General features: G+C 41.8%; 2 protein-coding genes across 4 annotated transcripts; one reads left to right on the top strand and one right to left on the bottom strand.

Moving 5' to 3' along the window:
* Positions 1-5,205: 5,205 nt before the first annotated feature.
* LOC100618066 (zinc finger protein 260-like) lies at positions 5,206-41,081 on the top strand. Of its 2 annotated transcripts, XM_056821975.1 has the most exons (6): positions 5,206-5,315; positions 8,381-8,505; positions 12,112-12,177; positions 27,319-27,445; positions 28,918-29,007; positions 31,845-41,081. In XM_056821975.1, exons 2-6 carry the CDS (start codon positions 8,401-8,403, stop codon positions 33,551-33,553), a joined length of 2,097 nt encoding a protein of 698 aa, XP_056677953.1. In that variant the 5' UTR covers positions 5,206-5,315; positions 8,381-8,400; the 3' UTR covers positions 33,554-41,081. The 2 variants fall into 2 exon arrangements, with proteins under 2 accessions (XP_056677953.1, XP_056677954.1); XM_056821976.1 differs by lacking the exon at positions 12,112-12,177.
* Positions 41,082-69,967: 28,886 nt separating this feature from the next.
* LOC130458234 (zinc finger protein 420-like) lies at positions 69,968-89,057 on the bottom strand. Of its 2 annotated transcripts, XM_056821974.1 has the most exons (6): positions 88,885-89,057; positions 85,109-85,232; positions 83,780-83,849; positions 77,090-77,216; positions 75,558-75,653; positions 69,968-73,077 (listed from the first exon to the last, which is right to left on the bottom strand). In XM_056821974.1, the coding sequence occupies exons 4-6, from the start codon at positions 77,121-77,123 to the stop codon at positions 71,057-71,059; spliced, it is 2,151 nt and encodes a 716-aa protein (XP_056677952.1). In that variant the 5' UTR covers positions 77,124-77,216; positions 83,780-83,849; positions 85,109-85,232; positions 88,885-89,057; the 3' UTR covers positions 69,968-71,056. The 2 variants fall into 2 exon arrangements, with proteins under 2 accessions (XP_056677952.1, XP_056677951.1); XM_056821973.1 differs by lacking the exon at positions 83,780-83,849.
* Positions 89,058-101,414: the final 12,357 nt, after the last annotated feature.

Raw genomic sequence — 101,414 nt, 5'->3', positions numbered from 1 at the left:
CTCCTCCCACCACCCCTCCCCTAGCAGATGCGTGATTCCACTGGGTATCATATGTGTCCTTGCTCCAAACCCATTTCCTTGTTGTTGGTATTTGCATTAGGGTGCTCATTTAGCGTCTCTCCTCATACATTTCCCCTCCACCCCTGTAGTCAAGCAGTTGCCTTTCCTCAGTGTTTTTACTCCCACAGTTTGTCCTCTGCTTGTGGATAGTGTTTTTTTCTCCTAGATCCCTGCAGATTGTTCAGGGACATTGCATTGACACTAATGGAGAAGTCCATTACCTTCGATTGTACCACAGTGTGTCAGTCTCTGTGTACAGTGTTTTCCTGGTTCTGCTCCTTTCGCTCTGCATCACTTCCTGGAGGTTGTTCCAGTCTCCATGGAATTCCTCCACTTTATTATTCCTTTGAGCACAATAATATTCCATCACCAACAGATATCACAATCTGTTCAGCCATTCCCCAATTGAAGGGCATCCCCTCATTTTCCAATTTTTGGCCACCACAAAGAGCGCAGCTATGAATATTCTTGTATAAGTCTTTTTCCTTATTATCTCTTTGGGGTACAAACCCAGCAGTGCTATGGCTGGATCAAAGGGCAGACAGTCTTTTATCACCCTTTGGGCATAGTTCCAAATTGTCCTCCAGAATGGTTGGATCAATTCACAACTCCACCAGCAATGAATTAGTGTTCCCACTTTGCCACATCCCCTCCAGCATTCATTACTTTCCTTTGCTGTCATGTTGGCCAATCTGCTAGAACCTTCATTTTCTTATTCCTCTGGTTTCTTGATCATATATTATTTCAACACATTTTAATCGACTTTTACCCCCTCTCTAGCACTTTCCTGGGTTCTTGAGATGTTGTATTTGAGGCCCTCTAGGTTTTAGTTGGTCTACTTAGGAAGGAAAAATATAAGCATATGAGACAGCAACATTTCTGTCAGAATAAATGAAAAGCAATAGTTCGCTCCTCAGAAGTGAAGAAGGAGGGGGCAACTTGGTGGCTCAGTGGATTGAGTCAGACCCAGAGACAGGTCCTGGGTTCAAATTTGACCTCAGACACTTCCTAGCTGGGTGACCCTGGGCAAGTCACTTAACCCCCATTGCCCAGCCCTTACTACTCTTCTGCCTTGGAGCCAATACACAGGATTGACTCCAAGATAGAAGGTAAGGGTTTAAAAAAGAAAGCCATCTACTAAAGAAGATTCTTTTTAATCCCCAAAATTGTCCATGAACTTCATTTTACAACTAGATTAGATTAGGAGGAAGGACAACCTCAACAACTGACCAAAAGAGGGTCAGGCAGACAGCCTGAACCCTCAGGATTTGGTGAGGGGAGGGTCAATTGTTAGTTCATAGGGATTCCCACTTCCCACTTTGCTCATTCAACCACCCCATTCTCCCTGCCTTGTGTGTCCCCTAGAATAAAGAGTTATCCTTTTAGATCAGGTCTGCTTTCTAACATCACTGAAGGGGACTGAAGTTGTGGGGGGGAATTATATCCTTCTCCCCAAGGAGGGGAGTTAGCTCCAAACCAGACTGTAGAGTGACTCAGGTCTAAAAGGGAGAAAGGTGGCAATTGGGAGATTGGGAATCCAGGGGGCAGGAAAATTACTCCGCCCTTCAATAACAAAAATCAAGAAGGGAGGCAATGGGTCAATTCTCTAGAACCCTCTCCTTAAGTCCTTAACCTCCATATTCAACCTAATCTCTGAGGGGACATATTCTGTCCCTCTAAAAAACAGTTTGTGCTACCTTCCCCAAGGGGAGGATCAATCTCTTCCCTCTCTCCATTTCTTTAGCTCCTTCATACCCCTCTCTCTCTAGTTCCCCATTCCAAGTGTAGTTGACCTCATTCTAGTCCTATATTACACAGCAATACAAGTACACAGACAATACACAGACAAGTCTGAGTGACTTAGGACAAAGAATGCTCTTTGTCTACCTCCAGAGAAAGAACAATTCAAGTCAGATGGATCAAAGCAGATGATTTTCTACTTCTGTTTATTTGGGGTTTGGGGTTTTTAAGAATATTTGCTCACAGCAATGGCTAATCTAGAAGTATGTTTTGCCTGATAATATATGTATAATTCAGAGCAAATTGCTTGCCATCTCTGGGAGAGGGGAAGGAAGGAGGCAATTTGGGTCTTATTTCAGAAAATGTTATGTTGAAGATTGTTATTACATGTAATGGGGAAAATAAAATCTCTGACTAAAAAACAACTACCACAAAACCAAAAATGTCATCATGGGTCAGCTGAAAGTTATCAATCGGGCTTCATCCATCCAGATGGCCTGGGGGTGCCCCTTGTCCACAACAGAGAATCTGTGTAGGAGAGTTCTCATAGATTAGACACACATGGAAAGAACTTCAGATCATATTCCTGTGCCAGTAAATATAATAGAATTCTTTCCAGCAAGAGACTTTTCAAGAACAATAACTCTAGGCAGGATTCCAGTGAGAATTTCTCTTGTACTTCTCAGCAAGGTTATCAGTGGAGCCAAGGTGGGAAGGGAAGATCTCAGGACAGAGTTCAAATCCAACTGCTCATTCTAGGCCTCACACTGGAGAGAAACAATGTAAGTGCAAGGAGGGTGGCAAGGCCTTCTCCCATGGGTCCCAATTCAGCTACTGTCACAGACTGTACCCTGGGGAGAACTCTTTCACAGGTCATGAATGTGAGAAGCTTTTCTTGCAGAGTACAGCTTGTGGGACATCACAGTAGAGAAATCATTTCAATGTAAGGAATGTGTGAAAGTCTAGTCTAGTAGCCTAAGCCCCCATGAGTAGCCAACAGAATTTCTGGGAACTGCTCCTTTCCTGATGAAAAGCTGGTCCTGTGGCACACTTTGCCAGGTGTTGGGGGGTATCCAGGGAGAGCAGGCTGAGCTGATATACTAAAGCTCCCTCTGCCATCAGGATTCCTCTGGGAAAGACATTTCTTTTCTTTACTAAACCCACCATGGGGAGAAGTTCCTTTCCTGAGCTACCTGGCCCCTGTGAGATTTGGGGGCATACAAATTCTGATGCATGAGAAGAACTCTGGTATCCATAGGGATTGCTTTAGTATCCCTGATAACCCCCAAAGAATGCTGCACATACTGAAATACTCTTGGACAGCCTCTGCTTGAAGACCTGGACGGGGCAGAGCTCACTGGCTGGAAGGCCAGGCCCACCCTAGTTTCCCTTTTTGGCAGCTCACTACTAGGAGTACTGATGCCAGTCTAAATGGTCACTTTCCATCCCTTTCCTGGACTTCAAACTCTGGATTCTGAAGTGGAAACAACCCACTGAGGATGGGTTACAAGACTATGTGGAGAGGAGATGTGGCTTTATATGTTCTGTTTGTTTGTAATGATCCTCTCTGGAACTCTCTCCTCTGTTCTGGATCACTGCCTCAGTCTACTTCTCTGTCTCCAGGTGAGTCCAGAAGCTTAGTCTCCCTTCAGTTAAATGCAGCAGGACTGTTTCCCTTTGATCACTTTCAATGAAAGGGAAACTGAGGAAAACCAAAAGCCAGAAAAAATGGAAATGAGTCTGAAAGTTCAGGGCTCCCATGAATCCCCTTCATTCGAAGGGAATGGTGACCTCAGCCCCTCCTGCAAACTGGGGCCTTCAAGACCAGTCCCACTTCTGGTCCAGAACATCTGGCCTCATCTCAATGAGCCAGCATGATATCACTCCTGGAGATGTGTTGTCCTTTGCTGTTTGGGTACAAGCAGACCAGACTTATCTCCCAGGGGTTCTTCCCATGAGATCCACATAGCCAATGCTAGAAAGAGGCTGGTCACCAGCCCACAGCTGTGCAGAAGCCAGGATGGTGCCAGCAGCCCTTCTACCAATGCTTTTGTTTCCTCCACCTGCCAAACTTCTGGTCTTTGTTTTACCCTCATGGAAAAGAGCTTCTTGATCTATCCCCCCCCCCTCCCCCCCATGCCTGACAATGCTTCACCTGCCTGATTCTCTGAAGGTCATACCCCAACCAGAACCCCCCAGATGGTCCCATGTTGTGGGCCTCAGATTGAGCCTCAGTTTTCCCATCTGTAAGATGAGGCTGTTGGACTCCTTTTCCTATCAGCTCCCTTCAGGGGATCACTCTGTGCCCCTTTACCAAGTCCTTGCTTGTTACTGAAGGGTCTGGAAGTCTCCTGCAGATGCCAGAAGGGCTGAGCTTATCCCCTCTGAACTCTTTAGTACCCAGAAACACGTAGGAAGGCTCGCTCTGTGCTGGGTCCTGGGCTTTAAGTTATGGGGGACATACAGTACTGTGGTGGACATCCCCTGTCCTCAGGGAGCTCCCCAATTGCTGGAGAGGCCATTCTAAAAGAAGGGCTGACCAACCATCTTTGTCCTGGCTGATATAGTGAAATTGTCCCCAGGTCTCTGATCTTGAGGAGCTCTCAGACTGCCTTCCTGTGCCTTGACAAAGCCTCTCTGGCTTCCCCTAACCGCAGGGAGTCCTCTGTTCCACTCCGGTCCCATGGAGGGGCTCAGAAAGGCCACTTCAGGCATTCTCCTCTGGAGAATAATTAGTGGCTGTGAGGCTGGCCCGCGCATGTGCTCCCTCGGTAAGGAAGGCTCACACCCACGAGAAGGTGCTCCCCACAGGCTTAGATCCCAGGCAAGGGGGCAGGACCAAGGCCAGCGAAGCCTCTCTCCATTCCCGGAGGTCGCTGCCTCCCCTTCCCAGGCACAGGAGCTCTCTCGTTACTAAATTTCCTCTCTGATCTCACTGGTAACTTCCCGCAGACGAAACACGCCCTTCTTTGGGCCTTCATTGGTACCCGAGCCCTAGGCAGGAGGCCGAGGAGAGCCTGAGCAGCACAGAGCCTCCTCTGGACAGCTCCTTCCACCAGAAGGACAGAATCGCCCAGCCCGCCCCCATTTCTTGGCTGCCAGTGCTGGGGTGGGGGTTGGGTGAGGGGAGGGCAGTGGGGAAGGAGAGAGGATCCTGGAACTCGGCAGGCCTGAGGCCCAGGGAACCTTTTCTTTCAACCCGAAATCTGGGAGACAGCAGTGCGGGTCCTCTGAGCCACAGGAGAGGGGCTGGGGTGGGTGGGTGGAGGGCAGGCCCCCAGTGGGCAGGGAGGAAAGGAGGGGAGGGCTGGGAGGAGGAGGGAAGAGGTAGAGGGGCAGGCCAGAAGGAGTAGGGCGGGGCAGCCCAGACTCAATACAACAGACTGCTCAGAGGCCTCTGGGAAACCGGAAGTTAAGGTTCTCCCCTCCCCCTAGTCCCGCCCCCATACCAAATATTTTCCCCACAGTGGTTCCCTAGGCAGCCGTGGAACTTACACCCTGCGCCTCAAGCCTAGGTAATTATGAAATGCTGTTGGGTGACAGCGGGGAAAGGGGGCCCGCCCAGATGTGAAGGGGCCTGGTACCTGCAGGGGCACGGGGAGGGGAAGGGCGGGGAGGGGGCGGGGGCGGAGGACATCATTCTCCTCACAGGTTAGAGCAGTAACGGGCAACCTTTTGAGCCTGGTGCGACAAAATTCGCCCAAAAAACCGAGCATAACTCGGTGGTGTCACTTCGAGAAAAATCCTTTTCGGTCGGAGGCCCCATACTTCTCTCTATATGGCCTCATGCGTGTCATAAAAAATGGCTACGCGTGTCAGTGATGACACTCATGTCAATAGGTTCATCTTTACGGGGTTAAAGCCACAGGCATCGGGCCCCTTTGGCTTGGGCTGAGTTCGAATTCTCCCTTTTAGAAGTCCTTTTGGGGGCAGACGAACTCTTGTCTGTGCCTCCTTGAACCCTGAATCCCCCCCAAAGCCGGGAGCCCCTCCCCTCCCCCCACATCCTGGGACTCTGGAGATGAGCGGAGCTGGTCCAGAAAGGATGAGAGGCCTCTGGGGAGAGGGATGGATAGCAGTGGGGTGTGAATTTATTGAGAGGTACAATAGATCCATGAGGTTGTTCCGGTCTCGGACTGGGGTTGGCTGTGGCCCCCGAGGAAGCAAGATTGTCATTTTGACAGGGCCTGGGAGGGCTGTGGTTTGGTCTGGGGAGGGAGAGCCTGTCAGTTGCCCATGGGAAACAGCCAGAGAAGGTGCTCCTGGCTGGGAACTGGTATTCTTGGACTGCCCCCAGGAGGCTGGTGTGGCTCGGTGTGTGTGTGTGGGGGGGGGGGAGGGAATAATGGGGCAGAGTCTGGGACAGAGGCAAGTCACCTAAGGGGCTGAATGGAGGCTGGCAGGAAAGGGGAAGAGAGCCCAGGAGGCCAGCAGAGCACCAGGAAAGGCCCTGCAGTCAGGGATGCAGGGCTGAGGGGAGAAGGAGGGCCTTCCCCACAGGGAGGACTGCTCTCTGACAAAGGGAACCCCATTTGGGCCACAGGGGGAGAGTGCCTGGCCTGCAGTGGGGAGGGCCTGGGTTCCAATCTGGCCTCAGATCCTTACTGTGTGATTGGTGGCTCCCCCTTTTGTGTTTGAACCTGGAGTCAGGCCTGGCCCCCTGGAAAAACTTCCTAGGTAGAGGATCTACCCCAGAGGCCTGCTGGTCCCCCCTGGAGCAGGGGAGGGACCCCTCTGACACTCCCTCAGCCCAAGGGGTTCTCCAGCAAGCACATGGGGACTAATGGGATGGGAGAGCTCCCAGGTGGTCCACCTGTAGCCCCTCCCCCTGAGAGCAGGGCTTTGGCTTTCAGCTAGTTTCTTGTCAAATTGGGCTCACCTTGGCCTCTTGGCCACATCCAGGCCCTGTTCCTGATTCTCTCCCTCTTCCTCCTCCCCCTCCCCTCTCCTCCCCTTTTTCCTCCTCCCCCCACTGGCCCTGATCCCTCTTCACCTGAATGATTCCCCTGAGATGGCTCAAACCCCACCAGAAAATCCAGATGGGTCCTGGTTGTGGGCCTCACATTCCCTCAGCTCCTCTCCTCCATGGGGGCCCTGCTCTCCCCCAGGAGCTCCCACCTCCCTCAGGCTGTATCTAGGCAGTCTAGGGGGAGGATCCCTAGGATGGTGGGGGAGGTAAAAGGGACTGGATTCTGTTGGAGGGGGGCTCTCTCCTGCTCAGCCTGGTGGGTGGCCCCGGGGGGAATCCCAACCTGATGTGGAGTCTAGAGGTTGGCTAGGGGTCAGAGGGGCCATTCCAGGGTGTAAGGGATTCCTGACTCAGTTGTCCCGATTCCCAGCTCCTGCTTAGAGATTCCTCTGTGCTGCTCTTAGACCTGGCTCTCTGTGAGGAACCCTGAACTCTGCCTTCCTGCCCCCATGTACCCCCAAGAGCCAAAGCCCTTTCCTGGCCCTCTTATTTGGTCCTCTGGCCCTTGGGCTAGTCCCCATCAGGGCCCAGGCCTTGGGTTCCCTGGCTCCAGTTCCCTTTAGGGATTCCCAGCCTCACCTGTGCCAAAGGGTCCCAGGCTCCCATCCCAACTCCTAGGGAGACCCCAGCACCTGTTTCCCCAGGCTCAGCCTCCACTCTTATCCCTCACCCCCTAGAATTCCTGAGTTTCTCCAAGATCCCTCCCCTCCTTGCTAGGAGCTCTGTTGGACCATGTGCCTTCCAAGCCTCTCCCTTAGGTCCCCTTCCCCATGCTTCCCTGCTTCTCCTTCTGGCAGAGTCCTTAGGCCCCTTCCCTGCCAGGGAGGTTTTGGGTTGCCACGCTCAGACCTGGAGGTCCTCTTACCATAAAGATGTGTAGGGTTTAATGAGTCCACAGTTATAGGAAGTAGATGTAGACAGGAAATCGAAACTGTAGAGACAGAAAGTGAGAGGTAGAAAAAGGGTATAAAAGGGGCCAGTGTCAGTTGGTCAGTCTGTCAGTTGCTGACAGGGCTGGCAGTTGGAGTGAAGTTTGTTGCTGTGTGTTGGATTGATGGTTAGTTGATGGAATATAAAGGTGGGCCTGAGCTTACTGAGAGGGCTTTTTTGGCTTTAGCCTTTAGAGGGCTTTTGAGTTTTGGGGTTTTGGTTTGGCCTGTTAGATTTTTTTTTCTTTGTTGAACTTTTTGGAAGGTGGCTGTTCTTTGATGACAGACCTAATTGGAGTTGGATTAAACACTGATTATGTTGGTTTTGACTGGGCTTGATTGGGTTGGAACTTTGTGGGGTGGTTGTTATTAGCCGTAGTTAGAGGTATATATAGGCAGTTTTAGGTAGTAAATATAGGAAGTTCTAGGTAATTCTAGAATAACTACTATAGACATCAGGAAATTTTCTTTATCTACCTCTTTCCTATATTTCTCTCCTTTACTATATTCATTTTACTATCTCTATTTTAATTAAATTAAATTGTTAATTGTTAAAAGCTGCTTGAAGTTTTCTTTCCTCTGGCTTAAAGGGATAATATTAATTTACAACTCTACTATATTAAAACTTAATTTATTAAAAGCTGCTCTCTTATTCTGTCAAAACTCCTAATTTAACCCTTAGAGAGACAAGGCCAGGAAAAAATGGAAGAGCCTCACCAAATGAACTCACTGGGGCTACATTGCTGCTTCTACAGGGAGCCTGGAGTCCCAGGGATGGCCTTTGAGAGGGACAGACTCCCAGCCCAGGTAAGTGCATTCCAGCCCCAGATCAGAGCCCCATCAACCAGGCTCAACCCTTCCCTGGCTCTGATACAAGATGGCCTGGGAAGCTGCTCCCTTCTTCCTGCTGGGCCATTTCTATACCCATATCCAAGGCAGGAGGATAGCACTTCCCAGCTCTCTTCTTGGTTTTGGGAGTGATTCCTTGGGCAGCTCAGATGCCAAGAGCTCCCCCCAGGCTCTGCCTCCCATGTTGGATTTCTCCCCATCACAAGTGAATTATCAAGGATGACCATTGACATTATTACCTGGTAACCCTCACACTTTCTTCTTCTGTTTCTTATCACCTGTTCCCTCTTGAGTCTGGTCTGGAGCAGAAGCCAGTGAACATCACCAGGGGACAGTGTCGTCCCTGAGGAAGGCACAGACTAGGGGACACTCTCAGACATTGTCTCCTGCGGCTGCCCACTGGCTTCTGCCTCAAATTCTCAAGTCTTCCCAGGTCACTCCAGCTCCTTCCTCTGTCCCACTCTAGAGGAAAACTGTGGTGTGTGCTGGGCATTGCTCAGCACAAAAAAAGGGAGAATCCATGTACTGTCCTTCAAGGCGCCCCCCCCCCCCCCAGTCTGACCTTAGCAGTCGTGTCCAAACCAGCTCTGTGTGGGGGGGCATTGTGGCAGAGAAAGCTCTAAGTGTTCTGGGGAGATCATTGGTTTCTGAGTGGAGGATTCAGCTGGGGCTCAAAGGAAGCTCTGAGACCAGAGGCAGGAGGGAGAACATTCCCTGCAGGGAGAGACAGCCCCAGGAAAGGCCCAGAATCAGACCATGGAAAGTCTTGGCCAAAGATCAGCCAGGAGGCCAGAGTCCCTAGGTCAGAGGAGGAAGAGGGAGTTGTGAGGGGAGAGGAAGGGGCTGGAAGATCAGTATATGCCACTGGAACCTGCTGTAGGAATGGTCAGGGTCCTTGCCAGTGACAGCCAGAATCAGGCAGTTGGGGATGAACCCAGAGAGCTCCCCTGTGGCTTTTGTATCCACTCCAGAGTGTGACCCCCCTCCCCAACTATCCTCTCACTGGCCTTCTGCTTCTGAGCTCCCTGACCCAGAGAGAGTCTGAGGAGTTTGGGGTGAGCCCAGAAAGGGCCCTGACACAGAAATGGAGCCTTTTACTCAGGAGAGGATCTTCCAGGGTTCTTGAGCAGAGCTGTTTGTACCATAGCCAGCAGCTGGGTACATTTCTTCTCAGTTCAGTAGAATTCCTCACTGGTCTAGACCTTCCCTTGTTTGAAGGGCTAAAGAGAAAGTGATGAGTTTCTGGAAGGCCTAGGAGTTTTCTTTGGAAATAGGGTTAGGAAGGTCCTGAGGGAGACATCTTGCCCTTTTCAGAAAGGCATCTGGCTCAATGGCAAAGAATGGGATGCAGACAGACTGGAGTGCTTTATGTTCTGCCAAGCATCTTCTTTCAACAATCTGTATAATAACCCTCTGGGGTAAATGTTCTTATTCTCATTATTTCACAGTTGAGGAAACTGAGGCAAACAGAGGCTAAAGTTCTGTGAAGAAGTTTTTCTGTTTTAATTAATCAGTTTTTCATTTTTGGATAAATTGCCTCTGTCTCAAGTTTGGCTAAGCATTTGTGTCCTTGACTATAAAGTAAAACACCTCTGAGGCACCTTCTCATGCCTGTCAAATTTGCCATTATACCAGAAAAAGAAAATGATCAATTCAGAGATGTGTGAAAGCATGCACTGTTGGTGGATTTGTCATCCATTAATTAACCATTTGGGGGCCCTTTGTAACTTGGCCCAAAAGGCTAACTGTGCATATCCTTTGATCTAGGCATGTATCCCAGAGAGATACCCAAGAGGGAAAAGAACCTATTTATACAAAGATATTTATATAGCAAATCTTTTTTGTGGTTGCAGAGACTTGGAAATGGAGGGACATTCATTAATTGGGTAATGACCAAACAAGTTGTGATATATGATTATGATGTAACCTTCTTGGCTATGAGTAATAACAGGCATGATTATTTCAGAGAAACCTGGGAAGACTTCCATGAACTGAGGTAAAGTATAAGGAGAAGCAGAAAAACATTTTATAGGGTAACAGCAACATTATGTTGTCAGAACCTATGAAGGCCTCAGCTGTTCTCATCAATTCAGTGTTGTAAGACAATCCCAAAGGACTCATGATGAGAAAAACCATCTGCTTCCAGAGAAAGAACTGATGGACTCTCAATTTAGGCCAAAATATATTTCCCTTTTTTCCTTACTTTCATTTTCTTTGGTTTGAGATTTCTTCCACAAAATGACTAATAAGGAAAAATATTTTATGTGATTGCTCAGATGAAGTCTAAATCAGATTGCTTGCTTTTTCAGGGAGGGGGAATGGAAGGAGGGAGACTATTTTGAACTCAATTTTAAAAAAAATGAATGTTAGAAAAAAATTTTTTACCTGTAATTGGGGAGAAAATAAAATATTCTACATACATCTCCCTCAGCTGTGTGATGTGTATGAGCTGTTTCTCTCCTACCTTCTTATAGTGTGATCTTTAATATTAAGCTCACATTTCCTTAAACCATGTATAGTAGAGTATGGGGTAGGCTTATGCTCGGAGCCTCATTTCCTTCCAGACTGCATTCTAGTTTTCTTAGCAGTTTTTACCAAATAAGGAATTTTCTTCCAAATTGCTTGTCACTTGACAAGAATTTCTTTAAAAATCTGTTCCATTGCTTTACCTCTGTATTATCTTACCAATAACCCAGGTTTAGGGTGACTGCTGACTTGTGATCAGGTCTCAGCTCTGGTGGTGCTGTTCCCCAGTTATCCTGGCTTTTTTTCATCATTTTTTATATGATTGATCTTTTATTTTCCCAAATGAATTTTGTTATGATTTGTATCTAGCCCTTTCAGATATCCCTTTCCTCATGGCATCAGGGGTGAAGTTACATTTTTTTCTCCTGGATTATATTTTTGGATTTGATACTCTTGTGAATTTTGTTTAATCTGAAGCCATTTCTGTGAGGTTTCACTAGAAAAATTTATGTGGACTAAAGTGTGGACCCCCCCACCCGCTCCCCAGGAGAGATGTTGAGGCTAACATGGCTACCGTTTCCAGGAAATCTCTATTCTCAGTATTCCCATAAATCAATGTCTCAGCATTTCTTATAGGTTGCATGAAGAAGCTGGGACAAGCCAACCTTCTACTGAGCTGATTCCCTCTTGGGAAGGAGGGGGGGGGGGCGGTTTGGGGCAGCAATGGGTGAATTGTGGAAACACTCTCTATCTTGTGACTCACTGCTGTAGCTGGCTAGGTTCCCTTCTGTTGAATTGTGTGCCTCATCCAAATTCTGTCTAGTGAGGAAAGTTTATTCAATGGGGAGAATTGGGAGAAAGCCAAATTACATTATTTGAACCTCTTCCTTCCTGGCTGGGAAACTGGACCTCCTGTACCTGCTGTTTAGAGCCCCTCAGCTAAGGCCAGAGTTTAGGTTAACCAGAAACACAGTCAAACTCTGAGACTAGTGGAAGGAGTTTTCTCCTAATTCTCAGGCATTCAGTGGGTCTTATCTGCAAACTTGGTCCATATTGATCAATTGTTTGTTTCTTCTTTGTTCTTTTGATTACTTACAGATATTGGGAAGTAGTGGGACCCCTTTTCATGGAACTTCTTCTGCCCCTCTTCCCCATCCTGACTTGGTAAGTCCCTAATCATTTCTCCATTTAGAAAGCAGATGACCCACCATTGGATTTTTCCTTTGCATTCATTGACCTTATTTAATTCATCTCTTCTTAAGGTAGATAAGTCTCTTTTCCCCCTGATTTCAATGTCCAGCCCTAAGGCCAGGAAAGTACTTAGTCCTTATTGGTTAGGCAGTTGGCATAAATTGATGTGCTCAGAAGAGCTTTGATTCCTCAGGCATTTCATCTTTCACTTATCACAGTTAACCTCTTTATTTTCTTCTACATTTGCCTGGAAATGGTCCCTGGGTCAAAGCTATCCTAGTGCTCCAATTGTAACACTGTATGTCCCCACCCCCACTACAAGTTGCAACCTCCCTCCACTCAGGACAAGTAGACTGCAGGCACCAAATCTCTCTGGCTTCAGTGTGAGTCCTCATCTCCCTTTAACTCATTAGAACATTCATCAGTGCAACCCCCTTCCACTTCAAGGTAGGGCCGCCATTCTTTCTCCATCTTCTCAGGCTTTGCCTTCTCTGTACCTCCTCTACTTTATGTTCTTCTCTCTCTTTTTTTAAAATAACATTATTTTATTTGGTCATTTCTGAGCATTATTCATTGGAGACAAAGATCATTCCCCATCCCCCCCGTCGCCCCCCCCCCCATCCCATAGCCAACACGCGATTCCACTGGGTATCACAAGTATGCTTGATTCGAACCCATTTCCATGTTGTTGGTATTTGCATTAGAGTGTTCATTTAGAGTCTCTTCTAACACATATCCCCTCAACCCCTGTAGTCAAGCAGCTGCTTTTCCTCAGTGTTTTTACTCCCACAGTTTGTCCTCTGCTTGTGGATGGTGTTTTTTTCTCCTAGATCCCTGCAGATTGTTCAGGGACATTGCATTGACACTAATGGAGAAGTCCATTACGTTCGATTGTACCACAGTGTGTCAGTCTCTGTGTACAGTGTTTTCCTGGTTCTGCTCCTTTCGCTCTGCATCACTTCCTGGAGGTTGTTCCAGTCTCCATGGAATTCCTCCACTTTGTTATTCCTTGTAGCACAATAGTATTCCATCACCAACATATACCACAATTTGTTCAGGCATTCCCCAATTGATGGGCATCCCCTCGTTTTTCAATTTTTTGCCACCACAAAGAGAGCTGCTATGAATATTCTTGTACAAGTCTTTTTCCTTATTATCTCTTTGGGGTACAAACCCAGCAGTGCTATGGCTGGATCAAAGGGCAGACAGTCTTTTATTGCCCTTTGGGCATAGTTCCAAATTGCCCTCCAGAATGGTTGGATCAGTTCACAACCCCACCAGCAGTAAATTAGTGTCCCTACTTTGCCACATCCCCTCCAGCATTCATTACTTTCCTTTGCTGTCATGTTGGCCAATCTGCTAGAACCTTCATTTTCTTATTCCTTTGGTTTCTTGATCATATATTATTTCAACACATTTTAATCGACTTTTACCCCCTCTCTAGCACTTTCCTGGGTTCTTGAGATGTTGTATTTGAGGCCCTCTAGGTTTTAGTTGGTCTACTTAGGAAGGAAAAATATAAGCATCAGAGTTGTTTTAATTTGCATCTCTCTGATTATAAGAGATTTAGAACACTTTTTTATGTGCCTATTAATAGTTTTGATTTCTTTATCTGAAAATTGCCTATTCATGTCCCTTGCCCATTTATCAATTGGAGAATGGCTTGATTTTTTGTACAATTGATTTAGCTCTTTGTAAATTTGAGTAATTAAACCCTTGTCTGAGGTTTTTATGAGGATTGTTTCCCAATTTGTTGCTTCCCTTCTGATTTTGGTTACATTGGTTTTGTTTGTTCAAAAACTTTTTAATTTGATGTAATCCAAATTCTTTATTTTGCATTTTGTGACTCTTTCTAAGTCTTCCTTGGTTTTAAAATCTTTCCCTTCCCAAAGGTCTGACATGTATACTATTCTGTGTTCACCTAATTTTCTTATAGTTTCCTTCTTTATGTTCAAGTCATTCACCCATTTTGAATTTATCTTGGTGTAGGGTGTGAGGTGTTTATCTAAACCTAATTTTTCTCACACTATCTTCCAATTTTCCCAGCAGTTTTTATGAAATAGTGGATTTTTGTCCCAAAATCTGGGATCTTTGGGTTTGTCATATACTGTCTTGCTGAAGTCACTTACCCTGAATCTATTCCACTGATCCTCCTTTCTGTCTCTTAGCCAGTACCAAATTGTTTTGATGACTGCTGCTTTATAATATAGTCTGAGATCTGGGACTGCAAGACCCCCTTCCTTTGTATTTTTTTTCATTATTTCCCTGGATATCCTTTATCCTTTGTTCTTCCAAATGAACTTTGTTATGGTTTTTTCTAAATCAGTAAAAAAAAATTTTGGAAGTTCAATGTGTATGGCACTAAATAGATAAATAAGTTTGGGTAGGATGGTCATTTTTATTATATTGGCTCGTACCCATGAGCAGTTAATGTTTTTCCAATTGTTAAAATCTAGTTTTAGTTGTTGTAAACCTTGAAATTTCTCAGACTTGTGAATGTTAAGAATTTCCCCATTGGACTGGGAACATTCCCCATTTTGATGAGAAAACTCCTTGCTATGGGAAGGACCTCTACTCCACCTGTACTTAAGACTGCTTTAGGGGAGAAAAATCCTTGCTATGGGAGGACATCTACTCCACCCATACTTAAGACTGCTTTAGGGGAGAAAACTCCTTGCTAAACAAAGAAAGTACTTAGACCCATGCTTATAATAAGGCAAGGAGTTCTTTGAGCCATGCCTGTTTCTTAGAATTGATACAATGAGATGCTAGGTACCTAAAAGGGTTGGGCAAGTTTTCTCTTAATGAGATTAGTTGACTCAGCTGTGTTTTCACTGGTTCAGACTTACTGAGGAGATTTGTCGACTTAGCAAGAATTCAGATGGGCAGTCCTTTGGAAAATGTCTACAGTGATTGGTAGATGTAAGGACTTAGGGGAGGTGACATAGGAGAAAAACCCCTATATAAGAAAAAGCAGAATCTCTTGAGAAAGAAATCCTTTTGGAAGGAATCCTTTTGGAGGATCTCTGATGAAGATCACTTGGGAAGAATCTCTTGAGAGAGGCTCTGGAGAAGGGAAGCTCTTGGAGAACAATCTTTAAGGAGATCTCGCTGGAGCTCCACTGAGGGGACTCTGTCCCCCTGGAGGCTCTGGAGAGAGGCCCTTTGGAACTCTCTCTGGTGAAGTCAGCTGAGATGGAGCTGGCCTGGTGTCACCAGAATCCTTGCTTAGATAGACCTTGTGGTGAGTGTTAAAAGACTGACTGACTGATATCTCTCTCTTAAGACTCAGGTCTAGGCCATGTTGGCTTAAGGCCCTTCATACTTATTTCCTTTTTCTCTCTTTCTCTCTTTTCTTTAATTCCACATTTGTATTAATTAAAAATGTCTATAAACCCAGTTGACTTGGGTATTTGAATAATTGGGAATATTTCCCTGGCGACCACCTTATATTTGATTTAAAAACCAAGACACTGTAGTGAAACATATTTCTGCGGTCAAATTTACTCACCCTCTCTTATATCTATCACAGTTTATATCTTCCACTATTTTAATCACTACAGTTTAAGACCTCAACCATTTTAAATCTAACATTGTGTGGAGAGTGTTTTGTAGTTGTGTTCATATAGTTCCTGTGTTTGTCTCGGGAGGTAGATTCCTAAGTGTTTTATTTTGTCTAAGGTGATTTTGAATTGGATTTCTCTTTCTAGTTCTTGCTGCTGAGCTGTGTTGGAAATATATAGAAATGCTGATGACTTATGCGGGTTTATTTTGTATCCTGCAACTTTGCTAAAGTTGTTGATTATTTCGATTAGTTTTTTGGTTGAATCTCTAGGATTCTTTAAGTAGACCATCATATCATCCTCAAAGAGTGATAACTTGGTCTCCTCCTTGCCTATTTTAATGCTTTCAATTTCTTTTTCTTCTCTAATTGCTACTGCTAGTGTTTCTAGTACAATGTCAAATAATAGAGGTGATAATGGGCATCCTTGTTTCACTCCTGATCTTATTGGGAATGCGTCTAGTTTATCCCCATTGCAGATGATATTAGCTGATGGTTTTAGATATATATTGTTTATTATTTTTATGAAAGGGCCTTCTATTCCTGTGCTTTCTAATGTTTTCAATAGGAATGAGTGTTGTATTTTATCAAAGGCTTTTTCTGCGTCTATTGAGATAATCATGTAGTTCTTGTTGGTTTGCTTGTTGATATGGTAAATTATGTGGATGGTTTTCCTAATATTGAACCAGCCCTGCATCCCTGGTATAAATCCTACTTGATCATGGTGGATGATCCTTCTGATCACTTGCTGGAGTCTTTTTGCTAGTATCCTATTTAAGATTTTTGCATCTATATTCATTAGGGAGATTGGTCTGTAGTTTTCTTTCTCTGTTTTTGACCTGCCTGGGTTTGGAATCAGTACCATGTTTGTGTCGTAAAAGGAGTTTGGTAGAACTCCCTCTTTGCTTATTATGTCAAATAGTTTGTATAGTATTGGGATTAACTGTTCTCTGAATGTTTGATAGAATTCACATGTGAATCCATCAGGCCCTGGGGATTTTTTCTTAGGGAGTTCTTTGATGGCTTGTTGGATTTCATTTTCTGATATGGGATTATTTAAGGATTATATTTCTTCTTCTGTTAGTCTAGGCAGTTTGTATTTTTGTATATATTCATCCATGTCACCTAAATTGGTGTATTTATTGCCATATAATTGGGCAAAGTAATTTTTAATGATTGTCTTAATTTCCTCTTCATCGGAGGTGCTGCCCCCCTTTTCATCTTTGATGCTGTTAATTTGCTTTTCTTCCTTCCTTTTTTAATTAGATTAACCAGTACTTTGTCTATTTTGTTTGTTTTTTCAAAGTACCAGCTTCTTGTCTTATTAAATCAATAGTTCTATCACTTTCAATTTTATTAATTTCTCCCTTAATTTTCAGGATTTCTAGTTTGGTTTTCTGCTGGGGGTTTTTAATTTGATCGCTTTCAAGTTTTTTCATTTGCATTTTCAATTGATTGATCTCTGCTCTCCCTAGTTTGTTAATATAAGCATTCAGGGATATGAATTTACCTCTGATTACTGCTTTGGCTGCATCCCAAAAGGTTTGAAAGGATGTCTCGCCATTGTCATTTTCCTCGATGAAATTATTAATTGTTTCTATTATTTCTTCTTTAACTAAATGATTTTGGAGTATCATATTGTTTAATTTCCAATTGGTTTTTGATTTGGTTTTCCATGTACCATTACTAATCATTATTTTTATTGCCTTGTGATCTGAGAAGGCTGCATTCATTATTTCTGCTTTTCTTCATTTGTGTGCTATGTTTCTGTGACCTAATGTATGGTCAATTTTTGTGAATGTGCCATGTGGTGCTGAGAAGAAGGTGTATTCCTTTTTATCCCTATTTATTTTTCTCCATATGTCTATTAATTCTAATTTTTCTAAGATTTCATTCACTTCTTTTACCTCTTTCTTATTTATTTTTTGATTTGATTTATCTAAATTTGATAATGGTTGGTTTAAGTCTCCCACTAATATGGTTTTACTGTCTATTTCTTCCTTCAATTCTCCTAGTTTCTCCATTAGAAATTTGGGTGCTATATTATTTGGTGCATACATGTTGATTAATGATATTTCCTCATTGTCTAAAGTCCCTTTTAACAAAATATAATTACCTTCCCTGTCCCTTTTGATCAGGTCTATTTTTGCTTTGGCTTTATCAGATATCATGATTACCACTCCTGCCTTCTTTCTGTCAGTTGAGGCCCAGAAGGTCTTACTCCATCTTTTAATTCTGACCTTGTGGGTGTCAACCCGCCTCATGTGTGTTTCTTGAAGACAACATATGGTAGGGTTTTGGATTCTAATCCATTCTGCTATTTGTCTACGTTTTATGGGTGAGTTCATCCCATTCATGTTCAAAGTTATGGTTGTCATTTGTGGACTCCCTGGCATTTTGATATCCTTCCCTAATTCTAACCTTTTCTTCTTCCGCTCTACCTTTTAGTCCAGTGATTTACTTTGAATCAGTCCCCCTTGTCCCCTCCCTTGATATTTCCCTTTTTAGTCCCTCCCTTTTTGTTCCCTCCCCCTCCTCCCTCTCTTTCCCTCCCTTTTTGTTTTCCCTCCCCCCCTCCCCCCCTTGGTTTTCCCTTCTCCCTACCCTTGTTGGGTAAGATAGAATTCAAGATCCCAATGGATCTGGATGTTTTTCCCTCTCAGAGTTGATTTTCCTGAGATTAAGGTTTAAGTAAAAAACCCTCTCTTCCTCTCCTTCTTATAGGAGTTTTCTTCCCCTTCCCTTCCCCTTCCCGTGTGAATCTTTGTGTGAGAAAGATTATTCTATTTGGTCTTTCTTTACCCTCTATTTTTACATTACATTTTCCCCACATGTTAGTATACATAGATTGATAGAAATTTAGTCCTTATAAAAGAGAGTTTGAATAAAAGAAGATAACATTTTTCTCCTTTCCCCTTTCCTTAATATTTACTTTTTCAGGTATTCCTTGGTCTTTGTTTTTCGGTATCAAACTTTCCACAGAGCTCTGGTCTTTTCTTTGCAAAAAGTTGGAAATCTTCTATTTTGTTGAATGCCCATACTTTCCCTTGGAAGTATATAGTCAGTTTTGCTGGGTAGCTGATTCTTGGTTGAAGACCCAGTTCTCTTGCCTTTCTGAAGATCATGTTCCATGCCTTACGACCATTCAGAGTAGAACTTGCAAGGTCTTGTGTGACCCTGATTGGCATTCCTTTTATATCTAAATTGTCTTTTTCTGGCTTCCTGTAGGATTTTTTCTTTTGTTTGATAGCTTTGGAATTTGGCAATTACATTCCTGGGAGTTGTCTTTTGGGGGTTTAGTGTAGAAGGTGTTCTGTGAACTCTGTCAGTGGCTGTATTACCCCCTTATTCTACAATCTCTGGGCAATTTTCTTTGATTATATCTTGTATCACGATGTCGAGTTTGGTGTTTATTTCTGGCTTTTCTGGAAGTCCAATTATTCTTAAATTATCTCTTCTCCCTCTATTTTCCAGATCTGTCACCTTGTCGGTGAGATATTTTATGTTCTCTTCTAATTTCTTGGTATTTTCGCTTTGCTTTATTAGTTCTTGCTCTTTTACACGATCATTGTCTTCCAGTTGCCTGATTCTGGCCTTTAAAGCCTGTTTTTTCTTTTCAGTTTGGTCACACTGGTTTTGTAGATGCGTGAATTTCTTTTGCATTATTTCCCACTTTTCCTCCCAGAAGGCTTCCATCTTTTTGGTCATTTCTGATTCCAATTCTTCATGGGTTTGTGGAGAGTTTCCATTTCCTTTGGAAGGTTTCGAAGCATTTTCTTGTGTATCGTCTTCTATCTCCTCTGTATTTTGTATTTTGGCTCCATAGAATGTGTCCAAAGTCGCCCCTTTCTTCTTGTTTTTCTTGGGATTTTGGAGCTTCTGTGCTTCTGTGGAGTTTGCCATCTCTGAATGGGGAGGATTAGCTTTTCTTATCTCTGTCTGGTGTTCAGAGGCTTTAGTCCTGGGCAGATTGTCCGTTCTATGAGCTTTCCCTGAGTTGAACTAAGTATGCCTTAAGGCAGTGACTTTCACTGGAACTGGAATGGAAGGATCCGGCCAGGGGGTTACATTTGCCCCTGGCTCTCTCTGTTTCCCTGCTGTTTGGGTGCCCCCTCCACTGGGTTGGGTTGCTTTCCAGAGGTTGCCTTCAGAATAGCTGGCCCTGAGGTGTCTTGCCGCCCGGAGGGTTACTGTTGTTTCCAAGGACCCTGCTCTCTGAGGGGGGAGGGGCCGCGGCTTCCTGGAGCTCAGAGGGCAGTGACTTTCACTGAGACTCCGATAGAAGGATCCAGTCCGTGAGGCTGTCTTGCCAGCCCTGAGGGTTACTATTGTTTCAGAAGACCCTGCTCTCTGAGGGGGGAGGGGCCACGGCTTCCCGGAGCCTTGGACTCTGTGCTCCTACCCCTTAGGTCCAAGTGTTCTTGGGTTCTGGCTTTTGAGGGGGGCCATACCTTTTGATCCAGGTCCAGGTCCAGGAGGAGGATTCCCACGGTCTATGCTGTTGATCATTTTTAATTTCGGTGCCCTAGGAGCATATAGTTTGAGATCGGTTGGGAAGGGTTTCTAGAGATCTGAACTTTAGCTTTCTCTAAGCCGCCATCTTGACCGAAAGTCCCCTTTGGTGATTATTTTCCCGTTTCCTTTTTGGTCCGAGGTTTGGGTGATATGGGTGGGTTTTCTGTGGATTTAGGTTGCCTCAGACTAGTTCTTCCCAGCTCCTGTGCTCAGTGCGCCCCCATGCTCTGTGATCTCTTCTCACCCGTGTGCAGGAATCTCCTGTAAAACTACTCTGAGGGTTGGATCTCTGATATTCCCTGTCAGTTTCCAGGGAGCCTGGTGTTCCCCACCCCCTCACTACAGCAAGGGGAAATGCTTTGGTCTTAGGCAGTTTTTACAGACTCTTGAGACTCCTCACTGTTTGCAGTTTTCAGGGGCCCCGCCGTCTGCGCGCTCTGCAGTGCATAGGGTTCTCCCATGAAACCACCCTGAGAGGTCGTTTCCTAGCAATCTTTAGATCCCAAGGACCCTGGTGTGCCCCCCCCAGACAGAGACGTTCCTCACTCACTCGCTGTCCCAGTGAGTGCTCTGATCCCCTACTCTGGTTCAGTGGGGGAGGTGTGGGGGGGGAAGGGCGGCTCAGTTCACATTTTTGTGCAAGCTTTTTCTCCTTCTTATAGTGTGGCAATGTTCAAACCCCACATACCTTCGTTTCTGTGGGGTACTGGCGAGTCCCTCCATTCTTCCAAAGATGATTTTTGTGCTCTTTTGAGGTAGTCTATTTCGTTCAGTGCCGGGGAGAGGAAGCGATTCGCATGTAGATTGCAGCCATGTTTACCCGGAATTCCTGTTCTTCTCTTTCTGAGATGATAGCAATCACCCCTTCAGTCCTTATTCTCTCATTTCTCTCTGCAATCTTTGATGCTTTTGGCCTATTCTCTCCTCTTCAATATTCTCTTCTCTCTAGGGCTTTAGGACACAGCTCTCTCTCCAGGTTTAGCTCCTGCCTCTCTGACCTGTGATTCTCTGTTCTCTGCTGGCTGCTCCTCTAGATCTTGTAACAGTAGGGTTAGTGTGAGAGAATTCCTCCAGCCCTGTCTTTGGCCCTCTACTCTTCTCTCTCTTGACTTCTTTACTTGGTGATCTCATCACCTACTTGGGATTCAAGCACCATCTCTCTGCTGAAGAGTTTCAGATCTCCATTTTTTACCCCAATTTCTGTGCTGACCTCCAGCCTTTCATATCAGATTTCCTTACAAGGAGGTGGCCAGTAAGCATCTTGAGCTCAGTGTGTCCCAAACACATTATTCTCTCTAACTTAGACAGAACCCCCACCTTCTCTCTAGCTGTATCCTCCTAATCCGTAAGGCTCAAAATCAAGGAGTCCCCCTTGACTAATCACTGTCCCTTACCCACATCTCCAATATGGTGCCAATACCTGTCAGTTTCACCTTTGCAGCATCTCTCCAATACACCCTCTTCTGTCCCATGTCATTGCTGTCCCTCTGGTGTAAGCCCACATCACCTTCTTCCAGGACAATTAAGACAACCTGCTGCTGGGTCTATCTCCCATAAGGTTCTTCCCACTCCAAGGCCTCCTCCATTCTCCACCAGAGTAATTTTTCTACAGAGCAATTTTGATTGTGTCATTTCCCTACCCAGTAAACCACAGAATCCCTCCAGGATCAAATGCAAAACATTCTGTTTGGTGTTCAAAACCCTCTTTCCCAGCTTCTTATTCATTACGCCCCAGTCTATATTCTTGGATCTAGGGAACCTAGCCTTCTGGATTCCTTCCACTGAAAACTTAAAAAAAAATTCTTTACTTTCTGACTTAGAATTGATGGTAAGCATCTGTTGTGAGACAGAAATGGGTAAGAGGTAGGCAATTGGGGGTAAATGGCTTACCCAGGGTCATAGAGGTAGGAAGTGTCAGAGGTCATATTTGAACCCAGGACCTTCTGCCTCTAGTTCTAGTTCTCTATTCACAGAGTCACCTAACTGCCCCCAAATGGAAATGGTGGTTTGTTTTTTTTAACCCATACCTTCTATCTTAGGATCAGTTCTAAGATAGTTGAGTAATGAGGGCTAGGCAGTCAGAGTTAAGTAACTTAGCCAGGTTCACACAGCTGGGAAGTGACTGAGGTTACATTTGAACCCAGGTCTTCCTGTCCTGTCACTCTATTCATCGTATGATCCGACTGTGTCTAGTTTCAGGCATTTTCAACAACTTTACCTCATGTCTGGAATATTTTCCCTACACATTTCAAATTACTGACCCCTTTAAACTTTCTGTAAATCCCAATGAAAGACTAAAAACTTTCTACCAGAAACCTTCCCTCGTCCCTCTTAGTCAGAGTGCCTTCATTCTTTCTATTCTTCCCTATTTCTTCTAGACAGAGCTTGCTTTGTGTTCATGTGTCTGCAAGTATCTCCCTCCCTCACAGGACGGTGAGCTCCTAGAGGGCAGGAATTGTCTTTTAACTCTTGGGGAATCTCCAGAAGTGCAGAACAGGTGCTGAATGTAGAGGGAATGGAAGTGAAAGTTTCTGGTTTTTGAGATGCCCTAGGTGTGTCCCTGTCTTCTCTGTATATACCTCCTCTTCTCCCCTGGGGTCCTGCAGTCGAACACAAGAACCATCATCCTGGAGCCGATGGAATGGCACCTGATTCTTCCCATGATCCCCTCTGTCTTTGCCTTCACCTTTACCCCCCCCCCCAGATTTCCTTCTTCCTCTCTATCTCCTTGTCTGTAGTTTTTATTTTTTTAACATGAAAACATTTAATTAATTAATTAATTTACAATATTTTTTCATTTTTACATGATTCATGTTCTTTCCCTCCCCTCCCCTCACCCCCTCCCATAGCCAATGAGCAATTCCACTGGGTTTTACATGTTGCAATAAGGGATTATTTGAATGATAAATGATAACTAAAGATCAGGGTTATTAATCTTCCTTCCTCCCTTCCCTCTCCCTTCTTCCCTCACTTTGCTGTTGATTCTTCTGTTGGTCTCTCTAAATCAACTCAGGGTGAGTTTATGATGTCTCAAATAAAATACTCTTTCTCTTCTCTAATATTAAATAAGGGTTTATTGGGGAAGAAAGGAAAGATAAGGAAATGGAGGGAAAGGGGGTTTGGGGTTTCCCTAAGACTAGAATAATTCCTAGGTTGAAGGATAGTGGAATATAGTTCAATTTGGGAAAATGGGCTGACAGGTCTGGAAGTTCAGTCACTATATCACAACAGAACAAATCAGAGAGAGCTGGACTTTTGTCCTTCTTTCTTTTGTCCCCAAGCCAAGAGACTTTTCCTTCCTGTCTCCAAGGCTAAAAGACACCTCCTTTCTGTCTCCAAAGCAAAGAGACTTCAGACTTCAATTGGTCTGATCTTTTTCTTCCAACAGTTTCCCCTGGTCACATTCCAAACAGAATGTTCTCTTTTGAATGACAAGTCATCAGTCCCAGCTACTCCAGCTCCTGCTGCAAACCATTCCCAGTTTCTCACTTTCACAATGTGTCATTGATCAAGACCTATTTCCATATTATTAATATTTGCATTAGGGTGATTTCTTAGAGTCTACATCCCCAATCCTATCCCCATCGAACCATATGATCAAGCAGTTGTTTTTCTTCTGTGTTTCTACTTCCACAGTTTTTTCTCTGGATGTAAATAGCGTTCCTTCTCGTAAGTCCCTCAGAATTATCCTGGATCTTTGCATTGTTGCTAATAGAGAAGTCCATTACATTCAATTGTGCCACAGTGTATCTGTCTCTGTGTATGAGATTCTCCTGGTTCTGCTCCTTTCACTCTGCATCAGTTCCTGGAGGTTGTTCCAGTTCACATGGAATTCCTCCGGTTCATTATTCCTTTCAGCACAATAGTATTACATCACCAACAGATACCGCAGTTTGTTCAGCCATTCTCCAAACGAAGGGCATCCCCTCTTTTTCCAATTTTTTTGCCACCACAAAGAGTGCAGCTATAAATATTTTGGTACAAGTCTTTCCTTATTATCTCTTTTGGGTATAAACCCAGCAGTGGTATGGCTGCATCAAAAGGCAGACAGTTTTTTAAAGCCCTTTGGGCAAAGTTCCAAATTTCCATCCTCAATGGTTGATCAATTCACAACTCCACCAGCAATGCATTAATGTCCCAATTTTGCCACATCTTCTCCAACCTTTATTACGTTCCCTTTCTATGGTCATATTGGCTGATTTGCTAGGTGTGAGGTGGTATCTCAGAGTTGTTTTGATTTGCATTTCTCTTTTTCATGTACTTACTGATAGTTTTGATTTCTTTATCTGAAAATTGCCTGTTCGTGTTCCTTGCCCATTATCAATTGGGTAATGGCTTGATTTTTTTGTACAATTGATTTAGATCCTTACAAATTTTAGTAATTAGACCTTTTTGTTATAAAGACTTTTCCCCAATTTGTTACTTTCCTTCTAATTTTGATTGCATTGGTTTTGTTTGTACAAAACCTTTTTAATTTAATGTAATCAAAATTATTTATTTTACATTTTATAACATTTTTCTAACTCTTGCTTGGTCTTAAAATCTTTCCTTTCCCATAAATCTGACAGGTAAACTATTCTATGTTTACCTAATTTACTTATAGTTTCCTCCTTTATATTCAAGTCATTTACCCATTCTGAATTTATCTTGGTGTTGGTGTGAGATGTTGATCCAAACCTCTCCCATACCGTTTTCCAATTTTTCCAGCAATTTTTGTCAAATAGTGGATTTTTTCTCAAAAGCTGTGCTCTTCGTGTTTGTCATATGCTATTTTGCTGAGGTTATTTACCCCCAGTCTATTCCATTGATCCTCCCTTCTGTCTCGTAACCAGTAACAAATTGTTTTGATGACCACTGTTTTGTAGTTGTGCTCATATAATCCCTATGTTTGTCTTGCGAGATAGATTCCTAAGTATTTTATATTATCTAGGGTGATTTTAAATGGAAATTTTCTTTCTAAAGAGTTCTGAAGACTTCTTATCTGCCTTATTGATAAGATGAAGTCAGGGTGTAGTTGATCTGCAGAGCTGGATGTGCTTTCAGGCCAAAACCTCAAGGAGGGAGGGAGGCAATATGGAGTGTTCTGGCTGTAACTAGGCTGCCATGTCTGAGCTTCTCCTCCAACTACCTTTCTGCTGCCTATGTTCAATGCCTTGAGCCTGGCACGACTGTGTGAGCAAGGCACTCCCTCCAGACTACCGTCCTTGCTTGCCCAGAGATTCCAGCCACCACAAGAGACTCAGCATTGTAAGTGGAGGAGGGGTCCAGGGACCTTCCTTCTTCCTTTCCTTTGAATCCGAATGATCAAGAATTTAGGCTTTGGGGTGTACCTTTTAAGTTGAATCCAGAACAAGGGATCCCCCAGCTCTGTCCTGTTGTTAGGTTTGGTTTTCTGTCCCCTCAAAGCACTTTGTTTTTGATTGGTGTGGACGGGTTTTCAGAGGTCTGGACTTTTGTTGCATCTAACTTGTCAGTAGTTTTTAAAAAGAAACCTCTTTCTGCTCTCTCTGATGTTCTTCAGCTGTTACTGTTGTGTTCAGTTATTCACTCTTGCATTTATGCTGCTCAGGGTATTCAAGAAACAAATGATCTCTTCCCTTCTCTTCCTAAAATTACTGTAGACTCCTCTTCATTAGTGAACATTTACTATTCTGTCCAACACTGCGAAGCTTACCTTTGCAAGTAGTGGGAGTGAAATGTAACCAAAGGGTAAACTGAGGCAGTTCTCCAAGGAAGACAAGCAGGGTCAGGGGCTTGCCTCTGTTAATGCTCCAAACCCTAAGCAGAAGGATAGACCTCTTTGTTAGGTTTGTGGGAACACAGGACAAAGAACAGACAGGATAAGTGATGTCTCTCATAGGATGGAGGGTCACCATTGGTTATAGAGCTGGGATAATCAGGGACACTGTGACTGATTGGAATAATCAATAATAAAGGACCAGTAATGCCCCAGTCCTCCTTCTCTCCTCAGACTGAGAGTCCAGTGCAAGGTCAGGGCCCTGACTTTGGGCCGCAACCCAGACATCTCTGAGATGGGTTGGGGGTGTAGAAAGACTAAACCTGACTCCCTGGGGCTCACCTGAATCTTCCAAGGTCAGCAAATGCATTGAAATCAGGCTAGAAGAGTGATGAAGTGCCCAAGAGCTGGATTTTGCCTTTGACCTATAATAGGCTGGCAGAATGTTGAGCTGAGCCAGGAGACAGAGAGAACCATGACTCAGGCAGTTACTAGTCAATAGCATCAATAAGTAAATGATATGAGATCAGCTCAACCTTCTCCAAGGATAGGTCACCCAGGGCTGCATCTTGAGTTCCCACCCTCTCTGGAAGACATTCTCTCCTTTCTCATGCCTACCATAGTGTTATAAGTAAAAATGGTTCTCGGTGCTTATTACCACATTGATGAGCATTTATAGTAAGGAGAGTTTAAGAGAGGCAGAAAGAGAGAGAGAGGTCTCGGTCTTTCTAGATCTCATTCTTGATTTAGCTTGCTCAGGCTGGGCTTGCCAGAGATGAAGAGATCAGGAAAGCTCAGGGAGGAACCCTCAGTCCAGAGAGTCAGTATTTTCTGGGTGGGGGGGGGAGGTACAAAAGCCCCCTCTCCTTCCCTCACCTGCCTTTTATATTCCCCAGCTCCTTCTTCCATGGCTCTGGCTCTGGCACGTTAGTGACTCTCACACTGACGCAGGTTGCACTGGGACACAACAATAGAGCAATAGAAAGTGACTCTGTGACACCTACATCCCACCTCTGGGGCACTTGGGATCAAAGCTGAAATAGAAGTTCCTTAGATATTTTCCTTCACACAATAGAAACTCCTTGGAATCCTTCCACATCATCATAGAGCTACTTTGTTCAAACTCCCATTGGGCTCTTAAAGACTCAGCTTCAAGTGCTGACTCTGACACTGACAAAGGGCAGGACCTTTGGGCCCCTCCCTTCTCTGTGTGCCAGTTTCCTCCTGTAACTGACCAGAGGTAGGCTCTTCATTCTGATGTGGCTTTCAGCCCTCTGTCCTCTGACTTGTGGTGCTCTAGGAGGTGGTGACATTCAAGGATGTGGCTGTGAACTTCACCAGGGAGGAGTGGCGCCTCTTGACCCCTCCCCAGAAGAGGCTATTCAAGGAGGTGATGCTGGAGAATGCCCAGAACCTGCTCTCTGTGGGTAAGGAGCCCTCTCCCTGCTGCCCCAGTCTGCCATCCAAGGGAATATGGTCCTCAGTAGCAGGAAGGTTTGGGAGCAGTTTTCTGTCACGATGAAAGGATGAGGGCTGGTATGCCAAGTCCCAGAGCCAGGGCCCTCCTGCTGCCTGGTTCTCTTGTAAAAAGACTTTGCATTGTGTAGTGGGACCTTGGGAGTTCCCTTTGGTGCTCCTGAAGTCAGAGATCAAATGCATGTTGGAGAATCGCAGACATGGAAGTAATCCCAGAACTGATTCTGTCTTAACTCTCCCTGGCCCTGAATTGTGTATTCCAAACCAATCTGGGAAAGCTGTTTAGGAGGGTTTTCCTCCCACCCTCTTCTTCTCTGGGGTGGATCTACTATTGGGGATCTTTTTCTCTCTAACCAGCTTAAACTTGAAGCTCACAACTCCTAGGTGTCCCCAGGAGACATAGTGTGTCCTTAGTCTTCTTTCCTATTTCCCTAAGGCTCCAGCAGAGCCAGTGAAGAAAGGACGAAAGGAAAGGGACAAAGAGTTTATAATGACTTGCTCTTGGCCCAGGGCTCTGCTGAGGGTTTTCTCTGTAATATTATATGGCACTTCTTCCTCACCTTCGTCTTCCTAATTCAGTGACACAATTATCCACATTTTACAGATGAGGAAATAGATTTGATTAAGTGGCTTGTTCTGAGTCACCCACATAGGAACTGTTTGTGACAAAATGTAAACTGGGGCCTTCCTGCCTCTAATCAGGCCCCTGCCCCTTTCCTTTCTAGTAGCCTCTCATTTCCAGATAATGGAAAACTAATGGAAGACTGAGTCCAGCCTTCTCTGAAGAAAATGCCCTAGAACCTAATGTTCTGGTTGCAGGTGGATTCCCCGACCTTCTCCCCCACTCTCACCCCCACACTAAATGCTGTGGATATTCTCCTCCAGGCCTCCTAATAAGCCTCCTGCAGGTTCTGCTTTCCCTCTTCTGTGATTGTCAGGATGAGTGGACTGGCTGAGAGAAAGCATTGAGCCCAGTGAGGATTGTTGAACTCCTCAGGAGAAGAGGCAGAGACTCCCTAAGAGAAGAGTCCACAAGGCTCAGAGAGGTGTCAGGGAGGGAGGAGTAGGTAGGGTGATGGGACATAAGCTAATCCCTTGAGCTCCCTGTGTCTGAGGCTTCAGACTGACTCAGGACACTGACCCTTAGACCCAGTGTGGGAGTTTAGAAGTTTCTGCCAGAATGGACCAGTACAGGATGGGGGAAGATGGCTATTTGTTCATTTGAAGTCCCCCAGCAGGGTGACAGGCACATCCTACCCTGGACTTCTATATTATAGACAGTGAGGGGTGAGGGCAGACTCCTGTGGGGACCCCATGGACAGAGTGTCTAAGTGGAGTCTCTGGACTCTCCAACCTTCCCTAATGAGAACTTAGTGACAAGCTTTTTTCCATCCCCCTCCCTGACTGATTCTCCCTTGCCCAGGGCTTCCAGGTCCCCCAGAAGAAGTGATTTCTTATTTGGAGCAGAGGGAAGCCCCATGGATGCTGGAGCAAGAAGACCCAAGGAGCCCAGGTGATGGAGGGGAAAAGAGGTGTGGGAGAGTCAAAGTGATCAGAGTACTTCTGTGTGATCTGGTGAAGCCAAGGCTAGATTTTGGGGCAAGAGGACTTAACTTGGAATTCTTTTTCAGAAGTTTTAGCAGGGGCTCCCGGAGTAAGTCACTGAACCCCCTGAGCCTCAGTTTCCCCATCTGTAAGATGAGGCTATTGGACTCCATTTTCTATCAGTTTCCTTCAGGGCATCAGTCTCTGACCCTCTAAGAAGTCAGTGTTTGGAACTGAAAGTCTTGGAAGTCTCCTGCACATGCCAGAAGGGCTGAGCTTATCCACTCTGAGCTCTTTAGTATCCAGAAACATGTATGAGTGCTTGCTATGTGCCAGGTCCTGGGCTAAGTTATGGAGGACATAAAGGGCTGCAGTGGACAATCCTCTGCCCTCCTGAAGCTCCCCCTCTGCTTGAGTAGATAGCAGCATGCCCACAGTTCTGCAAAAGCTATTTAGATTCTAGCTCCAAAGCAGCCAATCAAGAGAGGGAAGGCCCTTACAAGAAGGAGCTCTAGAGAGGTCTAATGGGGGAAGGTGGCCTGGGGCTTCAGGAGAGCCCCGATTGAAGATTCTGGAGAAAAGTATAGCAGAGAAAACAAGGGAAAGGCAGTGTCATAATTCACTACAAATGGCCATCTCTAGCAGTTTAGCCCTGAACCCAAGGACAGATATGTTATGGTATCTCATAGAGATGAAGAGGTCAAGTGAGAGTGTTTGGAACATGGGGAGAAATGGTTTATTGGTACCCAGTGGAAGAGAGTCATTAGTTCATTAGTGTGGGAAAGGCTGAAGATGCAGTGCAGGGAGGAATAGATGGCCTTAGATGAAGGATGGGATAGACTTCTTTGCCCATAGAAAGAGATTTTCTTTAGCTAGGAGAAGAATGACCTTTTCCTCTGATCCTGAGGCCAGAAAGGAAAAGGAGGCACCTGATATGGGTGAGATGTAGAGGATAAGAGAGCTCTACAGAGAGATCCATCTTTTGTTCAGTGAAATATGAGGCCAAGTTCTCAGCTCAGAAGGTGTGGCAGGGGGTGGGAATTAGACATGAGGGAGCTGGAGACCAGGGAAATATTTGGAAGGCTGCTATGGAGGGTGGAAAAGGAAATCCATGAGGGAGATGTCACAGGATTGCCTTGCCATAGTGAGTACCCAACTGAGATCAGGGAGCCTCTATGTAGAGTGGAGCCAGGCAGCTGGTTTCCTAATTTTCCTTTTCTCTATTGACCTGAAGCCCATGAGCAGGATTGAAGACTGCTGCCTTACTTGGAACCAATCTAAGGCTAAGCTTTCCCTAAATCATCAACTCCAGGCCCTGTCCTGGTCTCTGTCACTCAGTCTTTGTCCTGTTCTTGAACAATCAGTCAACCACAGTACCTCCCTTTAGGGAGATGAGAATGTAGAGAGAAGCCTCTGGGATCTTTTGGATTGGGTGTGTTCTTATTCCATTGGAGTTACTGTTGACTGCTGAGAAATAAGGGCAAGAGAGAGACAGAAACACAGCTGAGATGAGAACATGCATTTGTCTTCTAGGAGAGAGACCAGAATGCAAGGATCCTGGTAATGTTTGGGCCTGGGCCCAGTCAGTAACATGTATTAAATAATAAATATGTTCTAGGAACTGTGCTAAGCCCTGAGAATCCAAAGGAAGGAAAACACCAGTCTGGACTGTCCTGGAACTCATAATCTAGAACCCAGAAATGGAGGTGGTTTAGAAAGAAGCAACAGATCCTGAATCTTACTCTGAGATGATCCAGGGAGAAAGGAGTGTTGGGGAATGGACATACATTTAATTCAACAGGGAAATCAGGAACTAGAGGAGTGAAGAGAATGACAATTTAAGGAAAAAAGCAATTAAAGGAGGAAATCAAAATTTTAATGATGAAAATAAATATCATTTTTATATGGCCCCTATTATATATCATACACTTTGTAAATATTATGTCATTAGATCCTCATAGGGACCCTAGTAGTCACTTGATATTATTATGTCCATGTTATAGTTGAGGAGTCCAAGACCAACCAAGCTCCTGTGATTTACCCAGGCTTAAAAGTACTAGCATGTTTCTGAGGTACAATGAGACTGCACCACCACCTGTATTGGGATTTTTAAGAAGAATATCATGAAAATGTATCTATATATCTATATCTATATAAGATGGGAAATAGGAAAAAAATTGTATGAGCTTTCTTGCCCATTTCCTTACAAAAGGATCATGGACTCAAGCTACTATATGAGACATATCTTTAAACATGGGAAATGCCATGTTTTTGATTAAACAAGTAATCAGGAAGGGAATTATATAATGCTTACAGAGAAGCTAGATGATGAAATAATAGGAATATTTAGTCTACATGCACCCAGTGGTGTCATACCTAGGAAGAGAGGATTAAATGTATAGACAATGAAAATGAAAGCAAAATGATTGAAAGTGAATTGTCTAGTACTGTGGCTAGAGTGTGCCCAACCACAAAATTCGGTGTCATTTGCTAGGATTTCAGGTTAAGTAACACATCCAGCCTTTCTGAGGTCATGGTCTGAGTTAGGAATGTAATAAATCTAACCCATCCAAAATCCCAGATTTGTTATGAAGAGTCAATAAGATCACATGGGAGACTCTTATTTAAATTATTCTTTAGCTTTGAGGTAATGGGATTGTGCCCACTGAAGCTGGAAGACTTTTTGTCTTACTTGAGGAAATAGGATATAAAGCAGTTTATGTTCTGACAATTGATGAAAGGAGATAGAGTTATATATGTATATATGTCACTCTATATGTATGTTTTACTGTTTGTTTCTTTTAGAAGGAGAGATCAGACTTGAATTGAAGGCGAATCCAAAAGAAGTGAGCCTTCCTGTGGAAGAAATGGGCCTGCAGATATTCATTCGTGATGGTCCTGATAACTTTGTTTTCAGAAAATTCTGTGTTGCACCTCAAAATTCATCTCATATTAAATATCAAAGAATGCACACTGAGGAAAAATCTAAGGAAAATAATCAATATGGAAAGACTTCTATGCACAGGGATAGTCATGCTACACATCAGAGAATCCATTCTGGTATGAGACCTTATGAATGCAAGGAATGTAAAAAGACATTCCGTCGGAGCTCCTCTCTTACTATACATCAGAGAATTCACACTGGGGAGAAACCTTATGAATGCAAGCTATGTGGAAAGACATTCAGCTGGATCTCCAGTCTTTCTGTACATCAGAGTATCCACAATGACAAGAAACCTCATGAATGCAAGCAATGTGGAAAGACTTTCAAAGAAAGTGCCAAACTTGCTGTACATCAGAGAGTTCACACTGGGGAGAAACCATATGAATGCAAGCAGTGTGGAAAGACATTCAAAGAAAAGTACAAACTTGTTGTACATGAGAGAGTCCACACTGGGGATAAACCTTATGAATGCCAGCAGTGTGGAAAGACATTTACAGATAACTCCTATCTTGCTGTACATCAGAGAATCCACACTGGGGACAAACCTTATAAATGCAAACAATGTGGAAAGACATTCCGTCAGAGCTCCTGTCTTGTTGGACATCAGAGAATCCACACTGGGGAGAAACCTTATGAATGTAATCAATGTGGAAAGACATTCAGTCAGAGCTCCCATCTTGTTAGACATCAGAGAGTACACACTGGGGAGAAACCTTTTGAATGCAATCAGTGTGGGAAAAAATTCAGTCGGAGGTCCCTTCTGGATGTTCATCAGAGAATCCACACTGGGGAGAAACCTTATGAGTGCAATCAGTGTGGAAAGACATTCAAAGAAAAGTCTGTACTTGCTGTACATCAGAGAGTCCACACTGGGGAGAAACCTTATGAATGCAAGGAGTGTGGAAAGATATTTAGTCGGAGCTCCAATCTTACTGTACATCAGAGAATCCACACTGGAGAGGAACCATATGAATGCAAGGATTGTGGAAAAACATTCAAAGAAAGGTCCAAACTTGCTCTACATCAGAGAGTCCACACTGGGGAGAAAAGTTATGAATGCAAGCAGTGTGGAAAGACATTCAGTCAGAGGTCCCAACTTGCTGTACATCAGAGAATCCACACTGGGGACAAACTTTATGAATGTAAGGATTGTGGAAAAACATTCAAAGAAAAGTCCAAATTTGCTGTACATCAGCGAGTCCACGCTGGGGACAAACCTTATGAATGCAATCAGTGTGGAAAAATATTCAAGGAAAAGTCCAATCTTGCTGGACATCAGAGAATCCATACTGGGTACAAACTTCATAAATGTAAGGAGTGTGGAAAGGCATTTAGTCGGAGCTCCAATCTTACTGCACATCAGAGAATCCACACTGGGGAGAAACCTTATGAATGCAATCAGTGTGGACAGACTTTCAGACTGAGCTCCAGTCTTGCTGTACATCAGAGTATCCACAATGACAAGAAACCTCATGAATGCAAGCAATGTGGAAAGACTTTCAAAGAAAGTGCCAAACTTGCTGTACATCAGAGAGCCCACACTGGGGAGAAACCTTATGAATGCAAGTAATGTGGAAAAACATTCAAGGAAAGGTCCAAACTTGCTGTATATCAGAGAATCCACACTGGGGAGAAAACTTATGAATGCAAGGAGTGTGGAAAGACATTTAGTCGGAGCCCCAGTCTTGCTGAACATCAGAGAATACACACTGTCAAGGAACCTTATGAATGTGGAAAGACAAAGAAAGGTTCAACCTTGCTGTACATCAGAGAATTCACACTGTGGAGAAACTTTATGAATGCAAATAATTTGGAAAGACTTTCACATTGAGCTCCCTTCTTGGTGTACATCAGAGAATCAACATTGGGGAGGAAACTTAAGAATATAAGCTATGTGGAAAAATGTTAACATGCAGTTCCAGTCTTGCTATTGTATGAAAGAAATTGACCCTCCCCCCTTTCTGCAGCAAAATACCTGGTGTGAGCCTGAATTTGACTCAGAGGTGAGGCTTGTATGATGGAAACCATTGAGTGAGGATAGAATGGCAGCAGGAAAAAGGCAGCAGTAATGTCAAGAGATCATGAGATTGGGGAACAGCTGGGTAGCTCAATGCTCAATGGATTGAGAGCCAGGCCTAAAGATGGGAGGTCCTAGGTTCAAGTCTGGCCTCAGACACTTCTCAGCTGTGTGACCCTGATCAAGTCACTTAGCCCCCCCCTTGCCTAGCCCTTACCTACTGCCTTGGAGTCAATTCACAGTATTGATTCCAAGATGGAAGGTAAGGGTTTTAAAAAAAGAGAGAGATCATGAGATTGGGGACAGGGTGATGTCCCCTGGGTTGCCCTCTGAGTGGCCCAGGCAAAATAGAAAGCCACAGTTGGCTCCTCAGATGACATTTATGAGAGTTAGTGGTCGGAGAAAAAGGTTTAATAAACTGAGGCAAGAGTTATCTGAGCTCTTTTTCATTTTTTTTTTTTGCTGGTTGGACTTCCCTGTGAGCTTGGCTAGAGTGCCCTAATGGTGGCCATAGAATAAGCAAACTAAATGGAGCAGTGAGGAAAGTATATCTCTCCTATTTTTCCATCTTCCCCCCTACTACCTTAGATTAAAAGAAATTAATTTAGAGTCAGTCACATAATTTCCCCTTGTATACTATACATCACAGACATTCACACTGAGCTCTTACCTTGCTCAAAATCAGACAGTTCATTCTAGTATGTCATAAGCTCTCCTATGATTAGGTCCAAATGTACATATAATTTAGAACTAACATGTGATCCCAGAATAAGATTAAGGGAGCATAGAATAGTTTACCTTTCAGATCAACTTATTGATAAGGAAAGAATTTATGACCAAATAAGAAATAGATAACATTATGAGGTGTACAATACATAACTTTTATTAAATTAAATTCAAAACTTTTTGTACAAACAAAACTAATGCAACCTTAAAAGTGGAAACAAGAAGTTATCATTTGCTTTACAACAATATGTCTAATTAAATACTTGTTTTTAAAAATTCTAACTTATTATCAAATACCTTAATTCATCATTTCATGGCATCTGGATGTAAAGAGGAGTTAATTTAAGAAGGAAATAATGTCTTTGCTCTATGGAAATCATTTGTAATTAGCATCATTTCCTATATATGGCTTTACCAAAAATTCCTCTAAAGCAAAAATTAAAAAGTAACAAATGATATTGTAGATTTCAAATATGAAATAAAATTATTGACATTCTAATGACTTCTATTCAATTGAATGTTTTGTCAAAATAATTATCTTACATAGAAAATCATTATGCATCTATCAGTTTGACACTGGACTGATTGCTTTCAGAGGCCAGTGTAACATAACTGATACAATTACACTCATTTCTACAATTTCTAAACCTATCACATGTCAAATCTTAAGCCTATTTTGCATTAAGGTCTGTGCTACATATGTGACAAAAATTTATCACACCAGTACAGAATTCCAAGCTAAGTAGGTTTGTTGGGAGGAGGCCACACTCCCAATAAAGGTGGGCCTTCACCAAGATTAAGAGCAGAGACCCTGAGCCCAATAGCCTTTTTCATGCCATGAAATCTGATGAGGTAGTGACATAAAATACAGTCACAATGAAAATAGAATGCATGTAAAATCCTTCATATGGGCATCTTAATGATGTAAATGCTGATTAATCTGATAAGTGTAAAAAAGATCACTATGGGTGGTAACTTTACAGTACTCAGTAAGGGTCTTGGTGTTTTCACTGATGATTATGGTAGAATAGTAGGAGTTAGCAGTTTTGGTTAACAGATATGTGAAAACAAGAGTAGCCCTCCACCTCCTGTGTGACTTATCTTGTTCTACAAACAAGACCATCCTTCTTCTTTTTGTCTGACCATCTTGTTATACACCCAGAAGGAGTGTGGTAGGATTTATGGAATCTCCTGGGTGTTACGGACTAAGGTCAGGATATAAATAAAATTTTATAGCATCCCAAACTGTAATATTCTTAGCTAATATTTATAATTTTTATTAAGCAAACTATATTATTTGACTATGAACTCAAAACTGATGATTGTGTTATAAAAATAATCATGAAGGCTAATACTATTATAATTATAAAAGGGGTAGGGGATGTCACATTCATACATACAAGGTCAAATATAATTATCCTAATAGGAAAAACAGATGTGGATTGAAGTGCTACTACATTATATTTTTTTAAGACAGTCCCATCAAATCTATATTCATTGTTATAAATGGTATCCTACAGAATCTTTTCTCAAGAGAAAAGCTGTCAGCACCTCAAATGATAGGAACCTGTACTTTCAGATTAGTCTGCTACCCGGGATTTATGGATATCTACCTGCTCAGTAGGAGGGTCTGAGCCCTGGACATGAAGGAGGGAAAGAGGCAGGTGTTGAGATGGGGAAAGTGGAGCCCCACAGATGAGCATAGGTAGTGCCCCAGGTACAATTCAAGTTCTAGGGAAGAATTGAAAGCTTGAGGAAGAATGGGATTTAGCACCCTCAAAAGGAAAGCTCTTAAGAGTTTTAGGGACTAAGAAACTTACCAAAAAGAGATGCTACCTGAAAAGACTGACTCCAAGAGGTCAAGGTGAGCATATTCTAAACAGTGGAGACAACAACGGGAAAGGCAGAGTTACAAGATGGAGGCTCTTAACCAAGAATCATCCAAGAGTCCAGTATCACTGTCAGAGACTGAGTAGTGAGCAGTTCTTGTGGGAGAAACACACCCACATTTAAAGAATCTCAGACAAGAATGGGAGACTCAAATTCCATTCAATTTGTAAGAAAAGAATTTTACTTGAAGAAGTAGTTTATGGTTGTATAATAACTAGTGGAATAGTCTGTAAGCTAATCATATTCATTGTATAGCCTTAGGACTGATGGACAAGGCCAGGGGTTAGTAGAATAGCCTCTTTACAGCTGATTGTATAAAGTAGCAACTCTGTTTTACAGTGTTAGTTTCTTTCTTTTTTTTTTTAAACCCTTACCTTCTGTCTTAGAACCAATACTGTGTATTGGCTCCAAGGCAGAAGAGTGGTAAGGGCTAGGCAATGGGGGTTAAGTGACTTGCCCAGGGTCACACAGCTAGGAAATGTCTGAGGCCAGATTTGAACCTAGGACCTCCCATCTCTAGACTTGGCTCTCAACCACTGAGCTACCCAGCTGCCCCCTACAGTGTTAGTTTCATGTATGGAGTAGCAACTACAACTGTAGAATAGCAGCTTCTCAGCTCTGTGGATTAGGGTTGGCATATTTATTAGGGCCAGGGAGCTTGTCATCTCCCATTCCAAAGAAATCTTCACTTTAACTGAAAACCCTGAACAGTGGACATGGCCAAATTCAGGTGCAAGTGTGTTTTAGGGTGTGATGTCATTGGGAATAAGGAACATGTGCAAATTTGGGGGATTCTTCTGGAATGGCAGAGTTCCCAGTATGCAGGCCCCTTGTTCCACAGTGTCCGCCTTGTGATCATTGGTCAATGAGGGAGAGGTCCCCCTGTCCTTCTGGAATGAGAACATGGGGTGGGGGATGTGGTACAATGGAGGACTGTTATAGGTAGTTAATGATGTTACAGTTCCAAGAATAATGAGTACTTAAGAAAACCAATTAGGCATAAAACTGATGCCCAGGAAGGAATATTACAGAATATTATAGATAAATGGAGATTTTTAACCTTTGACTTCATTCCCCAGAAGTTTTCAGGTTTTTTTAATTACAAAATAATTTCATTGGTTACTGGAAAAGGGACTCCATTATCCACCTACATGTATGGGAATCCACATATATTTTTGAAAACAAAGATCCTATGATTTAAAAACACTACTATTAAAGATTTAAATTTAATTTTTGAGTTAACCTGTCTCATCATACATACACCTTTTCTCCTGTTACAAGTTGCATGTTACCTCTCCTTTTTTCTACTGCAGTAAAAAGGATTCTCAGAGAGCACTAAAAAAATTCCATCATCAGTAGGATTATACTAAATTTAAACACACTTTAAGATAGGACAGGATAATTTTTCACCACTATAATGACATGTACATAAATAAAGCTTCTATACAGCAAAGTTAATAAGAACCTTACATTTATTTGAGGTAAATATGTGAACATGCAAGCAACCTGTTTCCAAAGTATGATAATGATTGGAATTGGAGCATTATTGATTATGGGTGAAAATGTTTGTCCTTTAAGAAGAAAGTAACCACATATATTTTACCTTGTCTTTATTGGTATGTGATGCTTAGTCTATGCATGTATATTTCTAAACAAGACCGTTTCCCCTGCATTTCTGAGATTCTGATTGACCTATAATTAAATGTCAAAAGTATAATTTAGCTATTTACTAGGGATGTATAATCTAAATTTTTTAAGTTAAAGGTTGGGACCTTTAGGACACATCCTCACCATGACTCCTACTCCAACAACAAGCTACACAACATACCCCATCAGGAAGGCAATGAAGAGAATGCAGATACAGAGAAACTGTGTTAAGACAACAGCCCAGAATGATCTACGAACTTGGGAATAAATCAAGCCCCAAGCACAAGCAGGAATTTTCACCTCCTGATTGCATTGCTGCCTTCAAATGACTCTGACTTTCTTGGTGGTTTTACAGAAGCGTATGTTATCCCCCATGACTCCTAAAATCTCTTGTTCAGGATGTATTTTAGCCAATTGTTCTAATTCCTTCACTGTATTTGTTGTTGAACAATAGGCATCTATACCCCATAATTAGTCTCCCAAAATTAGTAGAATAGCCTCTTTACAGCTGATTGTATAGAGTAGCAACTCTGTTTTACAGTGTTAGTTTCTTTTTTTTTAAACCCTTACCTTCCGTCTAGGAATCAATACTCTGTATTGGCTCCAAGGCAGAAGAGTGGTAAGGGCTAGGCAATGGGGGTTAGGTGATCTGCCCCGGGTCACACAGCTGGGAAGTGTCTGAGGCCAGATTTGAACCTAGGACCTCTGTCTCTAGGCCTGGCTCTCAATCCACTGAGCTATCCAGCTGCCCACTTTAAGCTTACATCCCTAACAACCTCCACTGTAGCCATTGCTCAAAAAGTCTACACTGCACAACATGTAGACAATCTTTCTAAGAATGTTTCACTTGCCCTCTTAACCAAGAACACATAGATAAGGGGTTAGAGGTTCATTTAAATGTCCTAGAAGTGGCCATTCTTTATATTGGCAATCAGTTATAAAATATGAAAGTGAGATTTAAATCAAAGTGCCATGCTGAGTACAAATGGATTTGTGTTTCTCCCCTTTCTTATAATCAGTCAGATATTCCTTTGGAGAACATACAACAACACATCTTTGGAATCTGGAACCATTTAGAATTCTCTATTGACCTGAAAACACTGCACAAACAAATTATGAATATTAGCCATTCCAGTACTTCCCTGTATTTGGCCTCATCTATTGCAAAATCATTTAAGACAGTGTTTCTTTCTATATATCCCATAACAGTCTCATTCACACCCTTATTGCCTGTGGATTTGCTCTTGTCTTATTTTTCTCATTCTTGTTTTCTTTCCAATTATCATCCGACGCCAAGGATCCACCATATGTCAAGTCCAAATCGAGATGAAGTTGTTTACTTTAAAAAACAAAAAGGGAGGAGATGCCGGAGGCCATCATACCCCAAATAGTTGATGAGGTCACAGTCTGAGGAAGGAAGATCAGCAAAGCAGACTCCAGAATGAGGGCCCCCTGTTGATCCCCCTCTGTGACTTCTCTCCCCAAATTTTCCCTAGTAATGGACTTGTTATGATTATTATTCTCTCCCCAACACAGGAGAAATAATATGAGAGCAAATACTTATAGGATCAATAAATATATATATACCCTACTTTAAGCCCCCTAGGTTATTACCCCAAAAATATTGCAATTACAGAATTAAAGCCTACAGATTACTGCCCATGACCCCTCCTTTCTCAAGCACAAGACACACTCCAAGGTCCTATAATAAACACTGGCCAAAAGCTTTAGTTACCACACTCCAATGAATTTGTTGAAACAGAAATCAAGCAGCATTGCTAGGCACTTCAAAGTAACACAAGAAAAACAGAACTTGTAAATTGAAGAAAACCCCCAAACTGGTCTGCTTTAAGTACTCACACCTAGATACGAAGATGTTTTGTTGTTTATCTCCCAAGCAATTATGATTGATAGTGAAAGCTGATCAAAAGCACAATGATCCCCTCAGCAGGTCAAAGGGTACTAACCAAATGACTTTATTCACATTAATCAAAGCTATCACAGAGTGTTGTAGAAACCTAGTAAATGATCACAGAATCCTTTGTTGTAGTAACATCACAAGAGTGTTGTTTATGTGATTTGATAATATCCAATCAAGTTGTAGAATGTCACATATGTAGAAGATTGATTGACTGCATAACAGTCATCATCCATAGCTAGGCTCTACCCTATATCAAGCCCAAGATGAATTGAAGTCACTCCATTTAAAAAACAAAAAAAGGGGGAGATGCCGGGAGCCATCAAAGACCATGCTGTTTGACATGGTCCATGTGGAATCTGAGGACTGCAATGCAGCCCCCAGGAAGGATGGAAACTGAAACCCCCCTAAGTGACTTTCATTATTAGCATCCCCTTATTATTAGAATTGTTGTAATTATTATTCTTACTTAGTCCCAGGAAAAATAGATGAGAGCAACATGCTTGCAGAGTTAATATAGATGTCCCACTCTGCCCTCCCAGGATATTGCCAGGAGAGCCCACTTACAAAATTAAACCTAAGGATTCTTATATATATCCACTTATATAAGACCCTCTTTTCTAGGCATAAAAATTTCTGGCAAATCTGTGTTCTGAATTCCCTAACCTATATTTGGGTCATGTTGATTCTACCCACTGATCCTGCCCTTAGCAACAATATTTCATTGACTGTCTCCTTAGGCTTCCTGTCTATTGTTAGCTTCCATGGAAACATGTATGTTGAGAATGAAACTGTGTGCCAAGTAGATGTGTGATCATGAAGTTATAAAATAAAGCCAGGCCTCAGCCAAGGTGGAGCAGTTTATCCTGTGGAACCTGTGCTGTGGGCTGAATGCGAAAACTGTGTCCCATCCATCATTTTGCCGACACCGTCCCACCTCCAAGACCCCATCCCCTGTGGGAGACTGGCCCACCCCACAGCAAGTACCGAATATTACAGATCCTGTACATAGAGTTGGTAACAACTGTCTGCAGTTCTTGTTTGAATGATGCTGAAATTACAGGTTTTGTAATTGCTGTTTAACCACTTTTAACTAGTGAGAAATGTGAGATTTCAGAGTCTGAGGGTCCCTTTCCTCACTATCCCTCAGTGCCTGCTATCAGCCCACATCAGAGTGAAGGATAAAAAGTATGGAAAGGAGGTTGGGGAATTTCCTATGATGAAGGGCAGGGCTTGGCAAGTAAAGGCAGACAGAATCTTGAGGTCCTGACCAAGGGTACCATTGAAGGAAAGGGCCCATCCTGCGGCTTCAGTGGCTGGGCAGAGTGGGACTCTTAGGTCTGGGAAGACCCACCCAGAGTGGGCTGGATGTAAGTGACACCCTTGGGAGCTGCCTTTTGGAAACTATAAGGGGGGAAATAAGAAACCAGGGTTTTGCAGCTTTGCAAACTTAGCAAGAGGTATGAGTTTGCAAAAGGGACTGTTCACATGCATGGGATTGAAAGGAGAATTCCAAAGTCTGGGGAAAAGATAAAAGCAAGGACAAAAGAGTATTGAGAGTGGTTTTCCTGTTTGGAGAAGAGAATGGAGAGTCCATTTCCTGTGACAGTTTGTAGGAGATGACTTGACTTGTCCTGAGACCTGGAGGCTCTTGTAGTCTAATTAGTGAGAAGAAACTGAAATCCTGTCTATCCTTGTCTCTAGTTAACATCTCTCAGATATCTTGTGAGCTCCTTATTCCTGATTCCTGAGAGGTTTCTTTACTGAGTGTGAGTGAGAACCAGACCCTGGAAACCTGTCTTTGGAACACAGACCTGCAGCCATTCTGGCCTTTGAAGAAGTTCATCAAGATTACAACATCTCTATTCTGATGAACTCTTAATGTGAACATCTTTAATTTGAGGATGGACCAATCATCTCAGGTTAGATAGTTATTCTGGGGTTTAAAGAGAGATAAGAGGAGAGAAAGTTTAGCTTGAAGAAATTGAAAATGGCTTCATGAGAGGCCCATAGGAAGGAGGGAGGAATAACTAGATTTATAGAGTTAGGGATTCCTGTTACCCTGGTCCTCCATCATTTCCCTTTGATTGGTTATAAATAAACTACTTTACTGGTTTTAAAAGAAAGTCAGATAGTGCTGTGTCCTTAGAACAACTCTCAGGCCTATTCAAGCCTGGAGAGTAAGTTCCACTGAATATTAACAACAGTGACTAGACAAATCCCAGTGAGTCATCTTACTAACCTATTTCAAAACCAACTCTTTAGGTGCAAGTCCCAGGTAAGTCTGGGACCCAGCACTTACAGATTTAATTAAAGATGCAGAACCCGAACTGCTCAAATTAAAGCCAGAACTTCTATAAGCAATAACAAAACTTAAAGAAGAAATTCTTTCTGCTACAGCACTTGGGAACCCAGATTATGAGAAACTTTTTGTGCTATTTGTTCTTGAGTGGAAGGAGATAGCTTCAGGCGGCCTTGTACAGGCTTTAGGGCCAAAGTATCACCCAATTGCATGTTACAGTGCACAGCTAGATTCTATTGCAGCTGGGATAGCTCCATGCTTGCGTGGAGTGGTTGCTGCATTGTTAATTCAGGAGTTTATAGACTTAATTCTTGGGTGCCCAATGACAGTCTTTTGTCCACACCAAATGGAAGTCCTTAAGTTGAAATATCGTACTTGGGCTTTTTCTGATCAATGTATAGCCAAATATGACATAGTTCTTGGGAATGAAAACATACCAATCAAGAGGTGTAGTGTTTTAAATCCAGCCACACTATTACATGATTTACAACAAATGGAGAATGATTGCATGGTTGTACTGAAGTGGTCCAATTAATAGAATAACTGAGGCAGGATTTGAAAGATTCACCATTGGACAATCCTGACCTTGTCCTTTATACAGATGGTTAATTTTTCATGCAGAATGGTATCCGTTTTACAGGGGCCACAGTGGTCATTGAGTTTGAGACACTGTGGTATGGTTTATTATCCAATAACAGGAGTGCACAAGGGTCAGAGTTGGTATCTCTGAAGTATGCCTGTATATTAGCTGAAGGCAAAAGGTCTAATATCTATACAGATTCTCATCATGCATTCTTGGTCTGCCATGCAATGGGTTCCATCTGGAAGCAAAGAGGTATTATTACACCAGGGGGAAACAGATAGCTCATGAGGAGATTATCATAGAGTTACTGGCAGCTATTAAAAAACCAAAAAGAATTGGCTGTGATACACTGCAGAGGTCATTATTTTGGCAGAGATCCAGTTTCTTGAGTTAATCATCGTGCTGATGTTACTGCCCATTATGTAGCACAAAATGCCTCAGATTACATAATGAATTTCTCAGTCATAGAATATGAAGATCTTGAAAGAGCATATCTAGACTCAGAAATTCAAATATGGCAGCATAATTTTGGAGCTAGGAAAGAGGCATTTGAATATCATCAAAAGGAAAGCCAATACTTCCAAAGGTATTTTTCAATCATAGTAGCCAGACTATTCATAATTAAAGCCATTTTGGGATGCAGGCTTTGGTTGGTACTGTAAAAAGAGTGTGAATAGCCCCAGGAATTACCGTTGTGGCAAACAAAATTTGTTCCAGCTGTTCTATTTGTCAGAAATTCAGTCAGGGTGTTTTTAAGAAAAGAGGTCTAGGTGGGAGACCATTAGCTTACACTCCTTTTGAAAATCTGCAAATAGATTATATTACTAGGCCCAAAGCAGGGAAATAGAAATATTGCTTGGTACTGGTGGATAAATTGACAAGATGGCTGAAAGCATTTCTATCTGCTAGGAACACTTCAGCATTTGTAGTTAAGATCTTGCTGAGGGAGATTGTTCCAAGATTTGACGTACCAGTCAGAATTGGTTTGGATAAAGGGGCCCATTTCGCAGATGGTATAATAAAACAAGTATATGAGAATCTCAGCAAAGTTTCATGTTCTGTACCATCCACAAAACTCAGGTCAAGTAGAAAGAATAAATAGAGAAATTAAAAAACTATGACAGGGAAACTTTGTTCCGAGATGCATCTGAAATGGTCAGACATATTACTACTAGTGTTATTCTATATCCATAGAAGACCAAGGGTTGATATTCCTGTTTCACCATTTGGAATGTTTCATGGTCCTCTACCTTTACAAACCAAGAGTTGTAAAGGAGTTTAGGCATTGATGTTAGGGGCTGACATCCAGATAGCATCCTATATAAGTGCCTTACAAGATAAATTACGAGAACTGCAAGCTATGGGGCTATTAATTCAGAGGGGTCCTCTGGACTATTCATTACATAACATCAAGCCAGGTGACTCAATTTATATAACAAATTTTAATAAAACCTTAGGAACACAACAATCATGGGTTGGTCCATTAATGGTAATTTTAACTTCACCTTCTGCAATGAAAGTTTTAGAAAAAGAATTATGGTTCCATTGCTTGCATGTTAAAAAAGGTCCCTAGAGTAGTAGACGAGGAAGAAGGAAGAGATCCTGAAGAAGAAGGAGAGATAGCTGAGAGATTGTCATCAGGCAACATGTCTACAGGCAAAAAGATCAGGGAAGAGGACAATGGATCAGATGGAGAGGACTTAAGATAAAGGACATCGTGGCAGGACCCCAGAGGAAGTACAGCAAAATTGACAGGATGATAGACTTTTACTCAAGGATTTACTACAGAATAGGATGATAGACTGATATGTATTTGGTTTATAAGATTTTGTATCATGTTGCACACAGCATATGTTCACTATAGATACATGCACCAGTACATATTATAATGCAGATGGAGGAAGAAGATGGAAGAGGAGACAACAAGGCAACAGCAGACGAGTATCTGAATATCTGGTGAGTATAATTGCATCTAACATATACATTTAGGACACATTAATAAAAAATATTCATATTAACTCTATAAGGTCTTACCTGGATGAAATGTATTTGGGATATTTCACTCAGGTAATATCAGGACACACATAGGATTATATAGATTTTTTGTTTTGGGTTTTTGTTTTTTAGTATTATTAGAGGGTAGAGATTTTCCTAACACAAATGTGCATATATGTAATATACTTTGTGTATATATATGTATATATATATGTAATATATTTAGTATTATATAGTATCTATATCATAGTTTAATGTAGGATATATAGTATCTGTATCATAGTTTAATGTAGGATAAGTGAATGTGTAAATAGGTGTGTAAAATATGTAGATATTGTAAATTTTGTATAGATTTTGTATACATCTTGTATAGGTTTTGTATATTCTTGTATATTTCTGCATATTCCTATATATTTATGCATACTTATATATACTTGAGTGTGAACATTTGCACAAGTGCGAAAAGTTATATTTTTATAATATGTATATATTTGTAAATTTGTACAGAAGTATTTATACATGTCTGTAAATTTATGCATAGTTTAATGCTACAAAGATAAGATTTTTAGGATAAAACACTTAGTTTTCAGTTTTCTTTATTAGAATAAGTCAGCATAAGAAAAAGTTTTGTTTTTCAATTGTTTCAACTAAGAGTTTTAAGATACATTTTGTAAAAGTTTTTTGCATGGTTAGACAGATAGTTTTGTTTAATGTAAAAGCATGTGCTACATTGTGTTATTTGTAACTCTATCTTTACAATATTTTGTTACATTATGTTGTTTTTGCATATATAACATATTTGTTATAACATATATAATTGTTATATGTATGTTGTTTTTGCATATATAACATATGATTGTTATTGCGACCTTTGTATTCGTTTTCTTTTATGTAATTGCTTATTTTAAGTCCCTTTTCATCTAATTCTTTAGTGTAAGAGAGTTGATAGAGAGGGAGTAGATAGAAAAGTTTTAGGTAAGAACTGTTTGTTGTGAGTTTATATAAGATAGACTGGGTATAACATAATGGGGGATTTCTATAGTGATGAGCATATGACAAATCAATAAATTTCGTCAGATGCTCAGTGGGCAGAATGTAGGGATATAAGTAAGGGATAGAGAAAAATTGTATGGATTCATTTTATTTTTATTTTTTTCCATTTAAAATAAAAAGTTATGATTTTATTTTGAATATTAATACACCAGAAAAAATAGTTCTTTTATGTCGTGAAATATGCACTTGAAAATGGTAACAATCCTGGCAATGCTCTGGTTTGCTCTATCAGGCTTACATGGATGGCCCTCTAGCTGAGCACAGTTTACAGACTTCCAAAGAGCCTGCATCTTTTGGTGGTTTTCAAAGAAAACCTGTGACAGGATTGCCCCTATGAAGCACACAGAGCCAAAGAAAGAGTAGGACCTCTTGCTAAGGCCCCTCAGCTTTTTGTTAGGGTTACCCCCACTTTTTATCTACTAGGGAATGACCAAAGTGCTACAAAGAAGTGAGGAAATAATTCATTATCGGTATTAACCTGCTAGTGAGGACCCACTCACCAGTCCTAGCCAGTATAGCCTACTATCAGATTTAAATAACTAATTTCTTTGAATGATACTTCAGGAGAAGCCCACTACAACATGGTCCCTTGCACCAAGGGTTTGGATTTACATTTATAATTGAAGTATAGGGAGACCCATCTTCCTACAGGTGAGCCCTGGCCCAGGAAAGACAATGGGACAAACTATCAGCTTTGTTATTGATACTCCCCAAACACACATGCTACCAATGTATTTCCATGGTATTTTCTGCTCAGCTTTCCTCAATTGGAGAAGTCCAATTATTTCCCAGTTTCTAATTACACCCATTCCATGAATCAACGTGATGCAGGGAGAAATGAAAAACAAGAAACCCAGATCCCCTCCCTTTTCCATGAACCTTGACCATTGAACAAGAGGAAATCAGCATGGTGGCATCACCCTGGGCTTGCAGACCCTCACTATGGATTCATTTTAAAAGGAAAGGAGGAGAGTTTGGATACAATCCCTGGGAAGGAAAAGATTCTGAAGAAGGTTCTTGGGGGTTGACTGTTTTTAAACTGGCCCTTTCTGGATCTGGCTTTCCACTAAGCTGGAAGGAGCTTCTTTTGCTCTGGCATTTTCCCTAGGAAGACCTAATCTTGTGGAAAGAGTAGTGATTCTTGGATTATAGAATTTGCCTTGGAGGAGCTTGCCTTTTCCCTGAAGTACAGAGACCATCTGCCTGAGATCCACTTGTCAGAAATCCACTTGGTGAAGGTAAATCCAGGGATTTTGTTATCTGGGGACTCTGGGTTTACATAGCAACAACCCCAGGTTTTAGGTAAGGGCTCAAATACATCTGTAAGCCCTTCCTCTTTATCCCTTTTTGATAATCCATACTAATTAGGTTAGCAGATAATCAGATATCTGGGTTTTATGGGTCTTAATCAGATATAAGGTGTTTAGAGTAGCTTGAGTGAATTCTCAAGAGTGTAAGGGGTAAATTTAGGGTTTTTTTGACTAATATATTATCCTTATGGTCACCAGGGATTAATTAAAATCCCAATAAAAATACTCAAGTAAGTTTGGGAATTTTATGGTGGTTTAATTAATATAGAGGGAAGGAATTAAGAAGAAGAGAGAGGGAGAAGGGTATAAGATTTCTCTAGCCTGGCCTGAGCCAAGGGGAGTTCAGAGACCTTCCAGCCACAAGGCCTCCTCCAAGATGAGGGGCCTCCTAGGAGGATGGCGTTTTTAGGAAAGGTAAAGGAAAAAAAAAGGAATCAGCCTAAACTGCGAGAGAGCTCAGGGAGGATGCCTCATCTGACCTATGTCAAGATGCCAAGATGCCAAAACGCTGCCATGAGCCAAACCTGGACAAGAGCTGCAGGCATGCTAAGATACCAAGATGCCCAGCACACTACCATCATCCAAGTCTCCACCACGCAAAAGAGCCAGAGCTACCTCTCCATGAAAAAGGCCCCGAGAGAGGAAGTGACATGAAATATATAGACCATTTTTACATCACTTCCTGTGTCTCACATGTACCAATGGTAGCTTAAGCTTGACTTAGGACAGCCCAGAGGGTCTGTCAGTTGTTTCTGATTTGTTACTTGCTAGTACATGTCTGTCATAGGCCATCCTTCCCAACACTTAATACTTAAGTAGGGGTGTAGACATTCCTGTTTGTTAAACTAAGCAGGGTGGAGTAAATCTAAAATTCACAATCCCCCCTTATGATGATTGAGGGACTAGTCTCCCTAATTGATCACTAAACATAATCATCCTGCACCTCTAAATTCTTCTAACTACAGGTGCATACAAAATTTCATCTTCTAAGAGGAAACTATAATAGTTAGATAGAAGAGGGGAATAGAAGAGAGAGAGAGAAAGCAAAATCAATGTTTGATGGTTGCATTGACAAAAACAAATTAGGGGGCAGTCCCCTTTTGTCATAAGAGTATACATTCAATTAAATGTTCAATAAAACTTCAGTTCAATCAATCACACCCAAAGTTCATTCTGGATATTCTTGATGTAGTGTAGGTTTTCTGGAATCTTTCTGCAACAGTTCATCCTCTGGATTTAGGAGTTAACAAACTTTTTCCCTTGAAGATCTTTCTTGAACAAAAATTTTGAAATCTTGAATTTTTATTAAAGCACAATATCCTCCCCCCCCCCTTAAGTGGGTGTTAAGAAACACCCAGTTTAGCTCAGGATGCATAGTTGAGTTATGGGGTTGTATGAGTCAATTATCAAAAGAAGAGAAAAAAACCCAAAAACATAAAGACAAAACTGGAAGAAAGCTAAACTTTTGGGAGAAAGAAAAAAATTCAAAATCAGAATCAAAATATCAAAATCTATGTATATAAAGTGTTGAGTAAACAAGAATAAATTCATAATAGGCCCTTGTATTAGGGTCCAATAAATTTCTAACAAGCTCTTGTATTAGAGTCCAATTAAAGTAATTTCTATCTCACAAGTCTGTAAGACAGAATGCAGTAATATTTCACTTACCCATTTGCAGTCAAGACTACAGGAAGTTTCCATACTATAAGAAAGAAAAAGTACAAGATTTTCATTTTGATAAGGAAGTGTCTTTCCCTGGTCTGATTTTTTTGTCATTCTCAGGGATATGGGAGCCAGGATGATAGCCAAACTTTGGTACTTGTCTGTGAGTATTTCACAAAGAGTATGGATACAAGGAAGTCTTATGACTTAACATATGTCAAGCATCACAACCTCAAGTCTCACACTAGGTTCAAGTCCTTTTGTAATGGCTTAGAAGTGCATCAATCCTACACAGATTGGTTTCTTTCTTTTTACCTGTGTGCTCTTTTTGGCACTATTCAGGTTAAGTCTGTGCTCCTTTTTTATCCCATTTCCTAGAATCAGACACAAACATTAATCACAGTCCCATAGCATTTTATCAATAAATAGCAATTTTATCAATAAATTTCAAGTTCCCACAGTTTAAAGATTTTGGGTATGCATTAATATTATAGTATATATATACACACACATATATATATTTAAACTTATATTACTGTAGACTAAAAAAATTAATATTGATCGTATGTACCTTAAGTACAAGAAATGAAAAAAAAGGACAAAATCAAATATTCTAATCAAAAGAAAAGAAAAGCAATAATAAAAATAAGGACATAAATTCAGGAATTCAATGTGTTCCCCAAAACAGTATCCACTTATCTATGGATTATTATGTCCAATGCACATGATAGGATACAGTCTATCAGTCTCATTAGAAGTGACATGTGCTTCAAATGCAAAAAATGAGAGAAAAAATCAAATACTGTATAGCACAAGTAAAGTGCAACAAAAGAGTACAGATCCATCAATAGGGAAAAAAACCCAAAATGTTAAAAATGTCTATATTTCATAATCACTGGGGTACTGTATTCAAAAATCCATTTCTTCTTTTATCTTCATTCTTCCTTCTTCTTGCTACTATTTGGAAGGGAGACAAAACTGAAAAGTGTTAATATCTACAAAAACAATAGGATCTAAGAGGTACCACCTTCATAGTATTTGGGAAGTTCCTTGGGCACCCCCCAGAGGGGCATTAGCACCCTGAGTATTTTTTGGACAGGCACCACTTAAGTTATATTGTTATGGAGTCATTTGGTTTGAGTTATCATTTTCCCAATATCTATTCCTATAATAATCATTCCTAAAGTTGTGATTTCCATTATCATTATTATAGTTGTTTCTATAGTTATTATTTTTGTAGTTGTTATTAAACTGCATATTATTTGTGATTGCCTTGAATAAAATTCTACACTCTATCATTCTGTGGCCTTTCTCATAGAATTGGCAGGTAATGTATCGATAGTTAGATTCTTGGAGAGGGGCAAGTGCCATTGGTTGAGTATCATGCCTTTTTTCCAGTTTAGCAATCTTACCTGTTAAATATGTCAATCATTTCTCAATTTTCTCCATGAGATCATTAGTCTCTTCCTCCTTTTCTTTGTTTCCTCTTGAAACATATAGAGCATTTTTTCGTAATTCTTCAAGATCCTAATTTGTCTTATGCAATTTTCTTTAGAAAGGTCAAAATCGAGGTATCGACCCCAAAACTCAATTATTCTGTCCATGAATCTGGAGGGTTTCTCTTCCTCATTTTGCTTAATTCTTTCCACTGTCCACTTATCTGTACTGTCAGCACACTCTCTCATGGCAGTTGTAAATAATCCTCAGAGTTGTTATAGTCCCAATTGGGATCCCGAGATGGCCAGTGTGCTGCATTGAGCCCCCAGGCTTTATTTATTTATTTATTTATTCATTTTTCATTTATTTATTTATTTATTCATTCATTCATTTATTTATTTATTTATTTGTTTGTTTGTTTGTTTTGGTCAATTTCAAACATTATTCCTTGATTGCAAAAATCCCTCCACTCCTCCCACCCTTCCCGCTGCCGACACTCAATTCCACTGGATATTACATATGTCCTTGATTTCCATGCTGTTGATGTTTGCACTAGGATGTTCCTTTAGGGTCTATATCTCCAATCATATCCCCCTCAACCCATGTAATAAGCAGTTGTTTTTTTTTTCAGCGTTTCTACTCTTACAGTTTTTCCTCTGAATGTGGATAGTGTTCTTTCTCATAGATCCATCCAAGTTGTTCATGATCACTGCATTGTCACTAATGGAGAAGCCCATTACATTCGATTGTATCACAGTGTATTAGTCTCTGTGTACAATGTTTTCCTGGTTCTGCTCCTTTCACTCTGCATCAATTCCTGGAAGTTGTTCCCATTCCCATGAAATTCCTCCACTTCATTATTCCTTTGAGCACAATAGTATTCCATCATCAACATAGGCCACAATTTGTTCAGCCATTCCCCAATTGAAGGGCATCCCCTCATTTTCCAATTTTTTCGACCACAAAGAGTGTAGCTATGAATATTCTTGTACATGTCTTTTCCCTTCTTTTCAGCAGTTCATGGTACATTCACAAAGATTGACCATGTACTAGGTCATTAAAACATGGCAAACAGAAAAGCAGAAATAATAAATGCAACCTTTTCAGATCATAACGCAATAAATATAATGATCAGTAAGGGTACATGGAGAGCCAAATAAAAAATTAATTTGAAATTAAATTATATGATTCTCCAAAATCAGTTAGAGAACAAATCATAGAAACAATTAATAATTTCATTGAAGAAAATGTCAATGATGAGGCATCCTTTCAAAATCTATGGGATGCAGCCAAAGCAGTACTCAGGGGAAAATTTATATTCTTAAATTCATATATTAACAAATTAGGGAGGGCAGAGGTCAATGAATTGGACATGCAAATCAAAAAACTTGAAAGCAAACAAATTAAAAATTCTCAAATGAAAACTAAATTAGAGATCCTAAAAATTAAGGGAGAAATCAATAAAATCAAAAGTGAAAGAACTATTGAACAAATAAATAAGACTAGAAGCTGGTATTTTGGGGGGGAAAATAGACAATGTTCTGGCCCCTGGGCTTTATTGACATGAGAAATTATTTTATTTTTCTCATATTCAGTTAAAATAGCCTGGAGCAAGTTTTCAACATCTTTGTAAGATGAATTATACTGAAAAAAATATGTCTTTGTCATCTTTTTTGTTACCAAAAAGGGATCTTGTTCATATGTAGGAACATTTCGTGTGAATTCATTTATTTCTTGTGGGGTAAACGGTATATTGTGCCTTAGAGTCACCACATCCCCACTGTCTCCTATTTCAGGAACTTCTCTTAGAGGAAGAAGGCCTCTAGTTGAATTTGGTACCTGTGAGTCAGTTTGACTAGAAAGAATTTCTTTAGAAAGACAATATTTCTTTGAGGCTAGAATTGGTTATGGAGTAGGAGAAGGAACAGGAGAAACTGGGATTTCAGGAGAAGTTGGGATTTCAGGAGAAGGATCTTGGGAAGTACGTTCAGCCAAAGAGTCAAAGACCATGAGAGAAGCAGTTCAGCAGCTGAGCTATAGGAGAGATATTTTCCATCTCCATTTTGGAGGAGGGAATTTCTTCATTTAGAGGTTCAGAAGCAGGTTTGTAAGGGTCAGACATGTTTTGGGTTGGGTCAGTATTTGCCAATTGATCCTGTAAAAAGCATTTTAAATTATCCAATTGGTTTTGCATGTTTTCCTGCATTTTAGCTTCAAATTTTTTCAAGGTAGCATTTCTCTTCACAGTATTAAGGAGTATAAAAATGAAATGACCTAAGAACGTAAGAAATGGAAGGTATTCTGGAATCTTTAATGTCCCTAATTTATCAAATGTCATACAAATTTCATAGAATGTAGTATTCATTTATACACACACACACATACACACACACATATATTAAAATGATTTACAATTTTGGTTTTAGTCAGTAGATGTCGCTACCAGCTAGGGGTTAAAGTCAGGGAGTGAAAACAAAAGATTTGGGTGTAGTGGCCTTTTTTTTTTTTTAAACCCTTACCTTCCATCTTGGAGTCAATTACTGTGTATTGGCTCCAAGGCAGAAGAATGGTAAGGGCTAGGCAATGGGGGTCAAGTGACTGCCCAGGGTCACACAGCTGGGAAGTGTCTGAGGCCAGATTTGAACCTAGGATCTCCCGTCTCTATCTCTAGGCCTGGTTCTCAATCCACTGAGCTACCCAACTGCCCCCTGTAGTGGCCTTTTTTAAAGAGTCTTTTAATCCAAGCAAGTACTCTAGGTCAAAAAGAGACAGAAAACAAAACTTTTTGCCTGAGGCTAAGGTTGAGTTTTTGTTTGGTTTTTGAGGGGTAACAAGCCTCCTTTATTACCCTTTCAGGGTAAAACTGTTTTTCTCTTTGAGCAAAGCCTCAAAGGTTTTGCCTAGCTGGCTTCACCAGGCTTTTTTACTTCTCACTTAATTTTAAAACTAGTGACATGTGGGGAGCAAGACAAGGCCAAAACTTCCTCCAGGTTTTTCTCACCACTAGTTAAGAGTAATCTAGGCAGTATTGTCAGTGAGGGTTGGCTAATTAATTGGGTTGTTTGTTCCCTAAGGGAAGGGAGATTCATAAACAGCTTCCCGGCTAAGGCCACTCCTGCCACTTTTGGGTTAAAAAAAAAACAGCAATGACTTGATTCAATTCAAATTAAGGAGAAAAGAGAAAAAAATATTTTAAACTCACCTGATAAAAAAATTGCTAGGTAAGAGTTTATTCTTTTAAGTAATGAAAACATAGAATTAAAGAAGTGTAGTGTATTAAATTCAGCTACATTGCTACTCAATTTGCCAACTAATGGAGAACTATAGAGATTAAAATTAATATCCAATACTCCAAATTATATTTAATAATATTTGTTAAATATTTATCTTGAAGTATGTGAGATTTTTAATGGTTGAGGTCTTAAACTGTAGTGAGTTAAAATGGTGGAAGATATAAATTGTGATAGATATAAGAGAGGGTGAGTAAATTTGACCGCAGAAAATATGTTTCACTACAGTGTCTTGGTTTTTAAATCAAATATAAGGTGGTCGCTAGGGAAATATTCCCAATTATTCAAATACCCAAGTCAATTGGGTTTTATAGAGATTTTAATTTAACAATACAATGAGTAATCAAAGAAAGAGAGAGAGAGTAAGAAAGGAATAAGTATGAAGGGCCTGAAGCCAATATGGCCTAGACCTGAGTCTTAAGAGAGAAATCAGTCAGTTTTTTAACACTCACCACAAAGTCTGACTAAACAAGGATTCTAGTGACATCAGGCCAGCTCCATCTCAGCTGACTTCAGAGAGCCTTCCAGCCAGAGACTGTTCCAAAAGTCCTCTCTCAAGAGATTCTTCCCAAGCGATCCTCATCAGAGATCCTCCAAAAGGCTTTCTCCAAAAGGATATATATATATATATCAAGAGATTCTGCTTTTTCTTATATAGGTTTTTTTCTCCCATGTCACCTCCCCTAAGTCCCTACATCTACCAATCACTGTAGATGTTTTCCAAAAGACAGCCCATTTTGAATTCACAGCTGAGTAGATTAATCTCTTTAGTAAGTAAGAAAAAAATGCTGCTGTGTCGACTAATTTCATCAGTAAGTCTGAACCAATGAAAACACAGCTGAGTCAACTAATCTCATTAAGACAAAACTTGCCTGACCCTTTTAGGTACCTAGCATCTCATTGTATCAATTCTAAAAACAGGCCTGGCTCAAAGAACTCCTTGCCCCACCATAAGCATGGATCCAAGTACTTTCTTTGTTTAGCCAGGAGTTTTTTTCCCCTAAAGCAGTCTTAAGTACAGTTGGAGTAGAGGTCATCCCATTTCTGATCCTGGCGAGTTCTCACATCAAAATGGGGAATGTTTCTTAGTAGGGAATTTGTTCCAATTAAGAATTCCCTGATGGGGAAATTTTTAACATTCACAAGTCTGAGAGATTTCAAGATTTACAAGTATAAGGAAGTAAGGCTAACAAAAAACCAAGAGCTGCTCCTCCCTCCTCTACATGGATCATGGGAAATGTAGTCTCTAGGGTTCAAGATTCTAAATCAATACAGAACTGTTGCATGAGTGTGAGGAAGTGGTAAAATTAGTGGAACAACTGAGGCAGGACTTAAAAGATGCACCCATTGAAAATGCTGACCTGATTTTATTCACCAATAGGTCTTCTTTTGGGGATTTAGTGTAGAGGGTGTTCTGTGAGCTCTGTCAGTGGCTGTATTGCCCCCTTGTTCTAGAATCTCTGGGCAATTTTCTTTGATTATATCTTGTATTACGATGTCGAGTTTCCTGTTTATTCCTGGCTTTTCTGGAAGTCCAATTATTCTTAAATTATCTCTTCTTCCTCTATTTTCCAAGTCTGTCACCTTGTCAGTGAGATATTTTATGTTCTCTTCTAATTTCTTGGTATTTTGGCTTTGCTTTATTAATTCTTGCTCGTTGTCTTCGAGTTGCCTGATTCTGACTTTTAAAGCCTGGTTTTCCTTTTCATTTTGGTCAAACTGGTTTTGTAGATGCGTGAATTTCTTTTGCATTATTTCCCACTTTTCCTTCCAGAGGGCTTCCATCTTTTTGATGCTTTCCGATTCAAATTCTTCATGGGTTTGTGGAGAGTTTCCATTTCCTTTGGAAGGTTTTGGAGCATTTGCTTGTGTTTCCTCTTCTATATCCTCTGTATTTTGTATTTTTGCTCCATAAAATGTGTCCAAAGTTGCCCCCTTCTTCATGTTTTTCTTGGAATTCTGGGACTTTTGTGCTTCTGTGGAGTTTTCCATCTCTATCTGAGTGGGGAGGACTAGCTTTTCTTATCTCTGTCTGGTGTTCAGAGCTTTTAGCCCTAGGCAGATTGTCCATTCTATGCAGTTGTTGTTCTGTCTTCCCGAGGAAGCCAGGAATTGCTGGTGTTTCCCTGTTACTGCCCTCCTAGGTTCCCTCCCGATGTTTCTCTGTTGCCTTACTTCCACGCTCTGAGCCTGGCTGGGCTTTTCCTCAGGGTGTTTGTTTCTGTGCCTTAGCCTGCCAGGAGAGCCAGCACTCTGAGGGGGAGGGGACGCTGCTTCCCGGGGCTCCGAGGGCTCCTGATAGGATTATCTTTCCCTGGGTTGAACTGAGTGTGCTCTGAGGCAGGGACCTTCTGTGAGACTCGGATAGAAGGATCTAGCCAGGGGGTTACAAGCCCCCCGTCTCTCTCTGTTTCCCTTCTGTCTGTGTTGGGTGCCCCCTCGTCTGAGTCAGGTTGTTTTCAGGAAGGGGCCTTCAGAATAGCTGGCCCTGAGGCTCTGAGGTTCCCTCTGCTGCCTTGGACTCGGCGCTCTAGGTTGGGGAGGATGGGTCCTGGGACCTTCCTTCTGCCTACTCCTTAGGTCCTAGTGATCTCGGGTTCTGGCTTTTGGGGGGGCCGTACCTTTTGATCCAGGTCCAGGTCCAGGAGGAGGATTCCCAGGGTCTATGCTGTTGATCATTTTGAATTTCAGTGCCCTAGGAGCATATAGTTTGAGTTCGGTAGGGAAGGTTTCAGGAGGTCTGAACTTTAGCTTTCTCTAAGCCGCCATCTTGACCGGAAGTCTCACCAATAGGTCTTCTTACATGTACAATGGAATTCGTTATATGGGAGATGCAGTGGTCACAGAGTTTGAAAGTCTGTGGTTTACATCACTACTCAACAACATGAGTGCTCAGGGAGTGGAATTAATCGCATTAATGAAAGCCTCTAATCTAGCTGAGGGCAAGACTGTTAATATCTATACAGTCTCTAAATATGGGTTCTCAGCATGTCATGCAAAGGGTGCAATTTGGAAAAACCAAGGGTGTATAACATGTGGGGGAAAGCAGATAGCACATGCAGAGATCACTGCAGAATTGCTAGATGCTATCCAAAAGCCAAATCAGATATCTGTAATTCATTGCAGAGCCCATGGTTTTGGAAAGGATCTGGTGTCTTAAGGGAATTATGGGGCTGATGTGACAGCTAAATATGCTTCCAGAAAAGTTCCAGTCTATGTTATGAATCTGTCCATCATAGAGTCGACTGATCTTACAAAAGCTTATAAAGACTCTGAGATTCTATTATGGTAGGAAAAGTTTGGAGCAAGAGAGGTAAATGGAATATGACTCTCAGACACTGGAAAGCCAATCTTACCAAAAGCTTTTTATTACCATATATGTAATGCCATCCATAGTAAAGGACACATTGGCACTCAGGCTTTAGCAGATTCCATTAAAAGAACATGGATAGCTCGAGGAATTACCACTGTTGCAAATAGGGTCTGTACTAGTTGTAAATAGCTGTCAAAGATTCAACCAGGAAGCATTTAGAAAGAAAGGGTTAGGAAGGAGACCTTTAGCCTTTCTCCATTTGAAAATTTTCAGATAGACTATATTAATATGCCTAAAGCAGGGAAATACAAGTATTGCTTGGTATTGCTGGGTAGGTTAACAAGATGGCCAGGAGAATTTCCATCTACAACAAATACAGCAGGATTTGTAGTAACGATATTGCTAAGGGAGCTAATTCTTAGATATGGGACCCCAGTTAGCATATACTCAGACAAGGGATCATATTTTATGAACCAGATATTGAGTCAGGTTTATTAAAATCTATGAATAATGGCAAAATTCCATTTGCCTTATCATCTACAGAGCTCTGGACATGTAGACAGGCTAAACAGAGACATTAAAAAGTGTGGTGGGAAAACTTTGTACAGAGACTCATTTAAAATGGCCAGAAATTTTTTTTAGCTTTATTTTACATATGTACAAGGTCATGTGTAGACTTACATATTTCACCTAATGAAATACTGTATACATCCACCTTTATAAGCAAAAACTTGCAAGACAGCTTATGTCTCGATGGTTGGAGGAGACATGTAGATAACATCCTATATTATTGCTTTGCAAGAAAGATTAAGAAATTTACATAACATGGGACTGCTAGTTCAGTCTGGACCACTAGATTATTCTTTGCTCAATATACAACCAGGAGATTTGGTTTATATAAAGTACTTTCCAAAAACATCTGCCACACAAGAGAGTTGGCTGGGACCTTACACAGTTATTCTTAGCTCACCTTCAGCAGTAAAAATCTTAGAAAGAGAGTCGTGGATTCATTGATCACATGTTAAATTAGCTCACAGTGAAAATAGAAATGAGAAAAGTAGAAAACAGTTATCTAGAGGAGAGCTGAGAGATTTCATCAGGCAACACAGACTGCAGTCAGGAGGATCATTAGGAGACGATGAGTTCAGTGGAAGAATACTTTCAAATAGACCAGAGAAGAACAGTATAGAAGCAGACCTTAGGATGACAGCAGAAGGAGAAGCAGCCAGAAACAGCTAACCTGATGCTGACAGATTAACAGAGACTGTACAAGATTCTGCAAAGAAGAGGAACAGAGAAATGGACATGAGACTGTGAGATAAATGTGTCATTAAACACAGCACATTTCCAAATTTGTTTCATTCAAAACTGCATAGTTACCAAGAACTGAAGACAGAAGAGAATCAACAGGCAACATGAGAAGAGGAATATCTAAAATTTTGTTAGGTATACTTACTTACATGCAACAAGTATATAAAAGAATACATATTTCATGAAATGTTATAAGATCTTTATTAGCTACTGTATCTGTGTAAATAAATGGATACTTAATGAAGTGGGTACTATAATAGTAAATTAGTTATACATATTAGATTTAATAAGGTCTTACCTACATAGAAGGTCTGATTGAGATATTCTTCTTAGGTAATATCAGAGAACATACAGGGATCAATGTAGATATTAGGATGATGACATTTAGTACATATTACACACATGTACATTGCTCTGTAAAATGTGTAGATATTTGTAAAACAGGGATAACATAATTGTAATATAGGGAGTGTAAATACATGTACATGTATGTATATGTATATATGATTTTGTATAGTCTCTATATGTATATAACACATTAATTCAATATTTATAGTTGCTATAATGCAGTTTTTCAGATCTGCACATATATGTGTATATATGTAACACACATCTCTATAAAATATGTAATATATGTATATATGTAAAGATTCTGTAAAATAGTTGTATGAATAGTTAAATTGTTGCAAAAACTTAGATTCATAAGGTCAGATACTTAGTTCAAAGTTATATGTAGACAGTTTTGGCTTTATGTAATAGCAATAGCAGGTGGCATGAGATAAGTTGTGTTTTGAATTGTTCAGATTAGACTTTTTAGAATGAATTTTGCATACGTTTATTTTTTAGTCAGATAGATTGTGTTTTGAAAAAGCATATGCTACATTGTGTTTATTGTAATTTTTTCCATTTTCCTAGTTTTTCTAGTTTTCTATTTTTACACATTGTTATACTTTTAGATAAGATTATTTTTGTATTAGTTTAGCAGCATAGTTTTTTTACAGTTTTGCAAAAGTTTTGTATTTACATATTTGACCTTTTGAATTTTATTGTATTCTTTATACTTTGAAGTTTGTATTCAGACATTTTGTTCCTTGTTTTGTTTTGCAAATGTTTACACTTTGATCTTTGTAACAAGTTGTAAATCCCTTCCCTTCCCTTCTCTTTCCCTAGTTAAATCCCCAGAGTAGGGAAGTTAAGATAGGATAAGGTAAGTAAGTGGAGATGGTCTGTTATTTTGGGGTAAGAATTTAGATTAGGGATATAATAAGGAGAATTAAGTTTAATGGTACACAGACACCAAAACAGTTTTTGTCAAAATGAGTTTTGGTCTGTGCAAAGTGTTATGGTTAAATTTAGGGGTTGAAACTGAGTATAATAATTATAGGTCGCCAAGGATTTTACTTATAAAATCCTAAAATGAAACACTCAAGTCAGAATGGAATTTTATAGTCATTTAATTACAATAGGAGGAAGAAATTAAAAGAGGGGGAGAGAGAGAGGAGAGAAGGAAAGGGAGTTAGCTCAACTGCTCCAGCTCAGGCTGAACTGGAGGCAGGAGTTCAAGGGTTTGGCCTGGGAGGCAAAGGGAAAAGGGGAATCAGTCCTTATCACTCACCCACGTGACTGATTGAAAGAAAGCTGTCTGAGGGGCTCCTCCAAGCTTGAGCTCCAGGATAGAACTGGCATCTCTCCCTCTCCATAGGAAGTGCCGAGAACTCCAGAGGCTGTTTTCTACCTCACTTCCTGCATCTCACATGTGCCAATGGTAGCTCAAGCTTGGCTTAGGACAGCCCGGGGTGGGGTTGGGGGGAAGTTAGTTATTTCTGATTTGTCATTAGCTAACACATGCCCATGTAGTGTGGGTGTGCACATTCCTGGGTGCTAGACCAAGCAAGATGGAGAGAATTTAAACATTACAATCCCCCCTGATGATGATTGGGGGACTAGTCTCTCCAATTGATCACTAAACATAAGCAACCTGCACCCCAAAAATTTCTAACTGCAGGTGTATACAAAATTTTATCTTCTAAGAGGAAAACTACAATAGTTATAGATAAGGGGGAAATAGAGGAGAGAGAGAGAGACAGCAAAACCAATGTTTTTGCTGGGCGCATTGACAAAAGCCAATTAGGTGGCAGTTCCCTTTGGCATAAGAGTGTACATTCAAAAAAATGTTCAATCAACCTTCAGTTCAATCACTTGCACCCCAAGGTTCAATATCTTTCTGTAGTGTAAGGGTTTAGGTATCTTTCTGCAAAGCTCATTCTCTGGATTCAGGAGTTAACAAGCTTCTTCTCTGAAGATCTTTCTCAAACAAAATCTAAATCTTGGATTTTATGAAAATACAATCCCCCCCTGAAGAAGGTGTTGAAAAACACCCAGTTAAGCTGAGGATGCAAGGTTTAGTTATGGGTGAATGTGAGTCAATTCAAAAAACAATAACAAAAACTGTGAATCTTAAAACTACTCAGACTCTACTTTAGAAGATTTGATTAAGCTATTCCTGATTTTTAACAATGAAGGTAGTTGATCAGGAATGTATTGAGAACTTTTAAAATTACTCCACCCTACTCAGACAGTGCCTTAGGGGAAGATAAAGTTGCAAACTCCTGACTGAACAATGAAAAGTCCCTAACTCATACTTATAGTAAAGATAGAACCTTAAGCTAGGTCTAAGGTTGCTAAGTACCTATAAAGGTTAAATTAATCACTAAAAGGTCAAGCAACTTACAAAAGACAAGCTTAACAAAAGAGGTGTGGAGCACTCAGAGGATTTAATCTAACTGGAGAAGGTGAGAACAAAAGAAGATGAGAACTAAGAATGGGCAGTCCTGGGGAAAAGCATCTACTGTGATTGGTAGACGTGAAAATTTAGGGGAGGTGACATAAGAGAAAATTTCTTTAAAAGGAGAAGTCAGTTTGGGCAATTAAATTTAGTTTGAAGTTAGTTGGAGTTCAAAGTTGAATTGGAGTTGGAGTTTGGAGTTGAAGTAAGGATACTTTGAATGGAGTTCGCAATTGAACCCAGCTTGGAGACGATCTTGTGGTGAGTGATAAAGACTGACTCACTGTCCCTTAGGCTCAGGCCTAGGCCATTTTGGCCTAGGCCCTTTTCTACTGTTTGGCTACTCTCTCTCTCTCTCTCTCTCTCTCTCTCTCTCTCTCTCTCTCTCTCTCTCTCTCCCCCTTCCCTTAATTCCTTCATTTATATTAATTAAAAATCTTCATAAATCCCAGCTGACTTGGATATTTTCATATTTGGGAATTTCCCATGGCGACCACTTATTTTAGATTTTAAGTCCAAACACTAAAATTATCTTTACAGTTTGGCCAAAACCTTTACAGTTTGGGCATTTACAGTTTTTAACATTCACATCCTTTTTGATCTTGTTTCCTAGAATCAGACACAAACATTAATCACAGTCCCATAACAATTATCAATAAATGGAAGATTCCCACAGTCTAAAGTTATTTGGGTATGTATTAATATTATAGCAAGTATATATATTTACACTTATATTATTGTAGAATAAAATTAATATTGATTGAATGTACCTTGAATACATAGAAATGATTTGTCATTAGCTAACACATGCCCGTGTAGTGTGGGTGTAAGCAGGGAATTACAGGAATGAAAAAGAACATAGTGAGTTTGCAAACAAATAGCAAAAGAAGAGTTTGAAAAGAGGGACCTTGCCTCAAACCACAGAACTTTATGGACTCTGTTTTGGAGTCTGGGAAAGAGACAAGATTGGACAGATTGAGACAATTGGGGGCCATTGGTGCCTGTTCTGGGGTGAGCAACTTCCTGTGGCTGAGCCAAAGGAGAGTTGACTGACTGAGGAGCCAAATTCTGGTATCCTGGTATTCTGGTATCAACACTGTGTACTAATTTCATCATCTATTTGAGTTCCTGAATCCTGATCATGTTTCCTGAAGTCTGTGGAGAGAATTGCTGGCAGCCCAGTAAATCTGTCTGTGAGAATAGCCTGCAGCCATCTTGGGCCTAGGCCTAAGAAAGCTTGAACTTATCAAAAGTTCAAACCCTTTTTACTCTGACATACTATAATTTATCCAAACATTATTTGGGAGGATTTGTTAAATCAGGTAGATATATAGTTGGGGTCCTAGACAGACAGAGTAGACTGAAGGAACAAGAAAACATTGAAGATGGTTCTTTGAAGAACTCATAGACAAAAGGGAAGGAGTACTCAGTATTCTTAGTTGTAGAGACACTTTTACTTCAAATCCCTCTTTCTCCTATACTTAGATAATAATAAAACATATCTTGTTATTTTTAAAATGAGACACCTATTTTCCCACATGGGAAGTGCCAAGCATTTTTTAAAAATTGAATTAGAAAGGTTTTATTTTTATTTTTGTGAACAGAGGCATTTAAGAATCAATTTTTAAAGGAAATAATAAGTAATGGAAATACCCAGAAAGGAAGGAGACAAAGCAAAATTTCATGTCTCAGGTAAATTTAAAAAATTATGTTGCCATTCATCATGTGATCTCAGAGAGTGTAAAAGAAGAACTGAGATGGAAGGTGATCCCATTTTGCTGACAGACAGGATAGATCATGAAACAATAGGAATATTTCATAAAAGTGCAGACAGTGAAAGGGAAAAGGAAAGATTGAAAGTACAGAGTCTGTCCAGCACTGTGCACAGAGCATGCTGAATCAAAGGGTTTGAGTTTAGCTCCTGGGATTTGAGTGTAGTCATTCAGCCATTCAGAGCTCTTGGCCTAAGTGGTGAATGTAATGAGAATCCTGGCCCTATCTGTGTCACAGATTCTCCTGAGCTGCCAATGTGATTGTGTGTGAAGGTCCTTGTAAATTAAACAATACTTCATATATGAGATAATGAGATGTTTAAATGATCGATTCTGCTCATGTCAATTTGAAATTTTTCTCTTTCCCTTGAGATATAGAATATCAACCAGTTTGTGCTCTGCCAGTGGAGGGAAGGTGGGGTATAACTGTCTACGGATGCAAATGTGACCATGCATGTACGTATATTATCTAAGAGCACAGAAACAACATGTTGATACATAAAAACTTATAAGAAAATAGCATATACATGCACCAAATGACATAGAATCTAAGCACCTGAAGGAATAATAATAATGACAAGAATAACTATCATTTTTAGATAATGCTTTAACAATATTGCATCTTGATCATTTATGAAAACTTGGCTACTCTCAGCAATGCAATCATCGAGGACAATCCTGAAAGTCTTATATTGGGGAATGTCCTCCACCTCCAGAGAAAGAAGTTTTCCACAATTGTGTATTTAGGGTTTCATTTTGGGGTATGAGTGTTCTCTTACAACAATGACCAATATAGAAGTGTGTTTTTCATGTTAATGACATTTTTAAAGATATATAGGGGGCAGCTGGGTTGCTCAGTGGATTGAAAGCCAGGCCTAGCTAGATTCAAATCTGGCCTCAGACACTTCCCAGCTGTGTGACCCTGGGCAAGTCACTTAACCCCCATTGCCTAGCCTTTACCACTCTTCTGCCTTGGAGCCAATACATAGTATTGGCTCCAAAATGGAAGGTGAGGGTTAAAAAAAAATTTTTTTTAAAGATATATAGTGCTTTAAGATTTGCAAAGCACTTTACAAAAAGTATTTCATTTGATCCTTACAACTCTAGGAAGAAAGTACCATTATCCCCAACTGTAACAGTTAAAATTAGTTTCTCTGCTAAAAGTATTATATTTTTATGAGGTTTATTAAAGATTAAGAAATAAAGAAAATTAAAAAAATAAGAAAGCAATGAATAATAAGAAATAAGAATAAGAAATAAGAAAGAAATGCCTAGGAGGGCTGAAAAGCTCATTCACAGCCACTTACTCTACATTTTGAGAGATATGTGTGCTTAGAAGCAGAAGCAGAGAGAGGGCCAAAGTAGGCGGAGAGTCAATTTAAATACAAATTGTGTTCTTGCACTGTAAAAAATAGACTCGAATACAGGACTACAATTCCCATGAGCCTTTGCTCCCCTTCTCCAGAATGCCTTGTAATCTCACCTGGGCCGAGATCGAGAAGGTATTTAAGCTGATTCAAAGGCTTTTGAAGGGCTCTTGGCTCTTTTTGGACTTCCGTTTTGGAGCAGGCGGTCTCTTGCATGATGTGAGGTTATTTTGTCTAGGCCTCTGGCCTAGGCACATGTTTCTTACTTGTATATTCTTTAATCTTTAACCTTTAATAAACCTCTAAAAAATATAATACTTCTTGCTGAGAGAAACTAATTTCTACCTGCCTCAGTCTCCCCATCTCCCCTAAATTTTAACTGTTACAACACTCAGGTGAGGACTTAGGGTGATATTATGGGGAATTCTGGGAACTACCAAGGACTTCTGGGAATTGAAGCCTGGGGTTCAAATCTCCATTTTACACTTATAACAATGACCAATATAGAAGTGTGTTTTTCATGGTAATGAAATTTTTAAAGATATATAGTGCTTTAAGATTTGCAAAGCATTTTACAAAAAGTATTTCATTGATCCTTACAACAACTCTAGGAAGAAGGTACCATTATCCCCATTTTATAGAGGAGGTGAGGGAGGCCAAAATGACCAGCCTTGAAAATACAGGAAGGCCTTAACAAGCTGGCTAGCCTTGGGAAGTTTGTCAGAACCATAAATATGCCAAACCCCAGCTGCAGTAGGTACCAGATAAAGGCCAGGAAGACCTCAATAAATATGCCAAACTCCAGCTGCAGTGGGTACCAGATAAAGGCCAGGAAGACCACAATAACATAAAATTGTCAAAGTCCCAAGAATAGTAGGGAGCAGATAAGAACTATATATGCTGGCAAAATTCGAAGGACAGTATGTAGCAGATAAGGGGCTGGGAGGGGGGCCATACATGCAGAAAAGTATTTAAAGTCCAGCCTGTCAGAAGCAGCTCGGAACTCTGATGGCAGAGGTTCCCACTGATGAGCTTATCAGTTCCATAATAAACGGCCTTTTTCCTTGCCTGATTGCATTGCCCGTGGTCTTCTATTGGTGGTGGGTGAAATCCCGGACCTTAACAGAGGAAACTGAGGCTAGAGAAAGGTAAAGACATGTGTCCTAAGTCCCAGAGCCAGCAGTGTCTGAGTTGGGCTTTTAAGTCTCCTGACTACTGTATAATTAGAAATTCTTGAACCCCTAAAACTATATTACCCAAAATTCCTTTCTGTATTACATAGAATTCTTTCCCCTTTTCCTGTATCCTCGAGTTTTTGCATGATTGTATTTAAGTGGGCTGTAACTCTTCCCATGCTCTCTTTTACTCATGATGGGACTGAGTTCAGGTACTTCCTTTTACTTTAGTTATTATAAATAAAACTTTTAAAATAGAATACTTAGGTATTGAATATTAATTTTAAATCCACATTATGGATTACCATGAAGGGATATGAATTCTAAAAATTCTTGAGCAGATAGCCTTTCAGTAAAGTTAGTAAGTTTACCTGGTCTCCGCCCATCTGTTTTTCCTGCCACCTGCTTGAGTCCCGCTACTTCTGCTGCCACCACCAACAACCATTTCTCCTCCTGCTGCGTGCTCTTGGGAAGAGCTGCTCCACTGCCACCTCCCACTGCTATCTCTGATTTGAGTCTCTGCACAGAGGGTGATGTGTAAAAAATTCTTTCCACCTCAATCCCTTTCCTCACCCCACTAGCCATTTTTCGGTGTGGAGAAAAGAAGCCCCAACCCTCCTACTTCCTAAATTGAAGTCTTAAACTGACCCTGGGCTCCTGGCTGAGAGAGACTTGCAACTCAGGGTTTTTTCCCCCCCACACAATAAGAGGGTGACCCCTCATTTCCTTTGAGGGCAAATAAAAAAAAAAGTTTAAATCTGTGTATTTAAAGTCAGCTTTGGGAAATAAGCCTGCTTTTTCCTTCTCTCTTGACTAAAAACACCAAACCAAAACACTATTTCTCTCATATGTAAATATGCTATTGTTTTCCCTCAAAGTTTTGCCCCTAGAGAGGAGGTGAAAGAACAACACTTTTCTAAGCCTCCTAATTCCTTTCCATTTCTCTCTTGCTCTCTCTCTGTCTCTCTGTCTCTATCTCTCCCTCTCTTTCTCTCTTTCCCTCTCCCTCTCTCTGTTTCTTTCTCTCTCTCTTTTTGGAAAGAAATGCTGTCCCAAACCATTCTTCAAACTCTCAAAGAACTGTTTGAGTTCTTTGATCTAGCTAGTGCATATTGACTCTGCTTGATTTTTTTTCCTGGCAGCTTGTATATTCATTGGCTATTTACCACTTTATTTCCTTCTCCTCAAGAAAATGTCATGAGCTATGCTCCTTAAACTACAAATCAAACTTAAATATTTTGACAAAGTTCTAAAAGTCTTAAATGCTTTCAACATGCAGAGTGGAGATTCTGCCCTGTGCTTCTATGAGAAAATTCAGAGCTCTGACAAAAGAAATGTGAATGGATGATAAATACTGGGGGAGGGGAAGGAAATTTAAAAGATTTTGAAGTTTATTGCTTGCTAACTATTTTGAGTTTATTCTCCTATATTAGAGAACAAGTTTATTCAAATTGGAAAAAAGGATTTTGACTTCACTGCCTATGATATTGCTGATTACTTTAAGGTTTAAATTTTTTAAAGTTTATCTGTACTAATCTAATTAATATCTTTCTGTTATACTGAATCGTTTTAAGCTATTATGTTTTGCCTATATTGATCTTTAATTTCTACCTTTACCTTTGCTGAAGAACAACATATCATTGTACACGCCCATGAACATCTTGCTCAAACCCTTGTCACTAGATCCATAGAAGATCGCATGTTGCCTTTGTTAATTGTCACATAGATGATGATGGATGGATGTGAATGAAGGAATGGCCAAAAACAAAGGAAATCTGAAATTTGACAAAGATACTCCAGGAGGGGAAAATGGAACATTCAGAGGACCTGTAGGGGCTGGGAGAGTTACAAGTTCAAAACAGTTGGAGCTAGAGAGAAATTTCTCTTCTTATCTAGAACTCTAAGGGAGCTGGATGGGATAAGTACTCATCTCAAATCCTTTTACTTGAACTGAACTGAAAGAAATTCTTCACTCCCAGGAAAGACAACCTTTGGAATAGAGACTATATTTTCTTTTCCTTAGGAGAAAATTCAGAGCCATATTCCCTGGAGAGAGTTTTGGTCAAGCCCTTTTCAAAAGTTGCCATAGGAAAGAGATAGTAGGGACCTTCCTTTTCCCTCTGTCCCTTCTTTCTTTTCCCTTCCTTTCAAAACAAATTAGATACTTTGAATTTGGAAACTGTAATTAGACAGGGACAGGGAACACCATAAAAGTTACCAAATCCTTCAGCTGGAGCAGGATCCTGAAGTTAAGTCTCCTAGAGATAGTCTTTGAGGGAATTTCACTCGAGATGGTGGTTTGGATCCTGGCTTCAGCTTAGATTCTGACTCCTGGACTACCTGTTTAGTTGAATGAAAAGGGCTGACTCCTAGTTTGCTAAAAGACTATCTTCCATCTTAGAGGAGGCCTCAAAGTAGTTACTCACTACTGGCCCTCCTGGCTGAGGACTACTATAGGTATTTTCTCTAACCTCTCTCACATTTCTCTACTTTAATGTAAATAAACTTCTGACTTGAGATATAATAATTTCAGTGACCATGTAATTTCATATAATTTAAGTCCAACCACTCAATTCAGTCTTTACACCCTCCCTGAGAAAGCAAGCAATCTGAGCAAGACTTAACGTGAGGAATCATATGAAATATTTTCCCTCATTAGTCATTTTGTGGAAGAAATCTCAAACCAAAGAAAATGAAAGTAAGGGAAAAAAAGGGACACATGTTTTGGCCTGAATTCAGAGTCCTCATCAGTTCTTTTTCTAGAAGCAGATGGTTTTTTTTTTCTCATCACCAGTCCTTTGGGATTGTCTTATAACACTGAATTGCTAAGAACAACTGAGGTCTTCATAGCTTCTGGCCACACAGTGTTTCTGTTATCCAAAAAAATGGAGAGAGAGAGGGAGGGAGGGAGGGAGGGAGGGAGGGAGAGAGAGAGAGAGAGAGAGAGAGAGAGAGAGAGAGAGAGAGAGAGAGAGAGAGAGAGAGAGAGAGAGAGAGAGAGAGAGAGAGAAGCTCTGGCTTCCTCTGAGCCACTTAGAAATTTTAAGGCACCAGTCAGGGGAAAGGAGTCTCAAGACCATGGACCTTTCTCAGAGGTTCACACCTCCAGAAAGGGCAACAAAAGAAGTCAGCCTTTACACTCACCATGGTTACCATCTAAAAGAAAAGCAGTCTGAGGTCTCCTGCATGAGCTCTTCCAGGGGTCCAGTTTCATAGCCAAGTGTCTTCACTCCAAGTCTGAGTGTCTGTCTTCCAGTTCAACTCTGAATGACTGATCAATCCTGTGTCTGTTTCAACTATTTAAAGACCTTTTTCTCGTGTCACCACCCCTAAATTTTATATTTACCAATCACACCAGATGCTCCTCTCCAGGACTGCCCACTCTTTCACACGTGGGTCACAGACCTTGGGTGTTCATACCTTTTGTGGTTAGTTCACACCTTTTGGTAGTTAGGTCATACCTTTTTGTGGTTAAAATGGGTAAATCCACTTTAAATATTGGGTTTACACTTTGGGTATTAAAATCTAAAAAGAGACAGGGGATTATAATTTAATCTTCCACAATCAAGGAAGAGCTAATTACCTTCATTGTTACAATCAGGGGAAAGCTAAATCCAGTCTTCACATTACCTAGAGAGATCTCACCAACTGACAGAACCTTTTCCTGTGTTCTTTCTTCCAAGTTCTGATCTCATGCACTGATCTCCACCTTGCTTGTACCCTAAGACATTTATGAAATATCTTATTTTAATCAATATCCCAATTTTCTTATTACAATAATATGGTCAGACTAAAATAAGTATGGTCTTGTTTGTAGAACAAGACAAGTCATATGGGGGTGGAGGTCAACTCTAGTTTTCACATAACAGTTAACCAAAACTGCTGACTCCTATTATTCCACCATAATCATCAGTTAAGTCACCAAGACCCTGACTTCTACTGCAGTTACCACCCATAATGATCTTTTTTACACTTACCAGACTAATCAGCACTTGTGTCATTAAAAAGATGTCCATGTGAAAGCTATTCATCTATTCTATTTTAATTAAGACTATTTTCTGTGACTGAGTAATCAGATTTCTTGGCATAAAAAAAAAAACAAAACAACTATCTCCTAAGGCTTGCTGTTTCTCCTCTTGATTTTGAACAGGGTCCAACTTTATTAAGAGTCTGGCGTTCTCATAAAAAATCTATTTAGCTTGGAGTTCTGTATTGGTGTGATAAATTTTTGCCACATATGTAGCACAGTCGTTAATGCAAAGAAGGCTCAAGATTTGATATGTAAGTTATAGGCATAGAACTAGTGTAATAAGTGTAATTGTATCAGTTATGTTACATAGTCTGAGAGCAATCAGTCCAGAGTGTCAAGCTGATAGATACATGGTGATTTTCTATATAATTATCATAATACATCCAACAGAACAGAATTCATTGCAATGTCAATGATTTTATTTAATATTTTAACTCTATAATATAATATCATTGGTTATCTTTTAAATTTTGCTTGATACAAATTTTTTGGGGAAATGTAAATGATGGTAATTACAAATAATTTCTATAGAGCAAAGACATTATTTCCTTCCTAAATTCACTACTCTTTAGATCCAGATGCCATGAAATGATGAATTAAGGCATTTGTGAATACAGTCAAAATTGAGGCAAAGCAAATTAAAACTACTTTCCACTTTTAATACTGGTTGTGTTAGTTTTGCTTGTACAGTTTTGAATTTAACAAAAGAAAAACTAAGTATTTTACACCTCATAATGTTTTCTATTTCTTATTTGGTCATAAATCCTCCCCTTATCAATAAATTGATCTGAAAGGTAAATTATTCTATGCTCCCTTAATTGTCTTATGGGATCCCACTTTAGGTCTAAAACATATTTCCATTTGGGCCTAATTTTAGATATTGACATAGTAAAATGAATTGTCTGATTTTGAGCAAGGGGAGAGCTCAGTGTGAATGTCTGTTGTTCCTGTGATGTATGGTATATAAGGGGAAATTATGAGACTCACCCTAAATTAATTTTATTTCATCAAAGGTGGGGGGGGGATGGAAAAATAGGAAAGAAACATACTTTCATCACTGCTCCACTTAGCTTGCTATTCAGTGGGCAGCATTAGGGTGCCCTAGCCATGCTTACAGGGAAGTCCAGTGAGTAACAAAACTGAGAAAAGAGCTTGGATATCTGCTCTTGCCTTAGTTTATCAAACCTTTTCTCCTCCTACTCATACAAATCTCATATTAGGATCCAACTATGGCTTTCTATTTTGCTTAGACCACCCAGGTGGGGCAGTTCAGGGGACATCACCCTGCCCCCATTGTGATCTTTCGACTCTATTGCTTCCTTTTTTCCTTCTGCCATTCTATCCTCAATGGTTCCCATCACACAATCCTCCCCTCTAAGTTAAGTTCAGAATCACACTAGGTATGTTGCCCCAGGATGATGGGTAAATTTCCTTCGCACAATAGCAAGACTAGAACTGCATGTGAACATTTTTCCTCATAGCTTGTATTCTTAAGGTTTCTCCCCAGTGTGGATTTTCTGATGAACAGCAAGATGGGAGCTCTGACTGAATGTCTTTCCACAAAGCTTGCATTCATAAGGTTTCTCCCCAGTGTGAATTCTCTGATGTACAGCAACATAGGAGTTATCTGTGAATGTCTTTCCACACTGATTGCATTCATAACGTTTCTCCCCAGTGTGGATTCTCTGATGTACAGCAAGATGGGAGCTCTGACTGAATGTCTTTCCACACTGCTTACATTCATAAGGTTTCTCTCCAGTGTGGATTCTCTGATGTGCGGCAAGAGTGGAGCTTTGACTGAATGTCTTTCCACATTGCTTGCATTCATAAGGTTTCTCCTGAGTGTGGATTCTCTGATGTGCAGCAAGATAGGAGCTCCGACTGAATGTCTTTCCACACTGCTTGCATACATAAGGTTTCTTCCCAGTGTGGATTCTCTGATGTCCAGCAAGATCGGAGCTCTGACGGAATGTCTTTCCACATTGCTTGCATTCATAAGGTTTCTCTCCAGTATGGATTCTCTGATGTGCAACAACAGTGTAGCTTCGACTGAATGTCTTTCCACACTGCTTGCATTCATAAGGTTTCTCCCCAGTGTGGATTCTCTGATGTACCGCAAGACTGAAGTTCATTGTGAATATCTTTCCACATTGTTTGCATTCATAAGGTTTCTTCCCAGTGTGGATTCTCTGATGTACAGCAAGATTGGAACTCTGATAGAATGTCTTTCCACATAGCTTGCATTCATAAGGTTTCTCTGCAGTATGGATTCTCTGATGTAGAAAAACATTGAAGTTATCTGTGAATGTCTTTCCACATTGTTTGTATTCATAAGGTTTCTCCCCAGTGTGGATTCTCCGATGTACAGAAAGAGAGGAGTTATCTATAAATGTCTTTCCACAATGATTGCATTCATAATGTCTTTCACCAGTGTGGATTCTTTGATGTATAGCAAGACGGGACTTCATTGTGAATGTCTTTCCACATTGCTTGCATTCATAAGGTCTCTCATGAGTGTGGATTCTCTGATGTCTAGTAAGATCAGAGCTACGACGGAATGTCTTTCCACATTGCTTGCATTTATAAGGTTTCTCCCCAGTGTGGATCCTCTGATGTACAGCAAGATCGGAGCTCTGACGAAATGTCTTTCCACAGTGATTGCATTCATAAGGTCTCTCACCAGTGTGGATTCTTTGATGCACAGAAAGAGAGGAGTTATCTATAAATGTCTTTCCACAATGATTGCATTCATAAGGTTTCACCCCAGTGTGGATTCTTTGATGTATATCAAGATGGGACTTTATTGTGAATGTCTTTCCACATTGCTTGCATTCATAAGGTCTCTCATGAGTGTGGATTCTCTGATGTCTAGCAAGATCAGAGCTACGACGGAATGTCTTTCCACATTGCTTGCATTCATAAGGTTTCTCCCCAGTGTGGATCCTCTGATGTACAGCAAGATCGGAGTTCTGACGAAATGTCTTTCCACATTGATTGCATTCATAAGGTCTCTCACCAGTGTGGATTCTTTGATGTACAGCAAGATGCGACTTCATTGTGAATGTCTTTCCACATTGCTTGCATTCATAAGGTTTCTCCCCAGTGTGGATTCTCTGATGTACAGCAAGATGGGAGCTCTGACTGAATGTCTTTCCACACTGCTTGCATACATAAGGTTTATTTCCAGTGTGGATTCCCTGATGTCTAGCAAGATTGGAGCTATGACGGAATGTCTTTTCACATTCCTTACATTCATAAGGTTTCTCCCCTGTGTGCATTCTCAGATGTCCAGCAAGACTGACGCTGTGAATAAAAGTCTTTCTGCACTGATTACTTTCACTAGATTTTTCTTCAGTGTGATGTTCAATATGAGATGAATTTTGAGGTGCAACACCAAATTCTCTGAAAGCAAAGTTATCGGGATGATCACTCATGAATCTTTGTAGGTCCATTTCTTTCACAGAAGGGCTCATCTCTGTTGGATTCACCTTCATTTCAGGTCTGATATCTCCTAAAAGAAACAAACAGTAAAACATACTTATAGAGCAACATATTCACATATATAACTATATCTTCTGTCCTGAACTCTCAGAACATAAACTGCTTCATATTCTATTTCCTCAGGTAAGAAGAAAAGTCTTCCAACTAAAATGGCAAAGATTCATCCTTTGAAAATGCCATTACGTCAAAGCTAAAGAACAATTTAAATAACAAAGAGCTTCCCATGTGATCTCATTGGCTCTTCATAACAAATCTGGGATTCTGGACAGGCTAGCTTTATTATATTCCTGACTGAGACTATGACCTCAGAAAGGCTAGATGAGTGACAACCTGAAATCCTAGCAGCTGAGACCAAATCTTGTGGTTGGGCATGCTGTGTCCATAGTACTAGACAATTCACTTTGAATTTTTTTGCTTTCATTTTCATTGTCTATACATTCGATCCTCTCTTCCTTTGTATGACACCACTGGGTGCATATAGACAAAATATTCGTATTATTTCATCATCTAACTTCTCTGTAAGCATTATGTAATTCCCTCTGTGATTGTTTTCAACCTCATTTTTTATCCTAGTATCTGAGATCAGATAAAGAAATTTAGCACTCTTTTTTGCATTTATCCATAAAAGATTTTGTTCTGTTTCCTGATCCTGAAGAGCAACCATTACTTTTCTTTAAATGCCTCTTTTCACTAAAATAAAATCCTTCTACTAAATACAATTTAAACAAAGACATGGTATTTCCCATGTTCATAACAAAATGGGTAAGAAAGCTCATAAAATTCTCTTCCTATTTCCCACCTCATGTAGATACTCGAATTTTCATGATATTCTTCTTAAAAACCCAATACAGGTGGTGGTGCATTCTCATTGTACCTCAGAAACTTGCTAGGACTTAATCGCTTCCTCCCCATGAGATACCATCCCAAACCTGTCCGTGGGTTCTGGGCTAAACTGTTAGAGATGGCCATTTGCAGTGAATTGGGCCACTGCCTTTCTCTTGTTTTCTCTGCTATACTTTTCCCCCAGAATCCTCAGTCTGGCTCTCCTGAAGTCTCATTTCAGGAGACCTCCCCCCATTAGACTTCTCTAGAGCTCCTTCTCTTCACAGCCTTCCCTCTCTTTATTGGCTGCCATTGAGCTGGGATCTAGAGGGTTTCTACAGAACTACTGGCATGCTTCTATCTGCTCCAGCAGAGGGTGAACTTCAGTAAAGCAGGGGATATCCACTGGAGTCTTTTATGTCCCCTATAACTTAGCCCAGGCACAGAGCAATCACTCATACATGTTTCTGCTATGAAACTCTTGGTTCACTTTGTCTATTCTGAGTTGATACAATTAAAAAGGGAATCCTTTATTTTCTTTACCTAGTTGGAGTTAAAACTTTGGTTAACACTAACTTAAGTACCTCATTAAATTGTGAAGACAGGATTAGCTCTCCTTTGTCTACCTTTTGATTGAATCAACACAAGCTTGAACTAGGGGGAGGAGCTGAAAACCACTTAGTGAATACATAGCCTACTTAGTGTTAGATGAGAAGCCAGGAAGATACTTGGAGAGCTCCACCATTTTTTCTAACTCAAACAGCCAGAAACTTTTGAATTCTTTCAAGAGTTCCACACTCAGAAACTGTGAACCCTTTCAATGAGTATTTATCTCTCCAGAAGGTGCAAACTGGTTCCCACAAACACTGCCCCCTGGTCACTGCATTGGCCCCTGTGAAGAGGGGAAGAGATAAGGAGTCCCCATAAAATCAAGCCCTGAATTCAATCTGAGGAGATGGCCTTGGAGAAGACAGTCTGCCTTCTGGAGATAGTCTTCTGACTGGGGAGAGTCTCCAAGGAAGCTTTGCTGGAGACTGCAGCTTGGATTATGGGTTTGGAGCTCTGCTTCAACTTAGATTCTGACACCTGAACTACCTGGTTGAGTGAGTGAAAAGAGCTGACTCATTTCCTAGTTTCCTAAGAAACTAGCTTCCATCTTGGAGGAGGTCTAGTAGTTACTCACTATTGGACCTCCTGGCTGAGGACAAGTATAGGTATTTTCTCTATCCTCTCTCACATTTCTCTACTTTATTGTTTCCCCTCTGTTTTAGTAAATAAACTTCTGACTTGAGATATAATAATTTCGGCAGCCCTGTTATTTCAAGAAATTTAAGTCCAACCACTAAATTTTACCTTAACACTGGATACTAAAGAGCTCAGAAGGGATAAGCTCAGCCCTTCTGGCACCTGCAAGACACTTCTAGGCCCTTCAGTTCCTAACACTGACTTCTTGGAGAGTTACAGACTGATCCCCCAAAGGGAGCTGATAGGAAATGGGAGTGCCAACAGTTACATCTTGCAGATGGGGAAACTGAAGCCCCTGATAAAACCTCTGAAAAAGAATTCCAAGTCAGGTCCTCCTGCCCCTAAATCTAGCCTAGGTTCAATAGAACACACAGAAGCCTCTGGTCACCCTGGCACTCTTACTCCTCTTTTCCCCTCCCTCACCTGGGCAGCAGCTCCTCAGGCCTTCTTTCTCCAGCAACCATGGGGCTTCTCTTTGCTCCAAATAAGAGATCACATCTTCTGGGGGACCTGGAAGCCCTGGGTAAGAGAAGATCAGTCAGAGAGGAAGATGGACAAAAGCTCATCACTAAGTTCTCTTGAGGGAAAGATTGGGGAGTCCAGTGATGCCACTCAGACACTCTGTCCATGGGGTTCTCACAGGAGTCTGCCCTCACCACTCAGTATCTGTAAGAGCCTAGGGTAGGCTGTGCCTGTTACCCTGCTGGGGGACCTCAAATGAGCAACATCATCCTTTTCCTATCCTGTTCTAGTCCATTCTGGCAGAAACTTCTAAATTCCCAAACGAGTTTCAAGGGTCAGTGTTCTGGGTCAGTCTGAAGACCTAGACACAGGGACCTCAAGGGAATGGCTTTTCTCCCATCATTCTACCTACTCCTCCCTCCCTGATCTCTGAGCCTCGTGAATTCTGCTCCCAGGGAGTCTCTGCCTCCTCTCCTGGGGAACTCAAAAATCCTCCTTGGACCCAATGCTGCCTCTCAACCAGTTCACTCATCTTGACAATCACGGCCTGAGGGAGGCTTAAGGGACCTCCTAGAGGACAGTCTCCCCAGCATTTAGGGTAGCAAGAAGAGAGGAATAATTGGGGACCAATCTGGAGCCAGAACGTTAGGTTCTGGGGTATTTTCTCCAGATGAGGCTGGACTCAGTCCATAGTTTTCCATTATCTGGAAATGAGAGGCAGCTAGAAGGGGAGGGGGCAGGGGCCTGGAATTAGAGGCAGGAATTCCTCAGTTACATTTTGCCACAGCTCCTATATGGGTGCCTCAGAACAAGTCACTTAATCAATTCTATTTCTTCTTCTGTAAAATGGAGAAAACTGTGTCACTGAATTAGGAAGATGAAGGTGAGAAGTGCCATAATATTAAAGAGAAAACCCTCAACAGAACCCCAGGCCAAGAGTAGCCGTTATAAATGCCTCGTTCCTTCCCTCCCTTCCTCACTGGCTCTGCTGGAGGCTTAGGGCAATAGGAAGGAAGATTAAGGACAAACCATCTCTCCTGGGGACACCAAGCAGCTGTGAGCTACGAGTTTAAGACAGCTTTTAAGAGTTTAAGGTCAATGAGAAAAAGATCCCCAGTAGTGTATCCAAGCAAGAGAGGAAGAGGGTAGGAGGAAAACCCTTCTGAAGTTTTCCCAGATGGGTTTAGGAGACACAATATCATGTCAGGAAGAGGTGAGATAGAATTAGTTCTGAGATTACTTCCATGTCTGAGATTCTCCAACATGCATTGATCTCAGACTTCAGGAGCACCAAAGGGACCCCCAAGGACCCATGACATAATGCAAAATCATTTTACAGTAGAAGCAGGTAGCAGGAGGGCCCTGCCTCTGGGACTCAGAATGCCAGCCCTCGTCCCTTCATCAGGATTGAAAACTGCTCCTAAAATTGCCTGCTGCTGAGGGGAATATTCCCTTGGATGGCAGACTAGGGCAACAGGGAGAGGGCTCCTTACCCACAGAGAGCAGGTTCTGGGCATTCTCCAGCATCACCTCCTTGTACAGCTCCTTCTGGGGAGGTGATAAGAGGCGCCACTCCTCTCTGGTGAAGTCCACAGCCACATCCTTGAATGTCACCGCCTCCTAGAGCACCACAAGTCAGAGGACAGAGGGCTGAAAGCCACATCAGAATGAACAGCCCATCTCTAGTCAGTTACAGGAGGAAACTGACAGAGAAGGGAGGGGCCCAAAGTTCCTGCCCTTTGTCAATGTCAGAGCCAGCACTTGAAGCTGAGTCTTAAAGACTCTTAAAAAGAGTCCAATGGAAGTGTGAACAAGTAGCTCTGTGATGCTCCAGAAGGACTCCAAGGAGTTTCTATTGTGTGAAGGGAAATATCTAAGGAACTTCTATTTCAGCTTTGATCCCAAGGGCCCCAGAGGTGGGATGTAGGTGTCACAGTCTCGTGTCTGTTGCCCTGTTGCTGTATCCCAGTGCAGGCAGTATCAGTTTGAGTCATCAATGTGCCAGAGCAGGAGGCAGCTGGGGAATGTAAAAGGCAGGTGAGGGGGGGCTTTTGTACCTCCCCCCAAGAACTAACTGGCTCTCTGAGCTTTCCTGATCTCTTAATCTCTTGCATACCCAGTCTGAGAAAGCTGAATTGAGAATGAGATCTAGAAAGGCTGAGACCGCTCTCTCTCTCTTTCTGCCTCTCTCAAACTTTCTCGCTTTACTAATAAATGCTCATTAATGTAGTAATACATCCAGAGATCAATTTTTTACTTATAACACTATGGAAGGCATGTGAGGGGACAGAATTTGTTCCAAAGAGCACGGAACTCAGTATGTAGCCCAGGTTGATCTAAGCTGGGAGAAGGCTGAGCTGATCTTGTATCATTTACTTACTGATCCTATTGACCAGTAACTGCTTTTGTCTGGTAACTGCCTGAGTCATGGTAATCTGTCTCCTGACTCAGCTCAACATTCAGCCAGGCTATAAGAGAAGAAGTGCAAAATCCAGCTCTTGGGCACTTCATCACTCTTCTAGTCTGATTTCAAGGCATTTGCTGACCTTGGAAGATTCAGGTGAGCCCCAGGGAGTCAGGTCTAGGCTTTCTACACCCCTGACCCATCTCAGAGATGTCCAGGTTGCCACCCAAATCAGGGACCTGACCTTGCACTGGACTCACACAAGAATCACTTCTTAGTCTAAGGAGAAAAGGAGGTCTGGAGCATTGTTGGTCCCTAATTATTGATTATTTCAGTCAGTCACAGTGTCCCTGATTATCCCAGCTCTATAACCAATGATGATTCTCCATCCTATGATAGACATCACTTATCCTATCTGTTTTTTGTTTTGTGTTCCCCAAATCTATCAAAGAGATCTATCCTTCTGCTTAGAGTTTGGATCATCTGAGGCAAGCCTCTGACCTCTATTATTGACAGGCAGCATTCCCCTGCCTGTCTTCCTCCAAGAGTTGCCTCAGTTTACCCTTTGGTTACATTTCACTCCCAAAACCTACAAATGTGAGCTTCACAATGTTGGACAGAGCAGTAGATGTTCACTAATGAAGAGGAGTCTGCAGTATTTATAGGAAGAGACCCTGAAGGGAAGAGATCATTTGTTTCTTGAATACCCCTAAGCAGCATAAATGCAGGAGGAGCGAATAACTAAAGACAATAGTAACAGCTGAAGAACATCAGAGGGAGTAGAAAGAGGCTTCATTTAAAAACTACAGACAAGGTGAAAGGGAGGAAGGAGGAAACCCAGGGGGCTAAAGCTGACGACAGAGGGGATCATGGGAAAAATCTTGTGGTGTACCATCTGCTTCAGGAGGATGCTTCTTGTTTTGGACTGAAGGACCACAGCGGAGAAGAGGAGCTATATACAGAGAAGACAAGGACACACTTGGGGTTTCTCAAGGACCAGAAACTTTCATTTCCATTCCGTCTACATTCAGCACTTATTCTGTACTTCTGGGGATTCCTCAAGAGGAAAAAGACAATCCTTGCCTTCCAGACACATGGACACAAAGCAAGTTCTGTCTAGGAGAAATAGGGAAGAATTGAAAGAATAAAGTCACTTTGAGTAACAGGGAGGAGGAGGGAAGGTTTCTGGTAGAAAGTTTTCATTTGGGAATTATAGGAAGTTTAAAGGGCTCAGTGATCTGAAATGTAGAGGGAAAATAGTCTAGACATGAGGTAAAGATTTGAAAATGCCTGGAACTAGACAGTCGGATCACACGGTGAACAGAGTGACAGGTCAGGAAGACCTGGGTTCAAATGTAACCTCAGTCACTTCCCAGATGTGTGAACCTGGCTAAGTTACTTAACTCTGAATGCCTAGTCTACATCACTTATCTGTCTTAGAACTGATCCTGAGACAGAAGGTAAAGGTTATATAAAAACAAAAACCTTTTCCATTTTGGGGCAGTTGGTGACTTTGTGAATAGAGGACTAGAACTAGAGACAGAAGGTCATGGTTTCAAATCAGATCTCTTACACTTCCTACGTAAGTGACCCTGGGCAAGCCACTTACCCCCAGTTACTTACCTCTGTAAGGGGTAAATTTAGGGTTGAGGCTGAATATAAAAATTATTGGTCACCAAGGATTTAATTTCTTAAATCCCAAATGAAACACTCAAGTCAGAATGGAACTTTATGGTGATTTAATTACAATAGGAGGAAGAAATTAAGAAGAGAGAGAGAGGGGGGAAAGAGTTTAATTAAACTGTTCCAAATCAGGCTGAGCCAGGCAGGAGTTCAAGGCCTTGGCCAAGGGTGGCCTTTCCCTGTGAGCAAAGGGAAAAAGGAGTCAGTTTTATCACTCACCACGCTGTCTGAGGGAGCTCCTCCAGGCTCGAGTTCCTAAGCGTGGGGATTTTGAATGGGCTAATCAGCCATGGGCACGTGGTTTTTATTTTGTATCCTTGATTTCTAATAATTCTTACTAAACCTCATAAAATATATTTTTATTATTAGAGATATAATTTAATTTTTATACCTCTTACCCATCTTCTGCCTCACAACAGATACTTACCATCAATTCTAAGGCAGAAAGTAAAGAATTTTTAAAAAAATGTGCAGCTGAAGGAATGTAGGAGTCCAGGTTCCCTAGATCCAATAGAGACTGGGGAGTAATGAATAAGAATATGGGAAAGAGAGCTTTGAACACTGAACATGATGTTTTGTATTTGATCCTGGAGGGAATAGGGAGCGAATGGAGTTTATGGAGTAGGGGAGTGACATGATCAGAACTGAGTTATAGGAAAATCACTTTGGTTCAAGAATGGAGAAGGCCTTGGAGTGGGAAGAGCCTTGTGGAAGACAGGCCCAGCAGCAGGTTGTCTTAATAGTACTGGAAGGAGGTGATGTGGGCCTCCACAAGGATGATAGCAGTGACACAGGACAGGAGAGGTGTATTGGAGAGATGCTACAAAGGTGAAACTGATAGGTCCTGGGACAAAATTGGATATGGATAAGGGACAGTGAGGAGTCAAGGGAGTCTCCTTGGTTTTCATCCCGAGGAACGAGAAGGATACAGCTATAGAAAAGGTGGGAGTTCTACCTAGGTGAGAGAGAACAATGTGTTTGGGATACACTGAGCTCAAGATGTCTACTGGTCACCTAGTGTGAAATCACAGTAAGGAAATTTGAGATAAAAGACTGGAGGTCAGCACAGAGAATGCAGAGAGATGGTGCTTGCATCCCTTGGTAGATGATGAGATCACTAAGTAAAGAATTTCATAGAGAGAAGAGTAGAGGGCCAAAGACAGGGATGGAGGAACTCCCTCACCTTAACCCTACTGTTACAAGATCTAGAAGAGGATCCAGCAGAGAAAACAGAGAATCACAGGACAGAGAGGTAGGAGCTAAACCAGGAGAGAGCCGTGTCCTAAAACCCTAGAGAGAAGAGAATCCCAAAGAGGAGAGAGTGGGCCAAAAGCATCAAAAGCTACAGACAGGACTGAGGGAAAGATGACTTAAGAGATGGTCTCTATCATCTAAGAAAGAGAAGAACATACAGGTGAGGACATACAGAGGAGAAGGTGAAGCCTGAGAAGATGGAGAATTGATGGAGGCCCAACCTTGAAGTAGAAGAGGGTTTCACTCATAAAAATTCTTATGGGTAAAGGGAGATGAGGACTCACACTGAGGCCAGAGAGACTTGGTGCCTATAGTCTACTTGTCTTGAGATGGGGAGGCTGCAACTTGTAGTGGAGGTAAGGAAGTCCAGTGTGGCACTTGGAAGATGGGATAGCTTTGACCCAGGGACCATTTCCAGGCAAATGTAGAAGAAAATAAAGTGGTTAATTGTGACAAGTGAAAGATGAAATGTCTGAGGAATCAAAGCTCTGCTTTTCTGAGCATATCAATTTATTAAAGCAATGTATGCCAACTACTTAAACAATATGGACCAGGCCCTTTTATGGGCTTAGACCTGGACATTGAAATCAGGGGGGGAAAGAGACTTATCTACTTTAAAAGAGATTAATTAAATAAGACCAATGAATGCAAAGGAAACAATCTAATGTTGGGTCATCTTTCTTTCTTTTTTTTTTAAACCCATACCTTCTGTCTTGGAGCCAATACTGTGTATTGGCTCCAAGGCAGAAGAGTGGCATGGGCTAGGCAATGGGGGTCAAGTGACTTGACCAGGGTCACATAGCTGGGAAGTGTCTGAGGCCAGATTTGAATCTAGGACCTCCCATCTCTAGGCCTGGCTCTCAACCACTGAGCTACCCAGCTGCCCCCTCATCTTGCTTTCTAATTGGAGAAAAGATTAGGGGCGTACCAAGTCAGGATGGGGAAGAGGGACAAACTAATTTCCTTGAAAAGGGGTAGCAAGGGAAGTTTGCAAGGCTGGATGACAGCCTTCAAACAAAGATTCTATAGAGCTGGCTGGGTCAGAATTCTAAGACAGTTGGGCAACTGGCAACTGTCTCTCTCAAGCTGGGTGGCAGACAGAAAGGCTGTGTGTCAAAGTGCCTCCCTGAAGTAACTAACTTTGGAGCTGCCAAGGACTTGGATTATCTTTTACAAAGGTTGAGTGAGTATTCCCTTATATACTGCTGGACCCTGTGAATGGGAGTGAACCTCTTCCTTTCCTGGACCTTATGAGGGCTCTATGTTTTGATTCTGCAGTTTGATCCAACCAAGGACTCTGGAGTTGTGAGAATCTGGCCCTGTAGACTAACCCCTTTTATCTTTTATTAGTTTAGTTAGTTAAGATAAGGTTATTTAGAAAGGCTAAGGATAAATCTGGGTGGGTTAGAAATAAGTCACTCCCTGATTCCCTTCCCAATCCCATGTCCCTTTAGATAATAAATCTGTTTTATATAATTGGTTGGTGTGATCCCATCTGTTAACTTTCCCTTCCCTAAAACCTCCCTATAAGAGGTCACATTCTTTCCCAATATCTGTAAGCAATCAAAGAACAAAGAAACAATAACTGCTTGATCAATATAGACCCAGTTTGTAGATAAGACCCACTGAATGCTTGAGACATACAAATAGGAGAAAATTCCTTCCATCAGTCTCAGAATCTGACTGTGTTTCTGGTTAAGCTAAGCTCTGGCCTTAGGTGAGGGTCTCTAAATAGCAGGTACAGGTGGTCTAGTTTCCCAGTCAGGAAGAGGTTCAAATAATTTAACATGGCTTTCTCCCAATTCTCCCCATTGAATAAACTTTCCTCTCCAGACAAAATTTGGACAAGGCACACAACTGAACAGAAGGGAACTGAGCCAGCTCCAGCACTGAGTCACAAGATGGAGAGTGTTTCCATAATTCACCCCTTGGTGCCCCAAACCCCTCCCTTCCATCCCAAGAGAGAATCATCTCAGTAGATGGCACAAGGTTGGCTTGTCCCAGCTTCTTCTCACACACTATACAGAAAATGCTGAGACCATGCTTTATAGGAATATTGAAAACAGAGATTTTCTGGAAACAGCAGCCATGTCAGCCTTGGTATGTCTCCTCACGGGAGGGGGGGGGGAACTCCACACTTTAGTTCACATAAATTTTTCTAGTGAAACCTCACAGAAGTAGCTTCAGATTGAACAGAATTCTTAAGAATATCAAATCCAAAAATATAATCCAGGAAAAAAAATGTAATTTTGCCCCTGAGGAAGAGGGTATGTGACAGGGTTAGATAAAATAATAACAAAATTCATTTCCCAAAAAATTTCAGAAAAACAAAAGTTCAACTATATCACAGAAAATAATGAAAATAAGCCAGGATAACTGGGGAACAGCACTACCAGAGGTCAGACAAGATCACAAGTCAGCAGTTATACTAAACCTGGGGTTTTGGCAAAATAATAAGGAGGTAAAGCAATGGAAGAGATGAAAGAAAACACCTCCTGTCAAGTGACAAACAAGCAATTTGGGAAAAAATTCCTTATTTGGCAAAAACTGCTAAGAAAACTGGAATGCAGTCTGGAAGGAAATGAGGCTCAGAGCATGAACCTACACCATACTCTACTAGACATAATTTAAGGAAAAGTGAGCTTAATATTTACAATCACACTATAAGAAAGTAGAAGAGAAACAGCTATAGGGAGATGTATGTAGAATAATATTTTATTTTCTCCCCAAATTACAGGTAAAAACAATTTCTATCATTCATTTTTTTAAATTGAGTTCCAAATTCTCTCCTTCCCTCCCTTCCCCCTCTACAAGAGAGTAAGCAATCTGATCTAGACTTTACCTGAGCAATCACGTAAAGTATTTTTCCTCAGTCATTTTGTAGAAGAAATTTCAAACCAAAGAAAATGAAACTAAGGAAAAAAGAGACACATGTTTTGGCCTGAATTCAGAGTTCTCATCAGTTCTTTCTCTGGAAGCAGATGGTTTTTCTCATCATGAGTCCTTTGGGATTGTCTTATAACAATGAATTGATGAGAACAGCTAAGTCCTTCACAGGTTCTGACCATACAATGTTGCTGTTATCCTATAAAATATTTTCCTGCTTCTCCTCATACTTTACATCAGTTCATGGAAGTCTTCCCAGGTTTCTCTAAAATGATTCTGCCTGGTATTACTCATAGCCAATTAGGTTACATTATAATCATATATCACAACTTGTTTGGTCATTACCCAATTAATGAATGTCCCTTCATTTCCAATTCTCTGCTACCATAAAAAAGATTTGCTATATAAATATTTTTGTATAAATAGGTTCTTTCCCCTCTTGGGTATCTCTCTGGGATACATGCCTAGATCAAAGGGTATGCACAGTTTGAAAGCCTTTTGGGCAAAGTTACAACGGCCCCCAAATGGTCAATTAATGGATGACAACTACACTACCAGTGGATCTCCCCAGAACCCTTAGAGCCTTCCCTCCCACAATGCCTCCCTCTGCTGTGCCCACACAGAGCTGGTTTGGACACAGTTGCTGAGGGGTCTCCTCAGTCAGACGGGGTGGGGGTGGGGGCAGAGAGTGGGGTGCCCTGCAGAGTGGCCAATGGCTTCTCCCTTCCTTTGTGCTGAGCACTGCCTGGCAAACACCAGGGTGTTCCTCCAGACTGGCTGAGGAAGGAGCCAGAGGGACCTGGGAAGACTTGAGGACTTGAAGAAGAAGCCAGTGAGCAACACCAGGGGACAATGTCTTCCTTAAAGATGGCACAGAGCAGGGGACACCCTCAGGCTCTGCTCCAGACTAAACTCAAGAGTGAACAGGTGAAAAAAAGCAGAGGAAGAAGGTGTGAGTGTCCCTAGGAAGAAGAGAGAGCAAAGACACGATCCCTAGACAGGGAAGGAGTCAATGGTCATTCTCAAGGCTCAATGCCCAGGGAGAAATCCAACATGGGAGGCAGCACCTGGTGGGACTTCCTGGGGTCTGAGTTGCCCAAGCACCAAGGAATCACTCCCAAAGCCAAGAAGGGAGCTGGGAAGTGCTATTCTTCCTCCTTTAGATATGGGTACAGAAATGGCCCAGCAGGAAGAAGGGAGCAGCCTCACAGCCCATCTTGTGTCAGAGCCAGAGGAGAGCTTCACTGGCTGATGGGGCTCCCATCTGGGGCTAGAATCCACTTACCGGGGCTGGGAGTGTGTTCCTCTCAAAGGCCATCCCTGGGACTCTAGGTTCCCTGTAGAGGCAGTAAAGTAGTCCCAGGGAGTCCATCTGGTGAAGCCACTCTTATCTTTTCCTGGCCTTGTCTCTGTAAGGGTTAAATTAGAAGTTTTGACAAAATAATAGAGTAGATTTTAATAATTTAAGTTTTAATGAGAATATAGTAGGGTTGTAAATTAATATTATCCCTTTAAGCTAAAGGAAGGAAAACTTCAAGCAGCTTTTAACAATTAACAATTTAATTTCATTAAAATAGAGATAGTAAAAGAATATGGTAAAATGAATATAGTAAAGAAGAGAAATATAGGAAAGAAAGAAATATAGGAAAAAGATAGCAGAGAAAGAAAATTTCCCAATGTCTATACTAGTGATCCTATAACTACCTATATTACTAACCAAACCTGCCTATATCTACCTGTAACTGCCTATAACTACTGCTAATAAAATCCACCCCACAAAGTTTCAACCCAATCCAGACCAAATCAATCAGTGTTTAATCCAATCCCAATTAGGTCTTTCAACCAACGACAAAGAAGATGAGCCATCTTCCAAAATGTTGAAAAAAGGAAAAAACCTAACAGCCCAAACCCAAAAGCCCTCTAAAGACTAAAGGGAAAAAGCCCTCTTAGTAAGCTCAGGCCCATCTTTATATTCCAGCAACTAACCACCAGCCACCAACCCAACACAAAGCAGCAAAAGCCTGGCAACTACCAGTCCTGTCAGTAACTGACAGATTGACCAACTTATGCTGGCCCCCTTTTATAACCTTTTTCTACCTGATTTCCTGTCTCTATGGTTTCTACTTCTTGTCTATGGTTTCCACTCCTATAACTGTGAGCTGGTTAATCCCTACACATTTCTATGGTAAGGGAAACTCCAGTTTCCCTGTTAAATTGAAAAAGGAATAAAGAATTCCTTTTGACATCTCGCCTCTTAGGGTCCTGCCCCACTCCCACACTTTCTGGCCCCCTGAATGGAACTCCAGCCAAAGCTCTTCCCAATAGGCCTCCCTTGGCCCAGGGAATGTCTGACTTCTCTGCCCATCTCAGCCCCAGGAGCTGGCCTGGAGCATCCCTCTCCTCTTTCCCCCAGTATAGAAAAGCCCACCTTTTTCTCTCACTTTGGCTTTCTCACTGGGCCAATTGCTCTTGGTTGGACCTGAGAAGAAAGCTGCCCTAATCTCCCTTCCAACTTGGGATGGGGCTCAGCCTCATCCCAGGCCTGGGCCTCTGCACCCTGAGCTGGAGAGGGAGAAGGGACCCAGAGGGGCAGAGGTTTTCCCTTCTCTTCCCAGGCCTGAGGCTACCTCACAGGGATCTGGATGTCCACAGGGATCTACACAAGGTGAGGGGGCCATAGGAGTCACCAAGGGCCAGGCCTGCCCTCAGGTGAGAGCCTGATACCAGCAGAGGGGGGTGGGGGGCAGCTTGGGAAGAGAAGAGGGTCTGAAGTGGTAGATGAGCCTCCTCTCTCTGTCCCTCCTCTTCTGGCCCCTCCCATTCTCCCAGAATCCCAGGAGGGACTAGGAAGGCACAGGGTCCAACAGAGCTCCTGGCAAGGAGGGCAGGGACCCTGGAGAGACTTACATGTTCCCAGGGAGGGGGTGGGGAGGGCAACTGGGATCCTCTAGCATAGTTGAGGCTGGGAATCCCTAACGGGAACTAGAGCCAGGGAGACCAAGGCCTGGGCCCTGATGAAGACCAGCCCAAGGCCAGGGGTCCAAAGAAGTGAACCAGTAAAGGGCTTTGGCTCCTGGGGGGTCCAGAGACAGGAAGACAGAACTTGGGCATCCTAACAGAGGGATGGGTCTGAGGGAAGCACAGAGGGATCTCTAAGCTAGGGGTTAGGACACCAGGGCCAGCAATCCCTGGGCCCCTGGAATGGCCCGTCTCTATCCCCAGGCTACCTCTAGACTCCACCTTAGGTCTGGGATTCCCCTGGGCCACTACCCACCAGGTAGGGCAGGTGAGAGCCCCCCTCCCCCAAACCTTAACCCAGACTGCCTAGAAACAGCCTAAGGGAGGTGGGGGCAGCAAAGAGCTCCTGGAGGAGAGCAGGGCCCCCATGGAGGCGGTTTGAGGGGCCTTAGGGGATGTGAGGCCCACAACACAGGGCTATTTGGTGGTTCTAAGGAGATTTTGGCAGGTAAAAGGTGGTCAGTGAGGGTGGTGGGGGAAGGCAAGGAGAAAGAAGGGGAAGAGAAGAAGGGCAAGGAGGAGCGGGAGAGGGATGGGGAGAACCAGGAACAGGGCCAAGAAAGCAAGGTGGGTCAAATCTGACAAGAAACTGGCCCAAAGTCAAGTCCCTGCTCTCAGAGGGAGGGGCTGCAAGAGGACCACCTGGGAGCTTTCCCATCCTAGAAGTCCTCAAGTGCCTGCTGGAGGCCCCCTAGAGCTGGGGAGGGGGGAGGTCATGGAGTCCCTATCAGTGCTCAAGGAGAACATAGACAGCTTGCAGGGGGAGATCCTCCAATCAGGAAGCCCTTCCAGGGAGCCAGGACAGACTCAGGGTTCAAAAACGAAAGGAGCTGCCAATAGCACAGGAAGGGTCTGAGGGCAGATTGGAACCCAGGCCCTCCTCACAGCAGGCCTGGCACTCTCCCCTGTGCTTCCCAGCTGCCTAAGTGGGGGTCCCTTTGCCTGCGGAAAGTCCTCCTTGTGGTGAAGGCCTTTTGCCTCCCCTCAGTCCTGCATCCCTGACTGCAGGGCATTTCTGGTGCCTGCTGGCCTCCTGGGCTCTCTTCTCCCTTCCTGCCAGCCTCCATTCAGCCCCTGAGGTGATGCTTCTCTGGCCCAGCTTCCCCTCCCCTCCATGAAATGCTCTTCAAAACTCCCAGCCCTAATGACCCCATCCCCTTCCTCCCTGCCACACCCTCAGCCCAGGAACACACTAGCCTCTTGGGGGGTCCATTAACAGCACCTCCAAATCTTGGCCAGGAGTACCTTCCCTGGTTGTCTTCGATGGGCAGCTGACAGGCTCTCCTTCCCCAGCTCGAACCACTGCTCTCCCCAGCTCGAACCACTGCTCTCCCCAGCTTCCCTACAGTCCAAATGCCAATCTCGCCTCTTCCAGGAAGACCTCCTGGATTCCTCCTCACTCTCAGCCTTCTCTGTGGTCATTATTGCCTTGTTTAGTCTAAAAAGGGAGTGTCTGGGGTGACTGAAGCTAAGGCTGCCCAAGGGAAGGGGGTAGGGGGAAAGGGGAGGAAGAGTTTGAGGCTGGGAGGCAGGACTCCTGGGTCCTTATGGGTGCAGTAAAACTGCATCCAGTACTAGGCCCTCCAACCCTGACACGTCCTCCAGGCCCGACATTTAAGGAGGAAAGAAGATCCCGAAAAGGAAGCCGGAAGCCACAGCCGATTCCTGTCAGACACCGGAGCATCCCCGTAGGTATACAGTAACTTGCAGGAAATTCGCACCCCGGCGTTTTCTAGCTAGCTCAGGTCGCCAAGTCCATTCCGGATCCAGCTAGCCCCGCCCAGCTTCAGATTCCCAAGACCGGGGGGGGGGGGGGTAGGGGGGGGGAGAAGGGGAGGAGTTTCCTGGCACGGCGGGGATGCAAAATTGGGCTAAAGGAGGCACAGGTAGGAGGTGGTCGGCCCCAAAGGGTCTCGTAAGAGGGAGAATTCGAACTAAGTAATGCTCTCAGCCTCTCGCCCTCCCCACTTCCTCAGCAGGAGCCAGGCTCCTCTACCTCTGGCCCCTCCCCACTCCAGCTGTCCGCCACCAGTTCATAATTACCGAGGCTTTAGGTCTTGGGCGCCAGAAGTTCCCGGGCCTGCTAAGGAGCCAAGGCGGGAAAAAATTTGGAAGTCCAGGAGGAGTTGGGACAAGGTACAATCTTAACTTCCGGTTTCCCGGAGGCCTCTGCCCTGCCTGTTCCGGGGCTAGATTACGTCGCCCTGCCCCTTCGGGCTGGCCCTCCCTTCTCTCCTCCCCCCTCTCCCCTCCTCCAGAGCCTCCCTTTTGAGCCTTCAGGGGTGGGCCAGCCCCGCCCTTTCCCCTCCCCTGTGGGTCAGAGGGAATGTGGTGCCGGTGCCCGCCCAGCTCAGTTTAAGGTGCTCCTGTCTCCTGGCTTTCGGGAAGAAAGAAAAGGGTTCTGGGGCATCAGGAGTCCCGAGTTCCAAGCTCTTTCTGGTCCAAAGACAGTGCGGGGGGCACCAGGGATAGTCTCTTCTCCCCCCCTTTCTGAAAAAGAAATGTGGGCATGGCCAAGCTCCCCCTGCCTGCAGAGCTCGGCTGAGACTGAGACCTCCTGGGGATCTGCAGGAGGATACAAAAAAAGAGCCACAGGCAAAAGAAAATAGAAAGCCCCCCCACCCCACTCTTGACTCGCCCTCTCTAGCCACGCCCCTCTATGCACAGGTGTTTCTGGCCACGCCCCTGTTTCTGTGCTGTCTGTATCCCCTCCATCTTGGTGAACCCTCTCTATTCTTGGGCAAGTCCATTAACCCGCATTGCCTATTCCTTACCAATCTTTTTCCTGGAACCAATATATAGCATTGATTCTAAGACAGGAGGTGAGTGTTTAAAGAACAAAACAAAAGAACTCGCAAGTAGAGGAATAAATGGGCCATTCTTTAGAATAATATGTAGTATCTATTTAAAACTATTGGCGAGTATCACCTGCAATGAGGACAACTTAGAAGCCTTTTTCACTATTAATATTGTACTGGAAATGTAGCTTCAGCAATAAACGTAGAGAAAGAAACTAAGGAAGTTAAGGTAGACAATGATAATCGTAAATTATCACTACTTGCGGGAAATATGATGGTATACTTGGCAATTCCTAGAGAATCAACTAAAACACTCATTGAAAGAATAACTTTAGCAAAGTTTTAGGACACAAAATAACCCAATATAGATCATCAACATTTCTATATATTTCCAACAAAGTCAAGCAGCAAGATTTAGATTGGGAAATTCTATTTAAAATCACTCCAGACAATATAGAATACCTGGGAACTGACCTGCCACTACAAACAAGGATTATATCAACACAATAAGAAAACACTTTTCACACAAATAAAGTTAGGTCTAAACAATTGGGAAAAAATTAACTAATATAATAAAAATGATATCTTCCTCAGTTTATTTCTTCTGTGCCACATCAATCAAAATACCAAAAATTATCTTATAGATCTAAAAATAATGATAACAAAGTTTATGTGGAAGAACAAGAGATTAAGAAAGTGAAGGATGGTTTCCTAGCACTACCAGATCTTAAACTGTCCTATCAAGCAGTAATCATTAAAAGATCTGGTCTTACCTAAGAAATAGAAGGGTGGATCAATGAAACAGACTAGGCGTAAATGACCTCAGCACTCTAGTGTTTTGACATACCCACAGATCCCAGCTTGTGGGATAAGAACTCAGTATTTGACAAAATCTGTTGAGAAATCTGGAAAACAGAATGTCAGAATCTAGTTCTAGACGAATATCTCATATCCTTCACCAAGACAAGGTCAGAATCAGTATAGCATTTAAATATAAAGGGTGCTATTAGGAGTAAATGAGAAGAGTTTACTTGTTAGATCCAGGGAGAAGGGAAGAATGGATGACCAAGACTTAGCAGACTCAGAGTCCCAAAACAAAGACTAGATCTTTCTTTGGTCTTCTCATATATAAACCAATTTATAAAGACAGTAATAGATAATCACTAGTGTTTCCTAAATTGGAAAAGGAAAACACTTAACTCCTTCAGGTCTTTATCTTGGACAATGAGAGAAAGAGGCAAAGATATTATCTCATTCAAGCCCTCAAAGAGAGTCACTCTGTGAGTGACTCAGCCAACTGCCAGAGACCAAGTGCCAGAGACAAACCCTTACAACTGTCAACATTTGAAATGGACACTGTCTCAGCTCTGCTTGAAACTCTAATTTTCTCAAGCCAGCTTCTCTACTTCTTATCTCTAAACTAATATTACAAGACTTATTTTCTAATGTCATCCTTATGACATTATAAATCATAAAATCATAAATCATCATAAAAAAAATTTAGAGCCATTTTTCCCAACACAAAAGCAGACAGGGCAATATGTGATGGACTGGACATCCAAGACAGACACAACAAATATGAACATTGGGTTAGATATGCTCCTCTACTCACCTCAAGGGGCTTGGGGTGAGTGGTCCCCAAAACAGAGCAGTGTGGCCAGGATCCCCTGGGGCCGCAGCCCCTTCCTCCAGTTCGTCCACTGGGTTTCCTACTTCCAACCTAACCTCCCTGAATTCCAACAAGGAGGCCTCTAACCACCCCAAATAAAGTTGACTAAAATCAACTGGCCAGAATACCCTGCTTAAGGGAGTCAAGTCTGACAGGTCCTTCCCATGGTTCATTCAAGGGAGAGGGAGTCAGGGATCCTTAGGTGAAGGTAGCCAAGAGGGGTGTCACAGTCTTCATCCACATGCTTCCCAGGATTTCTGACCCATCCCCTCATGGGAAAAAATAATTGCGTACTTTCCCAGTCCACACTCAGAAATAGGTAGGCAGTTTTCCCTACTTAGTTCAGCTTGGCAATAGGCCGTCCTGAATAACCCCTGGGCCAGTGATCAGTGGTTAGCCACTTAACCATATGTCGATGACTCAGGAAACCTTACCCCCTCATTTTCATACAACACTCTCCACACATTCATTCAACCCCTCCAGAAGCTATTCACTGGACCCTACCATCCTCCACTGAGATGTGATGTGTTCCGGATCCCATCTGCTCCAGTTGCCCCAGTGACAGGGGCCCCCTCCCTCTGTTGGTCATACTCTGTTTCCTTCATGGGATCCTGGAACAAGCCCTCATATGAAGTGCCCGGTTATTGATTCCAAAGATGAAACCAAGACCAACAATGTAACACACAGGAGGGGTTTATTATACAAACTGCAGTTTGGGCTCAGCACTAAAAATGTCTGGCACTGAATCTGGGGCTTGTAGGCTTTTTATACACTTTTGTAGTAGGGGGAGTACAGAGGAATTCCTGGGGTGGGGGGAATGAACAGGAACTCCTGGGGCTGGGGTGTTATCAGTTAGGGTCGTTATCAGTTCCTGGAGGGGGGGTGTCAGGAACTCCTGGGGTTAAGGGTCATTATGGCTCCTGGCATATGTCAGGAGGGGGAGGGACAGGGACTTCTGGGGTTAGGGGTCATGGAGGGGAAAGAAGGGGTTTGGGAGCTGGCTCTTCACTACCATCCTAGGGGCTGTCCTCTTCCACCCCACAGACTGCATAGATACAGCCTGAGGAAGGTAGGGGCAGCAGAGGGCTCCTGGGGGAGAGCAGGACCCCATGGGGGGGGCTGAAGGAATGTGAGGTCCATAACTAGGGGCTATCTAAGGGTTCTAGGGGGGTTGAAACATCTCAGGAGATTCTGGCAGGTGAAGGGTGGTCAAATGAAGGTGGGGGAAGGGGAGGGGGAGGGAAATAAGGAGGATGAGGAGAACCAGCAACAGGGCCAAGAGGTCAAGGTGGGTGGAATCTGACAAAAAACAAAGACAAAGGCCTGCTGGGTGGGTGGGGGGCTTCAGGGGACCACCTGGGAGCTCTCCCATCCCAGTAGTCCTCAAGTGCCTGCTCGAGGCCCTTTTGGGCTCGGGGAGGGTCATGGGGGTACCTACCAGTGCCCCAGGGGAGAAGTCAGAAAGAAATAATAGAAATATCATGGAGCCCCAGTGAGAATTAGAGAATCTAGTAGCATATACATTAAAGAATCAGAGGATATGGAGGAAGGTGTGAGGGTAGAGGAAGGGGCTGGAAGGTCAGTATATACCCAGGAGAGCCTGTTGTAGGAATGGTCAGGGTCCTTGCCAGTGACAGCCAGAACCAGGCAGCTGGGGATGAACCCAGAAAGCTCTCCTGTGGCTTTTGTATCCATTCCAGTGGGTGACACCTCCCCCCGCCCACCCCCTGACCTTCTGCTGCTGAGCTCCCTGACCCAGAGAGAGTCTGAGGAGTTTGGGGTGAGCCCAGGAAGGGCCCTGATACAGAAATGGGGCCTTTTTCTCAGAATAGGAGTGTGAATTTCAAAACTACTCAACCCTGTTCAGACCATTCTTTAGAAGATGGGATTTAGCTATTTCCTGATCAATAACAATAGAGATACTTGGAATAACAGAATCAGGTCTTGGAAACTACAATCTCCACCCTACTCAGGGTAACAGGATTAGGAAGGGCTTCAGCAAAACTCAAGATTTAATTATTTGAGAATATGGCCTTCAACAGACATGTGCAAAAGGGACAGACCTCTGGGCAGTCCTAGGTCAAGCTAGAGCCACCATTGGCACATGTGAGACACAGGAAGTGAGGTAGAGAACAGCTCAGGAGTTCTCAGGGCTTCCTGTGAGGGGGGGAACTGGTGCTTGGAGTTGGAGGAGCCCACAGACTGTTTTCTCCATTTTGGTCACGTGAGTGATAGGGACTGATCTCTTTCTTTGCCTTGGCTATCCAGGGCCTTGGGCCCACTTTGGCTTGGCCTAAGCAGAGTGGGTATTTAAGCCCTATTTTCTTCTCTCCCCTTTTCCCTCTCTCTTTCTCTCCCTCTAATACTTTCTTCCTCCTGTTTGTAATTAAAACACCATAAAAAAGGTTGGCAGCTGACTTGAGTTTTCATTTAGGAATTACATAGCTGAATTCTTTGGTGACCTTAAATTAATATATAACAGTCTTTTAAAGTTATTTTCGTTATCACATTGTGGCTGACCATGGAAGTCTAACAAGTTCCCTCAATAAACTTCCTGAATTTTCTTGCCTTTTTACCCTACTTTCTCACCACTCAGTCCTTTTTAACAGCTAACTCGGCTTAAAGACACAGCTGCTAGAACAGGTGAGTATAAAAAAGTTCTTCTCTCTTCTCTTTTCTCCTTAAGTTAAATTGAAATCAGCATTTTTTCCCTTTTAATCTTAATGAGCAGCTGGGTGGCTCAGTGGATTGAGAGCCAGGCCTAGAGACAGAAGGTCCTAGGTTCAAATCGGACCTCAGATACTTCCCAGCTGTGTGACTCTGATAGTTAGATAGAACACAGTTGTTGTTTTTTTTAATCCTAGCAACAGGGCCCTAAGGTCCTGGCTGGGAGAGCTATTTCTAAATATCCTTTCCCTTAGGGAACAACTGCCTAGATTAGGAGTGAAAAACAAAGCAAAACAAAACAAAACAAAAAAAAACCTGTGGAAAGTTTTTGCCTTGTCCTGCTCCCCACATATTTTGTGAAGACCATTAGAAAAATAATTACTATATATATATATATACATATATATATATATATATACACACACACACATATATAAATGAATACTACATTCTTCAACATTTATATGGCAGTTGAAGAATTAGGGGCATTGAGGAAAGCAGGATGCCTCCAATTTTTTATATTAATATGTAATGTCATTTTTGTACTCCTCAATACTGTATTTAGAAATGCTAAAATAAAAAATAATTGAGAATAAAATGCAAGCCCAATTAGAAGATCTAAAATGTTTCTTATAGGATTAATTGGCAAACACCCACTCTACCAGAAACAGACCTGTTTCTGAACCTTTGAATGAGGAAATTTCCTTCCCTGAAATAGAGATGGAAAACACCTTCCCTATAGCTCAGTTAACAGACTGCTTCTCTTGTGTAGTGCAAATTTTGACTGAATTTAATCCCCAAAACCCTTCCCCTGCAATCCCAGTTTCTCATGTTCCCTCTCCTACAGAAAATCAAATTCCAGCGAAAAGGAGATCTCATCCTCCTAGAGAAACCTGTCCTTGTCAAACTGACCCACAGGTACAAAATTCAACTAGAGGCCTGTTTCCTCTAAGAGAAGTACCTGAAATAGGATGGAATGGGGATGTGGTGACTTTAAGACACAGGATACCATTTACTCCCCAAGAAATAAATGAATTTACACGAAATATCCCCACATATGAACAAGATCCCTTTCTAGTAACAAAAAAGATGGGAGACAGTATAATCCATCTTACAAGGACATTGAGAACTTGCTACAGGCTTTTTTAACTGAATGTGAGAAAAATAAAATAATTGTTCATGTCAACAAAACCTGGGGGGCAGAATGCAGCGCATTGGCCATCTCAGGATCCCGAATGGGACTATAACAACCCTGAGGATTAGCTATAACTATACCGTTGTAGAGAGGCCATTCTTACAGCAATGAGGAAATGCACAAACAGTACAGATAAGTGGATGGAACTTGAAAACATTAAGCAAAAGGAGGAAGAAACACCCTCCAGATTCATGGATAGAATAATCTAGTTTGGGGACAGATACCTGGATTGGGACCTAACTAAAGAGAATAGCTTAAGACAAGTTAGAAGGATCTTTGTCAATAACTCTTGCAAAGCGATTAAGAATTATTTTAGAACACAATGTCCAAGATGGTCAGAGATGGACCTTGAAGAATAGCAAAAAACAGCTATATGTTTTAAAGGTACCTTAAACTGCAAATTAAAACACCTCTAAAACACCTCACACATGTCAACTTGTCCATTGTGCCAGAAAAAGAAAATGATCAATTCAGAGATGTGTCAGAGCTTGCACACTCATGAACTGTTGGTGGACTTATCTTGAATTGATTGACCTTTTGGGGGGCCATTTGTAACTTTGTCCAAAGGGATTTCAAACTGTGCATACCCTTTTATCTAAGTATGTATCCCAGAGAGAGCCCAAATAGGGAGAAAGAACCAATTTATACAAAGATATTTATATAGCAGATCTTTTTGTGATAGCAGAGAATTGGGAATGGAGGGACATTCATTAATTAGGGAATGGCCCAACAAGTTGTGGTTTGTGATTATAGTTGGGCTATGAGGAATAATAGGCAGGATCATTTCAGAGAAACCTGGGAAGACTCCTATGAACTGATGCAAAGTATGAGAAGAAGGAAGAGAATATTTTATTGGATAACAGCAACATTGTGTGGTCAGAAGCTGTGAAGGTCTCAATTATCTTCAGCAATTCAGTGTTGTAAGACAATCCCAAAGGACATGTGATAAGAAAAACCATCTGCTTCCAGAGAAAGAACTGATGGTGACTCTGAATTCAGACTAAACATGTTTCCCTTTTTTCCTTACTTTTATTTTCTTTGGTTTGAGATTTCTTCCACAAAATGATCAATAAGAAAAAATATTTCATGTGATTGATCAAGTAAAGTCTAGATCAGATTGCTTGCTCTCTGTGGAGAAGAGAGAAATTATAAGAAAATGTATACAAAGAACAGAAGCTGGAGATGGGTCATTGGTCAGTCAAATGAAAATTCCTTTTGGAATGTGACTGGGAAAAGTAGTTTGAAGCCAAACCAACTGCTGGACTTTTTCTGGGTCTTTGAGCTTTCTGATTGACCTGAAGGAAGACCTGAAGGAAGAAGCTGGTTTTATCTCTGGGACTTGGGATAATTAAGTTGGAGGTGACCTGGCTAATTTGAAGGCAGAAGAAGAATGACAATAGTTCTTATATATCTCTCTCTGACTGGCTCTGTTTCATGCTAGTGACTGAATTGCCATTTCTCTCAATATCCTCCAACCTAACACTCATTGTAGATAATAGGGATATCCCATCCCTCTTACCTCCATGCTCCACCCTTGTCCTGTTTTCCCCAATAAACCCTTACGTGAGATAAAGAAGAGAAAAGAGTATTTCCTCTAAAACTTCACAGCTCACCCTGAGTGACTTAGAAGAAGGCTGAAGAAGAAAGGGAGAGGGGAGGAAAGGAGGCTGGAAGAGGGAGGAAGGGAGATATAGAGGGAGGAGGGTAAGCAAAGGAAGATAACTACCTGATCTATTAGTTATCTAGTATACCATCAAATATACCCTCCAAATATCATCTATTACATCTCTCAGGGACGGGGAATAGAGGGAGTAATAGTATTTGCAACTCAATTTTTAAAAATGAATGTTAGAAATTGTTTTTAACTGTAATTGGGGAGAAAACAAAATATCCTATATACATCTCCTTGCAGCTGTGTGATATGTTTGAGCTGTTTCTTTTCTGCCTTCTTATAGTGTGATCTTTAATATTAACCTCAAATTTCCTTAAACTATATCTAGTAGAGTATAGTATAGGCTTATGCTCTGAGCCTCTTTTCCTTCCAGGCTGCATTCCCGTTTTCTTAGCAGTTTTAACCAAATAAGGAATTTTTTCCCAAATTGCTTGTTTGCCACTTGACAGGAGGTATTTTCTTTCATCTGCTCCATTGTTTTACATCCTTATTTTCTTACCAATACCCCAGGTTTAAGATGACTGCTGACTAGTGTAATGAAGGGATTTTGGAGAAGAAAAGATGATGGAAAGAAAGAGGGAATAGGAGTGAGAGAGAATGAAAAGATTATACTTATTCTTCTCCTTTCTTCCTTCTGAGGGGAGATAAGACAGGTCCTCTCCCCTTGAAACGGCAGTATGTCTCCTCAGAGATGGTTTCTGAGAGATGGAGGGCAGGAGACTACAGAGGGAATGCTTCTAATAAGTCTTCTCTAGCTTTTTTGAGGTAAGTTAGGTTCTGGGATCTAGAAAATTTTATATCTCCATAATATTCTGGCCAGCTGGGGAAATTTGGATCCTCTCTGGTTTTTTTCCTTTTCTTTTTTTTTAAACTCTTACTTTCTGTCTTGGAATCAATACTGTGTATTGGTTCAAGTGACTTGCCCAGGGTCACACAGCTGGGAAGTGTCTGAGTTTGGATTTGAACCTAGGACCTCCCATCTCTAGGCCTGGCTCTGAATCCACTGAACTACCCAGCTGCCCCCCTCTCTGGTTTTTCTAATGAATTGGGATTGCTCTTGGGGAGTAAATAATTCTTACAATAAAAGTTTGTCATTCTCAAAATTTGGCCCAAATAATTTAAAGGCCTGTTTCAGCTCCTTTACACATCTGAAAGGCTCAGTGCAAAAACAGGGCATTTGTTTACAAAATGACCCAACTCCATGGCTGAAAATAGCTTATGAATTTTCATACGAATGATGCCTGAATCTTGGGTTATTTTTGTAAAAATCTTGCAAAGGCATAATTTTTTGTGCCCCTGCAGCTCCCTCTGATTGTCTGGATTCTGTGTTGGTTTGTTTGTCTGTTGTATCAAGGAAGTTCATATCCTCCCCCTCCTGGATTGCTCACTTGGTCCATCAACATTTTAAAAATGCCAGCCCAGCTTCTGAGAACATCAATAAAAGAGAGGGTGAAGGGACTGAACCTGATCCCGGCTTTTGGAACAAACATGGGAAGAGAGCAGGCAGGTAAGAGGGAAGGAGGAAGAGACTTGCAGGCTAGGTACCTCATGGTCAAGTTACTTAGAGGAATGATTGTCTACCCTTTCTAATAAACTTTATAAAATATATATCTGAATAGAAATATTATTTCAGTTCTTACAGATTGGCAACCATTAGTCAGGGATTTTTTTTAGGACCTTTAATTTTCTTCTGAGAAGTTTTGAGTGAGTGCTTAGATAAGCTTAAAAATAGAAGCTCACCTGCCTGCATATACAAAACTGGCTAAGAAAGAGAAGCAGAACTGTCTAAAGCACCTTCCCAGATCTCTTGATGAGAAAAGTTCCTCTCATGTGTTTCCCCACCTCTGTTCTTTTACCTTAGCTCAAGGTGGGTCAGTAGAGTCCTGGCCGGAGCACCAGAACCCAAGCCCAGCCCCTGACTTCCCCAGGTGCAAGAAACTGTGGGCTCCTACTGCTGCTTTGCTCAGCCAGGCTCTGTGCTGAGGGAGGAAACACCTCTTAAATTAATCCTGAGGGTCCTTCTAGGCTGTGGATTAGAGTTAAGTGCTCCCTGGGACAGTAGAGACAGAAGTCCCGGCTTTTTGCCCAAACAGAATACGGGGGTTTTTAGGACCCAGGCATGCAAGTGGCTGCTTCCTGATTTTTAAGGACTCTCCCAATGTGGTTTCTCACCCCCATCCCACCCCCACCTGATCCATTTTAGACAAGAGTGGGTCAGTAGAAGACAGGTCAGAAGCCTTTTGTGAAGGCAGGATCCCACTCACCCCTTGACAGTCTGACTTTCCCCGGGCTCCAAAAATGTAGACTCCTGTTTCTTCCCAGCCTCTGCACTCTCCCCAGGCAGGAAACTGACAGGAGCTCCCCAATGCCTGCTACCTTTCTGTAGCCCAGGACATGGGATTTCCCACCCCTGCCCCATTCCAAATGGGACCCAGTTTTTTTTTTAAACCAAGGGGCACTAGAACCCAACAGGTCCCAGCCCAGTGTCTGCCTAACTTTCCCGGAGAGCCACACCCACTGGGCCGCTGCTTCAGGGACCTGCTTGGAGACACCCATTAAATTAATCCTGGGAGTCTTTCCAGGCTGTGGACTAGTTTTAGGAGCTCCCCCCCCCCACTTTTGAAAGAAACATGGCTGTTTCCTCTGGGGGAGGGGAAGGGATTTAACTCCATTTTTCTTTCCCTTCTCCCTTCCCCCTTCAAACAGTCCTTAGAACTGGGCTAAGAGGAAGTGCTTTTTGTAATAAATTTTCTCTCCCTCCCCCACCCTCAAACTTTCCTTGCAGGTTGCCTGCCTTCTTTAGCATATCCAAAGCCACAATCTTCCCCTTTCTCTTCCCTTTATCTGAATGCTTTTAGATAAAGGCCTATCCTCAAGTGCCTTCCACTCTACATGCATTTATATCGCCACCTACTGTCAAGAATTAAAACTGCAGGAAAATAAAAAGAATTCCTTTGCTACTTCTACTAGTGATCTAAAATAATGTTATTAAATTGAATGCATTAAAATAAAAGGATTATTAGCAGTTAAATATTAATAATATTGAATTTAAATTAAAACCAAATTTCTAAAATTGAACAAAGCAAACATTAAATCAAACTAATTACATGCAATATTAAGGAATAATTTTAGAACACAATAGTATTAATAATACTATCAATAACAATAATATTTCATTTTCAATAACAATTATTAATCACTACCTCCTATTATTAATTACTAATAATTATTATTGATGATTCTCTTGTTAATCAGGCTCAGTGTGAGGGAACAACTCATTGGCCAACTGAAGATACCAAATGGAACCCAAATTCAGAGCAAGATTACTTACCACTATGCCAGGCTAGAAATACTTTGCTAAAAGAATGAGAGCCTATTCTGATAGGCCTGGTACATGGACTAAATCTGAAAATCTTATGCAAGAAGACAATGAACATCCCTCCTAGTTTATGGATAGACTTATTGAGCTGGGTGCGAGATATATTGAACTCAATCTTGATAGGGAAAGAGATGTTAGACAAATCAGAATACAATTTGTGAAAAACAGTTGTAAGGTAGTTGGGAATTATTTTATGACTAGCTGTCCAAACTGGCCTACTATGGACCTTGAAGAATTAAAAAGAGTGGCAGTTTATTCTTTTGAGGGACATAAGGAAAAGGAGAACACTGATTTAGTGGAAGGAAGGAAATAAAAGAATTGACTGCTAAGCAGGGTGAGAAGGATAAAGAGAACGCTACTTTAGTAGAGACACTGAGGAAGGAAAGAAAAGAATTAACTGAAACAGTTGAAAAAGTAAAGCAAGGAGAGATCATAGCTCCCTTACAAGAATCCACAAAACAACCACTAACATGTTAATTTTGTGGAAAATTGGGTCATGTAATTATAAATTGTAAGAAGAGAAATCAGGAGAATAGGAATAGAAGCTTTAGGAATAATGGTGGTAATAAAAGGAATAGTTAGTCAGATGAGACGAATCAAAACTCACAACCAAACATCTGTACTCAGTTTGGGAACTCCCCTCAACATGGGAGACCCCAGAGGTGTGGACAAAGGGATTGTGATAAATTATGGTACTTGGGAGGGGAAGGAAACTTAAAGAGTCTGGAGGTGAATTTTAAGCCTTTTCAGACTTAATTGACTTATTGATGTTAACTATTGCAGTTTGTTCCCCTCCCCAGAATGAAGAAGTCTCTGTAACACAATTCTAAATACAAGATGTATATAATTTATTGTTAACCACTTCATAAGCTATCAAAATTGAAATTTTCTATTACATTATCTATATTTGTACTGCCCCTATAATTGTACTGAAGAATATCTTTGCAAAAGCCCATAAACAGCATTTTGTTCCTATTTTGCCTTTGTTAATTGGCATCAGAGCTGATGGATGGACTCCATCACATTGGTTTCAACTTTTATACAAGTTTTGGGAATTTAATTGACTAATAATTTAAATTGGTTTTAACGAGTGTTTAGACATGGTTTTCAGATATCTGGGAGCATTCCTACCTCTGATTGATTATTTGCCTGCCTCTGAGTTGTTTGTAACAAGAGGTAAGAGTCCATTTGTA

Source organism: Monodelphis domestica, chromosome 3 (genome assembly GCF_027887165.1).
Source record: "Monodelphis domestica isolate mMonDom1 chromosome 3, mMonDom1.pri, whole genome shotgun sequence".
In the NCBI taxonomy this organism is placed as follows: Eukaryota; Metazoa; Chordata; class Mammalia; order Didelphimorphia; family Didelphidae; genus Monodelphis; species Monodelphis domestica.
This window is presented reverse-complemented; position numbering and strand designations above follow the sequence as displayed.

What these genes read in the sequence shown, in the direction of transcription:
- LOC100618066 (XM_056821975.1), top strand. Translation starts at nt 8,401, where the DNA reads ATGGAAGAGCCTCACCAAATGAACTCACTGGGGCTACATTGCTGCTTC. An exon ending in GGGACAGACTCCCAGCCCAG is followed by an intron (nt 8,506 to 12,111) that starts GTAAGTGCATTC and finishes GATTACTTACAG; the next exon opens with ATATTGGGAAGTAGTGGGAC. An exon ending in CTCTTCCCCATCCTGACTTG is followed by an intron (nt 12,178 to 27,318) that starts GTAAGTCCCTAA and finishes GTGGTGCTCTAG; the next exon opens with GAGGTGGTGACATTCAAGGA.
- LOC130458234 (XM_056821973.1), bottom strand. Translation starts at nt 85,195, where the DNA reads ATGGACTCCCTGGGACTACTTTACTGCCTCTACAGGGAACCTAGAGTC. An exon ending in GGAACACACTCCCAGCCCCG is followed by an intron (nt 77,217 to 85,108) that starts GTAAGTGGATTC and finishes GTGGTGCTCTAG; the next exon opens with GAGGCGGTGACATTCAAGGA. An exon ending in CCAGAACCTGCTCTCTGTGG is followed by an intron (nt 75,654 to 77,089) that starts GTAAGGAGCCCT and finishes TCTCTTACCCAG; the next exon opens with GGCTTCCAGGTCCCCCAGAA.